The 144179-nt window shown below is 45.4% G+C and overlaps 1 protein-coding gene across 4 annotated transcripts; it reads left to right on the forward strand.

Annotated features, from left to right (window-relative positions):
- Positions 1–40182: 40182 nt before the first annotated feature.
- On the forward strand, positions 40183–108766 carry IPMK (inositol polyphosphate multikinase). Of its 4 annotated transcripts, XM_075348717.1 has the most exons (7): positions 40415–40500; positions 43450–43574; positions 61887–61972; positions 71767–71863; positions 74695–74867; positions 80659–80948; positions 81050–82118. In XM_075348717.1, the coding sequence occupies exons 3-7, from the start codon at positions 61970–61972 to the stop codon at positions 81789–81791; spliced, it is 1305 nt and encodes a 434-aa protein (XP_075204832.1). In that variant the 5' UTR covers positions 40415–40500; positions 43450–43574; positions 61887–61969; the 3' UTR covers positions 81792–82118. The 4 variants fall into 4 exon arrangements, with proteins under 4 accessions (XP_075204834.1, XP_075204830.1, XP_075204831.1 ...); XM_075348719.1 differs by lacking the exons at positions 43450–43574; positions 80659–80948; positions 81050–82118 and adding exons at positions 94767–94848; positions 101271–108766 and having other exon boundaries at positions 40183–40500; XM_075348715.1 differs by lacking the exon at positions 43450–43574 and having other exon boundaries at positions 40183–40500.
- Positions 108767–144179: the final 35413 nt, after the last annotated feature.

Raw genomic sequence — 144179 nt, forward strand, 5'->3', positions numbered from 1 at the left:
CAGAGTATTACATGAACATTGGGAAGACGCCACCATTCAGAGCTGCTACTCCATAGATAATGGCCGGGTCTGTTGCTTCAGATATCTGGACTTTGAGTTATATTCAACCGACTATCTCATGTACATTTCATCCCTCTCCGGTGACATTGTTTGTATTACTATGATGACTTTTTAGAGGAAAATATAATTTTAGTAATTGCTACTATTGTGAGCTAGTTTTAGTAGTTTTCACTTGACACAATGAGTTATTAATGAGGATTGAGATAAGTCATAATCCTGATGATATAATTCTTTTTCCCGCTTTCATAGCCATCTGGGCCTCACCATCGTCCTAAACCTTTCCATCTGGACAGAATTGAAGCAAAGGCAGCAGCAATGATGAGAACACTGATAGCAGCGAAGGACCAGGCCTTGTTCAAGGGATTTTCATTTGACAACTTGGAAACCCTTGACGAGACACCAGCTCCATAGTTATCAGAGCGAGCTGTCTTCCTGAGCCTCTGGAAGACTGAGAAGAACAGAAGACTGGACAAAGGGCATCACTTCAGGAAACACTGCAATAATGAATGTGACCATCGAGAAGATGCAGGACCCTGACGGAAGACCCTGAAGTAAGACCCTGAAGATGACAGAGCCAGCATATCCACCCTTGAGCTGGCGGTAGGTATAAGCGCCATAATATCTGTGCTCAATTATAACCATAGGCATGTGCCAAACATTTTACACTTATCGGTAACAGGATTTCCTCATTCTCATGAGAGCTCCAGCTTTTGGCGCTGTGTGGGCACAGAAGAAATAACATGGTGCGCGATGGCTGGCTATTAAGGGGTGGAGGAGGCCATTTATTTTTTTTTTTTAAAAAAAAAAAAACATCTCGCACATGTCTATGATAAATTTACTATTACCGGTAGTTGAATTTCCTCAGATGTATGACAGTGCTGTCATGGGACTGGGGAAAAGGTGAGAGATGGATGGCTATTAAGGGGTGGAGAAGCTGGATTTTTTTTTATATATATCATAGACAAAGTTTTGATCTCTGACACAACATGGCTCTGCAACGTGGAAGGTTCCCATCGACCAGACGTAAGTGAAAGATTAAGAACATCAGTAATTTTAAACAGGCACAGATTATCAAGAAGACCCTGAAGATGACAGAGCCAGCAGATCCATCCTTGTGCTGGCGGTAGGTATAAGCGCCATAATATCTGCGCATAATTATAACCTTAGGCATGTGCCAAACATTTTACACTTATTGGTAATAGGATTTCCTCATGCTCATGGCAGCTCCACTTTTGGTGCTGTCTTTGGCACAGAAGAAATAACATGGTGCATGATGGCCGGATTTTTTTTTTTTTTTTTTTTTTATAACATCTAGCACATGCCTATGATAAATTTACCATTACCGGTAGTTGAATTTCCTCAGACTTATGACAGTGCTGTCATGGCACTGGGGAAAAGGTGAGAGATGGTCGGCTATTAAGGGGTGGAGGAGGCCGGATTTTCTTTCTTTAATTAAAGAATAGATCTTTTGCAGCTATTATACCTATACATTGACACCTACAGAGGTATAAGTGAAACATTCAGAGCAACATTGTGTTTTAATAAACGTATTTTATTAGCTTCTTCCTGACTGGATAATCTTCCTGTTTCGCACTTTTATTTTTCCTCCTTTTCTTCCAAGAGCTATATATTTTTTTTTCATTGATATAGCAAGTTATAGTTTGAATGACACCATTCATTTTAGTGGTCGAAGTATTGGTAAACGGGAAAAAAAATCCAAGCAGAACGAAATTCTGAGAAATACGTAATTCTGCAATTTTATGGTATATTATTTTTACTATGTTCATTATGCTGTCAAAATGACTTGACTGATTCTTTAAGTCAGTACAATGATAGTGATACTAAACTTGTATTGTAGTCTATTTTTATGTAAATGGTGAAAAAAGATTTGGAAACTTGAAAACAAAAAAAAATCCTTCTGTCTCCATTTTCTGATATCTATAATGCTGAGTGCACACTATTAGGGTTAGCAGCATTTTATACTCAGTGTATTTGCGCTTTATTCAAAACCCTGCATTGTACAGTACAAGCAAAGTGAATGGGATTTCTCCTGCCCACTGCGCTTCTGTAAATGCTTCATAAACTGACATACTTCCCAAGCCGCAGCATGTCAATTTATCTTGCGGCTAGGCTAGTGTTCTGGGTGGGAGAACACAACAAAAATCCACTGCACCCAGAATCCTGATTGTGGACACGGATGCTGCTTTCTGCCGCAGAGAACAGTAGCATCTCTGGAAGAGCATGATGCTGGGTTTAGAACACAGCATCTCCTGACTGTGTGCACATACTTTTACTTTTCTGTCGATGTAGCTCTGTGAGGTGTTTTTTCCATGGCGAGGTGACATTTTTGTTGATATGATTCCTGTTGAAAAAAATTACATTTTGAGTGTTTATTACTGAAAGAAACAATTCCAGCTTCTTTTTTTTTCTCTTTACAGCATTTAAAGATTGGGTTAATTATTTTCATATTTTGATAAATTGTACGTTTATGGATCTAGCAATAACACATATACAGTCATATGAAAAAGTTTGGGCACCCCTATTAATGGTAACCTTTTTTCTTTATAACAATTTGGGATTTTGCAACAGCTATTTCAGTTTCATATATCTAATAAATGATGGACTGAGTAATATTTCTGGATTGAAATGAAGTTTATTGTACTAACAGAAAATGTGCAATCCGCATTTAAACAAAATTTGACCGGTGCAAAAGTATGGGCACCTCAACATAAAAGTGACATTAATATTTTGTAGATCCTCCTTTTGCAAAAATCACAGTCTCTAGTGGCTTCCTGTACCTTTTAATGAGTTCCTGGATCCTGGATGAAGGTATATTTGTCCATTCCCGTTTACAAAACAATTCCAGTTCAGTTAAGTTTGATGGTCGCCGAGCATGGACAGCACGCTTCAAATCATCCCACAGATGTTCAATGATATTCAGGTCTGGGGACTGGGATGGCCATTCCAGAACATTGTAATTGTTCCTCTGCATGAATGCCTGAGTAGATTTGGAGCGGTGTTTTGGATCATTGTCTTGCTGAAATATCCATCCCCTGCGTAACTTCAACTTCGTCACTGATTCTTGCACATTATTGTCAAGAATCTGCTGATACTGAGTTGAATCCATGCGACCCTCAACTTTAACAAGATTCCCGGTGCCGGCATTGGACACACAGCCCCAAAGCATGATGGAACCTCCACCAAATTTTACTGTGGGTAGCAAGTGCTTTTCTTGGAATGCCATGTTTTTGTTTGCCTCCATGCGTAACGCCTTTTTGTATGACCAAACAACTCAATCTTTGTTTCATCAGTCCACAGGACCTTCTTCCAAAATGTAACTGGCTTGTCCAAATGTGCTTTTGCATACCTCAGGCGACTCTGTTTGTGGCGTGCTTGCAGAAACGGCTTCTTTCTCATCACTCTCCCATACAGCTTCTCCTTGTGCAACGTGCGCTGTATTGTTGACCGATTCACATTGACACCATCTGCAACAAGATGAAGCTGTAGGTCTTTGGAGGTGGTCTGTGGATTGTCCTTGACTGTTCTCACCATTCTTCTTCTCTGCCTTTCTGATATTTTTCTTGGCCTGCCACTTCTGGGCTTAACAAGAACTGTACCTGTGTTCTTCCATGTCCTTACTATGTTCCTCACAGTGGAAACTGAAAGTTTAAATCTCTGAGACAACTTTTAGTATCCTTCCCCTGAACAACTATGTTGAATAATCTTTGTTTTCAGATCATTTGAGAGTTGTTTTGAGGAGCCCATGATGCCACTCTTTATAGGAGATTCAAATAGGAGAACAACTTGCAAGTGGCCACCTTAAATACCTTTTCGCATGATTGGATACACCTGTCTATGAAGTTCAAAGCTCAATGAGGTTACAAAACCAATTTAGTGCTTCAGTAAGTCAGTAAAAAGTAGTTAGGAGTGTTCAAATCAAGTAATTGATAAGGGTGCCCATACTTTTGCACCGGTCAAATTTTGTTTAAATGCGGATTGCACATTTTCTGTTAGTACAATAAACTTCATTTCAATCCAGAAATATTACTCAGTCCATCATTTATTAGATATATGAAACTGAAATAGCTGTTTCAAAAACCCAAATTGTTATAAAGAAAAAAGGTTAACATTAATAGGGGTGCCCAAACTTTTTCATATGACTGTATGTTTATTTTTTATTATTATTTTTAATTGGGAAAAATTGGGTGTGAGTACAATTTTTATAGATTTTTAATATTTTGAAAAACATTTTCTTTACTGTATTTTTAGTCCCCTTAGTAGCAAGGCAGGGGCTGGGGTAAGAGGCCCTCCCCACCACCCCCGGCAATCGTCTTCAGCTCACGGAGCACTTACCCGTCCCAGCCGCCTGTCGCACGCATCCTCGCCACTTCCGCTGCTCTGTTACCTGTGGAAGTGTGGTCAGGTCACAGAATGATGACCTCATCACATTGCTACGTGCTGGGTCTCTTGGGGTCTTGCACCATTTTAAGTTTTATTGTGCTCATCATTTTGCTCTGGGGGAAAATAATAAAATCAGAGTTACTCATTTTCACCTGGTCTAGTGATGTCTCTCTGCTGCTGCTCCATTTATAGTTACAGGCTGCAGTGATGATGTCACACATGACCACTTCAGCTAATCACAGGGCTCCACAACTGATGCCATCTACCTTGGCGTGACGGCTGAGCTCAGTGATTGGCTCCAGCAGTCACGTGTTTTAGTCATGACATCACGACAGTAAATATAGACAGAGCAGTAGCAAAGAGGAATAGATTGTCCTGAGGAGAAATGTAACCCTAAATGTATTGTTTTTCCCTAGCAGAAAACCAAGAACTTAAAAAAATGACAACAGAAAAAATACATATATATATATATATACACACACACAGGCACATATACATACACTTACATATATATTCACACATGCACAAGCACATATACTAAATATACAGAGAGGCACATACACATATATACGAACATACACAGGCACATATACTACGGTATATACACACAGGCACATTTACTATTTATGCACAGAGAAACATATACTGTATACACACAGGCATGTACACACATCATTTATAAATTCACAAACACACATACTGTATACTATGGATGCACAGACATGCACAATTATATACAGTACAAGCAACATAGGTACAGTCATATAAAAAAGTTTGGGCACCCCTATTAATGTTAACCTTTTTTCTTTATAACAATTTGGGTTTTTGCAACAGCTATTTCAGTTTCATATATCTAATAAATGATGGATTGAGTAATATTTCTGGATTGAAATGAAGTTTATTGTACTAACAGAAAATGTGCAATCCGCATTTAAACAAATTTTGACCGGTGCAAAAGTATGGGCACCTCAACATAAAAGTGACATTAGTATTTTGTAGATCCTCCTTTTGCAAAAATCACAGCCTCTAGTCGCTTCCTGTAACTTTTAATGAGTTCCTGGATCCTGGATGAAGGTATATTTGACCATTCCTGTTTACAAAACAATTCCAGTTCAGTTAAGTTTGATGGTCGCCGAGCATGGACAGCACGCTTCAAATCATCCCACAGATTTTCAAAGATATTCAGGTCTGGGGACTGGGATGGCCATTCCAGAACATTGTAATTGTTCCTCTGCATGAATGCCTGAGTAGATTTGGAGCGGTGTTTTGGATCATTGTCTTGCTGAAATATCCATCCCCTGCGTAACTTCAACTTCGTCACTGATTCTTGCACATTATTGTCAAGAATCTGCTGATACTGAGTTGAATCCATGCGACCCGCAACTTTAACAAGATTCCCGGTGCCTGCATTGGCCACACAGCCCCAAAGCATGATGGAACCACCACCAAATTTTACTGTGGGTAGCAAGTGCTTTTCTTGGAATGCCGTGTTTTTTTGCCTCCATGCATAACGCTTTTTTGCATGACCAAACAACTCAATCTTTGTTTCCTCAGTCCACAAGACCTTCTTCCAAAATGTAACTGGCTTGTCCAAATGTGCTTTTTGCATACCTCAGGCGACTGTTTGTGGCATGCTTGCAGAATCTGCTTCTTTTGCATCACTCTCCCATACAGCTTCTCCTTGTGCAACGTGCGCTGTATTGTTGACCGATGCACATTGACACCATCTGCAGCAAGATGATGCTGCAGGTCTTTGGAGGTGGTCTGTGGATTGTCCTTGACTGTTCTCACCATTCTTCTTCTCTGGCATTCTGATATTTTTCTTGGCCTGCCACTTCTGGGCTTAACAAGAACTGTACCTGTGTTCTTCCATTCCCTTACTATGTTCCCCACAGTGGAGACTGACAGTTTAAATCTCTGAGACAACTTTTTGTATCCTTCCCCTGAACAACTATGTTGAATAATCTTTGTTTTCAGATCATTTGAGAGTTGTTTTGAGGAGCCCATGATGCCACTCTTCATAGGAGATTCAAATAGGAGAACAACTTGCAAGTGGCCACCTTAAATACCTTTTCTCATGATTGGATACACCTGCCTATGAAGTTCAAAGCTCAATGAGGTTACAAAACCAATTTAGTGCTTCAGTAAGTCAGTAAAAAGTAGTTAGGAGTGTTCAAATCAAGAAATTGATAAGGGTGCCCATACTTTTGCACTGGTCACATTTTGTTTAAATGCGGATTGCACATTCTCTGTTAGTACAATAAACCTCATTTCAATCCAGAAATATTACTCAGTCCATCAGTTATTAGATATATGAAACTGAAATAGCTGTTGCAAAAACCCAAATTGTTATAAAGAAAAAAGGTTACCATTAATAGGGGTGCCCAAACTTTTTCATATGACTGTACCAGTATGTAAGAGCTCCAACACTCAAAGGGACAAGAAACAGTAGATAATGCACATGGTAACCTTCCGCTGCCACCATTGACCCCTGGGACCCAGTCCCCACTCTACTTGGCAATACAGGCGCTCTTTTCACTTATACACCTCTCCCTATGACCTTTCATTGAACTGCAAAGTTGCTGCATTCACAGACACCTCTCGTAAGATTTGGTCTTTAGATGTTCAACTTGTCTGTTCTCCCTCAACCTTATGATACGCAAAACCTTGACAAAGGCTGTCACAGGCCGAAACGTTGGCTTTGCTATTGTTGTGGTGTTATGTCTATTTGCAGATATCAATAAAACACTGCTTACATTATTTATTGTTTCTTGTCCCTTTGAGTGCTGGAGATCTTATATACTGGTCTAAAGTGTGCTTTACATGCTGCAACATTACTAACGATATATCGTCTGGGTCACGTCGTTAGTGACGCACATCCGGCGTCGTTAGCGACATCGCAGTGTGTGACACCAAGGAGCGATGATCAACGATCGCAAAAACGTCTAAAATCGTTGATCGTTGACACATCGCTCCTTTTCATAATATCGTTAGTGGGGCATGCCGCTGTTTGTTCGTCGTTCCTGCGGCAGCACACATCGCTGTGTGTGACACCGCAGGAACGATGAACATCTCCTTACCTGCGTCCACCAGCAATGAGGAAGGAAGGAGGTGGGTGGCATGTTCCGGCCGCTCATCTCCGCCCCTCCTCTGCTATTGGATGGCCGTTTTGTGATGTTGCTGTGATGCCGAACGCACCTCCCTCTTGAAGGAGGGATTGTTCGGTGTCTCCAGCGACGTCGCAGAACAGGTATGTGCATGTGACGCTGCTGTAGCGATAATGTTCGCTACGGCAGCGATCACCACATATCGCACCAACGACGGGGGCGGGTGCTATCGCTCGCGACATCGCTAGCAATCGCTAGCGATGTCGCATCGTGTAAAGCACCCTTAAGCTTAATAATTGGCTGCAGTGATCACATGCTGTAGTCGCTGCTGCCATAGCTGGGATCGGCAGCGCAGAATCTGGGGTAAAGATGAATTTGTTATTTTAACATAGAGGATGCCAATGCACTAAAAAAGTTTAAACCTTAAAAGCCCCCTTTAATCCCGTCAACGTTCCTAGTTTATTATTTTTAGTAACTACCAAGAAAACCTTGTGTAACTCCTCAGACTGAAAAGGTTACTTTACTATAAAATTTTACGAGGTACGCAATAATTTTTTTTATGTCATTACATTATAGAGCTATTTCAGCATGTATATAATGTTTCAGTAATTATGTACTTTTTTACTGTGAAAATCATATATAACTCATTTACATGGTTCTTGTGGTTTTTATAGTTCCTCCATATGGTCTTTGGAAATTTCTCTTGCGGAAAGTAAGAAACGAACTGTTTGGCTACATTAACAAAAGTCTTTGCTTTGACCAGAGCAACACAGAGAAGACCCGCAGAGAAGACAAGATATTCGCTGTACGTGGTTTGTTATTATAAAAACTTGTCACCTTTTACCAGTTTTCAAAGTTCATGGGAAAGCCAGCTAAACCTGTATTATAAGGGAGCCATTGAATACTGTTTCTGTATGAAGGATATCTTAGATGATGATCCCACAAGCAGAAATGCTTCTTTTTCTTGCGTTATGCTTTTTCCGCATGTTTTCTTCATCTGTCAGTACTAAAAACCGCAATCTGTTCTGTTTACTGCTTTTTTGTTAAAGGTAACCTGTCACCAGATTTGGTGACTATAAGATGCGGCCACCACCAGTGAGCTCTTATACTGTATGCAGTATTCTAAAATAGTGTATATAAGAGCCCAGGCCGCTGTGTAGAATGTAAAAATTACTTTATAATACTTACCTAAATGGTCGGTGCGGTGCAGATGGGTCAGATGGATGTCTAGGTTCTCTGGGTGCGGCGCCTCCTCTTTTGGCCATCTTTGTCCTCCTTCTTAAGCCTGGGTGCATGACGCATCTTACATCATGCACACAGGCCGGCATTGAGGTCCTGCGCAGGCATACTTTGATCTGCCCTGCACTACAGTATTGTAGGGCGCCTACGCAGGACCTCAGTTATCAGGTGGCGTGTCAGAATCTGTAGTCTGGACAGAACTCGAGACCACCATGACAGTCGACGAAGTTTGTGAAAATCGCCATGTGACATATGACTTCCTTTTAATATTTTATCATATTTTAAGCTTTTACCGACACAATATTTTTAACCTACTTTGAAAAAAAGGAACTAGTGTTCATTGCAAAAAAAAGCCATGTTTACATAAACATTAGCCACATTCATTAAAACTAACCATTATTCCTAGTACACTCTTCCCCTTTTAGGGTCAGATACGATCACTGCAATAATAAAAAAATATGAAATGTCAGAATAACACCAGACACAATAGTTTTCTGAAGCTTTTATTTCTTTCATCACATTTCCAATTGCTGAGAAGTATACATACAAGCGGTTAGTATTTGGAGATAGCATCATTTTTAAAGTGTGCAGTCTGAGTCATAGGGTGATTTGTACGGTATAATTTTTTCTCCTTCTTCGTGCCAAAACGGGTGTATCTTAGGTTTGTAGGCCTCCTTGCTTTGAACGTGCTTTTTCAGGTCTGACCATATATTTTAATAGCTCTACACCGTATTCAGTATTCCACACGTCCCCATATTGATTTAGAGAAGGGTCAAACTACTGATCATCTCAACCCTTTTTTAATACAACCAATTATTTTATGGGCCTTTGCAGCTGCTGCTTGGCACTGGTTGCTAATGGTCACTTTCACATTCATTAATTTTTCCCTGCACCATTTTTGTCTATTTTCAATAATTATACATATCCACTGCAACTATATTTGCTTAATATTAGGCAACTGTTAGTGAAACAATTCCCTCATAATTCACCAAAATGGTGAACCTTCATTTTGCTAAAAGCAACAAAAAATGAGACACACATACAAGACTTTATGTATTAGTTTGTTATCATAAAAACACATGAGCTTGCCATTACTAGTTCTTAGCTCCCATGGGAAGACCAGCTAAGCCTGTTTTTAGAGGGGATACAATGAATGCCGTCTAAAGATAAATGACGATATTTTCATTTACTGTAAAGAGAGAGAGTATCAAAAATATCTATGCTAATAATCAAGCTAGTTACACAAAGGATGAAGTGCATCTGAAAAATCAAACACATTTCCAACAATTATAGCCTTTAAATCAACAATTTAAAGGCTTTGTAAGTCATCGAGCATATTTTTTCTATGAAATCACAGCAATCGTCTGATTTATGCGGTGGCATAAGCAAGTCCTGAGGGATAGCAGGAGGGAAGGGGAGGTGGTTGTAGACAGAACTCAACAGCATGGGCAGAGGGGAGCACAGCTCAAGAAGGGCAAAAATACCAGTCTATGGATTAAAAGGAAAGCATGTGAAGAAAAAAAATAAAAGATGTAATACACCCTGGATACACAGGCCATCCTCCACCACATCCAGCATGTATTACAGGGAGAGACATTCCCAGCAGAAAAAAGTCTGACACTTAGATCAGGCTGCAAGCTGCATATCATGGAGTGTTAAAATAAATCAAGATTAGGGCCTGAAGTTAAGTGCAATGTTTTAAAGTTAAGGTAATCACTAAAGGCCTACTTACACATGTCGATAATCAGGGTGTGAGTGGGGCCACATGGGGATTACTGCGATCCCCTCGCATGTCACTCAGCTCACGCCGGCAGAACAGCAGAGCCGAGTGTCATGCGAGTGTCCCTGCGACTGAGGTCCGATCATGCGAGCGGACCTCAGCTGCATGGGGCGGGGCGGCAATGAGGAGGGGCGGGCCAGTGCTGAGGAGGGGCGGGCCGGCGCTGCGGAGGGGAGGGATTGATTTCCCTCTTTCCTCTGTAGCCGGCTATTGCCATTCTCGCCCTGCACTCACGGTACACCGGTGCACTGCGAGTGCAGTGCGATTTTTCTCTCGCCCAATAGACTTGAATGGGTGCGATAGAAAACAGGATCGCATTACAGTCGCAGCATGCTGCGATTGTTTTCTCGGTCCGATTAGGGTTGAGAAAATAATCGCTCATGGGTGCTGACACACAGGCTAATATTGGTCCGAGTGGAATGTGATTTTTTTTTTATCGCACTCCACTCGCACCGATTTTCATGCCATGTGGCTTAGGCCTTAGTGGGAACATTCATTCCTGATTATCGGCACGTCTAAACAGGATAGCAACCTCCTTTCAATGTTTATTTGTCAGATGTGATGATTAGGGCTTAAAAATCATCATTGTCAGCAGCACATCGTCCTGTATATTCGGGAAATGTGCTTCCAGTAATGATGATGTGCTATGTGCAAAGAACAATCGTTCTAACAAGAAATGAAACAAAGTTGGATCAATACTTTTCCTCATGGTGTCTCTGTCGTAAGCACTGTTGCTTGCATTGAATTGCCACCAAGGACAACATCTGCAAGGAGTTCATATGTTATCCGTCATGATTTCACCACTTACAGTATCCCCGGGATGCAGTGAGTGACAGCTCAGTCGTAATATAGAGTCAGTAGTGTGCTGTGCTGTCAGTATTGTCGGTGACAGCTCTACCGCCCAATCAGAGGCAGGGGCGTATTGGGATGTCAGTATTGAGAGTGACAGCTCAGCTGCCAATTCTCACCAGGTCTGCTGGGTTTTCTCTGGGTGTCACCCGTTCAGGATTAATGAGCTATTTAGCTGGCTGACCATGGTCAGACCATTCTGTCATGGCATTGCTTAGTGGAGTGTGTGCCTCATGTTTTGCTGTTCTGATCCTTTGCTGCCTGACCTTAGACCATGCCTTTTTGACTACTTTTTTGCCTAGCCCCTATATATATATATATATATATATATATCTTGTTTGAATCTGGCCACAGACTGTGACATGTTTAACCTTTTGCTTTACCCATTTGCCTTTGGCGTGCTCTCCTGGTATTTGACCCAGGACTCCTTAATTCATCTGTTTCATAGTTTGCGGTGAGAAGTGATGACAACCAGCATCACATCACTGTGTTTGCATAAGATTCCTCTGGGTAAACTGGTTTCCTCTCAGACTGTAAAGAAATACTGATGGGGAATTTAGATTGTAAGCCCCTGTGGTAACAGTGATAATGATGTTTAGAAAGCATTGTGGAATTAATAGCAATATATAAGTTAGAAAAACTAACTAAACTAACTAACTATACTAACTAACTAATTTAGGTTTAAGATCCAGTCACAAATAACGAGATCATTAACGAGATCGGTACTACGTCACAGTTTCCGGTTCGTTGCTAAATCGTTGGTGAGATCGTTGGTGAGATGTCACAGAGTCATTTTCCCAACGACTTTAGTAACGATGCAGGGACCTGTATAACGATCTCGTTGGTCGTTGGGACCCTGTCACACAGCAGCTATGTAACGATTCCGACTTCGAATAGGGGAGTAGTGTTTATCGCTGTAAGCCACGTAGGGGTGTATATGTGTCGCCTTTTCCACACCCCTCCGCTCTGATTGGTGGCCAATACTGTGTTCTGATTAGGCGGCCGGCCTAGAAGGCAACTTTGTATCTCTTCATCCTCTGTCCCTTTTTGAGCCTTGCTTTGAGGATAGAACCTGCGACTTCAGCTTCGATCCGAAAAGCAAGCAAGCAATCTGGAACAAAGTATGAATGAATCCGGGTGTAGTCGCACGTTCTATCCTCAAAGCAAGGCTCAAAAAGAAACAAAGCATGAAGCGATACCCAATCAGAACGCAGTACTGTTCTCAGCGCCAACCAATCAGTGCAGAGGGGGCGCGGAAAAGGTGATGCAACTACACGCCTACGTGTCACACTTTAAGTTCTCATCTAGGTCGTTAACGAGATCGTTAGTAGGTGTCAAACCTACTGATCCATCCTGCCCAACAGGACTCCAATGAGCCAAAAATGGCCCAGGACATTCAGCAATGACCAACGATCTCATAGCAGGGGGCGGATCATTGGTACGTGTCAAACATAACGAGATGACGCTAGTGAAGTCGTTTCGTCACAGAAACTGTGACGTAGCAATGATGTCGTTAGCGACCTCGTTATGTGTGAAGTGGCCTTTAGGCTGTTTTATACAGCTGCCCCTAGCCTCTATCTGCAATCATCAAGCAGGTTCAAATCTCCACCAAACAAAGTGAAAAGGAGTTTTTTTTCCAAATAAAAAAAAAACAAGTTTCAATTACCTAAATATTCTCCATCAATAAAAAAAGAATTAAAAGACATAAAAATAAACATATTTATATTGTAGTGTCCGTAAAAGTCTGATAAAAATACAAAACTGTTTAACTCATAAGGCACACATCATAAAGAAGGAAAAATCAAGACAGAATTATCATATTTTGGTTGCCATACCTGCTCCCCCAAAATGCAATATAGAGTGTTATATATATATATATATATATATATATATTATATATATATACTAGAAGGTGGCCCAATTCTAATGTATCGGGTAGTCTAGAATATGTATGTAGGTTAGCAGATCGAATAATAATATAATCAGTAAGTCATGAATAATGATGGTTCATTTTTTGCTCGTTGGTCTCCTGCTGTGCAGCACGTATCGGCGTGTTTGACAGTGGGAGACCAAGGATCTGAATGGGCAGGGAGCCGGGGTAAGCTAGTAACCATGGTACACATCGGGTAACTATGCAAAGCGGTTTCTATAGTTACTCGATGTGTACCATGGTTACCAGCCTACGCCGGCTCCGGCACACGGGAGCCAGGGTAAGCTAGTGGTTTCACACATCCGGCTTTTCTCCACTTTGTCGGATCCGGCGCGCTGCCGTAGGCTGGTTTCAGACGTCCGTGTTTTAGGTACGTGTGACATCCGTTTTTAACACGGATGTCACACGTACCCATGTTATTCTATGATGTGCCTCACACGTCCGTGTTTGCACATGGACCGTGTGACTTTTCATGACCCTGCACGCACACACGCAGGCATCTCCGGCAGCACAGATGTCACACGGATCGCACACTGATGTGATCCGTGTGAAATCAGTGTAAAACATACCGGACAAAATATGGGTCTTTTAATAAAAATATTTTCTATATTTACTTCTCTCCAGCGATGCTGTCTCCGGCTCTGTTGCCTCCCGCTCCTTATCGCCGCTCATTATACTCACTGAATATTCAGTGCCCTGTGGAGCTGGAAGTGGGAACAGCGCTGGGGACTTCAGTGAGTATACAGCAGACTGTGTGTATGTGTGTGTGTGTGTGTGTGTGTGTGTGGGTACATGCATGTGCGCTATGTGTGTATGCGCTCGGTGTATCCATGTGTGTCTGCTATGTGTGTATATTATTATTATTATTTATTATTATAGCGCCATTTATTCCATGGCGCTTTACAAGTGAAAGAGGGTATATGGACAACAATGATTAACAGTACAAAACAGACTGGTATAGGAGGAGAGAGGACCCTGAACGCGAGGGCTCACAGTCTACAGGGAATGCGTGATGGTACAATAGGTGAGGACAGAGCTGGTTGCGAAGTGGACTGAGGGCTATTGTAGGTTGTAGGCTTGTTGGAAGAGGTGGGTCTTGAGTTTCCTCTTGAAGCTTTCCACGGTAGGGGAGAGTCTGATGTGCTGAGGTAGAGCGTTCCAGAGTATGGGGGATGCACGGGAGAAATCTTGTACGCGATTGTGGGAAGAGGAGATAAGAGAGGAGCAGAGAAGGAGATCTTGTGAGGATCTGAGGTTGCGTTTAGGTAGGTACCGGGGGACTAGGTCACAGATGTAGGGAGGAGACAGGTTGTGCATGGCTTTGTATGTCATGGTTAATGTTTTGAACTGGAGTCGTTGGGTGATGGGAAGCTAGTAAAGGGATTGGCAGAGTGGCGAGGCTGGGGAGTAGCGAGGGGAGAGGTAGATTAAGCGGGCCGCAGAGTTTAGGATAGATTGGAGGGGTGCAAGAGTGTTGGAAGGGAGGCCACAGAGCAGGAGGTTGCAGTAGTCGAGGCGGGAGAGGATAAGGGCATGCACTAATGTTTTTGCTGATTCTTGATTACGGAAAGCACGGATGTGGGAGATATTTTTGAGTTGTAATCTGCATGAGTTGAAGAGGGCTTGGATGTGTGGCTTGAAGGATAGAGCAGAGTCGAGGGTTACTCCAAGGCTCATGTTCTCAGTGTGTGTGTGTATACATGCATGTGCGCTATGTGTGTATGCACTCGGTGTATCTGCTATGTGTGTATATGTGCTCAGTGTGTGTGTGTGTGTGTGTGTTTATACATGTGCGCTATGTATGTATGCGCTCGGTGTATCCATGTGTGTCTGCTATGTGTGTGTGTGTGTGTCTGTCTGCTATGTGTGTGTGCTCAGTGTGTGTGTGTGCATGTGCGCTATGGGTATGCGCTCGGTGCATCCATGTGTGTCTGCTATGTGTGTGTGTGTGTCCTCAGTGTGTGTGTGTGCTCAGTGTGTGTGTGCTCAGTGTGTGTGTGCTCAGTGTGTGTGTGTATGCGCTCGGTGTAGTCATGTGTGTCTGCTATGTGTGTGTGTGTCTGTCTATTCATGTGTCTGCTATGTGTGTGTGCTCACAGTGTGTGCGTGTCTGTGTGCTCAGCGTGTGTGTACATGCATGTGCGCTATGTGTATATACATGCATGTGTGCTATGTGTGTATGCGCTCGGTGTATCCATGTGTGTCTGCTATGTGTGTATATGTGCTCAGTGTGTGTGTGCTCAGTGTGTGTGTGTGTGTGTATATGCATGTGCGCTATGTGTGTATGCGCTCGGTGTATCCATGTGTGTCTGTGTGTGTGTGTCTGTGTGTGCTCAGTGTGTGTGTGTGTGTGTGTGTGTGTGTGTGTGTGTGTGCTCAGTGTGTGTGTGTGTACATGCATGTGCGCTATGTATGTATGCACTCGGTGTATCCATGTGTGTCTGCTATGTGTGTGTGCTCAGTGTGTGTGTGTGCATGTGCGCTATGTGTAAGCGCTCGGTGTATCCATGTGTGTCTGCTGTGTGTGTGTGTGCTCAGTGTGTGTGTGTGCTCAGTGTGTGTGTGCTCAGTGTGTGTGTGTGTGCTCAGTGTGTGTGTTTGTGTGTATGCGCTCGGTGTAGTCATGTGTGTCTGCTATGTGTGTGTGTCTGTCTATTCATGTGTGTCTGCTATGTGTGTGTGTGTGTGTGTGTGCTCTCAGCGTGTGTGTACATGCATGTGCGCTATGTGTATATACATGCATGTGTGCTATGTGTGTATGCGCTCGGTGTGTGTGTGTGTGTTGATAGGCGGTCAGGAGCGGGAGGCAGCAGAGCCGGAGTAAGCAGGTAAATATGAAAAATATTTTTATTTCACAGACCTGTGTTTTCTTCGGTACCTGTCACACGCATGCAAACACGGATGTCACACGTATGACCATAACCATGCGTGTGACTGGTACCTGATTAAACACGGACGTCTGAAAGCAGCCATACACTGTGTACAGTACAGTGGCCGCGCCGCAACTTCCTGGTCACATGCTCCGGTCACATGACAACACGTGATCGGAGCTTGTCGCGCGGCCACTGTAGTGTACACAGTGCACGGGAGAGCGCCGGATCCGACAAAGTGGAGAAAAGGTAAGTAACTATTGAAAGCGACAGTGCTGATGTGTGCCGGGAGCCGGGGTAAGCTAGTAACCATGTTACACATGGGGTAACTAAGGAAAGCGGTTTCTATAGTTACCCGATGTGTACCATGGTTACCAGCCTACGTCGGCTCCGGCACACGTGTGCCGGGAGCTGGGGTAAGCTAGTGGTTTCACATATCCGGTTTTTCTCCACTTTGTCTTGCCGGTGTGGGCTCCCGGGAGTGCAGCAGTCACCTGGGAGTCAGTGCTCCGTGTGGGTTCGGGGAATGCGTGCGGGGCCAGGGCGAGCGTCCAATGCGTGAGGGGGGCATGGCCTGGCCAAGCGGCCAATGTGTGCAGGGGGCCGGGGCGAGCGGCCAATCCGTGCGGGGGGCGGAGCCTGGCCGAGCGGCCAATCCGTGCGGGGGGGGCCGAGGCGAGGCGAGCCTCCAATGCGACGGTTGTCACTGTAACGACATAACTTTGCAGCAAGACAGACAGACAGACAGACAGAATAAGGCAATTATATATATAGACTAGAAGGTGGCCCGATTCTACGCATCGGGTATTCTAGAATTTACGTATTGTGTAGTTCATGTATGATTTTTGTTATACATATAGATATATATATATATATATATATATATATATATAGATGTTGTTGTGTGTAGTTACCAAGTGTTTGTGTAGGGCGCTGTACATGTTCTGGGTGTTGTCTGGGTGTGGCGGGGGGTGAGAGCGGTGTTGTATGTGTGTTGCGTTGTTTGTGGAGCGCTGTGTGTCTGTAGCGTTGTGTGTGTGTGTTGCGCGGTTTGTGTGGGTGTGGTGTGTTTTGGGGGGAGGTATGTTTTGTGCAATGTGTGTGTTGTGCGGTATGTGTGTATATTTATGTATGCCACGGTGTTTGTGTGTTGGGTGTTGTGTGTGTGCAGCGTTGTCTGTGTGTGTGGGTGTCTGTGTATGGCGGTGTTTGTGGTTCCCTGTGTGTGTGTGTGTGTGTTGGGGGGAGGTGTGCACCTCCCATCGTGCTCCATCCCCCATGCTGCGCATTCCCCATCATGCTCCATCCCCCATGCTGCGCACTCCCCATCGTGCTCCATCCTCCATGCTGCGCACTCCCCATGGTGCTTCATCCCCCATGCTGCGCACTCCCCATCGTGCTACATCCCCCATGCTGCGCACCCCCCATCGTGCTACATCCCCCATGCTGCGTACTCCCCATCGTGCTACATCCCCCATGCTGCGCACCCGCCATCGTGCTCCATCCGCCATGCTGCGCACTCCCCATCGTGCTACATCCGCCATGCTGCGCACTCCCCATCGTGCTACATCCCCCATGCTGCGCACTCCCCATCGTGCTACATCCCCCATGCTGCGCACTCCCCATCGTGCTACATCCCCCATGCTGCGCACTCCCCATCGTGCTACATCCCCCATCGTGCTACATCCCCCATCGTGCTACATCCCCCATGCTGCGCACTCCCCATCGTGCTACATCCCCCATGCTGCGCACTCCCCATCGTGCTACATCCCCCATGCTGCGCACCCGCCATCGTGCTCCATCCGCCATGCTGCGCACTCCCCATCGTGCTACATCCCCTATGCTGCGCACCCCATCGTGCTACATCCCCCATGCTGCGCACCCCCCATCGTGCTACATCCCCCATGCTATAATAGTTCTCCTATTATACTCAGAGAGGAGTATAATAGGAGAACTGTAATAGGAGGAGTAGTCCTGGGGGGAGAGGAGTATAATGCCGGCTCCCTGCACATGTGTACCGGGAGCCGGTGTACACTAGTAACTATGATACACATCGGGTAACTAAGGGACCTTAGTTACCCGATGTGTATAATGGTTACCAGCGTTCACGGGCTCCGTCAAGATCCCAGCATCGCAAGGTTATGTCTGGCGCTGCTGGGATCGTGACGGAGCCGGTGTACACTGGTAACTATGATACACATCGGGTAACCAAGGTACCTTAGTTACCCGATGTGTATAATGGTTACCAGCGTTCACGGGCTCCGTCAAGATCCCAGCATCGCAAGGTTATGTCTGGCGCTGCTGGGATCGTGACGGAGCCGGTGTAGAAGCAAGCGATATCCCAGGATTTTGTGAGTGTGTGGATGTGATGTGTGAGGTGTGTGTGAGAGTGAGTGTGATCTGATGTGTGTGTGTGTACTCACCTGGGAGTCGGAGCTCCGTGTCAGTTGGGCCAGAGCGAGCGTGCATTGCGTGAGGGGGGTGGGGCCTGCAGAGAGCCGGGGCGAGAGGCCAATCCGTGTGGGGGGGCGGGGCCATGGCGAGCCCAGCGGCCAATCAGCTTTGTGTCACTGTAAGGACACAATTTTGGAGCATGACAGACAGACAGACAGAATAAGGCAATTATATATATAGATTACTAGATGGTGGCCCGATTCTAGCGCATCGGGTATTCTAGAATATATATGTAGTTTATGAAGATTTAAGTCTGTGTCACGTTGCTAAGGCCACAGTCAGGTATCTACGTGGCCTGCCCGCATCACTGCCTCAGGAACACCCACATCCAATCAGGAGCCAGCTTAGAAGAGAGGTGGGTGGGACATGCCGAGGAGGAAATAGGAAGCAGCCGCATCTCCCAGCCTGCAGGGCCAGCAAGGGAAGTGAAAAAGTACTACAGAGTATGAAAAGAGAAGAAAGTGCAAGGTGAGTATAATCGTTTTTTTTTTACGGTGTGCTGGAGGCTGCTGCTGTGGTGTATATAAAGGCTTTGGCTTGTGGGGTGTATATAAAGGCTGCTGAGGTGTATTTGATGGGGTTTATATAAAAGCTGCTGGGGTGTATATAAAAGCTGCTGGGGTGTATATAGAGGCTGCTGGGGTGTATATGCTGGGGTGTATATAAAGGCTGCTGTGGTGTATATAGAGGCTGCTAGGTTGTATATAGAGGCTTCTGTGTGCGGCGATGTCTGTGTGCGACAAATCAGCGAAGAGTGGTTCAAATCCCGCGCTAATTGCGGTCGGACTGTGCCTGTAGCTAGTCGCGGGTGGCTAACGCGACCAATCAGCAACGCGGGATTTCCGTTAAAGACAGAATTAGAAAATTATATATATATATATAGATACTGTACCAATAAAAACTACATCTCAACACGCAAAATAGAGTCTCATATATCTCCATTGATTCGGTCTCAGAAAATGGGTACACAACCCAAATTTTTTTTTTTTATGAAATTCTGATTTTTTTATTTTTAACACTAAAGTAATAACAGTAAAAAATAACCGTATATATGTTTGGAATCCCCATAATTGTACTGTCCTGAAAAAATCATGTTGCCAGGTCACTTTTTACTGCACAATGAATGACGTAAAAGCAAAATCTAAAAAAAATATGGTGGAATTGTATTTTTTTTTCATCATTTCACTTCATTTTGAAGTACATTATATAATAAAATTAATGATGACATTCAAAACCGTAACTTGTTCTGGGAAAAAACAAGCCTATGTCAATAAAATAATGAAAAGTGTTGGAAAAAGAGAAGATAAAATCAAAATGCAAAAATTGGGTTTATAAGGGGTAATGTATGCCATTTTTAAATTGTGAAACTTGGTGACAGATTCTCCATAGTGTAACTTCCACCATTTCAATCAGTAATGGGTACAATATTACATTATGTATAACCTCCTCTATATTATCCCTTATGTAATATACTTCCAGTTAATGTAAAAAAGCCTATCATTTATATATGGTGACCTTTCACGGTAATCATGGCTTGAACAGATACATTTCTACTGGCGGTGAGCAGACTGAAGAAGAAATCCATTGAACACTGTGCAGCGGATGACAGATGGAAATGTGAGACTCTCTGAAAGCTCCTGAGCTTGTGGCAGTGTGTGGGTGTTAAGCTCTTGTGAATTCTGAAATAGGAACGTGAAAAAAATAGCAACTGGGCTGATGAGAACACAAAATTAACAAACCAATTGAGAAGCCATCACTTTATAATCTCATGTAAAGAAGCTATTGAAGAAGAAAGTGACTCTCGATTTCAGCAGCTGCTCTGTTTTCTGTGGGAGTTCCAAGAAATGCTTGTAAGCGAAAAGTGCTGATATTATCATGTTTCTGGTTCACCGGTATAGCAGAAGAAATAGACGGATACTATGACAAACGCTGGATCTGCTGTTACCTGAAATGCTATATTTGGCACCTTACGCTCAACAAAATACTATACTAGACATCAGCATTATGAACAAGTCCCTTGTTTTCTTTACAAACAGTCAGCTCATTAGGCCGCATTCATGTGGTGGAAATGGAGGCGGCAAGTTTTGTTATCATTGCAAGTATAAAGGCTTGAACCAACAGCGACATAGGGATCTAAAATGCTTTTACTTTCAGTGATTAAAACCACCATAAACATTTAACTAGTGTTGGCCAAACCCACTGATATCAGTAGGCTTGGTCAGCAGTCCACTGTTTTATGAAGGTCTCCAAAATGATGCCTGACGAGATAAGAACCTGGCATGTCTGATTTCAGACTGATGGTTCTTTTGTTCTTGACTAGCTGGCCTGCCTATGGAGGAGTCTGCTTGTGGCTCTCTCATAGAGATTACAAGAGCAATCGGCAAAGCGAGCTCTCTTTTGTATGGAGGAATCAGAAGAAACGCTGAGGCTGAATGATCAGCCGAACCATCATTCATCTGATAGCTATCTGTTGTTTATTGGAACCCTTTAGGCCCAATTACACACAACGACTTACCAGCGATCCCGACAACGATACGACCTGATAAGGATCGCTGGTAAGTCGCTGGGAGGTCGCTGGTGAGATGTCACACAGTCAGGCCTTTCCAACGACGCAGTAATGATACAGGTCGCAGTAGCGACCTGTATAATGATCTCGGCGGTCATTGGGATCCTGTCACACAGGGTCAAACACAGCGATACGTCCTGCCTAGCAGGCCTTTGAAGAAAATGGTCCAGACCATTCTCCAATGACTAGCGATCTCACAGCAGGGGCCTGATTGCTGGTGTCACACATAACGAGATCGCTGGCGAGATCGTTGCTGCGTTACAGAAACTGTGTTAGCGATCTCATTGTGTGTGATGGTGCCTTAAGCTATACACATGCTTGCTCCAATTTGCTAAGTGTGCATATGGTCTCAGTAAGAAGTGTGGTGTAAACTGCTGTCAACCACTTCTGGCAATGACTTATCTCTCATAAAAAAAAACAGGCAGTTAAGATCCAATTGTCCAATCTTTGTCACCGTCAACATCTGCCCTCAGATGTTGAAAAGAACCTATATCAATTAGATGGTACGCCAGTCCAGCGACACTTAAACATCAAATTTATTGCAAGCTTTAATATTGGTAACTATGCTACCTGTAAGTAACCTGTTTCCCTAAAAAAAGATAAAGTCTTTTTTTCTTTTTTTTGCCTGAAAAATATGCTAGAGCATTTTGGGGTAGGTCTTATTTTGGAGAAAACATGGGTTAGGAGTATGTTTACCCCCTAAAAAAGTCAGACCCCCCCAAAGAGAATCATATTTACCAGACCATAGACATCTGTGTCGCTCCCAGGTCCTCAGTGCGCGCTCCCTGCAAATTCTCGCCTTCTCCACAGTGATCTGCCCTTATTTTCGGCCGGATCGCACTCACACACACAGCCTCGCTACTGCTGCAGTAACGATTTTTGAGAATAGACCCCCATGTCACCGATGAGCGATTTTGCAACGATGCAAAATCGCTCATTGGTGTCACACGCAACGGCATCACTAATGCGGCCGGATGTGCGTCACCAATTCCGTGACCCCCAACGAGTTCGCATTAGCGATGTCGTAGCGTGTAAAGCCCTCTTTACTCCAAAAAGGCCAAAAATTCCTGCTAGGGCTTATTTTTGAGGAAACACTGTACATTGGGGAAAAATAACAATTAATAGTGTCAGATGGTGAATGGAGTTACAAGTCTACAAAGTTTGCAAACATTTTCATTAAATGTAACAACTTAATAATTATCCTAGATTTGGTCAAACATTTAATGTTTTAAGTCACCCCTAATGTGATGTCTGACACTGCTTCTCTTTGGTGATGTTTATGATGTTAGGTGGTATTGATGATATTTCTACCTTTTAACAGTTAATCCAGATTTACATTAGTCGACTCTAGAGCAAAGTTGACCCTTTGCGATAAGCTTTGTAAATAACTTACAGCAGTTGTATTCATGTTACATTTATAGAACTTTAGCAGTGGGAGGACTGCTATAGACATGACGTACGAGAAACTGAGACTGCTGTATATACCAAATAGGAGACACTGAGACTGCTGTATATACATCATGTTGGAAATACTGGAACTGCTGTATATACATCACATAGGATACACTTAGATAGTTGTATAAATGTCATTGCCTTGGGACTTGATCCGGCAATCCTCTGTGCTGTGATCTGTTTCCCTCTCCACTGAGCCACATTCAGGTTCAGTTTCTGGCAAGGTTCTGATCATCTTTTGTTTGTGTTCATTCATTTTCCGCTAGCTGGTGTTTTCCATTCTGTAATTCAACTTGCATGACTTATGTGGTTAAAGCTTATTTTTTTACGCTGCACTTTCCCCTGGATTCAAAAGGAATTACGTGATACCTTCAATGGCAGAATAGGAAGCAAGGCCTGAGTGGTCATATTAGTCACATATTTGGGGTTGTTTCAGTCTGTACAGGAGCCTTTAGGGACTGTGCAGCTGGGAATTCTAGTCTGTACAAGAATCGGATGGGTCAGGTGTAATTATGTTGCGTTTTTTTTCACGTGTGCACTTTACAATATACATCACATACGGGACACCGTGACTAATGTATATTTATCATGTAGAAGACAGTGGGGCAGGTGTATATACTTCACATAGGAGACACTGGGACTGCTGAATATACATCACATGAAATGCAAATGAGACTGAAAATCTAGAGCCTTTGCCCTCCAGCTCTATTCCCCACCAAACGCTGCCTCTGGTTTGACTTACAACTCCTTCTCTTGAAGTCCCATTGCATAGAGGCTGTCGGTCAAGATGGAGGAGCTGTTGCTGGGTGGGGAATAGAACTAGGGGTGACAGAGATTTCAGATGTACAAATAGCTCTTCTGCCTCTATGCATATAAATTCAGACATTGATTTTTCAGTAACAGAGGAACAGACTGACCATGTAAAAATATTGCTGGATTTGACTTTGCAAAATCTACCTGCACATATAGCATGCGAAGGGGGGTGAGGGGGCTGAAATTCTGTCGACAGATTCCCATTAAAGCCTACTGCACGCAGCTAAGGCTTACCTCACATCAGCGGTATTTTGCCGCAAAACCGGACCTGGTACAAATGCGTTTCAGTTCAATTGATTTCCAATGGAATCGCGGCAAGATGCGGTCATATACGATTGCGTGCGTCATACACAACTGCATGTGACTGCATCTTGCCGCGATTCCATTGGAAATGACTTGAACTGAAACGCATTTGTACCGGATCCGGTTTTGCGGCCAAATAACGCTGATGTGTGGTGAGCCTAAAGGCTACTTTACACACTGCGATATCAGTCCCGATATCGCTTGTGTGGGTACCCGCCCCCATCTGTTGTGCGACACGGGCAAATCGCTGCCAGTGCCGCACAACATTGCCCAGACCTGTCACACATACTTACCTGCCCGGCGACATCGCTGTGACCGGCGAACCGCTTCCTTTCTAAGGGGGCGGTCCGTGCGGCGTCACAGCGACGTCACTGAGCGGCCGCCCAATAGCAGCGGAGGGGCGGAGATGAGCAGGACGTAACATCCCGCCCACCTTCTTCCTTCCTCATAGCGACCGGGAGGCAGTTAAGGAGAGCTTCCTCATTCCTGCGGCATCACACATAGCGATGTGTGCTGCCGCAGGAGCGACGAACTACATCGTTACTGCTGCAGTAACAATAATCGAGAATGGACCCCCATGTCACCGATGAGCGATTTTGCAACGATGCAAAATCACTCATCGGTGTCACACGCAGCAACATCGCTAATGCGGCCGGATGTGCGTCACAAATTCCATGACCCCAACGACTCCGCATTAGCGATGTCGCAGCGTGTAAAGCCCCCTTAAGGCTATATCATGCCATACAAACTCACAACAAGAATATTTTTATAGAAAAATAGCACTATAATATTCCTTGGGTGAGATTCAATCTGAACCCATTAGCAAAATTAATTTCTGCATGTTTCCATAACCAAATGGCGATCACAACTAACATTTGTGGTTATTAATGCCCTTTTCCATAAGCTGATAAATGATTTGACAATTAATATAATTTGATCTCCACTCAGTGTGCAGATCATGGGAAACACATCTCGTTCCCTGATTTTATTAAACAGAATAGAAGATGCAATCAGCCGCCGAACAGTTTGCTAGGTCTTAACACCATTTATTCTGCATGATTATTGGCTTCCACTGGGTGTCGCTACTCGTGGCTCGAGGGTCTTCGGACCCGGGGGCTCGGGGTCACTCTTAATTGTAGAAGGGGGTTTATTTACAGGGCATTAGATAGTTTATGACGCCACCCGTGGTGTGCGGTAATAGAGAGTACCGCCGCTGCCGATGGGAGTACCTTGGCTGATGGAACGGGGGCAGCTAGATGGCGTTTACCCTCCACGGGTAGGGAAGACCCCAGGACTCTGGATGGTGAGATGGCTTGCTGGTAGCAGGGGCTGATCAGGCACTCAGAAGGAAAGCAGACGCTGACAACGTTGTAAACCAAGTCTCTGGGTGCCGCTGCCCTCTTGGGGCAGCTCGTCCGGGTCCCGTTCCCTTGCAGCACTGCCTGATGGCCCAGATCCTGCCTCCGTGCACATTAATTTAGTAGTGTCCAAGTGGCCCGTAAACTTGCAGCTGTCCGGGCCCCACTCCCTGCTATGGGTAGCAGAGGAGCTTGCTCTCAGGGGCTCACGCTTGGGATTTCAGTGGGCTGCTTTGCTTGGAAAGCCCTATCCCCCTCGTTGCGCTAGTTTCCCCGATCTCTGAGCTTTGTGGGGACAGTCCATAAAGGCCCTATCCTCCTCAGGTTAATTGCCGGGTTGCTTGAAGCCTCTCCCCGACCTAGGGTCCAGTACCCCGACGTGCATTCGGTCCCAGCCCGGCTATTGCACTGCAGCTGCTGACTGTCCTCCTAGACGCAGCCAGGCACCCAGTCACAGTATCCTGTGACCGGGTCTCTGACTCCTCTGGGTCCAGACCACCGACTGCAACCTAGTCCACTTCTCCCCTGGGAGCTCCAACTCCCAGCTTCCTCAAGCTCCTCACTGCTCGAGGGCTATAACTGAACTCCCTCTCACTTTGCTCCCCTGGAGCACACTCACTTGTCACCTCCCACCTCCCTGCCTGACCGCTAGGTGGGCGGCCTTATTCCAGCTTAGCAGTCCACTGGTGTGCCTGACAGGGTGTGGTGCGAAGTGTGACTAGGATTTCTGCATGCTGATGGAGGCAGTACTGCAAGATGGGACCCAGAACCATGGGGGGTTGAATCCTGCACTGGGAGATAAAGAGCGTGCACCCTGTGAGGACCTGACTAGTCCAGGGGTGTCACAAACATAATCTGATGCAATGACAATTCATCTCTATGTACATGTCCTTCCATTTAATGAACTGGTATGAAGACCCCATATCTTGAGAGTGCACTCACAATTTATATTTGTATTAGTCCTGTCATTGTATTATTAGTCAGCGATTCAATAGTAACAGAAGGAAAGATTCAGATCCGGGAAATGTTCATTAAACCAAATATTGGTAGACTGGGAGTTCCCATGATAAGAAGTCAGTAACAATGGAATTAGCAAACACAATGCAGTATGCGCTCCATAAATAAGGTGGTGCATGTTTACCAGAGCAAACACTGCAGGTTAATATAGAAATAAGAATTGTTTCCAGTGATGAGGACAAAGCAATGGAGCCAGTCATGTGTTACACGGACAATTCACATGTACGGAAACTGCCAGGGTAATACAAAGTTGTGTGATTACAAGCAGCATGCTTCTTAGGAACCAAATAAGTCATGTATCTAATCGAGCACGCTACTTGTACAAAAGGAATGTTTTTTTTTAAACTGTACATTTGTACAGTATTTTTCTTCAGAAAGATGTACAATAAAAACAATAAAAAAAACAGAAAAGGAAGTTTGGTGACCCTTGTGCAGTCAAACAAATGTCAGATTTCACAGTAGTGCGTATTACTATGCCAGAAGACTGACATGAGCAGTGAGTGCCGTGACTCCTAATTGGTGGGTCATATACACAAGCAGCCATAAGAAGTACAGGTGTAAAAGCCCAATACAGGGCCAGCTAAACTGGCAGGCCAACTGTTTTGCCAAAACCACTAGATATCGTGCAGTATAACCTATCCCACCAGCCCTTTCTTGGAATTGTCCTTTCTCCGGCTTTCTCTCGGGAACTTCCCTCTCCAGTTCTTGTCATTCTTCCAACTTGTTTCCTCTCCTTATGTTTTTCAGATATCCTTAGCAGGATAACAATTTGGCAATATATTGGCCATAGAGATCTCAATAAAAGGCTTGAAATTTGTCCTTTTTTTGCTGCGATTGCTGCATTTGCAATTGCCCCAGTTTTGATGTCTCTGATGGCAGCTCATTTGCCTTGAGAATGAAGGGTAATACATTGAAATTCAACTTTCTGGGCTCTTGCCTCCTTCAACATAATCTGTAGTCAAAAGGTCCTGCCAAAAGAAATCGGTTTTTACTGACTTTGGTATGTGTATGGGGGCTTTAAAAGGGTTGTCCAGTGTAAATACACACATCTGCAGTCACTCTATGTGACTGCAGACTTGTGAATTCTCAAATTGCACTCAATGGACGACAGGAATGGCAGTCATGTCGGCGTGATTATGCGATATACATATTCCTGGCCAGAATCTGATCTAGTTGGAATGTGGCCGGGAGTCTGCATATTGCAAACTTGCGGCCACAATGACCGCCGTTCCCAGCTCTGATACCTGAGAATCCTCACAGCACCGAGGACTCTTAAGTCTGGAGTTATATAGAATGTCTTTAGACTTGTGGATTTTGACCGAACAACCCCTTTATTTTTGTATGTTTAGTCTCTTGTGCTTTTCCCTGTTTGTTTTTACCCTGACATAGGTCATACATCAAATACCCAATGGAGAACTTGCTGGCACCACCAAAGTCATGCATAGGTATGGGTGGTCAGGAAGAATAAACACTTGGTTAACAGCAATCTTAAGCGAATGCCCAGCTTGAGTGTAGAGCTGAAACTCCTTAGCTAACATTTGACCATTTTTTGGGAAGCCTTCTGTCATTTTGAACTTCATCTCCATCTCAAATGTACATTGGCTTTATGTATCCAAATCCCTAAGGTGGCCATTAATATTAGACAAGAGATGGTTGATCGTTGAGCACGCATTAAATAAATGATCGTTTCATGAATGATCACTACATCAACACAGCCTTGCACGTTTTTAGTTCACATCGGCCCTGATAGTTCTCCAGCCTTACCCACATATTCAGTGATACCAGGCAAAGGACTATTGATCTTTTGTATGACTATCAAACTTAGTGTGGCATACCCATTACATGAAGTATGTTGCCGGTTGACCGATCATTCAACTATCAATTGTTTAGTAAAACATTATAATTGCTGACACAGTCATACACATATTAGTCATTAATAGCTGTTATAATTGTTGAACCTTTCATATATGATCAGCGACGCTGGACAACGAACTAACAACCTTTCTGTAAATATTTTTTCAGTGAAAAATCTTTCACTTACAAATGATCCTTCTTTGAACCATAAATCTTTCCTCCGACTTTTGGCAGACAAAGCCAAACAAAGACAAGTTCCTTTGAAACAAAGACAGTCTGTGATCAGTTGTTTAAAATGATCATTCATTTTTAGAAAGAGTTTTCCATTACAAAGCTATTGATGGCCTGTCCTCAGGATAGGTCTTTCATATTAGATTGGTGGAGCTCTAACTCCTGGCACATATATTAAATTAAGAGTCAATCTAAAGTAACTAGGAGTGGTGGTGAAAGCGTGTGCTAGGTACTCGATCGAGCATCGGCGTGCTCGGGTACTAATGGAGCTCGGCCAAGTATCGCAGGTGCTCGGATATTTAGCCCGGGAAACAACGACCACAACGCACAGGCTTGCTTCGCTGCATGATGTGTGCAGACACCACAGTGAGAGCGATTCAGTCTCTGAATGGCTCTTCAAGGAACAATACAACATTCTCAGACATAGAGTGACTAAAATGCGCCTTCCCGCCTGCTGAGAATGCTCTGCTTATGGTTGACTGTATGTGGGCGAAGACCCGGACAGGCCAATCATTGACTTTCCATAATGCACGTTATTCGCATCAAGCTCGTCTGAGTGTCTGACCAGCTCGAATAAAGTAACGAGCATTTTTGTGCTCGCCCATCACTAACTAGGAGCTGATCCACAGTACCTGTGAGCAACCACTGAGTTTATCTTTAGTACCTGGGAGCGATCAGTGGGAGTTGATGTGCAATACCTGGGAGTGCTACTAAGAGCTGACCTGAGAGAAGCCTAATATAAAAGCTTATCTGCAATACCTGTGAGCAGGTATTAGGAGCTGACCTGTAATACTTGGGAACGACCACTAGGAGCTGATATGCAGTACCTGGAAGCGCCATTAGGAGCTGATCTGCAGTACTTGGGAGCAGCCACTAGAAGTTAATCTGCAGTATCAGGGAACGGCCACTAGGAACTGATCTGTAGTACCTGAGAGGGCCACTAGAAGCTGATCTGTAGTACCTGGGAGGGCTATAAGGAGATGATCTGTAGTACCTAGGAGGGCCACTCACTAGGAGCTGATCTGTAGTACCTGGGAGGGCAACTAGGAGCGGATCTGTTGTACCTTGGAGGGCCACTAGGAGCTGATCTGTCTTACCTGGGAGGGCCACTAGGAGCTGGTCTGTCGTACCTGGGAAGACCACTAGGAGCAGATCTACAGTACATGGCAGTGGCCACTACAAAGTGATGGATCAGTTTCATACATGGTTTACATTCAGCCACTTCTAGAGCTGGGAACATCTGATTGATGGTGGGGCCTAGGTTGGGTGATTATTGTCAGATCCCCACTGCTCACTGATGACCCATCCAAAGAATGGCTCATCAATGTCTTTGTAGTTAAAAAAAACTTAAGAATTTATGATTGCATTAGCTGACCAATCTCAGACCGTTTTTACCTAATGAACAATTGTTTTGTTTTAAATTGTTCATTTTCATCATCATTGATCCAGTGAATGTGGAGGGCGTTAGGTGCTGGCCTTCTAGATGATGATGTTGTGTTATTGATGGTCCAAGATGATCATTTATTGATAACTGACATCTGCCAAAATCATTCTCTCTAATAATGTATAGGAGCTGGAGTTGGTGCCAATCAATTCACAGGAGCTGGTTCAGCGTCCACATTGGTATTCTGTAGTTTCTTGATAGGAGCCCTTAGGATCGTCTCCTACTTTAGGACGTCCACTGCTCTACTTTGCTTACCCGTGTGGCACGATGTCACAGTGCCGCAGTGATGATGTCACACCAGGCTAGCTAATCAGAAGAAGTGATGGCGGGAGGTAAGAGGCGGTACTCAGGTTACTAATGTGGCCAATGGGCCAAGTCATGAGAATCTGTTTGCACCAACTCTGAGGGGTAACACAGATTTTAGCCAATAATTAGCTGATTTCTATGGTTCGTCAGTGCTCTTAGGTTACGTCCCCATAACAAGTTTTTGAAGTTGCGTATTTTCATTGGGAAAGAAATGCAACACATCACTGTTCCATCAGTGTGGAAGAGATTTAAAGAAATAACCCTGGCCACTGTGCTTTTTTATGCAGTATAGAATGACCTGCGGTGCATGTTTGCAATCCGCAAAGTCAATTCTTTTGTGGGTACGCTGAGTTTTATGTGCGGATTTTCACCATAGACTTGCATTAAGTACGTAGAATTCTCAGCTAAAAAATGCATGTAGTTTGCTCATAAATATATCAATAAAGTTGTGTCAAAGTCAAATAAGAGGAAGTATCAAAAAACAAAGCAGCTTTATAGAAACAATGACATACCAACTAGAGACAAAAACTGCAACATCAAAAACACAATAAGGCTATGTGCCCACGTGTGCATATTGCATGCAGTTTCGCTGCATTATGCCCTGCAGTGTAACTGCATGCGTCCTGCGTCCCCAGCACAATCTATGAAGATTGTGCATAATCCATGCCCACGTGGGATTATAGAAGGCAGCAATTTGCATGCTGCCAAATCGCTGCGTTCTAAAAAGCAACATGTCACTACTTTCGTGCGCTCTTCATGCTGTTACATTATGACAATAACCTAATTCACCTCCTAGGTACAGAAATGCTGCAGAAAATCTGACCCCCCCCCCCCAAAAAAAATACTCATCATAGGAATGTAGCCTCAACACCTTCATAATAGGACAATTTTCCATTTTTATGTGTTTGTTTTTTCCTCCCCTTATGCCAAGAGCCATAACTTTTTTTTCATTGATATAGTCATATGAGGGCTTGGTTTTTGCAGGATGAGTTGTACTCTTGAACATCCATTTTATCATGTAGTGTACTGGAAAGCAAGAAAAAATTCAAAGTGTGTCAAAATAGCAAAAAAAACCCCCACAATTGCACAACTTGTTTTTCTTTTTTTTTTTTAAGTAGAGCATTTATTTACCGTAAATAAGACCTCACAATATGATTCTCCAGGTCAGAATGAGTTTGTAGATGCCAAACTTGTAGTGTTTGTTTTATTTAGGTGGTGAAAAAAATTCTCAAATTTGTAAAAAAACAAAAAACAAAACAAAAAAACTCAAACAAGCAAAAAACGAACAAACCAAAACCTTTTGCTTGCGCCGTTTTCCAAGTGCGGTAACATTTTACATTTTCAGGATAAGGAGCTTTATGAGAGCTTGTTTTTTGCACCTCGAGCCGATGTTTTTATTAATATCATTTTGAGGTAGATGCGATGTTTTGATCACTTATATTTTGTTGTGCTACCTTGATTTTTTTTTTTGTTACTCCGTTTACTTATTGGATTAATTTATTTTATATTTTGATAGATTTGACTTTTACGAATGCAGCGAAACCAATTATGTGTATTTTTGTTTTTTAATGGGGAAAAAGGGGGTAATTTGAATTTTTATGTTTCTTTTTTATTTTTTTTTCACTTTTCACAAATACAGTTAGCTATCTTAGTGGACTTGATCCTGTGATCATCCGATCACTTATGCTATATAGAGCAATGGCACAGTATTGCTGTATGTAGCAAAAATCATGGTCTCCTATGAATGCTGGTCACGGGCTGGTTTGCACTGGAGTGCCGTCATGACAGACACGGGGGTCTTCGGTGGAATCCTGGCTTTTATGGCAACACATCGTCCTGTGATTGCATTGCAGGAGCACCGATTAAAATTCCCCCCCCTACTGACGCACTATAACTGTCCCTGTTACAGATTGATAGTGACATTTAAGAGGTTAACAGCTTTGGTCCATCCGCGGCTGATAGAGGCAGATGATGGCTGAATATCACAGCCATCATCTGCCGGGATAAATGTGGCCACCATCTGCAGGTAAAAATGTGGGTTAGGCTTGAGAGCCTGCACCAAAATCAGAGAGTGGAGTATGATGTACAAGGTATGTCATATATCATATGTCCACAGTGTCTTTCTTAGGCCTGAAACACACATCCGTTAAAACCACGTCCGTGTAAAATGGGCCGTTTTTCGGGTCCGTTTTCCGTTGTTGAGGTCCGTTTTTATGGTATGTGTGGCCTGAGTGTGTATCCCGTATGCTAGCCGTATGTGCGTGTGGAATGTCCGTGTGTGCGTGAGTGAAATAACTGACATGTGTGTGTGTTGTCCGTGTGAAATGTTCCGTGTGTGTGTGTTGCACAATGTCATTGATACATGTCGGCTGACAGCAGACAGAGTTGCGCGAAGAGAATGAACTCGGGTGAACTTCACCCGACTTCATTGTCATGCCGCGGCTCTGTCCTGTGTGCCGCGTACTGATTAGCGGTCACCCGTGAAGGACTCACCGGTGACCACTAATCCCCTGAGTGACTGAATTGAGCAGCCCTCTCTCATCGTTCCCCGATCCCCAGCGCGGCGCTGCACGGCTGTTATAAAAACTCCGGCAGCTTTTACTATTTTGAAAAAGCCGGCCGCTCATTAATCAATCTCGTATTCCCTGCTTTACCCGCCCACAGGCGCCTGTGATTGGTTGCAGTCACACACGCCCACCACGCTGAGTGACAGCTGTGTCACTGCACCCAATCACAGCAGCCGGTTGGCGTGTCTATACTGTGCAGTAAAATAAATAAATAAATAAATAAAAAAAACGGCGTGCAGTCCCCCCCTATTTTAATACCAGCCGGATAAAGCCATACGGCTGCAGGCTGGTATTCTCAGGATGGGGAGCCCCACGTTATAAGGAGCCCCCCAGCCAGCAGACGCCCAGAATTGCCGCATACATTATATGCGACAGATCTGGGACTGTGTGCAGCAAATGAGGTGAGTAGCGCGATCAGCTGCTGTCAGTCACGTTACTCACGGCCACCACTGGATCCAGCAGTGGCCGCGGGTAACCTCACTAACAGCTCAGCTGATCGCGCTACTCACCTCATTTGCTGCGTGGAGCTGACAGGAGCGGCGGTGTATTCTGCTGCTCCTGTCACCTTCATGCAGCAGAGCTGGATGCGACGCTGGAGGTCCGTGGATTACGCCGGACATGGAGGGCTTTGTTGGGGTTAATAAATTGGTAATGAGGGAATTTGTTAGTGTTTTTCATTTCTAATAAAGGATTTTTCGGGTGTGTCTGTTTTTTAACTGTAACTTACAGATTAATCATGGAAGGTATCTCGGGGAGACGCCTGACATGATTAATCTAGGATTTAGTGGCAGCTATGGGCTGCCATTAACTCCTTATTACCCCGATTGCCAACGCACCAGGGCAAATCGGGAAGAGCCGGGTACAGTCCCAGAACTGTCGCATATAATGTATGCGGCAATTCTGGGCGTCTGCTGGCTGATATTGTTAGGCTGCGGGGCTCCCCATAACGTGGGGCTCCCCATCCTGAGAATACCAGCCTGCAGCTGTATGGCTTTATCTGGCTGGTATTAAAATAGGGGGGGACCGCACGCCGTTTTTTTAATTTATTTATTTTACTGCACAGTATAGACACGCCCACCGGCTGCTGTGATTGAGTGCAGTGACACAGCTGTCACTCAGCGTGGTGGGCGTGTGACTGCAACCAATCACAGGTGCCTGTGGGCGGGTAAAGCACGGAATACGAGATTGATTAATGAGCGGCCGGCTTTTTCAAAATAGTAAAAGCCGCCGGAGTTTAGAGAACAGCCGTGCAGCGCTGTGCCGGAGATCGGGGAACAGTAAGTATGAGAGAGGGGGGGAACTGACTGACAGACAGCGAGAGGGACAGATAAGACAGAGAGACCGACCGACAGACATAGAGAGAGACCGACCGACCGACGGACTGAGGGAGAGAACGAAACAGAAAAAGAAAAAAGACCGACATCACATGAAAAAAGCACAAAACGTACAGGGAGCAAACAGAGATGCGTCCGTGTCACTCGGACGTGCGCACCGACCCATTAACTTTCATTGGGTCCGTGCTGCGTGTTGCGTGCTGAAAACGGACTTGCTTCCGTGCAAAACGGATACACAAACGTAGCACGTACACGGACCCACGGACCTTAATAAAAAACGCACATGTCCGCAAACATTAAATAACATTGGTGCACGTTTGGCCGTGTCTACGGTATATACGGAAACGGACCAAACACGCACGTTTTCTACGGATGTGTGTTGCAGGCCTTAGGCTGCTTTCACACATCCGGTTTGTGCTGAGCGGCACAATCCGGCTCAAAAAACTATGCAACGGATGTGGCGAAAAAAACGAATCCGCTGCATAAGTTTTTCCATGCTGCCCGTCCGGTTTTTGACGGATGCGGCTTGATACTGAGCATGCGCAGTTCAAAAAACCGCATCCGGCGGCTGGATGCGTTTTTTGCCGCAGGACGCTGCATCCGGTGTCCATAGGCTTGCATTGTGAATAGCGCCGCATCGCGCCGGATACGGTGCGATGCGGTTTTTTCACCGCACAAAAAAACGTGCCAGGCAACGTTCCATCCGGTCACCGCATGGGCTAAATATGCCGCATCCGGCAAAAACCGGACGCAACACAAGGCCGGTTGTTTTTTCTGCAGAGCGCCGTATTGTGCCGCACGGCAAAAACCGAATGTGTGAAAGCAGCCTTAGGCCCTGTGTGCACAGTGCAGTTTTTGATACGTTTTTGGTGCAGTTTTGGTTACAGTCGGTTGCCCTAATCTGCATGCATTTCCTTCCCCAGCAAAGTCTATGAGAATTCAGAAGTGCTGTGCGCACGTTGCTTCTTTTTTTCCTGCAGTTTTGGGTGCAGAAGAAAGGAGCAGCATGTCAATTCTTTTTGCATTTTTTCCTGGGTTTTTCCATTGAATATAGTGAAAAAATGCTTGGGCAAAAACGCAGTGAAAACATGTAAAAAACGCATGCCTTTTTCTGCCAGAGGGTGCGTTTTTTTTTTATGTAGAAACAAAACCGCAGTGTACGCACCTAGCCTTATTAGGGTGCTTTCACCTTGTGTTCAGAGGTCCCATCTGACCCCCTTGCAAAACAGAATTCGGGCGATTGCGCCGATGGTGTCTGTGACTACAATGCAGCAGACTGAATCCCGTTTTACGGGGGGGTTGGATGTAAGCCCCGACTGGACCACTGAACGGGGCCTTAGGCAGGTGAACACGTTTTTTAAAGAGGGAAAACACTTCTGGATATGCCCTGTTGTGTTTTTTTTATCATCTTTTTGGTTTTGTCTTCAGCACATTTTCAACTGACAGTTTTTTAATGTTTTTCTATGACATTTGTGTTTGTTGTTTATTTGTTTTTTCTGACGGTTTTCGTTCATTTTTTGTTTTTAACTCCAGTCAACAATGAAGAAACCGGTAGTGATTTCTGAAGCGGAAACGCTCAATGTTGGCCATTTTTTGAGCCTTCCCATTGCCTTATATTGTAAAGTATTCAGCGACTTTGGAGCCTAAAACACCAGAAGAACGGCCGGGTCACTTATTTTAATCACTTAGTGTCTTTGGAAACCTGAAGAGTTTAAAAGATGCTCAAACGACAGAATATGTGACCAGAAAGTTGTTTTTACATAGAAAATACATCTGTCCATTCTTTTTCTCCTCACACAGCCTCCGCACACATGGCCTCAGTACAGGAGGCTTCTTCTCACACGGCCTCCGCACACATGGCCTCAGTACAGGAGGCTTCTTCTCACACGGCCTCTGCACACTTGGCCTCAGTACAGGAGGTTTCTTCTCACACGGCCTCCGCACACATGGCCTCAGTACAGGAGGCTTCTTCTCACACGGCCTCTGCACACTTGGCCTCAGTACAGGAGGTTTCTCCTCACACGGCCTCTGCACACTTGGCCTCAGTACAGGAGGCTTCTCCTCACACGGCCTCTGCACACTTGGCCTCAGTACAAGAGGCTTCTTCTCACATGGTCTCTGCACACTTGGCCTCAGTACAGGAGGCTTCTTCTCACATGGTCTCTGCACACTTGGCCTCAGTGTAACGGGGTGCCAGGGGTGCCTCGGGGCTTGTAGTCGTGGCACCTTCTATCATGCTTACCCCCAGTTCTGCCGTCACTATCGGGACAGGAGATGTCTTGGTGGGGCAGAGTGTGGTGGTGCAGATGTCATCCGACGTATAAACACTCTCCAGGCATGATTCGGTGCAAATAAAAGACATTCTTTATTTCACAACTCTTCCCACAACCGGCAGTTACAGATGACTTCACGTTTTCCTTAGCTGGGGGGGAAAGCCTGTCCTGACGTCTCCTCCAGTGGGGATGTGCCCGGCTACTCTGCTTCACCTGGCTCCCACTACGGCTACCCACAGACCGGACCCACACCGGTACTGCTTCGCTCTTTGAGGTTCCGCCCGCTCCTTTTCTCTCCGGCTTCCCTATTCTTCCAGCTCCCACACTCTGCCCCTTCTCTGCTTCCTTCCTCCCGTCCCGGACACAACTGCCTTCTTGCTCCCACTTTTTCCCCAACAACACTACTCCTCCCTCCCCTTTCTGCTGCCGGCTCCTCCTACCACCTGTTTCTGTGAGACAGCCGTCCCACCCGGCCACTAGGAGGACCCACTAAAACAATATCATAACAATAAAAACATTTTTATTAATAACAACGTTCCGGGTAGACTGTGCTTCTTTGTAAGGGGTCTGCCCACCCCTTACACACCTCCCCTCTTTAAGCCTAAGCCTCCCGGCAAGGCATAAATCTAAAACTACATTTTAACTAAATAAAGTTATTTCAATAAAACTACAAGAATGTTCACCTTTGGGCGACCGCAAGGGGCGCACCAGTCCGGCGCCCGGAGTTCCTACTGGAAGCTCCCGGTCTTAGTCGTGCCCGGAGGCCGTTGGCAGGCACTCCCGGTCTTAGTGGAGTTTCCGCCCGGAGGCTTTTGCAGCACTCCCGGTCTTAGATGTTAAACGGCAGGAACACAACTCGAAAAAAACTTCTTCTTCTTAACGACGTGGAGGGAGCCCCTGGCTCAGTCCAGCATTAGGCGCTCTCCGGGCTCGGCAACTTGAACGGTTACAAACAGCACACCTTCTTCCGGCTCAAAACAACGCCGGTGTTTAACAAAAACAGGCCCGCCATCTTCCGGTCTTGAAAAGTCACTCCGGATGATAGGCACGTTGCCATTCGGCTCGTTGGGCCTTCACGTACTCCGACAGGGACTGCCCGGGCAACCGGCGCAGCCTCCGGAAAGGTTCGTAATTGGCGGGTTGCTCCGCTGTCTCAGTCTCCGGCTTGGTCTGTTCTACCCCCGCCGGGCGTGAGGGGGTCGCTGCCCGGGACGGCTGGGGGCTGCCCATGACGATGACCGGATGAGTAGTTAGGTTTTGGTGGATAGCCAGCACCGCCGGGGTTCCCTTCTCCGGGTCAGCGATCGGTCCGGGCAGGACTTCCGGGGCTACGGCCAGTGTGCGTCTCGGGTGGGAGAGCTCGGCTAGTACCGGTCTTTGTTGTGCCCGCCGCCGATACTGGCATTCCTCCCACTCCAGTTCTTGCTGCCATTGAGCAGCCTCTTGAGTAGTAGGCATCCGGGTTACTCCAACTGCAAAGAGGCCTCGGCATCCCACCTCTCGCATAAACCGGACCTTTTCTCCCAGATATAACGTGTGCAAACGTTGCGGCAGGCCTTCAATGTCCAGGTTCACCCTGTTATAGAAGTAGTGGTCGCCGGTTTCCTCATCTTCGATAAAGCCATACCCCTCCTTCTGATTAAACTTTACCACCGTTCCTGTGGTACACTGTTGCTCGAACTCCGCACTCCGGGGACCAGCCATCATTTCCCGGGCCACGGTCTCGGCCAGCAGCCTCTCCTATACCGGGTCCGGTTCTGGGGACGGGGACTTTCGTTGAGGCAGGGGTGACGGCTGTACTGGGTCCCAAAAGAAGCCCCAATTGTCCCTTTCTAGCTTCCGGGCGTGTGCTTCTTCCGGAGCCGGAACTGGAACGTGTGTCGAAGAGCCCACCGCGACTGGCGGGGGTGTCTCCAGGTATGGGGTTCCCAGAGGCCGGTTCCCCGACGGCAGCTGAGCGGTGTACGTCACTCGGACCTCGGTCGTGGTCTCTCCGGTCACAGCGTCCCACGTCGTCACCCAGGTCACTTTTGTGGCCCGTCCCGGTCCTCCGGGTACAGCCGGCAAGTGAGAGGGAAATCCCTCCGCAGACGCAATCTGCTTCTGATGTCTTCGGTCCAGACCCAGCGCGACCAACACATCTTGTTGTCCCTCGGGGTTCTCCATCTTGCCTGCAGTACGAGTCACTAGTAAGGGCGTCAGGGTCGGTGGAGATGCTGGAGGAAGTGGAGGCGGGCTTGCTTTTCCCGCTCTTGGGTATACTCCACCCCCAATCTCACACATCAGGTCGACCCCTCCGCGGCGGTTCTTCTTTTTCTCTGGAACACCGCCCACTTCACATGTCTTTATCCGTGCCCTGGGACCGGCACCTCCCCTCTTTGGGCGGAGTACTCCGAACTTCTTTTTCGGCACTGGCCAGCCCCAGGCTCTTCTTTTGGCGCCAACTTTTCGCGCGCTTTCTGTGTCCTTGAAGACAACGGCCATCTTGCCGCCATCTTGTGCCCGGTCCAACGTCTCAGGCACTACTTCTTCTTCCCACCAAGGGATCGGGACTCTTCTCCAATAATCCGGATCCTGTGCCCTAGGCACCACTTGGTCTCCGTCTTCTTGGGTCGGGACCCCTTGCATACAATTCGCATCCTGCCGACTACGCCACATGTATCGGGGTGCCAGGGGGCTTGTAGTCGTGGCACCTTCTATCAGGCTTACCCCCAGTTCCGCCGTCACTATCGGGACAGGAGATGTCTTGGTGGGGCAGAGTGTGGTGGTGCAGATGTTGTCCGACGTATAAACACTCTCCAGGCATGATTCGGTGCAAATAAAAGACATTCTTTATTTCACAACTCTTCCCACAACCGGCAGTTACAGATGACTTCACGTTTTCCTTAGCTGGGGGGGAAAGCCTGTCCTGACGTCTCCTCCAGTGGAGATGTGCCCGGCTACTCTGCTTCACCTGGCTCCCACTACGGCTACCCACAGGCCGGACCCACACCGGTACTGCTTCGCTCTTTGAGGTTCCGCCCGCTCCTTTTCTCTCCGGCTTCCCTATTCTTCCAGCTCCCACACTCTGCCCCTTCTCTGCTTCCTTCCTCCCGTCCCGGACACAACTGCCTTCTTGCTCCCACTTTTTCCCCAACAACACTACTCCTCCCTCCCCTTTCTGCTGCCGGCTCCTCCTACCACCTGTTTCTGTGAGACAGCCGTCCCACCCGGCCACTAGGGGGACCCACTAAAACAATATCATAACAATAAAAACATTTTTTATTAATAACAACGTTCCGGGTAGACTGTGCTTCTTTGTAAGGGGTCCACCCCTTACATCAGTACTGGAGGCTTCTTCTCACATGGTCTCTGCACACTTGGCCTTAGTACAGGAGGCTTCTCCTCACACGGCCTCTGCACACACGGCCTCTGCACACTTGGCCTCAGTACAGGAGGCTTCTTCTCACATGGTCTCTGCACACTTGGCCTCAGTAAAGGAGGCTTCTCCTCACACGGCCTCTGCACACTTGGCCTCAGTACAGGAGGCTTCTTCTCACAGGGCCTCTGCACATTTGGCCTCAGTACAGGAGGCTTCTCCTCACACGGCCTCTGCACACGCGACCTCTGCACACGCGACCTCTGCACACACGGCCTCTGCAAACACGGCCTCTGCAAACACGGCCTCTGCAAACACGGCCTCTGCAAACACGGCCTCTGCAAACACGGCCTCTGCACACACGGCCTCTCGGCTGAGGTTCATCTGCTGTGTTGCTGACAACTTCAGACTCAGCCCTACCTCTTTCTGAGTCGGGCACAGAAGGGTTAACACACACAGAAGCCAGCCCGCTGCCGTGATTTGCATGAAGACCACGCCCCCTGGTGACGTTTCAGAGCGGTCAGTGTGTGCATTCAGTACGGGCAAACGCGACGTGCGAGCGTCCGTGACGTCAGCAGGGGGTGAGAAGTGGGCGGGTCCGAAGCTGCCAGAAAAGTAACGCGGTGACGCAGGAGGCTCAGAGCCAGCAGCGGCGCCTGTGTACGCTGCTGAGTGCGCCGGCCGCTGCTGTGTGCACCTGAGCCGGCGGTCGGCATGCTGGAGCCCGGGGACGTGGAGCGCGGCCGCTGAGCGGTCACCTCGTGCGGGGGCGCCTCATCTCATCTCTGCAGCATGGCCGCCCAGCAGCACCGTGCCGGCGAGCCCCTGGACCTGCAGCATCATCCCCCCGGGGAGAAAGACCGCAAGTTACTGAATGGCTGCGTCCCACTCTCGCATCAGGTGGCTGGCCACATGTACGGCAAGGATAAAGTTGGTGTGTATTGCTGAGCTGCGCTCCACTGTGCAGCGGGGCTGTGGGGATCCTATGGGGAGTTTTCACGGAGATGTCACTGCAGGGGGCGCTGCTGTCATGGAGTAATGTCTGCTCTGGGTTTATGTGTCTGATCCGTGCACTGCTGTGTCATCTATTGTGTTTATAATAGTTGGGTTAGTGGCACAGGTGATCGCTTGGATAATTGGGACCTAACTTTTTTGACAGAAAGGGGCAAGTACATCAGTCCCATCTAAAAAGCTATGAAGCAGCACTTACTATCTGTACTTGTCACCGTCAAGTGTAAAGATGTCCCAGGGTAACACGGACCACAGTTCTACACTAGGTATAAAGTTATCGTCATGTGTGTCCAGTCATGATTATCTAGAGAGCAAACGGGGGAGAGTTAGGTTATTGAATCATCCAGGGAAGTGCATGCCAGGAAACTGGTGCATCACGAGAGAAGTCTTTGGATATGGCAGTGAGAAGTTTGGATTATAGAGGATGATTATCTTGGATCAGTTGCAGAATGAAGAGCATGCGTATGATGTAGGGTAGTGCAGAACTGTGGACAGATTTGAGGGTCAGTGATAAGCTTATAGTACTTTGTAGTGGATGGGTAACCAGTGCAATGACTGGCACAAGAGGGAAGCATCAGTGTAATGGTTGGAGAGGAATATGGTCCTGCCTGTAGCATTCAGGATGGATTGGAAAGTTTAGTACGAGGCAGACCGATCAGTAGAGAGCTGCAGTTGTCCATATGAGAACAAATGAGTTTTTGTAGTTTCAAAGGTGGATCCTGGATATGTTCTTAAGATGTTGGTGACATGAGTGACTGGATATAGGGAATAAAGGAAAGTTCTGGGTCAAATATGATCCCAAGACATTGAGTGTGCTGCTTGTGAGCTATAACTGAACCACCCAAGGAAACTGCAGTATTGAGTAGGTAGGGTAGTGCAGGGGGAAGGAGGGGTCACGAGAAGCGTAGATTTGGAGAAATTCAACTTCAGAGCGAGGGACGACATGCTTTGAGATACAGTGGACACAGTCCCTGGTGTTTTGTAGTAATGTGGGGGTGATGTCAGGGATGTGTACAGTTGGGTGTCATCAGCATAGAGATGGTACTGAAAACCAATTCTACCGATGGGTTGTCCAATAGGGGAAGAGCAGGGGGCCTAGGACTGAACCCTGAGGAACCAAAGCAATAAGTGGAGCATAGTGAGGAGTAGCTGGTGATCCACAGTTTTGAATGCAGCAGAGAGATGCAGGAGAATCAGCCGGGAGTAGTGAACATTAGGTTTAGCTGTTTGTACATTTAGACTTAAAGGGAACCTGTCACCAGACTTGGTGACTATAAGTTGCGACCACCACCATATACAATATTCTGGAATGCTGTATATAAGAGCCCAGGTCGTGCTGTAGAACAAAAAAAACCAAACACTTTTATAATACTCGCTTACGGGGTTGGTCCTGTCCGATGGGTGTCGCTGCTCTGCGGTCCGACGCTTCCTCTCTGCTGTGATCTCCGTCCTCTTTCACCCAGCTAAGTATGGCTGACGTGTCCTACTTCATCCACACAGGTCGGCATTGAGGTCCTGCGCAAGCGCACTTTGCTCTGCCCTACTCAGGACAGAGCAAAGTACTGTAATACGCAGGCAAGAGGAAAGGTGAAAGACCACCCGCGCATGTGCACTATAATACTTTGAGCAGATCAAGGCGCTTCTGGCCAGGACCGCAGTGCCGGCTTGCGGGGATGACGTAGGACACGTCATCCATACTGGGCTTGGTCAAAGGACAATGGTGCCGGACCGGAGAACAGCGGCACCCATTGTACCCAACCGCCCCTGTAGTTGAGTATTATAAAAGTGATTTTTATGTTGTACAGAGCCGCCTGGGCTCTTATATACAGTATTCTAGAATTCTGTGTATATAGGAGCCCACTGGTGGTGGCCGCAGGTTATAGTTGCCAAATCTGGTGACAAATTCCCTTTAAGAGTAGTGTAAGGAGCGGAAACCGGATTGTAAAGGCTCAAAAAGTTATGAGAGATGGCGGATTAGATAATTGGACCAAGCATTCCAGTAGCTTAGACATGAAATGAGTGGAGCCTGCGAATAAGTGCCCTGCTCTTGTGATTGGTGAGGCTCCCGCCAATAAAGGAAATCGCTTGTCCCATGGAAGAAGTTACCACCTATGCAACTGGAATATTCTTTATAAATGGCGTTCTCACTGTATTTATCACTTATGTACAGATGTTTGACTGCTGGGACCCCCACTAATCTGAGAACAGTGGTCCTAAGGTCTCCTGTGTGTATGGACAGTGGTTTCCATCTGTTACCCATTTCTCCATTCACTTTTATGTGACCATGTAAAGGTTGTATAATGCTAATTGAGATGAGTGAAGCAGTGGATCACATGCGCACTACTACTCCATTCATTTAGGGGACTTTGGAGCCTTCCTTCTCCAGATCTGAGCTGCTGCCAATGACCAAGCCCTGTTGATCGAACATTATCATCTGTCCTGTTGGTGACAAATGCATTCAGTGGAATAATTCTACTAGACTGATATCACATTAATTTATTCTAGGCTGGGCAGCTGTTAGACGTTGCACAGACCTGTAATACCTGCCCCTCCTCCGCTTGTCTTCCCCATCCACTATTCAAAGTTCACTTTCATTATAATCTATGAGCCAAATAGTTGTACCAGATAATACCCTGATTTTGGAAATAACGGGAGCCTGTTCTCTCCTGATGTGTAACAATTCTGGAGCATCTTTTGTTGAAGCTTTGCTTTGTTCTTTTCCTCGGTTATTGCTCCTAATAATGGCAGAATGAATTATAATCCAGATTACCTATCTCAGGGAGCGTGTCTGCAGACTGTCGCTGATTGGCCAGTCAGTCTACAAGGACCCATACACAATTGGTAACTCAGCTGTCAATATTCATATTTCCAGGAAGAGTAACAGAGGAACGATATCAAACAGATCTAAGAAGAGATAATCCAGATTTGTTAAGGCCCAGTCACACACAACGACCTACCAGCGATCCCGAAAACGATGCGACCTGATAGGGACCGCAGGTAAGTTGCTGGGAGGTCGCAGGTGAGATGTCACACAGTCAGATCTTACCAGCGATGCAGGAACAATACAGGTTGCAGTAGCGACCTATATAACGATCTCAGCAGTCACTGTGACCCTGTCACACAGTGTCAAACACAGCGATGTGTCCTGCCCAGCAGGATATCGCCTTTGAAGAAAATGGCCTGGACCAGACCTGGGCAAGGGGCGGCCCGCGGGCCACATCCGGCCCGCCTGCTCTCTGTGACCGGCCCGCCCGTCTTCAGCCGGTGCAGTGGAGCCGGGCTGCATCGTGCCGAGCAGGGAGAGATCCTGTGCAGGTCCGCACAGTCAGTGCAGGCAGCAGAACGCAGGAGTCTTTCCTCTGTTCCCTGCCGGCACTAATTGTCAGTGACACACGCGCGCTCTGACGTTGTCAGTACTGCGCTGCGTGTGTCATTTCAAAAGTTCCCGCCCGCCCTGCAGGAGAAGGAGCAGCACAGCAGACGGAGTAATTCATCTTGCAGGACCTGCGATGATGTCACGCCCATGTGACTGTGTGGGAGGAGACACAGGATGCCGGGCAGAAAGCAAAGCTACTGAATCCTGAAGGAGATGTGGACACATGATGACTGGTAATGAGAAAAGAGGGGACATGAGGGGAAGGGAGCTGCAGGGTGAGTGCATATGTGGAAAGATGGAGTTGCATATGAGGGCTGCAGACTGACAGAAGGATGTGAAGGGGTGCAGAGTGTTTGAGAGGGGTAAGTTGGTGTACAGGCAGGGTGAGATATGTGGGCATGGTGTGTGACATATGGGGGTGTAGTGTGTGTGATATGGGGGTGCAGGCTGTATTGGGTGTAGTGTGTGTGATATGGGGGTGCAGGCTAGTGGTGTAGTATATGGGGGTATAGTGATGTAGTATATTAGAGGTGTGCTATATGGAGGTGTAGTATATTACAGGTGTGCTATATGGAGGCGTAGTGTATTACAGGTGTGCTATATGGAGGTGTAGTATATTACAGGTGTGCTATATGGAGGCGTAGTGTATTACAGGTGTGCTATATGGAGGCGTAGTGTATTACAGGTGGGCTATATGGAGGCGTAGTGTATTACAGGTGGGCTATATGGAGGCGTAGTGTATTACAGGTGGGCTATATGGAGGCGTAGTGATGTAGTATATTGGGTAGAACTGAGGTAATTATATTAGTCCGGCCCTCTAAACCAATCCCAATTTCTCATGCGGCCCCATGGGAAAATTAATTGCCCACCCCTGGCCTGGACCATTCTGCAACGACCGGCGATCTCACAGCAGGGGCCTGATCGCTGGTAGATGTCACACATAACGAGATCGCTACGGGATCGCTACTGCGATCAGAAACCGTGACTCAGCAGCGATCTCGTTATGTGTGACTGTACCTTTTTAGTTAATGGGAAAACAAATATTTACTAAAATGGTCATGTCAGGAGAAGTGCCAGTTGTCAAAATTGTGAGCATGTCGTCTGATAGCGGTGGGTTTGGGGGGGTGTTTGTGTGTAAAGAGACAAAGTTGTGTTACCTTTTTACTACTGTAGTTGGCACTTTTTAGTTTCTGGAAAGTCTGAGTTGCACAACCTGATGATGGACGTGTGACTGCATGACCCCTTTAGATGATGGAAATCCCCTCCATTGGTCAGATCACTTTCTGGGAAATTGCGACTGTAAGGACTTTTCTGTTACAGTTGCCACACTTTATTTACCCTGCACAAAGAGTAGCCGCCTGGCCCATCCTTCGGCTTATGGTAGGTGGGTGATTGGAGGTCCTGCTGTTGGATCCGCACGTTATTGGGAGTGCAGCTTACAAAACTTGCTTTCTAAAGACATAACTCTGCATCTGTGAGCAGAGATGATTGGGGCTGTTGATGCTCATCAGCGCTGAGCCTGAAGGATGTGACACTTGTAATCCTACATGATTACAGCTCTGATGAATGTGAAGGCTTGATGTACTCCATGGGTAACGCTGTCCATTGTATTGGAGCACTTCTATGGCCGTATTTATCAAGCGCTGGTGCAATTTTTCTGAAATGAACATCAGATTTAGCAGGAGTCAAGTGTTACCATTTTTTGCCTGTTTTCAATGAAACATGTCATTGGTGACAATTAATGGGGTTATCAAGCACCTCCTGTATCCACATTGGTAAGTAAAGGTGCTGTGGATGTAGTCAATGGCCACCTGCCAGATATTGTGCTTTTCTCCTATGTATTAGGCTATGTGCGCACGTTGCGTAAATACATGCAGTTACGCTGCGCTTTGCAGCGCAGCGTAACTGCATGCGTCCTGCGTCCCCTGCACAGTCTATGGAGATTGTGCAGGGGCCGTGCGCACGTAGCGTTTAAGAGCGCAGCACTTCGGCTACTGCCGAAGCGCTGCGTAAAAAGTGACATGTCACTTCTTTCCTGCGCTTTGCCGGCAGCTCCTGCTCTGTCTATGGCAGGAGCTGCAGGCAGAGCGCATGGAATCGGCGCTCACTACGGACATTTCTGCAGCGATCTAAAGCGCACATGTGCTCTTCAGATCGCTGCAGAAATTTCTGCAGTGACTGTACGGAACGTGCGCACATAGCCTTAGACCTGAACCACACACAAGACCTGACTAGCTCCTGTCTACACAACGACCATGCCCCTTAAAGTGGGTGCTGGATGCCTCCATTTACCCTTTTGAATACTTAAGTTTATTCAATCATGGTTTAAAAAAAAAAAAAATGGGAACCAATGGCACAAATGTCCCTTAGACCTCAAAAGTAAAGTCTCAGCATAAAATGACTGTCCAAACCAAGCCCAGTTCATTGGTGCACCTGTGCCATGGCAAACAATCCAGTGCACCTTACCACCTACTTGGTTTGCATCTTTACTTCCTCATCCGGAGCAGAGATGTCTTGGAAGGGGCAATGAACAGTTTGGCTCTGCCACAAGGGTGCTCTGAGTGTCTGTGCTTGGTTCGGAAATTGATTTATTGACAGACTTTTACTATTTACCATGTAATCTATGGGAGTAGGATGCCCACTACCCTCTATTCCTATTAACCATACAGTGAGGGGTAAATCATTATTAGGGTACTTTCACACTTGCGTTATTTTCCTTCCGTTACAATCCGCCCTTTTGGGAAACAGCGGAATCCGTTAACGGATTCCGCTGTTTCCCATAGACTTGTATGGTTGACGGATTGTACCAAAAGGAGCTGCGTTGCTTCCGCTAGGCGACGCTCCGTTGCTTCCGCCCAGCGGGAGGAACGCAGCATGTAACGTTATTTTGAGCAGCGGAATCCTCTGGATTTCACTGCGCATGCTCTTTTTTTTTTTTTTTTGTTTTTTTTTTTTTTTTTTTTTTTTTTTTAAATCAAACTTTATTTTGGCTCGCGGTGGCCGAACGTTCAGCTGAGCGCCCGGCCGTCGGCAAGCGACAGCGCTCAGCTGAATGACCGTCCACCAGCATGCCCGGCCGCCGGCAAGTCACAGCGCTCAGCTGAGCGCCCGCCCGCCGGCATGCCCGGGCGCCGGCAAGTGACAGCGATCAGCTGATCACCCGGCGGCCGGCTGCAGGGAGCGATCAGCTGATCACCCGGCGGCCGGGAGCGATCAGCTGATCACCCGGCGGCCGGCTGCAGGGAGCGATCAGCTGATCACCCGGCGGCCGGGAGCGATCAGCTGATCACCCGGCAGCCGGCTGCAGGGAGCGATCAGCTGATCACCCGGCGGCCGGGAGCGATCAGCTGATCACCCGGCGGCCGGCTGCAGGGAGCGATCAGCTGATCACCCGGCGGCCGGCTGCAGGGAGCGATCAGCTGATCACCCGGCGGCCGGCTGCAGGGAGCGATCAGCTGATCACCCGGCGGCCGGCTGCAGGGAGCGATCAGCTGATCACCCGGCGGCCGGCTGCAGGGAGCGATCAGCTGATCACCCGGCGGCCGGCTGCAGGGAGCGATCAGCTGATCACCCGGCGGCCGGCTGCAGGGAGCGATCAGCTGATCACCCGGCGGCCGGCTGCAGGGAGCGATCAGCTGATCACCCGGCGGCCGGCTGCAGGGAGCGATCAGCTGATCACCCGGCGGCCGGGAGCGATCAGCTGATCACCCGGCAGCCGGCTGCAGGGAGCGATCAGCTGATCACCCGGCGGCCGGCTGCAGGGAGCGATCAGCTGATCACCCGGCTGCCGGGAGCGATCAGCTGATCACCCGGCAGCCGGCTGCAGGGAGCGATCAGCTGATCACCCGGCAGCCGGGAGCGATCAGCTGATCACCCGGCGGCCGGGAGCGATCAGCTGATCACCCGGCGGCCGGGAGCGATCAGCTGATCACCCGGCGGCCGGGAGCGATCAGCTGATCACCCGGCGGCCGGGAGCGATCAGCTGATCACCCGGCGGCCGGCTACTGGGAGCAATCAGCTGATCACCCAGCGGCCGGCTGCAGGGAACGATCAGCTGATCGTTCACTATAGTCTGCCGCTGGTAAAACCGGGAAAAAAAAAAAAAAAATCAAAACGAATTGCGTTGTTTTGCAGCATCCGTTGCATCCGTTGTGTCACTATATGCAACACATCCGTTGCATCCGTCACACAACGCAATGCAACGGATACCGTTCAACGCAAGTGTGAAAGTAGCCTTAACAGATAAAGTATGGGACATCTGATAATTGTGTAATTAACTTGCAGCCTTCAGATAATAATGGAGGTCTGGTTGAACAGTTGTGCTCCCTTAGTCTGTCCATTACTTTTACATTGATAGCCTATCGTTACGATCGGGGTCTGACATCTGGCACCCTCACTGATCAGCTGTTCTCGGTGGCAGCAGCAGGCAGCCAGAAATGCTCAGTTCTGGAGCTGCCCTGTCTTCTGCTGATGGCTACAGCAGTTTTCTGCACCTCCTACAGATTTGAATGGGAGACGGGTTTGCAGTACCCAGTGGCCGCCATCAGAAGGTGGGGCTGCTCCGGAACTGAGCATTTCTGGCTACCGCCACCGAGAACAGCTGATTGGTGGGGGTGCGGATTGTCAGACCCCGGCCGATCAGACATTGCTGACCTATCCTAAAGGGCGCTTTACACGCTACAATATATCTTACGATGTGTCGGCGGGGTCACGTCGTAAGTGACGCACATCCGGCATCGTAAGTTACATTGTAGCATGTAACAGCTATGTGTGATTGAACGGTAAAACGTTCATCGCATGCACGTCGTTCAATTCCTAAAAATTGCACATCAGGTTGTTCATCGTACCCGAGGTAGCACACATTGCAGTGTGTGAGACCCCGGGAACGATGAACAGATCTTACCTGTGTCCTGCGGCTCCCGCCAGCAATGCGGAAGGAAGTAGGTGGGCGGGATGTTTAAGTCCCGCTCAGCTCCGCCCCTCCGCTTCTATTGGGCGGGCTGCCGCATGACGTCTATGTGATGCCGAACGTCCCTCCCACTCCAGGAAGTGGATGTTCGCCGCCCACATTGAGGTCGTATGGACGGGTAAGTACGTGTGACGGGGGGTTAATCGTTTTGTGCGACACGTTCAACAAATTGAATGTGCCGCACATACGATGGGGGCGGTTACGATCACATACGATATCTTATGCTGGATCGTATGGTGTAAAGCAGGCTTTAGGCTAGGCCATTGATGTAACAGTAGTGGACACCCTCTTTAATGATTCCTGACATGAACTCTTGGCTCTTTGCTAAGAGAACAATGAATCCATTTGGCCTGAATTTATGACTTCTGTAACTTGATGAAAAGCATTGGACTTTCTCCTGGAAATGCAGTTGGCAGACCCTTGGGGTATGTGCACACCATGTGAATTTCAGGCAGAGTCTCATAAAGTGTCTATGGTGCACAGCGGTGTCAAAATAATATTGCCACGTCCATGTTCTGGCTTGTCGCCTCATTTAACCCTTGTGGGTTCTTAAAACCCTGCTGTGGTTAAAAGAAGTTACATGCTCATTCTGGCTCAAGCATTTCTGGGAGCAAATTTTCCTTAGAACATGTCATTTCTGACCCCCCCCCCCCCCCCCCTAAAAAAAAAAACCCCCACATGTAGCCTTCAACTGTATTCACACACTCATTATAGTGCGATCAGTGTGCTGCTTTGCCAATCGCCACGTCGCACCTATACAAGCCTTACAACTGAAGGTGTTATAAAACCAGGGTAATTTACTGTAGAATTGGTACAGCTTCGCCGTGTGGTGCACCAGATTTGCAAGTGGAAGAAAGTTATATAATAGACCTGGCCTGAAACCCCCCCCCCCCCCCCCATACTCGCTGTGTGTGCTGACCCTTATCATACTGCCTTGCTTAAAAAATGAAGCAGTGTGTTAGGCTACTTTCACACATCCGGCTTGAGCTCTGCGGCTCAATCCGGCTGTGAAAGCTATGCAACGGATGCGGTGAACACACCGCATCCTTTGCATAAGTTTTTTTTTCCTTTGCGGCCAGTCCGGTTTTTGCCGCTTGCGGCATGCTACTGAGCATGTGCAGTGGCAAAAACCGCATGCGGCGGCCGGATGCGGTTATTGCCGCATCGCGCCGCATACAGCCGCCATAGGCATGCATTGAAAAATGCGCTGCATCGGCCGAATGCGGCGCGATGCGTTTTTTTTTTTTTGCCGCACGAAAAAACGTGCCAGGCAACGTTCCATCCGGCCGCCGCATCGGCTAAATCTGCCGCATGCGGCAAAAACCGGACCGAACGGGAGCCCATGCGGCACAATGCGGCACTAATTAAAGTCTATGCAGGAAAATCGCAACTGGCAGCAAAAAAAAAACGGTTGCGATTTTCCTGCAAAGTGCCGGAGTGTGCCGCATTGCAAAAACCGGAGGTGTGAAAGTAGCCTTAGGCAATTGCTAGCTAGACAATTCCCTAATCTACAGAAAGATTGGGTACTACCACTCCTTCACCTTCTGCTTTTCTGGTAATACCTCCCTCCGTCCATTGAGGACAGCAGGATATCACTCAGCAGAGTCATCGTCAGCCGCACCTTTTGTATAATGTTTGTTTTACGGGGTTAAACTTTGCTCTGTGAATCATTAAGGCTGTGCTGAGGACTGTGGAGGTGACTGCCCCATAGTGGAGCTTCCTGTGCAGAGGTGCACAGCACCAGATAACGTGTCCTGGTATGAGAGTATGTGCAAGGCCGAGTTGAGAAAGTGCTGACATACTTCATGTTGCGTTAACTTCCTTCCAAGTATGCTATATACTTTTGCTGAGTGGCCTATTCTTTACGGTCTTGATTAAAGGGGTCATTCTAGGACTGTGAAGGGATTTACCGGCACAGAATGACTGTTCAGACCAGGTACAGGTGCTCGTATATAATGGCAGACAGTCATTTAAATCCACCTGCTTGTCCTCATGGAGCCAGAGAAGGGAAGAGATGGCAGGTGGGAAGGTGAATTTAAATGATTGTCCCCGCTATGATGAATGAGTGACTGTGCTTGGTGTGAACAGTCACTTTGCGCTGACAGTCCCTTTAGCTTATGTTCCCATGGATCGGATGACATTGTGTTCTAGGCAGTGTCTTCACTCCTGTGGAGATGCGAGTGTTGCACACAGAAGAGCGCATTGGTGTGTACCAATGATCAGGGTTCTGGGGGTTGCGGACTTTTGATGTGTTCTCCCCGCTGAGAACACTTGCATCTCCACAAGCATAAATTAACATGCGGGTCGGGCATGGGATTTGTAAAAGTCCATCCACTGTGTCCTGGGACAACCCTTTTATAGTAAAGGTATCAAAAGCTTTTCACACCCTGTATAGCGGCACCATTACAGAAGTCCTGTTGCCTTTGTTCCTTCTTTCAATAGACTGAAACAATAATTAAAGGGGTTGTCCCAAGCTGTTGCTCCATGGTACTGCTGGGTTATGACTGTGTGTGTGTGTGTGTGTGTGTGTGTGTGTGTGTGTGGTGTGCATGCTGCCATTATTCTACCTCTGTAGTTTTATCCCTTTTGTAACTCTCTGACTGGTCTTATCCACCATCTCTGTTCCCTTCTACTCAGGAGCTAAGGCCGGGGCCACACTGGGCACTGCTGCGATGCTCGCATGACAGTCTGCTCACGCTGGCAGCACAGGAGGAGCCGAGTGTCATGCGAGTGTCTCTGTGACAGAGGTGATTAGACCTCAGCTGAGGAGGGATGCGCCAGCACTGAGGAGGGGAGGGATTTATCTCCCTCTCTCCTCTGTTGCTGGCTATTGCCAGTCTTGCACTGCACTTGCGGTACATTGGTGTACTGCGAGTGCAGTGCGTGTTTTTTTGTTTTTTTTTTCATTCTCTTCTCTTCTCTTGCCCCCATAAACTTGAATGGGTGCGAGAGAGAGTCTCGCATTACACCCACGGCATGCTGCGATTTTCTCAGCCCTAATTGGACCGAGAAAACAATCGCTCATGTGCGCTGACACACAGGCTAACGTTGGTCCAAGTGGAATGCGATGTCTTATCGCACTCCACTCGCACAGTTTTTCTCGCCGTGTGTCTTAACCCTAAAGACCGCACGCATAGTCACGTGACCGCTCTCTGGTAAACCCAGAGAATCCTGACAGCATGCACATCGCACCTAAAGTGACTGCAAACTTTTGTCCCAAGCCTGGACAATCCCCTTTAATCTTTACAAGTATAATAAGCTGATTGAAGGGATCTGGAACGCTTCAATAAAAAATAGCTGACTTGTCAGTGACTTCTCACTGTGCTGTCTAGAAAAAGTTTGGACATGGAGAACTGAATAAGGGTAACATGTTCTGGTTTGTGCATCATGTGAGTGCAGACAATGCAGTCGTCGTGAACAAGAAATAATGATCAGGACATCTATCAATGGAAAGCCAATGTCACTTGGGGGAGGGGTGTATAGAAATCCATTATCAGCGCTTCCATGCACAGATATCTGCTGCAGGGTCGTCCACAACTTCTCTCATGAATAGTATCTATTCACAAGAGCGTTATGGGCCTGATTCTGGCATAAAACTCTGAAATCTTCCAAAAGTTTTGCTCAATGAGAGGTTCCACAAAATTTTAGCATTTATTTTTTTTGCTTTGGGGGGGTCAGGGGGGTTTACTTTTGTTGCCAGCAACATCATCTTTTTCTCTGTGCATAGCCAACAAACTCATTATTTATGCCATAATTCCTTGACTGGTGCTCATATGTAATGGCAGACTGTCATTAAATCCACCTGCTTGTCTTCAGAGGTGCACAGCAGCTGAGAGATTCACAAAATTCATTAAAATGACCCCCCCCCCTCTAAAAGATTTTGTCTGATCCTACTACAGCGCAAGGCTGCGCACAAACTCCAATACAATGACTCTGGGCCTGACTTATGAGGTCGCATTATAAGGTCCTTTTATATAGACTCCGCTCCCTGTTGAGCATCCTGCAACAGATGCGGAGTACGTTATTTGGCCTTTGTTTGCCATAACAATGAATGGGCACACCTAGGGTGGGAGTGCTGACGAGGGCAGCGCTCCTGTCAAACGTCCGCGGGGTTGACTTGCTGGGTTCTGAGGTTGCAGATCTGGTCCCAGCACGTGCAGTATGAGCTCAGTTATGTTATGGCCGATCCCTACTGCTGAGAAGGGGCACAAGTCCTGCTCCATCACTGTGATGTAAAACCGCATCGCACCGAATATACAGCGATGTCCAAATGGTGGAAGAAAGTCATTAAAGGGGTTTTCCACTACATTTTCACCCCCCCCCCGCCCTTACCATATATCGTAGCTCTTCAAAACAATACCTTTTGTAATATGCTTGTATTAGATGTATAGCTTTTATGAGCACATCTCAGCGGGGGTCACATAGTGCTGGATTGTTTTGCAGAGTCGTCTTCCTCCTTTTTTATGTCCGATTTACTTCCTTTTTCGGCACAAAAATCTGACCAAATGAAAGGAAGCAGTCACTGGGCTCCCGATGGTGGGTGTGGATAAGGAGTGAATGACAGCTGTCTGAGCATCCCTCCTGAAGACACTGTCCATCTGCTGAATGAAGCTGTCAGCTCAGCTTGTGTGAGGCAATAACAGCAGGGGCTGACACCTTTGCTAGTGAAGTGCTATGATATGCATTTCAAAAGCAAATGATTTAGGTCAGTTACTGACAAGGACAGCTGAAAAGCGCCAACATTTGCATAACAGTGGCAGGTCTTTAATAGCCATGTGTCAGTTGCCAGATGGACTTGTACCTTCCCTGGGCTGTTCAGATACTGGTCTACCAATATCTTCAGCAGTCCAGGGTGTAGAATGGATGGGGTGTGCTAAGTGTTGGCTCACAGGCTACTGCAATGCATGATGGACGTTTTACTATTAGCATACAATAACCCTGGGGAGAAGAGATGGATGTAAATATCAGAGCAGCAGCTGTCAGACACAAAGTGATGCTATCTGCATGATAAAAGACTTATATTAATATAGGAGTATAGATGCATTTAGTGGCACAATTGATGATGACTTCTTTAATGCGGTTGTCACATGAGCAAAGTATAAATCCGTAAGTCTGTACTCACTGCGTGTGACTGCAGATGAGTCCTTGCACTTAAGATTCACCAGTGTCAGAGCTGTGAACGGCAGTCACGTAGCTGTGTGTATGCAATAGATATATTATATTATAAAATCTCAGACAGAATCCAGCTAGATGGCTGCGGCCTCACTCAATACACATATAAAATGTTAAATTTGACTGGATGTTAAAACAAAGCAAGAAAACATAAAACCTGAGTGACTGTGCAATGGCAGTGTCTGACCATACAGGAACATGGTCTGATCATACCACATCTCCTGGGCAGGGGAGGATGTAAAGGAGAATACAGACATTAGAACACTGGATCACAGCTGATTCTTTCTGTGGGGTAACGTTTTTAAACAGTGAGGGAAATGGGGTGTGTTTTGTGTTTTACACCTCCAATTGGGATTTTATTTCCCTAACTTGGGTGTGTGTGTGTGTGTGTGTGTGTGTTACAAGTGCATCTCAATAAACCTAGAATATCATCAAAAAGTAAATTTAGTAATTCGGTGCATATATTATATAATCATTACAAACTGATCTATTTCAAGTGTTTTATTTCTGTTAACGTTGATTATGGCTTACAGCCAATGAAAACCCAAAAGTCATTATCTCAGCAAAGTAGAATGCAACAAAACTCCTGCAAAGGCTTCCTAAGTGTTTAAAATGGCCCCTTAGTCTGTTTCAGTAGGCTACACAATCATGGAGAAGACTGCTGACTTGACAGATGTCCAGAAAGCAGTCATTGACATAGTCCACAAGGAGGATAAGCCACAAAAGGTCATTGCTAGAGAAGCTGACTGTTCAGAGTGCTGTATCCAATCATATTAATGGAAAGTTGAGAGGAAGGAAAAAGTGTGGTAGAAAAAGGTGCACAAGCAACCGGGATAAACGCAGCATTGATAGGATTAAGAAAAGGCTATTCAAATATTTGGGGGAGATTCACAAGGAGTGGACTGCTGCTGGAGTCAGTGCTTCAAGATCCACCACACACAGACGTATCCAGGACATGGACTACAACTGTCGCATTCCTTGTGTCAAGCCACTTATGACCAATAGACAACGCCAGAAGCGTTTTACCTGGGCCAAGGAGAAAAAGAACTGGACTGTTGCTCAGTGGGTTTTGTTTTCAGATGAAAGTAATTTTTGCATTTCATTTGGAAATCACGGTCCCAGAGTCTGGAGGAAGAGTGGAGGCCACAATCCAAGCTGCTTGAGGTCTAGTGTGACGTTTCCACAATCGGTGATGGTTGAGGGAGCCATGTAATCTGCTGGTGTAGGTCCTCTGTGCTTTATCAAGACCAAAGTCATCGCAGCCGTCTACCAGGCAATTTTAGAGCACTTCATGCTTCCTTCTGCTGACAAGCTTTTTGGAGATGGATATTTCATTTTCCAGCAACTTGGCACATGTCCACACCGCAAAAAGTACCATTTACCTGGTTTAATAATCACAGTATCACTGTGCTTGATTGCCCAGCAAATTCGCCTGACCTAAACCCAATAGAGAATCTATGGTATATTAAGAGGAAGATGAGACACCAGACCCAACAATGCAGACGAGCTAAAGGCTGCTATCAAAGCAACCTGGGCTTCCATAACACCTCAGCAGTGCCACAGGCTGATCGCCTCCATGCCACGCCGCACTGATGCAGTAATTCATGCAAAAGGAGCCCAAGTATTAACCCCTTAAGGACCGCGGGCCATAAAATTACGTCCTAGTGGTCATAACGTTACTGCCCGCGGTCTGCTGCCGGCAGCATGCTGCGATCGGCACACATCTCAGCTGATTTTCACAGCTGAGATGTGTGCCTGCTAGGCACGAGCAGAATCGTTATCTGCTCGTGCCGTTTAACCCCTTAAATGGCGCTGTCAATATGTGACAGCGCCATTATAAGCGCGATCGCAGTAAACGTTTACTTACCGCCCGATACCGGAAGTCACGTGACGCGATCACGTGACTTCGGGTAGTTGTCATGGTAGCACAGGGTCATGTGATGACTCCTGTACTACACATGAATTGCTTTCACTTTCGCTGTGCCCGCGGCACAGTGAAAATAAAAGTGAGCGTATCTGCTGTTTACAGCTATGTAGCTGTGATCAGCAGATAGTGCAGAGCGATCGGATTGCTGATCTCTATAGCCCCCTAGGGGGACTAGTAAAGCAAAAAAAAAGTTTTTAGAAAAATTAAAAAAAAACAAAACCTAAGTTCAAATCACTCCCCATTCGCCCCATTGAAAATTAAAGGGTTAAAAAAATAAAAAATATACACACATTTGGTATCGCCGCGTTCAGAAACGCCCGATCAAAATATAAAATAAATTCATCTAATCAGTATACGGCGTAGTGGCAAAAAAAATTCCAAACGCCAAAACAAAGTTGTATTTTTTTTTTTTTTTTTTTTTTTGTCGCCACAACTTTTGCGCAAAATGCAATAAGAGGCGATCAAAACATAGCATCTGCGCAAAAAATGGTACCGTTAAAAACGTCAGCTCGAGACGCAAAAAATAAGCCATCACTGAGCCATAGATCCCGAAAAATGAGAACACTGCGGGTCACAGAATATGGCGTAAAACGTGCGCCACTTTTTCCGGACAAACTTCCGTTTTTTTTTTTTTTTTTCCCTTCATATAAAAGTAAACCTATACTTGTTTGGTGTCTACGAACTCGCGCTGACCTGAGGCATCACACCCACACATCAGTTTTACCATATAGTGAACACAGTGAATAAAATATCTCAAAAACAATAGTGCGATCGCTCTTTTTTTGCAATTTTTCTGCATTTGGAATTTTTTTGCCGTTTTCCAGTACGGTTTATGGTTTCATTTTAAAAGTACAGCTCATTCCGCAAAAAATGAGCCCTCACCTGACCATCTTGACTGAAAAATAAAAAAGTTGCATCTCTCAGAAAAAGAATGGCGAAAACAAAAAACCCCCGAAAGCGAAAAATCGTCCGGTCGTGAAGGGGTTAAGGCATTTACTGTACACACTTTTTAGTAGGCGCGAACATTTGAGTTAAATAATTTTTCCGTTGGTCTTATATAATCTAATTTTCTGAGATAATGACTTTTGGGTTTTCATTGGCTGTAAGCCATAATCATCAACATTTACAGAAATAAACACTTGAAATAGAATCATTACACACAGAGGGATCTATTTAATGTGTTTTCACTTTTTGTATTGAATTACTGAAATTAACTTTTTGATATTCTAATTTGAGAAGCACTTGTGTATATTTCTTCTACTATTGCACTTTCAGGATAAGGAGTATCATGATTTTATAGTACAAGTTGTTACAAATGTAGTAATATCACACTTTTTACATATACACATTTTTTTTTTTTTTTTCCCTTCATAATGTAGCATTTAAGATATATTTATAATGTAATGTTTCTGGGTAAGGCTGCTCGCACATTAAAGGTGTTTTCTTTATTTAAGATATCCTTGATACCTTTCAACCAGTGTTTGTAATATACTCTCCCGTCTACTAACGTCAGGGTCTGATTTATACTTATAAAGCGAAAAATACGATAAGTTAAGACGCACCGGATTATAAGACGCACCCCAAATTTAGACATAATTGGGTCTGTTTTATACTCTGGTGTTGTCTTACCGGAGGGGGGCAGTAGTGGTGGTGAAGCTGGGTCACAGGAGGCAGAGGTTGTGCTGGCAGGAGCGGCGAGTCAGTGGCGGCAGGGTCCGTGGTGGCAAGAGCCGCGGCGGGTGAATCATGCAGCAGGCCGGTGTGGTAAGTGTCCCAGTGTCCGGTCCCAGTTCAAATGATGGCACATGCGCAGATGGAGCTCTCATCCAAGGGCTCGATCTGCGCCTGCTCCCTGTGCCATCGTTTGAAACTGGGACCGCGGACAAACTAGGTAACCTGGTGCACAGCCGCCCGCATGCACAGAGTGGCAGACAGCAGGCGGCCTGCACACCCTGCGTGCAAGCGGCCGGGTACCTGTGCTTGCGTGTGGATGGCAGCCGGGTGCCTGTGCCTGCTTACGGGCAGCAACCGTTTGCCTGTGTGAGGGCGGCAGCCGGGTGCCTGGCGGTGCCGGCTGCCACCCGCAGGCACAGGCACCCGGCTGCCGCCCGATCGCCGCACATACAGGACCCCAGGTAAAGCTATATTCTGATTTTTAAGACGCACCCCTCATTTTCCTACCAAATTTTTGGGAGGAACAGTGCGTCTTATAATCCGAAAAATACGGTAATTGAGGTATTGAGAATGTTTTAGTCATCGCCTGTTCTAATTTATTCTCCTCTTTCAAGAGGATGGTCATGAACCTAAGGCCCCCCCTCCCCCCCACGGATTCTTGCCTCCAGTAACTGAGGACTAGAGGCTGCGTGCACGTCAGCGGTATTCTGCCGCAATACCGGATCCGTCAGGAATGCGGTACAGTTCACATGTGACCTTATCTTGCTGCAATTCCATTTAACTGTATTGAACTGTACCGCATTCCTGACGGATCTGGTATTGCGGCAGAATGCCGCTGATGTGAAGCCGGCCTAACTTCTACATGCCTTTGTGTAAATGCACTGCACCACTTCTGTGGAGTCTCCTCTGTTCATTGTTGGGCTCAGGGTGAAACCTCCCATTGCATCTGGCCTTGATGGATTGTCTATCTTCTTACAAACTTCTTAGATGTCGCAGCTGACTGCAACATATAGAAGTCAGTCTCTGGAATTGGATCTAGCCCTGATCCCGCTCGTTGCACAGGGTATCCGCTGTGTGTTAGTATAAACCTGCCACCAGAGACATGGCCTCAGCTGCTGCAGCCACTCCATGCGAGTATGGTATATGTAAACAGAGTAACATCTGTCCACAGCTTTTGGAACAAAAAATCCAAATAAAAATTACTCAAAATGGGCAGAGGAAGAAACTTTTTTTTTTTCTTTTCAGATCCCATTTAAAACTTTCCATGATTCCAACTAACCAGTTGCCACATGGACATAATAAAACTTATTCTAAAGCTATTGACTTCTGAGTGTTGCGGGCATGGTCTGTGACATGAGCAGGCAGGAGGTGGGATGTATGGCGACATGATCCTTCCAAAGAAGTGCGAGACATGTAAGAACTGGAGGAAAAGTGCAGTAAAATTCCTTTTAGTCTGGCGTGAGCTCTGATTAAATGCCTGATAATGGCATATTTGTACTAGCATTTTACTTGAGGCTCTCACACTCTGCAGCTTTAAATAGTTTTCTACAACAGTCCTACTATCTTTAATTTCTGGGACCTCCTGGAATCAGATATTCAAGAGTTCTATTCTGATGTGAAGCACCGATGCTCCGTGAGTGTCGGGCATGGGATGTGCAGTTATTCACCCGGTTGGTTTAGCAGTCTAGGGATGGGCACAAAGTCTCAGGAGCAACGGGGAAGGTGAATCGCCGGAGTTACAAAGTTCATAATAGTGCAGCCGGTTAAAGCTTAAAGGGAACCTGTCAGGTGCAATATGCACCAGAACCACAAGCCGTTCTGGGTGCCTGTTGCTAATCCCTGCCTAACTGTCCCTGTATACACTAGCATAGATAAAGGGATCTTTAGGCCGGACACGGGGACTAATGCGATCCTCGCATGACACTCGGCTTACGCTGGCAGCACAGCAGGAGACATGTGTCATGCGAGTGCCACTGTGACTGAGGTCCAATCATGCGATTGGACCTTAGCTGCAGGGGACGGGCCGGTGCGGAGGAGGGGAGGGTCGGCTCTGAGGAGGGGAGGGAGGGATTTATCGCCCTCTCCTCCGTAGCCGGTTATTGGCATTCTTGCCCTGCACTCGCGGTACACCGATGTACTGCGAGGGCAGTGCGTGTTGTGTTTGTTGTTGTTTTTTTTTTTTTTTTTTTTTCCTTTCCTCCTCCTCTCGCCCCATAGACTTAAATGGGTGCGAGAGTCTCGCATTACAATCGCAGCATGCTGCGATTGTCTTCTTGGTCCGATTGGGGCCGAGAAAATAATTGCTCGTGTGCTGACACATAGGCTAATATTGGTCCGAGTGGAATGCAATGTTTTTCATGCAGTGTGGCTTAGGTCTTAGAAAAAAGTATTTCTAAAGATCCTTTATGATATGCTAATGAGCGCAGGGACTAGTCACAAGGACGTTAGTTCCTGCGCTTATTCTGCCCTCTTAGCATGTTGGCACGCCCCTGTGTACATGCTATTCATTGGCACGCCCCTGTGTACATGCTATTCACTGCCCAGCATAATCACCAGTGGTGACACACGTACTTGTGTACATTGCCTCATCAGACGCCGGGCAGTATGCATGATCAGAAGTCCCAGCACTTCTGGTCATATATAAAGTATATATTATACTTTAACATACCTATATTTAACTTTGTTGTTTTTTTTTTCTTTGTGCTGACCACTGACTTGTTCCTAGTTTGAGAACATCTGAACTTGATGGACTAATAACTATTGTATTACAATTGCTCAACAACCCCCTCCAATGGCTGATACAGTCCTGGAGTCGGGAGCCACCGCTGAGAGATATACTAGGCTGCTCTCTACATCTTGGTCCCAGTCATTGCCAGACCCCTTTTTTAGCTGGCAGGTGAGGCTGCCAGGAGCTAGGCTTTCTTCCACCAAGAGCAACTGATCGGATTGGTGCCCTAACATCTCTAGTGATGTGCGAGCTCTGCTGTGTTCTGTACTCGTAATGAAATGTCAGACACTTGGATGAGCTCCACTCATTTAGAGTATAACAAAAGTCAATGGGGAACTTGGGCATTTTTCTGGAAGATATTCTGGAGGAAAAAAAAAAAAAAATGTTCAGGTTCCCCATTGACTTCTGTTTACTCTGTAAACAAGTGGAGCCTGTCCGAGCATTATACTCACAGGGGGGAATCCAGTCCGATGGCAGTCTCCGGCCTTGATCCGGCACATCCTCTTATGATTTCTCCCCCCCCCCCCCCCCCTTCCCTTGTCCTCCATCACGCTCCTGTGCAGGTGTACTTCTCAGTTCCCTGCCGATGGCAGTGGAACATAAGACGAGGCGCAGGATCAACACCAGAGACTCCCATTGGACTGAATTCCCCCCCCCCCCCCCACTCCCCCGTAAGTGAATATAACATTTTTATAATATCTCATTCTAGAATGCTGTTTTGAGTGCTTACAAGTGCTGGCCGTACTTTATATGGGGGAAATTGGTGACTTATTCCCTTTTTAAACACGCTATTACTGCTCCATTTATTCTCTTTATGACTGACTGAGTTGGTTCTATAATGAAAAGGAGACAAGAGCCCACTTCCACCTGAGCATGTACACAAGCTGTCCCCAACATGTGGCTTGCGGGCCCATGATGTGTGGCTCATGAATGTCTGCCATCCAGGTATATTTGCACCAGGTCTAGAAAACGGCTATGAAGAGCTGGTCACCAGGTAGACATGTGAGTAGTCCCACACAGTCCAGCAGATCTGAATGGAAGTGGGAACCCCTGGATCTTGCATACTGCCTCGGTGTGCTGATTTCTGTGTAAAAGCGCTGACTATCTTTATACTGGTAATGGGTGGTTCTGGGTGTCACTATTGAGTGGCGGGAGCTAAATGGCTCTCGAGAAATATTTGGGACTACTAAAGTACGGATACACTCCTGTCTCCTAATCTGTACACTATAACAATTGGTGTGTGTGTGTGTGTGTGTGTGTGTGTGTGGGTGGGGGGGGGGGAGGCGGGGTGGTGGTGTGTGTCTGGGGACACAGACTGCACCAATCCGCTTGCAATTAAAAGAACAACATGTAAAATACTGTTTTCTGATGTTTAGTTACCCTTAAGTGTAGAAGGATACCATGTATTTTACATCTGATTTGATGAAGCTAGTCAAATTCTTACCATGTTCTATTCCTTTTAGGCATACTGCAGCATCCTGATGGGACGGTATTAAAGCAACTACAGCCACCACCACGTGGACCAAGAGAACTGGACTTCTATAACATGGTACATTGTGGCGTGTTTGTTTTCCCTCGCTAAGTTTTACAACTGTTGTTTGGTCAATTGCCCTTTTTGATAGTTGGGCCACCATCTGTGTTGTGTATGTAACAATTAATTAGTTTCTCCTCTGAGGGAAATATTCTGCCACAATTACAGCTGATCCCTAGGGATGGGTCCCAGCCTTGCAGTATTAGATTGTTACCCGACTCCATAAGATGCCAGGTTCCTCAGAAGGTAGAGTATGTCCTATAAAGCATGAAGTAGAGGAATGCTAGGTGAAGGGCCTAAGGGGATTTTATAAGTGCTTACAGAGGACCAACCACCAGGAATTTCCTAATATAAACTAAAGCCGGTGCTATATTGGCGCTAGGATGTGGATTCTAAACATACCTTTAGTTGTGAGATCAGATGTATACTTTCTAATATTCAGGCAAGTAAAGTTTTTGTGAAATGCACTGTTATTTGATGAGAGGTGCAACAGAATATCTAATAGGTGGGGAAGGTTTTGCTAGTTATTCCCACCCCTGTTTGCCTGCCTCCCTCCCCCCAATATGTTATTACAGGGGGAGGAAGGACAGGCAGACAGAGGTGGGAATAACTAGCAAACCCCAACCTACCTATTAGATATTCTGTAGCTGCTGTCAATCAAATAACAGTGCATTTCACAAACTTTGCTTGCCTATAATTCAAAGTATACATCAGATTAAGTAAACATGGTGCCTTTTTACAATCTAGTAACATTGCAGATAGGATATTTTAATAAAGGCAAAATGATTTGTTTCAACAGCTTCAAAAACATCAAAACAGAGCTGCATCCATGGTGAAAAGACAAATCCTGTAGTCAGAAATTGTAGTCCTACTCCCATGCGTCTTAGGCTAGGTTCACACTTCCGTTAAAATGTATCAGTCACAATCCGCGGCTATGGTAAACTCAATCCGTTTAGCGGATTCCGTTGTGTCCCATAGACTTGTATTAGTGGCGGATTGCGACTGATGACCTTGCGTTGCCTCAGCTGCGTCACGGTCAGTTGTTTTTCGACTGACCGCCGGGCGGGAGCAACGCAGAATGTAACGTTTTTCTGGCCGTCAAAATTAACGCGCTGCGCAGGAATCCGTCGCTGTCCGTCAAGCTTGTAATGGATGTCTATGGCGCTGGATTCCGTCGTAATCCGTCTTACGACGGAATCCAGCGCTGGATTCCGTCATGCTCTACTGAGCATGCCCAGCATGTTTGGCACACCCACTGTCCCAAACACAAACGGATTATGACAGGAATCCTGTGAAAAGACTGATCCGTCGCGTCCGTTACATCCGCTGTGCATCCGTTTTTTTGACGGATCAGTTTTTGCACAGGATTCCTGTGAAAGGAATCCTGTAAAAAACACATCTGTTGCGTCAGTTGAAATCTAAAAAACAACTGATCCGTTGCTGACGGATTTAAAACAATGGAAATGTGAACCTAGCCTTAGAGAATTTATATCAGAAAGCAGAAGGGAGAATAACTGCACCAGTGGTAGCGTGTCAGGGATGGCAATAGTGGATCAAATTAAATATATATGTATATGTATATGTATATGTACAGACTGAGGGTATCAAATCAGTCAAGGTTTCGATTTCAAAAAGATCCAGAAAAAAGTCAGTGAACAAATAGAAATATTTCCTTCAAATAAGGAAAGAGAGGACCAACCACCAGGATTTTCCTATATAAACTAAAGCCAGTGCCAGTACAGCACGATCATGCTGATTCTATACATACTTTTTAGTTGTGAGATCGGATGTATACTTTGATATACAGGCAACTAAAGTTAGTGAAATGCACTGTTATTTGATAGCAGCTGCAGAATATCTAAGAGGTGGGTAGTGATTTGATAGTTATTTCCGCCCCTGTCTCCGAACCTGTCCTTCCCCCCCCCCCCCCCCCCCCCCTGTAGTGACAGACAGAGGGTGGAAGGACAGGGAGGCTGATTTGAGACACTGTAGGCATCTCTGACATGCCGCCAGTGGTGCAGTTATTCTCCTTTTCTTTGTCGCTCCATTGGGAGACCCAGACAATTGGGTGTATAGGCTATGCCTCCGGAGGCCGCACAAAGTATTACACAAAAGTGTTAAGCCCCTCCCCTTCTGCCTATACACCCCCCGTGCTCCCACGGGCTCCTCAGTTTTTTGCTTTGTGCGAAGGTCAGACACGCACGCACAGCTCCACAGATTGGTCAGCAGCAGCTGCTGACCATGTCGGATGGAAGAAAAGTGGGCCCATATAGAGCCCCCAGCATGCTCCCTTCTCACCCCACTCTTGTCGGTGGTGTTGTAAGGTTGAGGTATCCATTGCGTGTACGGAGGCTGGAGCCCACATGCTGTTTTCCTTCCCCATCCCCCTCAGGGCTCTGGGTGAAGTGGGATCCTATCGGTCTCCAGGCACTGAGACCGTGCTTCATCCACAACTCCTGTGGAGCCTGCTGGATAGGAGCCGGGTATCGTTCAGGGACATGGCCCTGCTACTTGGAGGTACTCTGTATCCCTGTGGGGACAGCGCACAGCAACACTCCAGCTTTGCTGGGTGTGCTAGTGCACCGGGGACCACGGCGCTGACCGCGTTAATATGTGCCATTACACACTCAGCGTTGCTGAGTGTGTTTATGTATAGGGACTGCCGCACTGACCGCCGTGGCCATGGAAACACTGCGGCGCGGCTGGGACTTGTAGTGCGCCGGGGACTTTCACGCCGGCCGCGCTTTTACGGCGGCCGCGTTTATTACTAGAGTCCCCGGCTTTTTGCGGCCTAGTTTCCTTTCCTCCCGCCCACAGCCCTGACAGGCAGGGGAAGGGCGGGACGCTGCACAGAACGAGCAGCACTGAGGGCTGGAGCATGCTTTGCATACTCCACCCCTCTCACTGTGCACAGTGCGGGCACCAGTTCCCGCTCTTTCTGGGTCACGCCCACGGCTCCCTCCTCTCCTCAGGACGCCGGCAGCCATTCCTGTCAGCTCCTCGGACGCTGCAGAGGGGGACAAAGTCTGGGAGACCCAGGCAGGGACTCTGGTGGCCTCACAACCGCTTTAGGCGGGTGGTAAGCAGCACCTGTGGTGCTAGCCCCATTGTGCAGTAGTGTAACATTATATGTTTATGGTATATATGTTTTACACTGTATGGTGCACAGTTGATTTCTGGCTATATACCCTATTGTGTTACTCAGGGAAGATAATAGCATGGCGCCCACGAAAGGCAGGGGTGCCAAAACACAGGCTTATTATGTTGCCTGCGCCGCATGTACGACCCCGCTACCGGCAGGTTCCACTGACCCTCATTGTGTGCACTGTTCGGCCCCTGTGGCACTTACTCAGCCGGAGCCTCTGCTAAGAGGGGCCCAGGGGGAGCCACCTGCTAACACTGTTCAGGTGACGGGGACGGAGTTTGCAAAACTCTCTGAGACTATGGCTAAGATACTAGAAGCCTTGCAGTCCAGGCCGGTATCTCAGCACAGGGACTCTGTTGAATCTTTGTTCCCTGGCCCACCTCAGCTGGACCAACAATGTCCTCCCGGGGTATCTCATGGATCCCAGGCTGAGGGTTCTGACACAGACCCCAGCCCCAGACCGACTAAGCGAGCTCGCTTAGATTTTCCCTCGACATCATCATATTGTGCAGGGTCTCAGAGGGGGGAATCTCTGGTTGATGATGCGGAGACAGCTGATCAGGATTCTGATCCTGAGGCCGCTCTCAATCTTGATACTCCGGACGGGGACGCCATAGTCAACGACCTTATTGCGTCCATCAATCGTATGTTGGATATTTCTCCTTCAGCTCCTCCGGTGGAGGAGTCAGCTTCTCAGCAGGAGAAATTCCGTTTCAGGTTTCCCAAGCGTACACCGAGTATGTTTCTGGACCACTCTGATTTCAGAGAGGCAGTCCAGAATCACCATGCTTGTCCAGATAAGCGTTTTTCTAAGCGCCTTAAGGATACACGTTATCCTTTTCCCCCTGACGTGGTCAAAAGTTGGGCTCAGTGTCCCAAAGTGGATCCTCCAATCTCCAGACTGGCAGCTAGATCCATACTTGCAGTGGAAGATGGGGCTTCACTCAAAGATGCCACTGACAGGCAGATGGATTTCAACCAGAGTTCCATCTATGAAGCTATCGGCGCTTCTTTTGCCCCAGCGTTCGCAGCCGTATGGGCGCTACAAGCTATCTCAGCAGGTCAAGCGCAAATTGACGCAGCCACACGCACGTCCGCGCCACAGGTGACGTCCATAACCACTCAGACGTCGGCATTTGCGTCTTACGCTATTAATGCTGTCCTGGACTCTGCGAGCCGTACGGCGGTTGCAGCCGCCAATTCGGTGGTACTCCGCAGGGCCTTGTGGCTACGGGAATGGAAGGCAGATTCTGTTTCCAAAAAGCGCTTAACCAGTTTGCCAATTTCTGGCGACCGATTGTTTGGCGAGTGTTTGGATGAAATCATCAAACAATCCAAGGGAAAGGATACATCCTTACCCCAGCCCAAACCGAACATACCCCAACAGAGGAAGGGGCAGTCGAGGTTTCGGTCCTTTCGGGGCGCGGGCAGGTCCCAGTTCTCCTCGTCCAAAAGGCCTCAGAAAGATCAAAGGAACTCTGACGCATGGCGGTCTAAGTCACGTCCTAAAAAGGCCACCGGAGGTGCCGCTACCAAAGCGGCTTCCTCATGACTTTCGGCCTCCTCACTCCGCATCTTCGGTCGGTGGCAGGCTCTCCCGCTTTTGCGACGCCTGGCTGCCACGGGTAAAAGACCGTTGGGTGAGAGACATTCTGTCTCACGGTTACAAGATAGAGTTCACCTCTCGTCCCCCGACTCGATTCTTCAGGTCATCCCCGCCTCCCGAGCGAGCCGAGGCTCTTCTGCAGGCGCTGGGCACTCTGAAGGCAGAAGGAGTGGTGGTCCCTGTTCCTCTTCAGCAACAGGGCCACGGTTTTTACTCCAACTTGTTTGTGGTCCCAAAGAAGGACTGGTCTTTCCGTCCTGTCCTGGACCCGAAACTTCTCAACAAACACGTAACGACCAGGCGGTTCCGGATGGAATCCCTCCGCTCCGTCATCGCCTCAATGTCCCAAGGAGATTTCCTTGCATCGATCGATATCAAAGATGCTTATCTCCACGTACCGATTGCTCCAGAGCACCAGCGCTTCTTGCGCTTCGCCATAGAAAACGAACACCTGCAGTTCGTGGCACTGCCGTTCGGCCTGGCAACAGCCCCACGGGTTTTCACCAAGGTTATGGCTACTGTAGTAGCGGTCCTCCACTCTCAGGGTCACTCGGTGATCCCTTACTTGGACGATCTCCTGATCAAGGCACCCTCTCAAGAGGCATGCCAACACAGCCTCGACGCTACCCTGGAGACTCTCCAGAGTTTCGGGTGGATCATCAATTTTCCAAAGTCAAATCTGACACCGGCCCAATCGCTCACATACCTTGGCATGGAGTTTCATACCCTCTCAGCGATAGTGAAGCTTCCACTGATCAAGCAGCGGTCACTACAGACAGGGGTACAATCTCTCCTTCAAGGCCAGTCACACCCCTTGAGGCGCCTCATGCACTTCCTGGGGAAGATGGTGGCAGCAATGGAGGCAGTTCCTTTCGCGCAGTTTCACCTGCGTCCTCTTCAATGGGACATCCTACGCAAATGGGACAGGAAGCCGACGTCCCTCGACAGGAACGTCTCCCTCTCTCAGGCGACCAAAGCTTCCCTTCGGTGGTGGCTTCTTCCCACTTCATTATCGAAGGGGAAATCTTTCCTACCCCCATCCTGGGAGGTGGTCACGACGGACGCGAGTCTGTCAGGGTGGGGAGCGTTTTTTCTCCACCACAGGGCTCAGGGTACGTGGACCCAGCAAGAGTCCTCGCTTCAGATCAATGTTCTGGAAATACGGGCAGTGTATCTTGCCCTGAAAGCGTTCCAGCAGTGGCTGGAAGGCAAGCAGATCAGAATTCAGTCGGACAATTCCACAGCGGTGGCATACATCAACCACCAAGGCGGCACACGCAGTCGGCAAGCCTTCCAGGAAGTCCGGCGGATTTTGATGTGGGTGGAAGCCACGGCCTCCACCATCTCTGCAGTTCACATTCCAGGCGTGGAAAACTGGGAAGCAGATTATCTCAGTCGCCAGGGCATGGACGCAGGGGAATGGTCCCTTCACCCGGACGTGTTTCAGGAGATCTGTTGCCGCTGGGGGGTGCCGGACGTCGACCTCATGGCGTCCCGGCACAACAACAAGGTACCGACGTTCATGGCACGGTCTCAAGATCCCAGAGCTCTGGCGGCAGACGCCTTAGTTCAGGATTGGTCGCAGTTTCAGCTCCCTTATGTGTTTCCTCCGCTGGCACTGTTGCCCAGAGTGTTACGCAAGATCAGGGCCGACTGCCGCCGCGTCATCCTCGTCGCTCCAGACTGGCCGAGGCGGTCGTGGTACCCGGATCTGTGGCATCTCACGGTCGGCCAACCGTGGGCACTACCAGACCGACCAGACTTGCTATCTCAAGGGCCGTTTTTCCATCTGAATTCTGCGGCCCTCAACCTGACTGTGTGGCCATTGAGTCCTGGATCCTAGCGTCTTCAGGGTTATCTCACGAGGTCATTGCCACTATGAGACAGACTAGGAAACCAACGTCCGCCAAGATCTACCACAGGACGTGGAAAATTTTCCTGTCGTGGTGCTCTGCTCAGGGTTTTTCTCCCTGGCCTTTTGCCTTGCCCACTTTTCTGTCCTTCCTTCAATCTGGACTGGAAAAGGGTTTGTCGCTCGGCTCCCTTAAGGGACAAGTCTCAGCGCTCTCTGTGTTTTTCCAGAAGCGCCTAGCCAGACTTCCACAGGTACGCACGTTCCTGCAGGGGGTTTGTCACATCGTTCCTCCTTACAAGCGGCCGTTAGAACCCTGGGATCTGAACAGGGTGCTGCTGGTTCTTCAGAAACCACCATTCGAGCCAATGAGAGATATTTCTCTCTCACGCCTTTCGCAGAAAGTGGTTTTTCTAGTAGCAGTCACTTCACTTCGGAGAGTGTCTGTCTGAGCTAGCAGCGCTGTCATGCAAAGCCCCTTTCCTGGTTTTTCACCAGGACAAGGTGGTTCTGCGTCCGGTTCCGGAATTTCTCCCTAAGGTGGTATCCCCCTTTCATCTCAATCAGGATATCTCCTTACCTTCTTTTTGTCTTCATCCAGTTCACCAATGTGAAAAGGATTTGCACTTGTTAGATCTGGTGAGAGCACTCAGACTCTACATTTCTCGTACGGCGCCCCTGCGCCGCTCGGATGCACTGTTTGTCCTTGTCGCTGGCCAGCGTAAAGGGTCACAGGCTTCCAAATCAACCTTGGCTCGGTGGATCAAGGAGCCAATTCTCGAAGCCTACCGTTCGGCTGGGCTTCCGGTTCCCTCAGGGCTGAAGGCCCATTCTACCAGAGCCGTGGGCGCGTCCTGGGCTTTGAGGCACCAGGCTACGGCTCAGCAGGTGTGTCAGGCGGCTACCTGGTCGAGCCTGCACACTTTCACGAAACACTATCAGGTGCATACCTATGCTTCGGCGGATGCCAGCCTAGGTAGACGAGTCCTTCAGGCGGCGGTTGCCCACCTGTAGGAAGAGGCCGTTTTACGGCTCTCTTACGAGGTATTATTTTACCCACCCAGGGACTGCTTTTGGACGTCCCAATTGTCTGGGTCTCCCAATGGAGCGACAAAGAAGAAGGGAATTTTGTTTACTTACCGTAAATTCCTTTTCTTCTAGCTCCAATTGGGAGACCCAGCGCCCGCCCCTGTTTTTTTGTGTACACATGTTGTTCATGTTGAATGGTTTCAGTTCTCCGATATTCCTTCGGATTGAAGTTACTTTAAACCAGTTTATAATTCTTTTTCCTCCTTCTTGCTTTTGCACCAAAACTGAGGAGCCCGTGGGAGCACGGGGGGTGTATAGGCAGAAGGGGAGGGGCTTAACACTTTTAAGTGTAATACTTTGTGCGGCCTCCGGAGGCATAGCCTATACACCCAATTGTCTGGGTCTCCCAATTGGAGCTAGAAGAAAAGGAATTTACGGTAAGTAAACAAAATTCCCTTCTTTGCTTTCTGATATACCGTATTGTATGGATTATAAGAAAATGAGGGGTGTGTCTTAAATTCCGACTATAGCTTACTGGGAAGTCAATTGACGGGGGGCTGTCTGTGCCGCTTTGCGTGCGGGCGGCCGGCAATGTGCCTCTCCGTGCGGGTGGGTGGGCAGGTGGCCTTCTGGCTGCCACTGTGTGGCCGGGTGGCTGTGCGAACTACGGTGCCACCACTGACCACCTGCTGCTGCCTGCACAGCCTCTGGCCTCTGCCGCCCTTCTCTGGTAAGACACCAGAGTATAAGACGGACCCCCCCCTTTTTTTTTTTTTTTTTTTTTTTTTTTTTTTTTATCTCCAAATTTGGGGTGCGTTTTATAATCCGATGTGTCTTATAAAACAAAAAATACGGTGAATTCTTTAAGACACATGGGGGTATGACTGCAAGCTCTGACTACAGGATTTCTTTTTTTTTTTTTTGGCGCAGCTCTGTTTTGATGTTTTTGAAGCTGTTGAAACATATTATTTTGTCTTTGTTAAAATATCCTGTTTGCAATGCTACTAAATTCTAAAAGGCACCATGTTGGCCTAAGGGGTACTTTGCACGTTGTGACATCGCTACTGCGATATCGTCGGGGTAAATCGAAATCAAATCGAAAGTGACGCACATCCGGCGCCAGTAACGACGTCGCAACGTGTAAAGCCTAGATACACCGATAAACTATCGCAAAAGCGTAGAAAATCAGTGATCTGTGTAGTGTTTTGTCATTTTCATAATTTCGCTGCAGCGACAGGTACGATGTTGTTCCTCGTTCCTGCGGCAGCACACATCGCTGTGTATGAAGCCGCAGGAGCGAGGAACATCTTACCTTTGTCCCGCCTGCAATGAGGAAGGAAGGAAGGAGGTGGGCGGTATGTTTACGTCCCGCTCAGCTCCGCCCCTCCGCTTCTATTGTCCGCCTGCCGTGTGACGCCACAAGACCCGCCCCCTTAGGAAGGAGGTGGGTCGCCGGCCAGAGCGACGTCGCAGGGCAGGTAAATGCATCTGAAGCTGCCGTAGCGATAATGTTCGCTATGGCAGCTATCACAAGATATCGCATGTGCGACGGGGGCGGGGACTATCGTGCTCAGCATCGCTACAATCGGCTAGCGATGTCGCAGCGTGCAAAGTACCCCTAAGACTGGCAGCGTTGACTTAGGATAAGTGTAAAATACTCGTGAATTGACCAATTTCTCTGGGAAGCCTCTGTTGTTGCTGGGATGATGACACACATGTAAAAGGAGTCATCCACACGCACAACGTTTGTACGGCGGAGAGGGGTACAGTGTGGGGATAGCTGAGCCCGTCCTATTTGCAGTGATGTGCTCCCTCGTTCGGGGTGCAGTTTTTGTTTTCGCTCATGGTTTTGCTGTTTATATTGGCCGGACTTTTGGATCCGAAGGTTTTTCTTTGATTCAAGGCGTTCTCCTAATCCGTGCTCGCTCTCTGTGATATTTCATTTTGTCTGAGCGCCGGCTATTGGCAGCAAAGTCTGATATTTGAACCAGTGAACTTCACATTTGCTCCATTACAGAATCATTAGACAGAATGTTGACTTCACAGCTACTGTGTCTGATGGTTTCTATTCCCCCGGGGTATAAAAAGTAAAAGATCAGTCACTTTAACATTTCACAGATGAGCCTTCACTGCCAGAAGCTATAGCAAAACACCCAAATATATATTATTTTTCTTTTTAGGTTTTCTCAAGTGACTGCACTGATCCTAAGCTGCGTGACTTAAAAATATTTTTACCGAAATATTTTGGCACATGGTCACCGCCTGGATCTACAAATGGTATGTATTTTGTATTTTATTTTTTTGCCTATCTATTTTAATTGCTTAATTGTACAGCTCTACCTTCATGCTCGGTTCCCCGTATGACACCCATTGCAGTTGACCTGTTATCAGACAATGGAATCTTTCTTGTTTAATTCCAGAGATTAAAATACCATCTCTACCTTGTTCTGCTGTGTCTTCCATACTATGTACTATTTTTACTATGTATCAGTATGGGCACTTCTGTTTCTGTAAGGCTGCTTTCACACCTCCGGTTTTAGCAGAGCCGGCCAATCCGGCTCTAACCCCTATGCAACGGATGCGGCGACAAAACCGCATCCTTTGCATAAGTTTAACATGCGGCCCGTCCGTTTCTTGCCGCTTGCGGCAGGCTGAGCATGCGCAGTGGAAAAAGCCGGATGCGTTTTTTGCCGCAGGACGCTTTTTTGCCAGACAAAAAACGTGCCAGGCAATGTTCCATGCGGCTAAAGCTGCCGCATGCGGCAAAAAACGGACCGAACACAAGCCCATGCGACACAATACGGCAGTAATGTAAGTCTATGCAAAAAAAAAAACAATTGCAGGTTTTTCTGCAAAGCGGCGGATTGTGCCGCACAGGAAAAAACGGATGTGTGAAAGCAGCCTAAAGCGCAGCAGCTGAACAAATCTCCCTGCTTTGGACTTAAGACTGCTAGATCTTGATACCTTGTAATAAGTATTTATTTAGTTTTGCAAGGTAGAGATCATTAAAGGATATAGCATCTGAATGTAGAGAAAAAATGAATATATAAAAATGTTTTGTTGACGGCAAGCAGCGGTGTCAGAAATGGTGAGAAATTATCTATATCAGGGGTGGGGAATCTTCTTTTTTTTTCTTTTTTTCTTTTTTACTGCCGGGGGCTATTTGTAAATTTCTACCAACCTTCGGGGGCCGCACAAAATTATCAGTGTGTAAAATAACCAGCTATATTTGATCAAGCAATTAACTCACCCCTACTGTGGTGGCTGGAGCTGCTTCTCTTTGGTACGGCGGTTACTTTTCAGGGATATTGATCACGTAACGTTGCTTTTCACAACTACCTTTCCAGGTTTGTCTGTCTGGAGCGCAGTCAACTCTTTGTAATAATAAGATTGGAGACGTTAGGACTGCTGTATATATCACAGGAGACATTGAGGGCACATGCATCACATGAGGGGCTGGGGACATGTATATTCCCCCAGCCTCTCATGTAATGTCTATAGCAAAGAAGACTCTGGGGGCATACACCTAACAGGAGTCATATACAGTGTGTCCACCCATATCCTGTCCACCACCATTAACTTGAGAACGGTGGCAGCTATAGGCATAGTAGTAGTGTCTAGGTATAGTAAAGTAGCCATGCGCTACGCAATGAAACCACCTATTGCGCCACCTGGTGGAAAACAGCATTTATATCTCGAAAACTGAACGAGATAGAGAAAAAAAGTGAATTACAAAGTTATAGGGCATCATCAATTCAATACGAATCGACACCTTGCATACAGAAATGCTGTAATTAGAATGCGCAAAAACTCAAGGCTGCGGACGTGAAGCGGTACCTCATGAAGACCTTCCTACAAGTCGTTGGGTATGGTGGCTGCGTGGAGTGGCCTCCACGCTCACCTGACCTGACCCCATTGGACTTCTTTCTGCCCTACGACAACGTATGTATATGCAAACGTGTAAATACCATATTGCACAACGTGCAGCAAGATACAGTATGCTGTCCAGAGGTGCATTGCAGCTGACGGCGGCCACTTTGAGCATCAAAGTTAAATGAGCACCATATGCATGACCAGCGTTCAATGTTTCGGGGGTGGGTGGGGGGTGCGGTCATGGGTTTCCTATCATAGCATTTCTGTATGCAAGGTGTCGATTTGTATTGAATTGATGATGCCCTACAATTTATTTATTTTTTTGTAAAAAAAAAAAAAAATTCACTTTTTTTCTCTCTCGTTCTGTTTTTGAGATAAAAATGCTAACTCTGTTCTCCAGCAGGTGGCGCTATAGGTGGTTTCATTACGTAGCGCATGGCTACTTTACTATACCTAGACACCACTTCTATGCCTATAGCTGTCGCGTTTTCAAGTTAATGGCGGTGGATGAGATATGGGTGGCCACACTGTATATAGCTGAGGGGAACAGACCGCACGAGGGGGGCTCAGATATCACTAAGGGGGGCAACTGCATAGAAATACATGCACTTGACCCCCTCCTGCCAGGAGAGTGTGCGGCCGTGCTGGGTGATGTGATGCCAGACTCACGCGAGTCACTCCTTGTAGCGGACATGGGGATTTAAAGCACCAGCGGCTGGCAAGATGCAATGGCTGGCCCGAGCACTGCGGTACCAGGAATCTGCCCGTGGGCCACAAAACTTCCTCATGGGCCTCATGCGTCCAGTGGGCCGGAGGTTCCCCACCCCTGATCTATACTGTGTGTTTGCTTAGCCATCTTAAGATCTTTCAGTGTAAATTGGGTCACATAGCATCTTTTGGATCCCATCGTCTACACCCAAGAGCACAAGGACACTCTGTACTCCATAAATATGAACATACTGATTAATTTAATCTATCTGGTGAAACACGCTGATGAAATGCTGACATCTGACTGTGGCTTTATCGTGCGGTCTTCATTCAATTTCGTGTGAGGTGTGTGGTGTTTTTTTTTTTTTTTTTTTTTTTTTTTTTTTGTCCATACTTGAACATCACTGATGGTAAAAGCGAACACCTAACCAAAAACTGATTTGAAATCTGATCCAACACACAGATGTCTGAATGAGGCCTAAAGGTGGTTCAGACTTTACAAAGTATGACTAATTTTGTTTCCTTAGATCTTTATTTAAAACTGGAAGATGTAACCCGAAAATTTAACAAGCCTTGTATCATGGATGTAAAAATTGGCCAAAAGAGTTATGATCCGCACGCATCAGCTGAGAAGATCCAGCAGCAGATCAGCAAGTACCCTTTGATGGAAGAGATTGGCTTTTTGGTTTTAGGCATGAGGGTAAGTGCTTCTTTTATGTGTTTTTGTTCGAGAGTAAAACTTGTGACAATGCTTGTCCTTAGGACCATAAATATATTGTATCTGGTAACAGAACCTTCCCACATTCTGGATCCATTCCTGTACTTGACATTTGTCACCATCAGTTTTGAAAGAGTTAAGCGGTTGTTAGAGTCCAGCTGTGGCGCACATTGGCTTCTGTCCTATTTTCCGCCACTTCTGGCCTCTTACCGCTTTTATAGAGAGTTCAGCTGGGCTCAGTACAGTTCAATGAACTCTATGAAGAATGCTCAAAGTATAAAGATACAAACCATGTAGTATGTAACGGATCTTAAATGCTAAACGTCCTGTTATATTGTGTTTTTTTTTTTTTTTTTGTTTTTTTTTTTTTTTGTTTTTGTTTTTATGCCTACAATAAATAATGCTCAAAGAATACATGTGCAGCACTTATATCTTGTAATCTCTTTGCATTTTGCTTGTAGAGTAAATGACATGCATCACATTTGTGTTTTAATATGGTTTTCCATATCTTTATTTTTCCCAAATGTCCGTATATCGGACAATGGATTGCGTGTGCTAATCTGAAGACGCTCTCTACTTCAGAAAAGCCTTTTGCAAATATCCTATATGGGAATTCAGAGTGAATTAATGGGGTCCTAAGTTCAGCATCCTCCTCTCTTGGTCAGCGTGGAACATCCATCTCTGGAGGTCCTGTATCAGTGTTCCTTTTTATGTTTTATTATAAACTGTGTAATACTTACTTCCTCCTGCGGGGGCACTGCAGGAAAATTGACAACTTACTGTCTGATTTCCCACACAGATTATATCTGATGGCTGGGGGTACAGCAAGGAACATGATCGGTAGTGATGAGTGAGCACTACCATGCTCAGGTGCTCATACTGAGCAGTGGGATGATCGGATGGACACAACTTGTGCACTGAGTATAATGGGAGACTCGAGCATCTTTCTGCGAAAACTTCCAGATAAATTCTGGCCCTCCATTCCCCCCAACCCCCTTGACTTCCATTATACTCAGATGCTTGAGTTGCACTCATCCAATCATGGCACTGCTTTTGAGTACCCAAGCATGGAAGTGCTCACTGATCATTAGCTTATTGTCAATGGACACCTCCATCTAAGGCCTGTTTCACATGTCAGTGAAAAAGATGTTTTTCACTGATGTGTACCGTGATTGGCGGCATACGTGGGTTGTCCATTTGCAATCCGCGATCCGTTATCCGTGATTGCACATGAAGATAAACTCTCCTGTCCAGTTCCTGCTGTCTGTGGTGCTGAACTCTCCAGTTCTGTTGCCTCCAGTCGCTGTGTCACACCTCTGCAGCTACTTCCGGGTCTACTGGTTGTATAACTGAATATGCTTGCCGGTAATGAGCCGGCCAGGAAGAAGCAGAGAGCAGTTGCTGGAGATGGGTGAGTAAAGCTTTTATTTTCAATGTCTGTGTTTTTCTAGTACGTGTTTCACGGATCACACCATAGTGTGGTCCGTGTGACATGTCTCTGTGCAGCAATCACTGACACATGTGTGTGATACCAATGTGATAGATAGGAATCATAATCAAAAGATAGGAGTGATCCCAGATATTATTTGACCTATCAATAATTCAGTATCAAAGAGATGTCCTTTGGAAGGCCAACATGATGACCAAAGAATACATGTCTTGAAGCAGTTTTAGATAATAAGGAAGTAACATTTACAGTTCCACTTGCCGGAAACTTGTGGTTAGCTTAAAGACAGGTTTAAGGAAGCTTGCATATGAAATTTACGGCTCATTGCAATATTTCACTAACACAATGGTCAACTGTGGTCGGCCAGTTGACCACTGGCTAAATGTGCAGGAAATGTGCAGGAAGCTACTGGTGCCCACAGCAGCTTGTGGTCAAGTTACATGAACATGACTCAGCTGTCATATGCTGGTGACCATTTAAACCCAACCTACAAAGTTTTCCTATAAATAATACACTGAACTCGCTTAATGTTAGGGAAAAACCTTCCAGGACATTGAAGTGTATGTACGCACTGTTCCTGTGATGCCATGCCAAGATGCCATGTTGATTCCTTATCATTAACTCGAGTTCCCTCCGATGTGAAAGGATTGCTACAACATAACGGTAATGTTGATGCATATTTCTGTTATTGTATAAGTTTCTATGACTATAGTTCTTATGCCTATGTACCATTGACTATATATATTCATGTGCTATTAAAATAAATAGTATCTTGCTATAAAGAATATTAGTATTCGTGCCTGATTAGGATATCAGTGAGCGCTTCGTAAGTACGGGCTTTCAGCCCCCTTTTTAGTAGAATTTAGCAAGACAATGTGTATGCCGCACGGAGACACGGTAAGTGAAAAATCATTGCTATGTGCACAGACCCATTGATTTTAATGGGTCTGCGTATGTCAGTGATTCTGGTGCGTATAAAAACTAGCACATACGTACCAGAATCACTGATGTGTGAAAAAGTCCTAATAGGGATTCTCCAATGTTGTCAACCCTTTAAAGTTAGTGATTCACATTAGTTGTATGTTGGCTACTAATCTGGTTATCTTAAACCCCTAGAGGGCATATGGACTTCTTGCACTTGGGACCCCTCAATGCTAGCCAGAATGGAAAGTCAGAGGATAGTCACTACTCCTCTTTTCTGTTACTGGATTATCCACCAGAGGAAAAAAATTATATCCTGCAAGTGTCATGAATACAGCGGTGTCCCTGACGACTGATGGTAGAACATAATGTCATCAGCACTGCCTAGCTCTGATGGGAGCAGCTCTGGTGTTGCCATATAACGCCTTTTTTTTTTTTTTTTTTTTTTTAAATTTGGCAGATCCACTTTAATTTGTTGTTTGCGTAGACTTGGCTGCAGACCTTTTAAAGTTGCCAAGTGTTTGTGTAGGGCGCTGTGTGTGTGTGTGTGTGTTGGAGTAGTAGTCCTGTGGAGAGAGAGGAGTATAACAGGAGGAGTCCTGGGGGGGAGGAGTATAATAGGAGTCGTCGTCCTGGTGAGAGAGTGGTAGTCCTGGGGAGAGAGGAGGATAATGGAGAGAGGAGTATACACGGTGTTCCAAATTATTATGCAAAAAATATTTTTACATATTTTCCTAAATTAACTTTTTGAATTGCAGTCATTGTTATTTTCCAGTCAAACTGCCTATGAAAACAGTATAATTTTTAAAAATAATAAACACCTAAAATGCATGTTCCAAATTATCATGCACAGCAGAGTTTTCAACCTTTTTTATTATTATTTTGAAAAACAAAATGGTCAATCGTGAAATTATAAGCATTATCAGCTTATTACAAAATGAAATCAAACAGTTTTTAAGTCAAAACGTAATTCTAGGTGATGTTACATTTGCACATAGGACCCCTTGTTTGAAAGAAGCTTCTGAACTCTCTCGTTTATTGAATTTGTCAGTTTGTGTTTCAATTGTTTTGCATGTGGACAGAATACCCTCCCAGAGCTGTTGCTTAGATGTGAACTGCCTCCCGCCATCATACTTTTTTTTTTTTTTTTTTTTTTTTTTTTTTGATGCTCCAGAGGTTCTCAATGGGGTTGAGGTCAGGGGAAGATGGTGGTCACACCATAAGTTTGTCCTCTTTTATGCCCATAGCAGCCAGAGATACAGATGTGTTTTTTGCAGCATGAGACAGTGCATTATCATGCATGAAAATGATCTTGCTGCGGAATGCACGGTTCTTCCTCCTGAACCATGGCAGGAAGTGCTGTTTTAGAAACTCCACATAGATTATGGAGTTCACCTTTACCCCTTCAGGGATCCTACAGGGGCCGACAATCTCTCTCCCCATGATTCCAGCCCAAAACATTACTCCACCTCCTCTTGGGGGCGAGGTGTATAGGTGCACAGCGTACGGGGGGCGTGGCCGAGCGGCCAATGCGTGCGGGGGGCGGGGCCGAGCGGCCAATGTGACGGTTGTCACAGACAGAATAAGGCAATTATAATTTTTTTTTAACCTTATTTTATGTATACTTTAAACGATGGAGCGAGTAAATGCGTAAACTAGTCATGTTTCTGCCTGTCTGGCAGTGATTTGGGTCTAAACACCACTAATGGAGCTCATTACCCATTATTCCTTGCACAAATCCCTTACACCTACTGTTCTAAATCCTATTTTGAGTATTGGAACGCAGTCAAACATAATAAGCCTGCGGGGAACTAATTTTCCTTGGAGAATATTTCACAAGATCCTCTGGATGAGTCACATGTTGTCCGGGCCGTGCTTATCTGCTGAAGTTGATTTTAATTCCATGATGTGTAAAAATGAAATCTGGCGGCCAAATGGGAATTTGTCCCAGTGCAGATTACGCTTGATGTTTTGTCAGCACGCCACTGGAGTGGGAAAGCAGCCGGTATCCATCCTGGTTTTCTGCAATTGTATATAAAGCCGTAAGTGCATAACCCCTGATTTATCCAAAAGTAATGGTTTTACTCAACCTTTTTTACCACTTCATGACAAGCAATTCTTCATTTTCCACTACCATCTCCGAATTTCTAGATATGTCATGTAAAAGCTTATTGGAACATTGTTTTATGCTAAGAAAAAAAAACAACTTTTTCATTTTGTAATTGTACAAGAAAATGCATAAGGCTATGTGCGCACGGTGCGTTTTTGCGTGTTTTTCGGGTGCGTTTTTGGGCTCAACTGCATGACTTTGCTTCCCCAGCTTGATTTTTGCTGTCCGCACTTTTTTTTTTGTGTGTTTTTGAGCTAAATCAAAATATGGACATGTCATTCTTCTGCGTTTTTTATTGTTTTTTCCACCCATGCAATGCATTGGAAAAATGCAGCAAAACGCAGTGATCAAAAACGCAACAAAATGCAGCCTAAAACGTGGTGTGTTTTTTACCTCTGTGTTTTTGTGTTACTTGCAGCAAAAAGGCAGCGTTTTTGAGAAGTGGAAAAACGTCAGCGTGTGCACATAGCCTTACACGGGAAATAAAAATGCAGTAAGATACAATCAAAATTTTAGCCCACGCTAACCCATTGTTCCTAATTGTCTGGGGGGAAAAAACTAGTGCCAATTGCTGAGATTTGACTCTGCCATTCAAATCTATGAGTGTGTATGGGAGGGGGGTGGAATCAGATGCCACAGCGTGGCTAGCTTGGCTGTTCAAATGAGCGCGTCAGCCAGCCCTACACAATAGTGCTGTGAAAGTTGTGCAAGATGTCATTACATTGCACAAGGATAACCTTTTGTTCTGGGCTACTCCAGCGAGGGGTGTAACAAGACTCTGCTGTGATTTCATTGCAGAGCGATTTACTAGTGGAGCACAACACACACTATTGTGATGTATGACAAATCTCCGGACAGGCAATGTGGTGGGTAAGGGGCAGTATAGTATAGGTGACTGTTAAGGCTACTTTCACACATCAGTTTTCTGTATTCAGGTACAGTCCTTTTTTTTGCCGTATCCAACGTTTCCGGTTTTGTTGTGCAAACCGGATCAAACCGGACCCACCGGATCCGGTTTTAAGCGGATCCGTTGTGAACGGATCCGGAAAAAAACGGATCCGGTGTGTCCGGTTTGCATCCGTTTTGCATCCGTTATGTCCGTTTTTTGACGGATCCGTTTTTTAAACACTAAACAAACAATTAACGAGTTCCGTATTCTGATTGGCTATTGGGAAAATATAGTATATATACAGTATTTTGAAGCATATTTTACAGAATGAAGACAGAGACAAGCAGAAACCATGGATGCTATTCTTGCAAATTACACAAAGATCACTGCAGATTTTATATTTGAGGCAAATCGCTTGGCTATCATCGTCAGAGAAAAGGAGCGACAGCGACTGAGGCGTCAGCGACATCGACGCTTTTGGATCCATCCCCTGACTGCCCAGAGACTGACACGTGGGGTGTTTTCAACCCTATACCTGGAGCTCCGTGGAAACCATGAAAAATTCACAAGCTATGTCCGGATGGCAGTGAATAATTTTGACGTCCTCCTTGGCCTTGTTGCGGACAACATCCGTAAAACGGACACCTACAGCCGGTTCTCTATAACACCCGAGGAGCGTTTGCTGGTTACGTTTAGGTAAGTTTTTTTTTTTTTCGAACTGTATCCTCCTGTAAATTGACTTTTAACTGTAATGTGTTTGCTATTATTTTTTTATAATTATTGTCTTTCCTTTACAGATTCCTTGCAACTGGAGAGTCGCTTTCGTCCCTCCACTACCAGTTTCGACTAGGAATTTCCACCATCTCGGGAATCATTAGAGACACTTGCCAAGCCTTGTGGGATTGCCTCCATGAGGATTTCATCCCCCAGCCCACCAGGGACAGATGGCTTGCAATTGCTGAACAATACTATAACATTTGTCAGTTTCCAAATTGCCTTGGCTCAGTAGACGGCAAACATATAAGAATTGTGAAACCTGCTGCTTCGGGGTCAGAATACTACAATTATAAAAAGTATTTCTCAATTGTCCTAATGGCAATAACGGATGCGGACTACAAATTTATCTCAGTGGACATTGGCGCATATGGGAGATCCAATGACTCGCAGGTCTTTAAAATGTCCCCAATGGGGCGGCGAATCTATGGGAATACTTTTGATTTCCCTCCTGCAAGACCTCTTCCTGGCACATGTGAGCCCCCAATGCCCTTTGTTTTTGTGGCCGACGAAGCCTTTCAACTCTCCCAACATCTGTTGAAGCCATATGCAAGCCGTGGATTGACGCAAACACAAAAAATATATAATTACAGATTATCCAGAGCCAGAAGAATGGTGGAATGCTCCTTTGGGATACTAACCAGCAAATGGCGAGTGTTGTTAACAGCCATTAATTTAAACATTGAAACTGTTGATGAAATAGTGAAAGCATGTGTGGTACTGCACAATTTTGTTTTAACAAAGGAACCTTTTGTCCTTGGATGACCAGAGTTTGGAATCCACCTCTTTGACTGACTACACCAGTCCTGGATTTAGGAGTAGTGTTGCCTGTTCAACAATCCGTGACAAATATGCTGACTATTTTGTGTCCCCAGAAGGTAGAGTAGATTGGCAAGATCAAATGGTATAAGATTTTTGTTTAGTTTTATAACAAATAAACATAGTTAAAAATAAATTAAAAAATATCTTGTTAACCTTGTTAATTTTAATCTTTCACTCGCTTTAAAAATTTGTAATTTTTACACCATCAAATTACAACATGTTATGTTTTTGTATTACCTTTATTATTAACTTAACTTGCAAAATAATATTACCCCCCCAAAAAAAACAAGAACAAATAAATACTTTTCAACAAAAAACTTTTATTTTTATTACATAAATAAATTATAAATTGGTATATCTTGGGCTTGGGGTGGAGATAGTACTGGAGGGGCTGACAGGTGGGAACACGCACAGTTGGAGTATTGAGGGTGGAAAGTGGTGTTGGTGGTGGTGGTGGGGAAGTAACAGAAGGTGAAGGTGTGGTTGAGAAACCAAGAGGGAAACCAGGAGATGGGATGGGATTTGGTAAGGATTGAGGGGTGGAGTGGAGGGATTGGGAGACAGAAGAGGTGGCGGGTGAATTAGTGGCTTGAGTTGGGGTCATGATGGGTGTGGAAGGCGAGATGTGGTAGTGGGAAGGAAGTGTAGGGGCAGATGTGGTTGGGAGCTGGTACTGGGCAGCAGGCTGGTACTGGGCAGCAGGCTGGTACTGGGCAGCAGGCTGGTACTGGGCAGCAGGCTGGTACTGGGCAGCAGGGGGAGTAGGGACAATGGCTGGAGGGGGGGCAGGTGCTGGAGGAGGGGTGGGTGGAGGTGGTTGGGAGGAAACCTGCGCCAGAGCCTGCCGTGTGGCTTGCATTACATGCATCTGCTGGTCAGGAGATAGCTTTTCCATGCGCTCTAGTACAGCTTGAAAAAAACAATGATTGGGTGATTTACTTGCATCTAAATGCAGCCTGTCCAGACGCGTGCACAATTCGTGTGTATTTTTTTCCATATTGGCATTTATGAAGCTAAAAGATGAACGATTTTGTTCGGCTAATAATTGAATGGCGTTCTGGAAGGCTGCATTTAGATGCAAGAACTCGGGCGCATAGCTCTTTTCCTGACCCCTATGACGCTGATGCCCAGAACCCAAAGGTGTTCTACTGAGGGCAGCAGTGTCAGAGGGGTGGGGTAGGGGAAAAGCTATCTCATCACCAGCAGCTTCAGGTAATGAAGTCTCACGTGAAGCTCCAGCGCAGGTGGATGGGACAGATGTCGATGGAAGGGAAGGTTCAGATGGGTGGGGTCTGTGCCTGTGTTCCCCAGTGGCGGACTGTTCAGGGATCGCTCCTGTCGGGTTCGATGCAGGCTCCTGAGTGCTGCAGACGGTGCTGGTAAAAAGAGGAAAAACAAAACAATAATTAATTTAATTGCTATACAGTGCCACTGAATAAAAAAAAAAAAGGCAAAAAAAAACAGACATAAAATATTATACTTTGTACATATTGTGTGGAATATTTACCTTCTGCACACCATAGTTGTCCGGAGGAACGACAACGCTCTAAAGTAACGGTACTTCGATCTGCGTCCTCCGGATCCACTCGGGGCCTGCATCTATTGATTCAACTCCTTTTTGAAGCGATCCCTGATAGACCGCCACCGCTTCTGAAGTTTGTCACCTGAAAGTGGAAAGCACAAAGTGGTTAGTATACAACACATTACATCCTGCAGCATAACCTACTGAACTGTGAATACTTACGCTGTTTCTTCTGGCCACGAGAATTGAGCTCCCCCCAACCTTCTACCGCTGCGTGGCATACCTCGTCCCAGAGTCGACGGGTTACGATCGAATCAGCGTGGCGGCGGTCAGCCATGTTCCACAGCGGCTCCCTCTCTCTAACTTCATCGATGAGGAGGTCGATGTTGATAAATCCGGCCTCCTCACCGTCAGAATCGGGAGCACGCTGTGATGCCTGTTCAAAGAAACAAAAAAGAAATTAAAAAAAAAAAAAAAATTATATCTAAATTCACAGATATGAAAAAAAAAAAAAATAAAAAAAAAAACTTACACTAAGACCACCGCCACCTCGACGACGACCCTGGGACGGTCTTGGGGGAGCTCTATCGTGAGCCCTAGAAGTTGAAGCCTTTAGTGAAGGAAAAAAAAAACCATTATTTACTTATGTGTTTGGTGTGCTGTGGTAAACAATTCCTGTATGAAACTTACACTCTGACCGCCCGCTCCTTGTATTTCTCCACCCCTTCCGTCATCTTCTGGCAGCATCTCCTGTGATGTTTCGGCCACCTATGTAAATGTCGTTTATTTAAAAAATTTTTTTTTTTTTTTTAAAAAAAACCCAAAAAAAAATATATACCTCAGTTTGTGAACCGGAGGGCGGGCTACCAGAAGACGACATATCTTTTTCTATAACAGGCCTCGCACTGCAAATGGCTTGAACAAACTTTGCCCGCAACACTGCACCTGTAAAAAAAGCAAAAACAATGTCTAAGTACATGTACGCAGCTCACATCAGTGATCTGTGGACAGTACTGTGGACATTACCTCTTCCCTGGAGCACTGGACTGGAGGACAGCAGAAGTTGAAGTCAGGAACCAACGGCAGGAGGTGTGTAGAATGTGCTGGATCCTTTTATAAGTTTTGTCATGATGAAAAAAAAAAATTTGCGCATGCTCTGTTTACCAAACCGGATGCGGTCACCGCATCCGGTTTAAACCGCATTGCGCCGGATCCGGCATGCATAGACACCCATTGTATACAATGCCGCATTGCGCCGGATCCGGCAGAATGCGGTTTTTTTAAGGGCAAAAAAAACGTTACATGATACGTTGTATCCGGCCGCCGGATTTAATTATTTTGCCGCATCCGGAAAAAAACGGATGCACCGCAAAGCCATCAGGTACAATCCGGTTACAATGCAAGTCTATGGGGATAAACCGGATGCGATACCGGATCCGTTTTATCCTTTTTTTTCCGGATTGTACCTGATGGCAAAAAACTGATGTGTGAAAGTAGCCTAAGAGAGCTTTTTAATGTCACACAGTTAAACTCTTCGCCCCTACAACCGGGACCTTATTTGAAAGGTGATAATCTGTGCTTGCTAATCATGCAGGAGGTAAGACCAGAAGATCAGCGCTGTGTCATTGAGTCTGCTCTAAGCTATCGTGGGGGCGTCTGCTTATGATTGGTCATCATCATACTGGGAGAATCTTCCCCCATCTCCGCCCAATGAAAACTGTCTACCACCCCTTTTGGTCTTTCAAACAAAAGGTAACTCATTAGGTTCTAAATGTTAGGGATGGACCTACTGATATGGTAAAAGATGAGTTAACGGATATCAGTGGTCAGGGTCTACCGTGCAGTGGTGGTAAACTGCAGCTGATAGAATAAGGCTCTACTGATATTCAACAAAGCCCCAGGTAATATATGCCTGTGTTACAGGTCACACATGTGTTAACGCAGGTATAATAAGTACTCAGAACCTGCGTGTACAGTCTGTGTTCTAGGCCACACAGAAGCTGTAGCATAATATAGCGGGACCCTGTTAACTCACAGGACCCGAAGTGGGTAATATATGAAGGACAGGACCCTGTTAACTCACAGGACTAGATATGGTGCAATGTTCTCCTGTGACTTCACAGAAGTTAATATGTTGCATACACAGTATGGATAGGGATAGGCCTGCAGAATACTACCCGTATTCTGCTAGTATATGCTCTGGGTATATGCAGGAGTGAGCGTGTAGGGTACAGCTCCTATATCGGGATGTATTAGAGTGTAGCCGGTTAACCCCCAGTCCATTAGTGGCACACCGCCGATATCTAAGGAACCCTGCCTAGCCGGCTTCTGACCCTAACTCTATCTAGATGTGACCACGACTCCTCACCCTAATCTGCCTCCTGACTCTCAAACAGTCCGGTTGGACATCGCCGTGTATCCCTACCTAAGATAGCTGTGTGCTGCTGAATGCACAAATACGAGTGCGCACCTCCATGTGGACGTCAGGGCTATTTATCACCTCTGTACCGCCCACAAGATGGAGGAACCACGTGTAGCCAACCCCTTTGGCCAATGAGAACCCTACACATCACTGATGTCACGGTGGCCAATAAGAACATGCCACATCACTGATAACGTCACCGGCCAATAGGAATGTGCCACATCACTGATGTCACGGCGGCAAATGGGGACGTGCCACATCACTGACATGCTCAGTGTCAAAAGACCCATAGGAATCCCGCACATGCTCAGTTTTGGCACTTTTTGACACTTTTAAGCAGGCTTTACACACAGCGTCATCGCTAGCAATGTAGCTGGTGAAAGCACCCCCCCCGTCGGTTGTGCGTCACGGGCAAATTGTTGCCTGTGGCGCAAAACATCGCTTACACATACTTTCCTGCCTAGCAGTGTCGCTGTGGCCGGCGAACCGCCTCCTTTCTAAGGGGCGGTTAGTTCGGCACAGGGTGGATTGATTTAAATCACGCAGATTTAAATCATGATTTAAATCACGATTTAAATCAAGATTTTTTTCTATTTAAATCGGATCGATTTAAATCATGATTTTAATCATGATTTAAATCACTGATTTAAATCAAAAGGTTTTTTTTTAATATAAATCACGATTAAAATGAGAAGTGAGAGCAGTGTGCATGTGCGCCCATAGTTACACGGACGAAACTAGGGGCAACGATCTAACGCCAGGGTGAGGGGGGGACCCCAAAGTAAGTAAAAATCTTTTTTGTTTTACTATATGGCAATAGGTAGGTGTTTAAAAGCAGCATGTCTTAATTGTATAAACTATTAATAGCCTCACATTTTGTTCATACTGCCCCTTTAATTCCACACTTCTAGCTTGGTTTCAGTTTTGGTTTAGTTTCTTTTTCCCTGCATTCAGTTGACATGCCCAAACTTGTTGGATAGTCAGCAGTACTTGGCTCAGGCTGTAGTAACATCAGCAGTGCTTGGCTCAGGCTGTAGTAACAATCAAACTTCATAAGTGATCTGTGTGAGCCATGGCAGCAGGTCGTAAGAGAGACCCTATTTGGATTCATTTTGTTGAGATGCCAGCAGCAGATCTTGGAAAGAAAGGTGCAAGAGCAAAGTGCAAATACTGTCAAAAGGATATCCAAGGACTTGTTTGCCGTTTGAAATCACATTATGAAAACTGCAACCAGAAGGGAAATGAAGATGTTGATAGTGATACAACTAATGTCAATGAACCCCCACAGCTTCTTATGCACCAGGAGCCTAGTACTAGTGGTAAGTCTGGCAATTAATTTACAACCTATTTTTTTAACAGACATTTTACTGGGATGGTTAAAGTCTATGAAAAGAAAAAATTCTAGCACTGGTAGTTCTGGAGTATAGAATTTAAATTTATGTTAAGGCAATATTTCACAGAAAATTAACGCTAAAGGACATGTGCACCTTTATTTTTTTAAGGTGCACATGTCCCCCCCCCCCCCCCCGCAGCGCTCTTACCTCCGATCCCCGCAGCGCTGAGATCCGTGGCTTCGTTTTGACCGTCCGCCTCCCGTCCTGCGGTTGCGGCCTACTCGCAGTGATCCAGCGGCGTGACGTCAGCGGGCCGCACGCTCCATTGAAATGAATGGAGGCGCGCTCGGGGACAGGCAGAACGAAGCCACGGATCCCCGCAGCGCTGACATCGGAGGTAAGAGAGCTGCGGGGGGAGGATATGTGCACACTGTGACTGGCTGCACCTTAAAAAATAAAGGTGCACATGTCCTTTAAGTAAAAATAAAGTGTGTATACGCTTATTTTTTTTTTATTGTAGGCTGCAATTCACTTTTGAAGTCTGCCAAATTGACCATTTTAAAAAAAAAAACATTTTTAAAACTTTTGTGACATAATTTTTTTCAGTTGCTGAGGCTCTGATATTAGTTACCAGTATTACAGCAACCTCACCGGAAAACTTGAGTAGCATAACTTTTGAGACAGCCCTTATAGGACGAGGACCATTACATTGTTCAAAAAGTTTGTTTCAATATTTTCGTTATATTTCTTCAAATACGCAGTCGATTTATATTTTTAATTTCTGTGCTTTCAGGGTCAAATATGGCTTGTGCTGCACGTGACAATCAATATCTGGGTACAACTTCAACAAAGCAGCCCAAAAAAAAACTTTGCGTGCAACAAAGTGTAGAAAAATTCATCTTAAAGACTACGACGAGCCAGAAAGAACATTTTGATAAATTAATTGCTAAATTCATATTTGCAACCAATTCTTCTTTCCGATTAGTTGAGCACCCATTGTTTGTACAAATGATCGAAGGAATTAGACCAGGCTACAAACCACCAAGTAGATTTGATATCTCAGTAAAACATCTTCAGGCTGTATACGACATAGAAAGAGCGGCTTGTACAAAATATTTGAAAGACAAGGTTGTTAACATGAGCTTGGATGGTTGGAGCAACATCCACAACGACCCCATAATTTGCACTTGTGTCACAACAGAAGATGGTGAAACTTACCTTACAGACACAATCGACACATCTGGAAATTCACATACTGCTGAATATTTACTTGAAATTGCTAAGAACTCAATTCACCAATGCCAAGAACAGTTTGGATGTAAAGTAAGGAGCTTAGTTACTGATAACGCAAGCAATGTGGCAAAAATGCGAGCGGAACTGGCACAGGATGACACAAATGTCATTACATACGGTTGTTCTGCCCATTTGTTGCATCTTTTGGCAAAAGACCTGCATATTTTGGGTGTCAAGGAACATGTTGTAGAAATTGTTAAATATTTCCGCAATAATCATTTTGCACATGCAACCTACAAGGAAATGGGAGGACTGAAGTTAGTTCTACCACAAGATGTTAGATGGAATACCTTGGCTGACTGCTTGGAACTGTTTATTAACAACTGGTCAAAATTACTGTCCATTTGCGAAACACATCGGGATAAAATTGATGCTAATATACGAAGCAAAGTATTAAATCTTGGTGTGAAGAGAAATGCCGAGGACCTTTTGGAAAGGTTAAAGCCAATATCGATTGCGTTGGATAAAATGCAGAAAGATACTGCAACCATAGCTGATGCCACAGAAGTTTGGAAAGATTTAGAAGGTTCTCTAGATCTCTTGAACCTCTCAAACAATGTAAAGGTTGCAATACAGCACCGCAAGGACCAAGCATTAAAAGAATAACACTATTTAGCCAATATCTTGCATCCCATCTACAGAGGGAAAAAATTATCTGAGGCGGAAATCAACTCTGCAATGGAGTGGCTCGCCAATACTAACCATGACATTGTGACAACTGTGCTGAAATTGAAGTGTGAATCTGCACCATTTCAAAAATACATGTTTGCAGATAACGTCGTTAATGAACTAAAACCACTGGACTGGTGGAAGTCGCAATCACTTGTTCTTCCAGCAAAGATAATAAATCTAGCTACTCAGCTACTGACTGCATCGGCTTCATCCGCAGGAGTAGAGAGATTGTTTTCTTCATTTGGTTTTGTGCACACAACAGTCCGAAACCGCTTAGGAACTGCTAAAGCAGGACAACTGGTTTTCCTATTAAAAGTCCTAAATAAACAGTAGGCTTAAGCTGGTGTCACACATAACGACGACGACAACGACGTCGCTGCTACGTCACCATTTTCTGTGACGTTGCAGCGACGTCCCGTCGCTGTCGCTGTGTGTGACATCCAGCAACGACCTGGCCCCTGCTGTGAGGTCGCCGGTCGTTGCTGAATGTCCAGCTTCATTTTTTGGTCGTCACTCTCCCGCTGTGACACACACATCGCTGTGTGTGACAGCGAGAGAGCGACGAAATGAAGCGATCAGGAGCCGGCACTGGCAGCTGCGGTAAGCTGTAACCAGCGTAAACATCGGGTAACCAAGGGAAGACCTTTCCCTGGTTACCCGATGTTTACGCTGGTTACCAGCCTCCGCTCTTGCTGCCAGTGCCGGCTCCTGCTCTGTGCACATGTGGCTGCAGTACACATCGGGTAATTAACCCGATGTATACTGTAGCAAGGAGAGCAAGGAGCCAGCGCTAAGCGGTGCGCGCGGCTCCCTGCTCTCTGCACTGTGACATGTAGCTGCAGCACACATCGGGTTAATTAACCCGATGTGTACTGTACCTAGGAGAGCAAGGAGCCAGCGCTAAGCGCGGCTCCCTGCTCTCTGCACATGTAGCACAGCGACGTTATGATCGCTGCTTCTGCTGTGTTTGACAGCTAAGCAGCGATCATAACAGCGACTTACAAGGTCGCTGTTACGTCACCGAAAATGGTGACGTAACAGCGACGTCGTTGTCGCTGTCGCTTAGTGTGACACCAGCTTTAAAGCCAAGGACTGATGTATTCACTGAAGATGTTTGCTTACTTCAAACGTTAGAGATAGGCTATTGTTAAAAAGTACTTACTCTCTGTAGTTCAATTCTGAGTGTTTAATAGTGCAAATAAAAATTATTAGGTTTCATAATCAACTTTTAATATTTGTATTTGTGTAAAACAATTAGATTTGCAAAAAGACAAAGTTTTGCTTGTGTACAACTTGATTAAAAAATCTGATTTAAATCAAATGATTTAAATCAAAAAAATCTGATTTAAATAAAAAAAATCTGATTTTTTTTAAAAAAATCAAGATTTTTATCCACCCTGGTTCGGCATCACTAAGCGGCCACCCAATAGAAGCGGAGGGGTGGAGATGAGCGGGCCGAACATCCCACCTTCCTGCCTTCCTTCCTTCCTCATTGTGAGCCGCCGCAGGTATGGTGATGTTCCTGCGGTGTCACACATAGCGATGTGTGCTGCCACAGGAACGATTAACAACCTGCGTCCTGCAACAGCAACGATAATCTGGATAGGAATGACTGGTCAACGATTAGTTAAGTAATTTTGATCGTTAACGGTTGTTCCTGCGTTTCGCACACAACGACGTCGCTAACGAGGCCGGATGTGCGTCACGAATTCTGTGACACCCCCCCCCCCCCCCCAACGACATCTTGTTAGCGATGTCGTTGCGTGTAAAGCCCGCTTTGGTATCAGAATTCCAAAAAGTCTTGGTCACCATCTGTAGCTCAGGAGATCGGGCCGAGCGACCTCTGGTACGGGGAGGGACAGCTCCAGAAGACAAACGAGGAGCCCCCGTACTCCGATTCGTGACACTAAATGCTTTAATTGCTAATATCTCCGTAGCCAAGGGGGCACATCTTGAATATGTACAAGTGCAGCCTGAGAAATGTAAGGAAATTCTGATTTTTCTTTTAATCATCTGTTCTTCAGTTTAATACACCCTAAAGGTTCCTAAGCATTCTGAGCAAGACCTGGTGTGTCGAGGTGTGCCTGTGTAAAGATGATTTAGCCTTTCCCCTAATGTAAGCATTGACGCTTGGAATAATTAGAAGATTAGAGGACTTAGCCCTTTCCTCCCATGATTGACAGAACTTCTACTGTTTCTTGAGATTTCTGGCGAGTGCGCACTATGTAGCTGGAGCCTCTCGACTTTTAATTGGAAAGGAGGCTTCACACTAAACCGAGTATATCTGAATCTCAAGTGTTTGATCACGGGGGGAGGCGTATTCTGTGATCGCAGGGGACGCACGAGCTTAGATAAACATGACTGCATTAAGTGCCATTGCTGCTTTTTAATCAAACACGCGTCTTATGAATCTGATTAAGAGCTGGGATGTGAGAGGCTCAAAATATAGATTGAAACGTGTTTTTCATGATTTATTTCAATCTAAATTTTTCACTTAATAGTGCCACTGTCACCAAACTTTCCCTGGCTCAGGTTAACTATATTGTGTTTGGTGACCTCACAGCTCTCCCCGAAAGAGATGATGATCATGGAAGGGGAAGGATCCTGTCGTCACTGAATGAGGGCCCACCGCAGGTGTCTGATAACAGATTACTCCCCTCTCTCCATAGAAAACACTTGCATGCTCTGCCGTACCAAGAGTGCATTAGGGGCTTACAGGAATCTGTCATCAAGCTTAAAGGTGTATGGGTGCTTTTAGCTCACAAAGTCGGAGGTATTCTACATGTGGCTGGTGATGGGCCTGTGCCACCTGGGTCCTGCTTGTTGGAGAGCAAGTTTTAAATAATAAATCTTGACAATTTTTAATAAAAGGATCCTGCCATTTAAAATCACTAACCTGCAGATATGGGGTTAATATTCAGGTTAATAGCATTCTAAAACTGCCCGGTCGTCGCACTGAAAGCTGGGCTACCGGGAGAAAATGAAGTTTGTTCCTCCCTGCAGCCTCGAGCTTTCAGGCATAATTTGCCGCCGAAGCCGCTTTAGTCAGTGGATGGTGAGTGGCAGCTGTATCTCACCTTGTCATTGACTGACAGCCGGTTATGCAGTCAGTCGTAACAGATCCTGCTGTCAGTCAGCACTATGTTTAAACAGTTTCACCCTCCGCTCTAACTGAAACCCTGAGGCTCCCTGTAAAAATAAAGATTTCCTTCCAGTAGCCAGACTGTGGCACCCGCGCAGTTTTACAAAGCTATTAACCTGTAGATTAACCCCGAATAGCTTGAACTATGCCTACTCCTGCCCATCAAGCTAATCATTACTGATAGCATTTTTACACTAGAAATGTTACTTCAGTCCCTAAGGTGCATACCACTGATCAAGTACATCTCCCTGTAATTCTGCACACCTTTATTTCCTGTATCCCCCTTAATGCTAGTGTAAGACATTAGCCTTAGAGAATCTGTCACCAGGTTTTTACTATGTATTTTGATGGCACTATAATGCAAGAGCAGAGACTTTGTTTAAAAATGTATCACTTACTAGGTTGTGTTTTGCAGTTTCAATACAAGTGTTTTATCAGCAGGAGATTATCATTACCAGAAAGCTGGCATGTGCAGGGACATCCATTCCGGCCTCTACCACTTATTAGCAGCTCTGTCACTATACAATGTGCAGAAAGCTGTGGTGTGGGTGGGTTATACACAGCTCTGCTAGATCAACTGTGGCTTGATCATAACTGCTACATCCAGTAAAATGAGACATCACTGGAATCAGGGTCTCTGTCCCTACCTCATCCCACTGTCACATTACGTGGCAAAAACCTGTTGATATATACGGTTTTTAATGAATGTGGGTCTAAAGCTTTCATAATGTGTCTATGCCATTACATGTTTAGTAGACACATCAGAGGCAGGGGTGGGCTTTTGTCTATAGCTACTGTTTAAAGTCTGTATTGTAAAATTTCCCGGAAAATCTTTTACTAAAGAGAATCTGTCACAATGCCTCCTAATGTGTATGACATCAGTGGATTCAGGCTCTGCCCCTAGATTATTCTGCTCTGAGTACATAGCGAAAAGCTGCTGATGGATTCCATTTAATGGGAACCTGTCACCAGATTTTGCGACTATAAGCTGCAGCCACCAGTGGGCTCTTATATACAGCATTCTAGAGTACTGCGTCCTACGTCATCCATCCTAGCTGGCACTGAGGTCCTGTGCAGCCGCGATACAATCGTCTGGAAATGTAGCCATTCAAATAGCCTTAACTGTCCCACACGCTATATGATTAATGGCAAGGAAATCCACTAATGGTGTACCCAAGACATTGCACTGAATCCAACATGCAAAGTCACTTATACGGGAATTTGTCACCAGGTTTTTGCGTCCTCATCTGAGAACAGGATAATGTAAGGGGAGAGTCTTTGATTTTGATGTATCACTTACTGACCTGCTTGCTTCTTTCCATAGTGTGTGTGTGTGTGTGCGCGTGCTTGCAAAGTCTCCTTCAGGAGAATAGTGGTCCCCACAAAGCTTCTCATGAGCCACATCAGACACCCCATACTTTGGCACTGACTAGGGGCAAGCACCCCGAAACACAGTGTCTGCAAATTGGGATTCTGATCTGGCTTATATATCCTAGGTCATATACAAAGGATTGTTAAAAATCCACATTTGACTTTTAGGATCTCTACTTCCAATAGGTGGCGCTGTGCTAGAGTTTGTCTCCTTTCCTGGAGAGACTGTGTGTGTGTGTGTGTGTGTGTGTGTGTGTGTGTGTATATGCAATATTATTAATTATTATTTATTAATAATATTGCAATTATTACCATCTTTTCAGTTAGCCATTAAAAGGTATCAACCACTGAGGACTTCAGTTCTTTTAAACCATTTTTTTTTATGTATGTATGTATGTATGTGTACATATATATTATATTATATTATATCTATGCACACTGAGCACTTTTCGGCGTTTTTGGACTCCAAACTGCATGTCTCCCCAGCAAAGTCTGACTTTTAATTTTTGTTGGCCGCACACAACTTTTTTTTTTTTTTTTTTTTTTTTTTTTTTTTTTTTTCCGTTTTCAAGTACAATATGTGGCAGAATGAATAGTGGTGTTCAAAACTACAACTCATTCTGCAAAAAAACCCAAACCCTCATGGGACTATATTGATGGAAAATTAAAAACATTTTATGGCTCTTGGAGGAAAGGGAGAGGAAGAAAAAATGGAACAAATGGCAGTATGGTAAAGGGGTTAAAGAAAAAAAGTTCTGAAAGAACAGCCAGAGTCCATCCTTTTTAGCTTCATGCTGTGAAGTCTGTGTTGCATAAATGTGTCCAGCAGGTGGCAGTGTTGCGCCACACGTCGTGTCCGTACAGTTGGTCTGCATTTTCTATTTTTGTGAAAATCACACACTATTTATTTCCTTTCTTACCCCAAACACCAGGTCCATCTTTTTGATTTTTATAGAATATTCAGAATGTATTACTGGTCTTCATAGGTCTGTAGAACAAATTGTGTCCTTATTTTTGGAGGGCATGTAGAGTACAGAATGTTTTTCTCCTCCTTTCACATGGCAGTTGAGTGCTAATGTCCTAACCTGTGTTTTTTTTTTTTTTTTTTTTTTTTTTTTTTCTCTCCTTCCTTTCTCTCCTTGTGCCGTAATACTTACAATAGATTTATCACATGGATTCTGACAGCTTTGAGACGCAAAACCAGCACTATGGCCGGAGCCTGACAAAAGACACAATAAAACAGGGTGAGTAACTTGCATATTGTACAAGTTCACAGTGGACAATTTGGAAGTGAAAGCCACATTGAATAGACTTGAAGCTGAACACTGTGCAGACTCTTTCTTTCCATCCATTAGAGATCTGCGAGAGGTGCCCAGGAATTTACACACTTCTCATTATTCCTCGCTAGGCCTTTATTCGCCTGAGGAACTATTCTTTCATGAAGAGCAATACTGAACACTTTTGTGATCTGTATTATTCCAGTTTTGCCAGACTGACCAGCTGAATTGTCTGCGATTTCAGCCTTTGCATTTGATTACCACCTAATCTATGTGTCTCCAGCTTCCAGATATAAAGGGGGCTATCCAGAACTGATGTATTCATGATCAGGGGTGTAACGATTGTGGTTACTGAGGGTGATTGGGCTATGCGGATGCGTGGCCCACAGACTCCAATTTCAGCCGTGTATACGTCCTCAAATGCACATTAAGCTGAAATCTATTACGGTGCAGAGACCCCTGGGTGCCTGCGCTGCAATACTCTGCCAGCCTCGGAGGCCAGCAGCAGCTGTCTGCTTGTCAGTGATGGGCGACACATAGCAGTGATGTCATGCTGCAGAGGAGGACACTGCATATCATGGGAGCGAGGGTGGGTGAGCATAAAGTGATAGGGGACTAGAGCTGAACGAATTCCCCAAAATCAGGGACCAGTGGATCCCTGCCGAGTTGAAAAAAAATCCGGATACGCTCCAGATTCTGGTGCCCATATAAATCTATGGGAACCAGAATCCGGAGATTAAAAACGTTTGTGGAAGAGATACGGGGGGTAGGAGCGCGTGGGGTGTACTCACCCGAGGCTGTGTCATTGCAGCAAACTCAATCTGGTTCACGCTTTTCCCTTCTGGAGCCGACAATTTAATATTCATTGTTTTGCCCGCCCAACGGCGCGTGTAATTGGTTGCAGCTAGACGCGCCCCCACCCTGAGTGTCAGCGGGTCAGCTGACTCCAACCAATCACAGGCGGCAGGATGGCCGGTGAGTGGGGAAAGCAGTGCAAGTGTCTGCGGATCAGTATGGTGAACGTGCATGTCTTTCAGAAACTCATGTATTCTGTTGTCAGAAGTGTGCATGGCTGTGCCGGTGTTGCGGCTTTTTTTTTCTTTAAATTAATAAAAAAAAACAGACGTGCGGTCTCCCCTAATTTTCATCCCCCGCCATGATAATGCCAGCTGTGGGCTGGTAGTCTCAGCCCGCAGTCGCCTGGTATTGTCGCATCTATTAGATGTGACAATCCTGGTGCAATACCGGCTCTTCGATTGCCCTGGAGCGGTGGCAATCAGGGTAATAAGGGGTTAATAGCAGCACACAGCTGCTACTAAACCCTAGGTTAGTGTGATAGCACAGGCGTCTATGAGATACCTGCATCACACTAACCTGTAAATGACAGTAAATAAACAGACAGAGAAAAATCCTTTATTTGGAACAAAGTACAAAACACACATCCTCCTTCACCTCTTTATTAACCCCCAACACCCTGCAGGTCCAGCGTAATCCACACTAGGTAGCACGCCGCTTCAGCTATGCTACATAGCCAGCGGCCATAGATCGCGACCGCAGGCTGTGCAGACAATGACAGCCGTGATGATTGCACAGCAGGCAGATACCGTCACGGGCTGGGAGCGTGTGTGCATTCAACCAATCACAGACGAGAGTACGACCGGTGGGCGGGGAAACACGGAAAGCTGTGTATACGATGCACAGTACAGGAAGTGAATGCGCGACCCTGAAGCAGTGTGACGATATGACTCGGTAAGTATGAAACGCTGTTTTATTTGCTTTTCTTTATTTTTCATTACTTTCCCCAGTGTCTGATCCGGATCGTGCACCCGGAATTCCGGGTCCGGCACCCTGAAATCTTTGAAACCGCGCGGATCTGGACTTTTACAGTTCAGATCCGCTCAGCCCTATAGGGGACGTATATACCTGAATGAGCCCAGGGTGGGTGACATGCTTGTCTTTATAGGATCTGAACACTGCACATTCCCAAATATTTGTCCAACATGCAGGTGGACACTCAGGTCCAAATGTTGTACCGGCGCCCATCAGACTCTAGCTATGCCACTGTTGATTATATATCCTTAATATAGTTCATTCAATTCCGATTGGCGGTGATCTGACACTCAACTCCCCCATTATCTACTGATGAAGGCCGCAAAAAATGTTCGGAGCAAGCACTTCATAGTGCTATGCAGTGCTGTTTTTAGACGAATTCTGCACCCATTAAAGTTCTGTAATATTCGTATCCAGTATATTATGGAAGCATGCTGAATCTGGTCTAAACCATTATATGGTTCTGATTTTAGCATCTACCCTATGCTGACTGCAGATTCTATAGTAAAGAATACCTGGCAGAACGCCTTTAAAATTGTTTAGGTGCTGAATAAAATCTGAAGGCAATCTAAATAAGAAGAGGGATAATGCTGCTGTGTTGGACCCCGATGAGGCAGGGGCAAATTTCAGACTCATTTAGACAGTTCAGCTAAGCTGAAACCACCAAACATTGTATGCTGACGGAGCAGCAGTCATGGCCAGAAGTGTTAGCACCCTTGAAATTGTTTCATAAAATGAAGTGCCTTACTTCTTGTCACTGGAGTGTCTATATCCCACGACTACGTCCTGATCATCAGTCAAAATATACCCATTGATGCCATGTAATCTAAAGGATGATGTGGTTTGTAATCTACAGCTCCCACGTCGGCCCTGAGATCCCCCTTAGTATCTTAGTTCACCTAATTTGCAGAATAGATCTTTTTATTAAGGCCTACACCATCCTTCGTATCAGAAACACAATCTTGTCAGGGACAGAACACTGATGAAGGCAGTGCCCTCCACCAATCTGTATCCAGCCCTGTCGAGGAGGAGAATTTCTCTCCTCTGCCTGTAGAGAAGGTCCCCGGCTGCTGCGGAGCATGAAACATGACGTAGCATTCATTATCAGTGGCAGACACTGCCCCATGTTTCCTTTGAATGCCCGCTTGATGTGACTGCCCGCTGCAAGCTTCCACTGGGCCGCGAAGGTTGCCTTTTCATGTGAGTGTCCTAATTCAGCATATGGCAATGTTCGCTTTTATAAGACACACTACCTTTTCCCCCTACAATGACCCCAAACATACTTCAAGAAACGCCGAGAAATGGATGGAAACAAAATGCCGGATAGCTCTGAAAAGGCCAGCAGAGTCCGGATCTAAATCTCATTAAACATCTGTGGAGAGATCTCAAAATTGCTGTTTGGAGAAGGCACCTTCAGATGAGACCTGGAGCAGTTTGGTCCAAAACTCCAGTTGAGTGATGTGAAGAAGTTTGTTCATAGTTATTGTTCCAATCCAAACATAAGAAATAAACGTGTATAACAAAATGTCATTTCAGTTTTCTGGGAGAAATACTTCAATTTATGGAACCATTTCAAGGGGGCCACCATTTTCTGCCATGACTGTAGTAAAAAATAAAATATAGATTGATGGCCTGTTTTTGGAAAGCTCATAATGGTTTGAAGAGTATGAGTGGCTCAGTGCTTAGCATTGGTGCTTTGGTGGAGTCCTGGGTGAAATTCCTACAAAGGACCATGTCTGCAAGGATAGGTCATCAGTATAAAAGTCCCAGACAACATACTTAGGCAGGCTTCTCACTTGCGATTTTCTCGCAGTAGTGCAATGTGAGAAATTCTCGCATTGCACACAGACACATGTTAAACAATGAGGCAGCTCCAATCTATTTTTTTTTCTCAGTCCAAATCGGACTGAGAAAAAAATCGCAGCATGCTGCGTTTTGGAGAATTTCTCGCGCAAATCTCTCCAATGCAACTCTATAGGAGCATGAAAAAAATGCATGTCACACGGACCGGCACTCACACCATCCTAGTGACATTCGTTTTTCTAAATACATTAATCGCATGTTTCTCAAAACACTGGAAATGAGTGAGATCTCACAATGTCGGACAATCGTAGAGATTGATCGACATTGTGAGCCCTCACTCATTTCTCTCTCTCTCCGATCACCGGCAGCTCTCTCATACTTCCCGATCACCGGCGCGGCGCTGCACGGCGTTCATACTGCTCCGGCAGCTTCTCCTCTTTTGAAGCCGGCCGCTCATTATTCAATCTCGTATTCCCTGCTTTCCCCGCCCACCGGCGCCTATGATTGGTTGCAGTCAGACACGCCCCCACGATGAGTGACAGCTGTCTCACTGCAACCAATCACAGCTGCCGGTGGGCGGGTCTATATAATGCAGTAAAATAAATTAAATAACTAATTTAAAAAAAAAAACGGCGTGCGGTTCTCCCAAATTTTAATACCAGCCAGGGTAAAGCCACACGGTTGCAGGCTGGTATTCTCAGGATGGGGAGCCCCACGTTTTGGGGAGCCCCCCCCACCCTAACAATATCAGCCAGCAGCCGCCCGGAATAGCCGCATCCATTAGATGCGACTGTCCCGGAACTGTACCCGGCCATCCTGAATTGCCCTGGTGCGGTGGCAATCGAGGTAATAAGGAGTTAATGGCAGTAGCCCATAGCTGCCACAAAGTCCTAGATTAATCATGGCAGGCGTCTCCCCCCCCGAGATACCTTCCATGATTAACCTGTAAGATTAACAAAATGAAGACATACACCCAAAAATCCTTTATTTGAAATAAATAACAAAAAAACCCAACCTCTTTCACCACTTTATTCAAGACCCCAAATACCCTTCCATGTCCGACGTAATCCACAGAGGTCCCTCGACGCTGTCAGCTCTGCTACATCGGAAGCTGACAAAGAGCGGTCACAGATCACGACCGCTCTGTGAGCTCCCCGCAGTGACTGAAGTGAGTCACGCTATCAGCGATGACATCACTCAGATTACCTGCGGCCACAGATCTCAGCGGGAGGACTTCAGCTGTGGCCGCGGGTAACCTCAGTGACGACACCGCTGATCGCGCGGCTCACTGCGGTCACTCAGAGGATTTTCGGTCACCGGTGAGACCTTCACCGGTGACCGAAAATCAGGCCATGCCACACAGACAGAGCCGCAGGATGACAATGAAGTCGGGTGAAGTTCATCCGACTTTCTGATCGTGCGGCTCTGTCTGTGTCTGCTGTCAGCGACTATTCAGCTCTGCTACATGTCTCTGTCTGTGGCTGCTGTCAGCGGCCATGTAGCAGAGCTGAATGGCAGATTACAGCTGCTGAGAAAAAAAAAAGGATCACACGGCTCACACTCATTACACACGCTCTGCTAGCCTGGAAACAATTAAAAAAAAAAGCATCGCACTTGCATTGCACACTGACCTAACGTGAACTAAAATCGGCCGAGTTTTTTTTTTTTTTCATGCAAGTCGGACCGATTTTACACATATAAGAAGTGTGTTTCCAGCCTTAATGTAAAATCACAGAAGACCTTTAAAAATGTTGATATTCCTTAAAGGGGTGATCCGAAGTCCAACTAAATTTCTATCTAAAGCCCTATTAATTTAGGCCTATAATCTTAGCTATTTTTTAATATTGTTATAATTTCCTACCATTTCCGAACTACACTCTTTCCATGATTTGTTTGAGAATCCCAGTGATGACTGGGATACGCAACGGTGTCAATAGGGGGCAGAGATTGTGGTCAATGTCACAGCCCCTGTCCCCTCCCTGAAATAAATCAGACGCTTGTTTCAGGGGCTGCTGTCCCTCCCTGCTCGCTGTACATCGTGGAATCTGCACAGTGACCGCATCTGCTCTGTTGTTGGCTCAGATCAGTAATAATCTGCCAGCAACAGAGCGTTGTCTATATCTGGCATTAAGGATACTAGCACTGCCCCCGCTAGTGTCATCACTGGTCTCTTGCATGCCGGTTATTGACACAGCTCTGCTACCAGCTGATTACTGATTTCAGCCAACAAAGTGGATGCTGTCGGTGCGGATCGTACAGTGAGCAGGGAGGGACACCCTAACAGAGCAGCCCCCGAAACAAGTGTCACTGATGACACTTCATTTGACGTAGGGGGCAGAGACTATAACAGTGACTACAGCCTCTGATCACTGTTCACTTTGAGTATGTCAGCATGCAATGATATTCTCAAATGCAGGGTCATCAGACAAGTAATTGGGGGGGGGGGGTGCATTAGAATAGTAGTTAGTGTAGTTTAGAGAATCTTTACTACAAGTATATTAGAAAATGGCTTACATTATGGCACTAAATAATAGATGGGGATTTACAAGAGAATTTATTTTGACTTTGGAACACCCCCTTTTAAGTCAGACCTACAGTCCTGATCTCCTTGTTGAATTGATCTGTTGTGGTAAGATATGTCTGCACACCGGGCTGTACAGATACACTAGGCTTTGGGTTGTGCAAGAGAATAAGTCGCCTTCACTAAATAAAGTTTGTTTATTTTTTTTTTTTTTTTTTTTTTTTATTATTTTAAGGTCTATCCAAATTCTTCCACAATGGCTGCTTCCTGAGGAAGGATGCTGTGTCCGCCTGCCTCCAGAAGGTGCAGCACATTCTGCAGTGGTTTGAGGACCAGGACACGCTCCACTTTTATGCAAGCTCCTTGCTCTTTGTGTATGATGGTTCTTGCCCACAGTCGGTTGTTGACAGAAAAGTTCATGAGAAGAAAGTCGGTACCACGGAGCTGCTTACAGGTGACGAGGTCACAGAGTGTAATAATAACATCAGCATCATAAGTTCTATGGAGAATGGGAAAAACGAGGAACTGGCTGAAAAACGCTGTAGAATCTATAAAGTGCACAAAAAGACGTGTCCTAAAAGGCTACACAGCGAAGCCTTCATGGAAGGTGAAGACTCAACCCCGAAAAATCAAAATAGTGTTCCACAGGAGCATCTAAATGGAAACCTTCTCACTAAACTGGAAAATGTACTTTGCCCGGTTTCAGCAGCGACTAGGGATAGCGCACAAGTTGACGTGAGGATGATTGATTTTGCTCATGTCTTTCCTAGTGTTGGCCAAGACCTTGGGTATATCTATGGATTGAAGAATTTAATCACAGTCTTGCAGAGTATTCTAAATGAATAGATTTTATGTGATTCTGATTGGGAACCAATGACCAGATAATCAAGAACATACCTTCAAGAATATTTGCACTTGTAATTGTGGTAACCCCCTTTTTCCCCCCCTTTTTATTGTGATTCTTCATTCCTGGTTTCTTTTTTTTTCATCTTGGTGGGAGGTGTTTACCTTTTTTATAATATTTACTCAGGAAAATTGAAGTGATATGTAGGCATTAGAGATATTATGGAGGGCAAGCAAACTAGATAACTTTCTTCTCAAAGTGGATGATGGTGATGGAAGGGAGGCGAGGTTTTGGTGCTTTGGTGGAGATGGCTGCCTTTGACAGGTTCTGGTTAAAAATGGGACCATTCCTCCAAGACCATATTTTGCATATGGGCAGCCTCCATATAAAGGAAACCGTGCCTTCATGCAGAGGTCGCTAGATGTTGTTCTGGTCTTGGGGAGAAACATTCTACATGGATGTAAAAATAGAGATACTTATAACTAAGATGCATCCATCTTGATACTGAGCCATTTATCCATATATTTAACCCCTATTTAATTGTTTACAGAGATGTAAACTAGAAATTCCCATGGTAAATGGATATATATGTAAATATACTTATTAGATGTCTATGGGAAGAAACAAATAATCATGCAAATTTGTGTGATTGTGAACTTATTTCATAATTTGATACTAGTTCATAAATGTAACTAATGGCTTAATTGAGAAGGTGTGGAGACTTTGGTAAATCGTTCAAAGTGTAAACCTAGCTAGCGCCTTAGTGATAAGTGGTGTAAAAGTGGTAGGATTTGGAGAGATGAGATGGTGAAAGAACTTGGAGGTCATGGAGTGTCGGCTTGGTAGAGAAATCTGTGTTTGAAAGTAGAAATAGACATCACTCTTGAGTTGATGTGGTGTATCTCACTATTGGCCTCTTCCACCAATTATTCCCTGAAAACTATTAAAAGGGTTGTCCACTACTTACACCCTTTTCTCGTTAGCCCCTGTAAAATTAAGTTGGCCTATACTTACCTCCGGTGCGACCGCAGTTCCAGCGATGTCTGAAGCTGCGTTCCAGGGCCCCAAAACCAATGGGTGCCCCACATCGGTTTCCTCACCTTCAGACATTTCAGCAGGATGTGAGCGCTACGCTGACTTCCTGCTCAAACGTCCGAAGGCGGGGAGAAGGAAGCTGGCCCGTGAGTTATAACTGTCCCGTTGACTCCGGGAACTTGGGTTCAGACATCGCTGGAACTGTGGCCGCACCAGAGGTAGGTATAGGCTTATTTATTTTTAGGTAGGGTGAGCAAGGGGAATGAGAAAAGGGCAACCCCTCCAAACTGCAGAAGTGGGATCCATGGCCTTTTCACCGGTCAGTGTGACGACCAGCAAGCTTCATGCTGCGCTGCCACATAGTCCAATTTTTAGTCTTGTTCTCTGAATATTTATAGTGAAAATGAAAGGTGTTTGCTGTGTCCATGAAATATTCAATCTGAATCTTGAATTACCAGTATGAACAGTGTCATTCCTATTACCAGACCAATCATATGCTGCTTGGATAAAGAAGATTTCTACCTCTCAAAGGAAATAAACCCTAACATTTTATTGCTGCGCTAGGAAATTCAACAATTGCTCTGTGCTATATATAGATATAGATTTCTTTTTTTCTATTTGCAAATCTTGGATCTGATTTTTGCCTGCTGGTTTATGTTCGTTTTTGATGTGCACCTTAGAAGCAGCATTAAATTAGACGGCAAATGTGGGACTCCTAAATTTTATTCTGATTTTGTCAGGTATATTTTATCTGCAGTGTCTTACATTTCATGCTATTTTATTTTCTGCATTATTGCACTGATCTGTATTTGAGATGGGTAGGTTCTGCTGAAAAAACTGGTCACTCATTTACATTGTACTTGCCCAATGATGGCCGATTACCATATAGCATAAGCTGTAACCTTATCTCTGCAGATCTCCAGTATAGAATGAAATGACTGTAAACAGTAAAGCAAATGGAGCATTTTGTAGGGTCCCTTTTTTAAATGGTACAATATGGCCCATGGGGTGACAATGCAAGAAACACAATGTACCCTTATAATAGAGCTCTTGTTTGACACCATTATTGTGCTTATTAGAATATATGATGCTTGCTTTCCATACTCCAATATTCTTTCTATGTTCCTATTTCTTATTAGCTGTGACTGGATGAGTAGTATCATTGCATAGGTACCCACTAATCCATTAAAATAAGGGGTGGCCAACAGAGGAAAGGCTCTCTCCAATCTCGCTGGGGCCTCCAAAATGATCATGATTCTTTTATGGTTAAATTTGCGTTTGGACTAGGCCAAGTTTTGCACACAACTATAAAAGAAACCCACTACTTGTTTCATGTGCCTAAACTGGAGAAAGCAAGAATCAGAGCCTGACTGCACAATTACAGCCAGGTAGTTTATTCATTTTCTTCTCTGAAACGCTGGAGTGTTTTAGTGAATTGTTTCATACACTGTTCTTAAATGAAGCTGGAATTTCAGCTGTCATTTTCGTTTTAAAGGTAATCTGTCATCAGGTTTTTGCCACCTAATCTGAGAGCAGTATAATCTAGGGGCAGAGATCCTGATTCCAGCGACACTTTCTAGGCTGTTTTTGTGTAGTTTTGATGATTGCTGTTTAATCAGCAGTAGATTATCATTACAGGACTAGTTGAGGTAGTCCAGCATATTCATGAGCTCTGTATAACTACTAGATCTGCAGCAGAGAAAACATTGCTTTTATCAAAATGACAGTAAACAGCTCAGTAAGGCCCCTTTCACAACTCAGTTTTTTGCCATCAGTCACAATCCGTTGAATTTTGAAAAAAAAAAAAACAACCCGGGTCTGGCTACTGATGCCGCTGGATCCGTTTGTTTCTCATCAACTTGTGTTAGCGATGGATGGCCTAACGTTTGAATCGTCGTTCAGATCTGTCGAAAAATGTTTGTCCGTCAGACGACGGACAAAGTAACGTTTTTTGTGTCCGTTGAAAAAACTGACCGACAGATCCGTTGCCATCCGCCATTTGGTAGAATGGAAGCCTATGGGTGCAGGATCCATAGTCACCCATCAAATGGCGGAATCCGGCGACTGATTCTGTTTTTTTAACTGAGCATGCTCCAATTTATTAGCCCCCAGCTAGTCAGATCTGTCGCATCAGTTTAGCCTCAATCTATGACGGATCTGTTGATATGTCTAGAAAACAGATTGTGACTGATGTGTGAAAGGGATCTTAGTCACACATCACTGGAAGCAGGATCTCTGTCCCTTCATTATGCTGCTGTTAGATGGGGAAGCAAAAACCTAGTGACTGATTCCCTGTAAAGATCTGTGGCACATAAAGATAACTCTAGCCCAGTTCGACCCCTGGCCGTCTCTTCCCAATGCTGCTGTAGGTGATTGACAGGTCTCTCAATATGAACACACAGGGGAGAGCCTCGTCCGCCATCTGCAGCAGCGATGGCAGGAGCCGTCCGACAAGTCTGGTCTCTTTCTATGGTCTCTGGCCGTGTCTTTTAAAGTATATTTTCCCTGAAACACTGCTATTGTGTCCGTGAAATGTTTAGTTTTTCCTTTTTACCTGTCTGCGGTTGTGCTGGCGGCTCTGATTCATGCAGGATGATATAGGGGTCGGTGTATGCAGGGGACTGATTATCATTTACAAGACCTTATTTCTTTCATCTCATTACTTGTTTCTACATTAATTTTTTTGCTGTTGTGATTAAACCTTGAGCAAGGCCTTTCTACAATGCTTCACTTCATTATTAGTAATTTATTTAAAGTGGTACCTGCCGTTTCATTAGAAATGATAGAAGGTTGCTGCAGCTTCTAAAACATTGTAAAAAATCATTCGGGATCTTAATTTGCCCAGAAGCTTTTATGACTGCATTCTTCATTGATTTTTCAATGACCCTTATAGAGGTCTTTTAAAAAGTAAATAAAATGATTTGTCTTGAAGGGACATGCCAGGTAAATCTTGTACACTCTGTACCTAGTGCAAGGCTTAAGGAGGTGGTACTTTACTGCTGGTGTAGTATGAGTCCGTGGCCTTGCACTACGTATCGTGCAGTATAAGAGGGAGAACGTCTGCTTGGAGTGCAAAAAAAACAAAAACTAGGCTTTGTCACTACTCCATGAACTGAACATGTACGAGGAACATGAACTGAACAAGACTATAGAAGCGGGTTTTTTTTTTTTTTTTTTTTTGGTCCCCTCTCCCCCTCCATATCTCTCTCTCTCTCTCTCTCTCTCTCTCTCTCTCTCTCTCTCTCTCTCTCTCTCTCTCTCTCCTATTCGTATATTAGATGGTACAATGACATTTGAAAATAGTTGTCCTACAAAAAAAATGCAAAAAATTTAAATTTAAATATGCTTCTTGGAAAGAGAATAAATACTGAAAATGGCCTGGTCAGGAACTGGTTAAGCCTGTGACTTTATTACACTTTTATATCTTCGGTGACTTCTTCTCCAGCACATACTCTTCTTCCTGTAGGTGTTTTTTTTTTTTTTTTTTTTTTTTTTGAGCCAATAGGTTTACTCTAGTTTTACCTTCTCAGGCTACATTGAACATATATGGTGTTTAATGTTTTATGTAAGCAATAAAGCTTAAAGCCATGGTAGAAGTCCTGGTGTAAATACTGAGTGGGGGGGGACACCTCCTTTTTGATATTCTGAAAACTGGAATGCTCTTACACGGGCATTTTATAACATTGTGCTTTTCCTAAACTACATGACATGGAATCCTTTTGCTTGGCTTTTAACTCCATAAAGGGAATAGACTAGAATTTTTCAAAATTTCTGCATTGATTGATTCACTGATTTTGACTTTCCTGTTGCTTAAGACTGCGATATGTGCTTTATGAAACAAATTTTTTTCACAATTTTGCAACAAATTGTAATGCGAATATATAGATGTGTACTGATTATTTATTATTTTTTTTTTTTTTATTACATTTTTCTATAGATTTTGATCCTCTGATTTATAAATTCTTATACACTAGAAGGGTAAATACAAAGTTCTTGATGGGCATAAAACATGACCACTTGTTGAATTTAATCTAAAACCTTCCACTCCCAAATATAATCTTTAATTTGGAGATTAAACAAAACAATTTACTTCAATGGGCAATTCCTCCACTTGTGTTTTCTAGGCGTGTTTGTTTGTTTTTTTTTTTTTTTTTGTTTTTATTCTGTCATTTTCTATGAAGGTAGAGGAATCCTGGTTCTTTAATTTTATAAGGTCTTCTGTAGCAAAATATCAATTTTAATATTCTTGGTGCTTTTATAGCAATATCAGAGTTTTGCGATTTTTGTAGACTGCATAAAAAGACAACCTGGTGAATGGACAAAAGCTCAGGTAAAAGGTTCGAAGGAATCCAGGTATCTTAGCCGATTTACAATGCAGGTACCCCGCATTGCTAAAAACAAATGGATAATTTGTAGGACAAGCAGTAACTTAGATCAGTGATGTAGAGGCCTAAAGTATTTGCTACCCAAGGAAAGGTAATGGGTGGTTTTTTTTTGTTTTTTTTTTACTTTCATTTAGTGTATGTAAAATGCCCCCTGAATTGTAGATAAAATGCAACGTACGCTACTGTCGCCTGATAGAAGTGCATGAACTTTATAGACCCTCACTTTCCTTATGGCTCTTAAACCCTCAGTGATCATTTTTGTTTTTTGAGTCCTGCAGTCTTAAGTAGACATTAAATATATAATTTTTTTTTTTTTTATTCATAAATTCTTATGAATCTCCACCCTTGAATGCAAGTTTGCTTAATATTATGCAGATTTATCTTCTCATAGACCTTAAGTGTTCCATATTTCTAATACAGAAATTCAAATTCTATGGAATTATTCGCCACTTCTGGACGTCTGCTAATTCTATAATTTATAATTTACATATGAATTTTGGATGTGCACCAGAAGTTCTAGTAGTTTTCATGTATTTGACATACTAACATGGGCAGATCGTCTCATCACCCCTCCAATTTGTGTTGGTGGATCATCAAGTTCCTCACTACCTTCCCCTTTCAGGCCTTGCTCTTTTGGCTGGACGGTATAGCAACACGTGCTGGTTCGCATGCTCTCATTGCATATGCTCCGTACCTTCTAGTCAATTGACGCTGTATCAGAAAAATGGAATTCTAAAGACCTATTGAAGAAATTCTTCTAGCATCTTAATGCTGTTTGAGGATCCTGCAAGACCTCATTAGTTATAGCTTTTGTAAAGTATATGTAGTGCCTAAAGGATTAGACCTTTCCCCGACATGAATACTGGAAAACTCTCTCAACAATTTTACTTTGGGGAAAAGTATCTGGAAATGGTGTCATTCTTACTACATATATGCCGTCTTGCGTAAATCATATTACGGCCAGCTGATACTGCAGTGTGAATAAAGCCTAACTTTAAGTCTTAACTTTTCAACTCTTAAAATTTTGTACCGACTGAAATCTCGATGAATCTCACCACTTTTTCCATGAAGCTGCAATGTGACAAGGCTTTGAATGTTTGCATTGAACGATAACCTTGGATGCACGGCGACACTTTAATCTCTGCAAGTTGTATGAGAGATCTGGAAACTGAATAGAAATGTTTTTATCTTATAACTTTTCATAGAAACTCCAGTACTAAAATCTATTGTACTTGATTAAAAGATTGTACGACAAATGGTATAAGCGTTATTTTGATGTAATTATAACTTGTATGTTTTAATTTTTGGTAATCTTGGTCACTACATGCAGATATACAATTTTACCTGTGATCTTAGTGGACATTTATTTTTCAAAATGGTCTAATCCACTTTTTTGTAATGTAAGTGGTATTTAGCTAAATATATTAACTGTATATTTGCCATACCTGAGTTGCTATTAAAATCTGTTCTACAATTTTGCTTGTGTTTATTCTGTATTTATTATTATTCCTTGGATAATGAACCCCTTTCCTGTTTGTATCATGTCAACATAATCTATCGCGTTGCAGCTTTTTGCTGAAATGTTTCAAAATTGTGGTGAAATCATCACTTTAGGCCATGATTCTATACTTCACATTGAAATTACAATTCAAACACTACTTTTGGAAATTGCAGGATGGATAGACATGTCAATGCTAGGCAAATGATGGAAAAATGGCAACAAAAGCTTCAAAAACGTTCTGTTCAATACCGAATATGGGGACTAATCCCATCAATTAACCTACACATATAATTTAGTATATTAATGATTGTCAGAAGAATGTTCTGCCACGCTGAATGCACTTAGGAATGCAAATCATCAAGATCGCTAATGGCAGCTCTCTTTTTTTGCAATTGCCGCCCAATGACGTCCCAGATGTGCTTGATGTGAGACAAGTCTGGAGATGTTTAGGCCATGCAGGGTGCTCACTGCTATCAGGTTATAGCGTAAGGCTTCGATCATGGCAGGCTTCGATCATGGCAGGCTATCTATTCCGCTGAGGAAGTGATTTCCAGATGATGGGGATGCTCAGGAGAAGTCTTGCAGAATTTTGTGGGAGGAATATAAAGATCTTGTTTAGATTGGAATTTGCGTCGAGATATTCTCAAATTAATTTGGAGATGTACGGGGGAGACAATGAATGGCCTTTATAGGTCAGTGTTAGTATAGACGGGATCTGCTGGACAACTAGAGGTTAATGATGGGCTTGACAAAGAATTATTCAAGACAGATTGATCGGGCAGTGCAGTAAAGCGTAGATTAGATGAGTGTTACTTGGGAAGCCATAGAGGAGGAAATTGCAGGAGATGATGAGGTATGGTCCAATCATTTTTGTTTTAGGTTGGAAGAAAACTAAGAAATTCACAGCAAGGTGTGTGTATATAGTGTATAACAACGGTGCTATATCTGTAAAGACATCTGTACAGCTTATAAAAGAATGGGGGGAAAAAACTCTCAATACAAACAATGTGCATGCCTAATGGGTAAATATATTAGGAACCACAGATCAAAGCTCCATAGAAACAATTAAAATCCAAAATACCTATGTACATGTATGATTTGATGGTCAGTGTTAGGCCCTGTGCGCACTACAAAAAGGCTTTTTCTCAAATTTGAGTCTGAAAGATTAGTGCACTTGCGTTCAAAAAACACACATTTGTTTTTGATGCGTTTTTTTTCTGCAGGTTGGTCCCTACGTTATTTTACCATTATCTATGGCAAAAAATGCAGGTACCTGCAGAAAAGAAGTGACATGCTCATTCTTTTTCCTCAAGAAATTCTGCAGAAAGAATGTTCTTGAGAAAGAAACGCAGTGTGCGCAGTTTCTCCCCCCCCCCCCCATCCATAGATGCTGGGGAATGTCTGCAAAAAGGTTAACCATTTTCTCAAGAAATTTTTGCAGTAAAAACAGCAGAGAAAAACGCAGTGTGCGGCACAGGGCCTTAGAAAAAAAAAAAAAAACCTAAGTGTAAATTTTTGACCTAGAAATATCATCTTAAACAATAGATAACCCCCCCCCTACAAAATGAGTATAAGTCAAGGTGACCCTATGTATAAATATCCACCATCAATGCAAAAGGGTAAATAAAGTGCAATGGTTGCCTTGCATTTTATGGACTTCAATGACATCAATAACCACAGTATAAATACAATAAAATTGATGATTAAGTTGACTATGGACTGATCCTGGAAATATTTTTGAGTTGCAGATAGCAAGGACTTTGATGTGTGGTATAACCAAGTCATGACCTATGACGTACCCATACCTCATGGTTAAAGAACGGTTTCCTGACCTATAATGCATAGAATTTATGTCGTTCAATCGTTGCTATAACATCGGCCTATGTGACAGCCGAGCTTTCTCAGCTAGGAGCAGTTGCCGTGCCGCTCCTGGCTGTTCAACGCTCTAAATGCGATCAACATCAATCGCAGCATTTTGGGTCTTGGAGAGGTAGTGCGCACCCTCTCCCATGCAATCGAGACCCCCTCAATGTCATCACGGAGGGCTCTATTGTTGCCATTTCAACTGAGGTTGTCATGGCTACTTCTGGGTCATCCGCTATGGCAAGCCTCTGAGATTATGGAGGACCAAGCTCCCAGAGGTTTGTTAGCGCAGCACTGACTGGTACAATGTATTGCAATGCTGGGGCATGATAATACATTTTACCAGTGATCAGGGCAATACAAGTTAATGTCCCATATAGGGACCAAGTAAAAAAAAAATTAACTTTTTTTTTTTACACTTTTTTATTATACAAATGTCAAAAATATACAAAAAAAAAGGTACTTCTTTGGCATCGCCACTTCCAGAACAACCCAATCTATAAAATGGGCACACTAGTTAAAGGGAACCTGTCACCAGATTTTTTCCCTATTAAACTAAAAGAATCACCTTCTGCAGCTCCTGGGCTGCATTTTATGAAGGTGCACCTTGGCCTTGACTCCCCTTTCAGACCCCAAAAATAACTTTTTAAAAACTTGGCCATTAGGTATGGTAATTACCTGTATTGGCCAGATGGGCGGACTTATTTTCTGCTCCTGTCCCCCCTCCTGCCGCTGATCGCCATCCTCTCTTCTTGATTGACGTGATGGTGCCTCCGTCATCCTCCTTCTTGCATTTTCAAATCTCGCACCTGTCTAGTTATGTCGGCTCGCGCAGGCGCAGTTGCTCTGCCATATCGCGAGCAGAGCAGAAAACATAGCTGCCCTCGCTCGCGCCGGTGAGCTAAATGTGCAGGTGCGAGATTATGGGCAGGTACAAGGATGGCGCTGTTGAGGTCATGCACAGCGCTGCTCAATCTCGTGGCTGCACATTTATCTCACCGGCACAAGCGAGGGCAGCTATGTTTTCTCTGCCCGCTATATGGCGGAGCGAATAGCACAGGCGCGAGATTTGAAAATGCGACGAGGAGGATGACTGAGGGCGTCATCCCGTCAATCAAGAAAGGAAGGCGGCGATTAGCGGCAGGAGGAGGGAAAGGAGCAGAAAATGAGCTCGCCCATCTGGCCAACACAGGTAATTAGCATACCTAACGGCCAAGTTTTATGGGTTTTTTTAGGGTCTGGAAGGGGAGTCAGGGCCAAGGTGCACCTTCATAGAATGCAGCCCAGGAGCTGCAGAAGGTGATTCTTTTAGTTTAATAGGTGGTGACAGGTTCCCTTTAACTAGTGTGCCCATTTTATAGATTGGGTTGTTCTGGAAGTGGCGAAATAAACAACAAAAACTGTATTTTCATCATACAGCTGACAAGTGGAATAAAATGCAATAAAATATATTCATATGTAAATAAAAACTGTATAGCTGAAAATGTAATTTTGTCTCAAAAAATAAGCCATACAGCTATCAGCTAAAAAATAAAAAAAGCTTTAGCTCTCAGAATACAAAAATGCATAAACTAACATTTTTATTTATTTTCTTCTAGAAATGGCTAAAGTGTCAATGTAATATTTAATTTTTATTTTTTTAATAAATGTGGTATCGCTGTAATCGTACTGACTCGAAGAATAAAGCATCTTGTTACTTTGAAGACACTGTGAATGCTATAATAATAAAAAACAAAAATCCTGAATTGCTGTTTCTTCTTCGAGCAAGCCTAAAAAAAAAGCCAAACAAACCCCTATATAGAGTTGGTAAATATGTAATTAGGCGACTTTATTCCCCAAGTCAGTACAATCACTTATACTGCAAGGTGAACGACGTAAAAAACATAGCCAATTCTTCAACAGTTTTGCTTATTCTACCTCCCAAAGATCGCATTAAGGCACGGCTCACATTTATCCTGTGCTCCACGCTGAGTGCATACACCTGGGATTACAACCCCTGGCAAAAATTATGGACTCACCTGGCTCTGAGGATGTTCATACAGTTGTTTACTTTTGTTTAAAAAAAAAAAAAAAAGCAGATTACAGACATGGCACAAAACTAGTCATTTCAAAAGTCAGCTTGGGGTCTGTATTGGGCCCCCTACTATTTAATATATTTATTAATGATCTGGTGGATGGTTTACAGAGTAAAATATCAGTATTTGCAGATGATACAAAACTATGTAACTGTGTAACTATGGTAGTTAACACAAAGGAGGACAGTTTGCAACTACAGATGGATTGAGTAAATTGGAGAATTGTTCTGAAAAATGGCAAATGAGGTTTAACACAGATAAGTGTAAGGTTATGCACATGGGAAGGAGAAACAGATGCTACGATTACTTACTAAATGGGAAACTGCTGGGGAAATCAGACATGGAAAAAGACTTAGGCATCTTAGTCAATAAGAATCTAAATTGGAGTGCCCAGTGTCAGGCAGCAGCCACCAAAGCAAATAGGGTGATGGGATGCATTAGAAGAGGTCTGGGGGCACGAGATGAAAACATCATTCTCCCTCTGTACAAATCACTCGTCAGACCACACTTGGAGTATTGTGTGCAATTTTGGGAGCCGGTGCTCAAGAAAGACATTACTGAACTTGAAAGGGTTCAGAGGCGGGCAACTAAAATAATAAATGGAGTGGGTGCAATACACGGAAAGGTTATCAAAATTAGGTCTATTTACTCTAGAAAAGAGAAGACTTAGGGGAGACCTAATAAATATGTACAAATATATCAGAGGGCCATATAGAGATCTCTCCCATGATCTGTTTGTACCAAGGACTATGACAAGAACAAGGGGGCATTCTCTTCGATTGGAGATAAGAAAATTCCTACATCAGCATAGAAGAGGGTTCTTCACGGTAAGAGCAGTGAGGCTCTGGAACTCTCTTCCTGAGGAAGTGGTGATGGCCAACTCACTGAATGAATTTAAGAGCGGAATTGATGCTTTTCTTGATAGCAAAAGTATAGAAGGTTATAAATAGCATAATCTTACAGGTAGATAGGGCGACCAAGATTATTAGAGGAATGGGTGGGCTGCAACACCAAGACAGGTTATTAAACTTGGGGTTATTTAGTTTGGAAAAACAAAGGCTTAGGGGGGATCTAATCACAATGCATAAACATATGAGGGGACAGTACAGAGACCTTTCCAAAGATCTCTTTACACCTAGGCCTGCGACTGGAACACGGGAGCATCTGCTACGTCTTGAGGAAAGAAGGTTTAATCTTGATCACAGACGAGGATTCTTTACTGTACAAGCAGTGAGACTATGGAACTCTGCCGCATGATGTTGTAATGAGTGATTCACTACTAACATTTAAGCAGAGCCTGGATGCCTTTCTTGTAATGTAATATTACCAGTTATGTATATTAGATTTTATGACAGGGTGTTGATCCAGGGAACTAGTCTGATTGCCGTATGTGGAGTCAGGAAGGAATTTTTTCCCCCATTGGAGCTTATTTGACACATTGTTTTTTTTTTGCCTTCCTCTGGATCAACATGTTAGGCTACGGGTTGAACTAGATGGACTTAGAGTCTCCCTTCAACCTTAAAAACTATGAAACTATGAAACTTTCTGGCTTTAAGAAACACTAAAAAAAAAAAAAAATCATGAAAACAGAATGTGCTAGCCAGTAACTGTTACTTTTCAAAACCAAACAGGCGGAAAAAAGTTATCATCACAAGGCAACAGCTTGAGCTGGTGGTTCTGGATCATGTAAAGCTGACTCTCAGCCGATCCAGTTATGTCTATGCCCTTACCATCGTAGACCATTACTCCCGTTTCCTGGTAGTGGTCCCTGTGAAAGACCAGACATCCAGAACTGCAGCCAAATCATTTCAGGAGTACTTCTGTTGGCCCCATGGTTATCCCAAGAGTGTGATTACTGATCAAGGTCCAGCTTTTGAAGCCGAGCTGTTCCAGGATTTCTGCCACCTGTATGGCTGCAAAAAGATTAGGATGACCCCGTATCACCCCCAGGGCAATGGGCTGTGCGAGAGAATGAACCAGGTGGTGCTGGACCTGCTGAAGACTCTACCCCTGGAAGAGAAGCCTGTGGCCGGAGAAGTTACCCGATTTGATAGACATGTACAATCACATCCCAGTGAAGACCACCAACTGCACCCTCGCCTACCTGATGCGGGCAAGACCTGGTCGGTTGCCAATTGACTTGGAAATGGGAGTCCTGGTACCCGAGGCAGCTCACCCGGAGGCCGACTGGGACTCAGAACGACAGCGGCATTACCGCCAAGTCCAAGAATGTGTAGAACGAAGTTTGGCCCAGGCAAGGTTGAGGCAGGAGATGGACTACAACCAAACTGCTCCAGCTACTCCCTTAGTACCTGGGGAGCAGGTTCGAAAAAGAAAGCAGAGAGGACACAAGTTGGAAGACCAGTGGGAGGCCGAACCATACACTGTCCTACCGGCAGCCTTGGACAACCCAAAGGTGTGCCTCATCATCAAAGATGGGGGAAGAACCTCTGCAACTGTTTCAAGGGACTATCTGAAGGCATGCTTCAGTCAGCTGAAAAATAAGGAAGATGCCCCAAGACTTCCACAGGCCCCAGCACCGTAAGAAGAGACCATTCAATCTGTTCTTGGAGCATTCCCTAAGACCTGGACGCGAGTGAATCAAGCTATTGCAGTCCCATGCCTGACCTTCACCCAAGTGACCCCAGCAATACCAGTGGAAACTCACAAACAGCCCGAAGATTCATTGCTAGGAGAGGAAGATGTTGCACCAGTGCAGGAGCCAAGGAACTTGCCTCCTGTTCACAGCCAGGATGGGTGAATGAATGCACCAGGTAGAGAGGAATCACAGCCCATCTTGCGTAGGTTGCAGCGGAGCACTCAGGATCAAAAACCGGTTCGATATCGAGAGTTAAGAGAAACCAATGTATGAGAGAAACTATGGAAAATGATTGATGTATATACTTTGTCACTTTAAAGTTGTATTATTTGTAATGTATTGTATTATTCTCTTTTTGTTTTCTCAGTCCACAAGTACTGATTTTAACCAAGGAGGAATGTGGCACCCCAGTGGTCACGGGAGCCACAGTGGCATTGTTCTCCTCACCGGGATCAATGCTATGCTTGGAGGCAGCGTGGGGACCTCTCCTGGTCAGGAACATTACATTACCTCTCCTACTCCAGGCTAGCAGAGGGAGCTGATAACCTGTTTTAAGGGAGTCTCTCTGTACATGCTGACCTGAGGGAAGGATTAGAGTGAACAGGAAGGAAGTTAGTCAGAACAGTGTTGGTGAGTAGAAAGAGCGGTCGCTGTTTGAGAGCTTCTGTGTAAGCTTTCCAGGGCCGAGCACTAGGATGGGACACCAGGTCCTCGTTTACTGGGTGCTAACGGCCCAGAAGCAAAACCCGGAGGGCAAGAGATTCTACATTCCTGGCCCACCATAGTTCCAAGATGCAGCAGCAATATAGAACCCGGGATCGCAGTAATACAAGCGGGTCCCATAACTGGTTCACGGTGCCCATCACAGGGGACAGTCATCTACAAGTAGAGAGAGAGAAGGGGATGCTGTGCTGCTCCAGGCCGCAGCGGCTCACACCAAGAGCGCATTAAGAAAGGGCTCCAAGCTGCCAGGCAAGGAGAGATCCATGCTGCTTCTGGGCTGACCGGACCACTGTAAACCTGGACCATAACACCTGACCAGTAAAGGTATAGAGGAAACTAATAACTTATGTCGTCCAGTTTCTGTTGGCGTCCCAGCCCTGCATCCCGTTACACCATTACAACTCCCACCATCCTCCTGGGGCCCGCTCCGCCTGTGGGGAGTGATCACATCCGAGCTGCACTATTACCAGCCCCAGCAAGGAACCCTGCAGCGGCGGATAATCCCTGGCCGCATTCCACACATGGAGTCACGACAAACTCTCCCAATCACCCCGTTTTCCCTTCATTTGCTGTATGCCTCGGAGTAACGGAACTGGGCAAGGCCAACCGTGACATCACCTGACCCGACCCGCAACGACCCGGCAGTGAGTAGGTTAACCACCTGCCCCATGGGCCGCTACACCATTATCACCAGAAGGACCCAAGATGGGTGCCATTATTACTGGAAAGAGCAGGATGGGGGACATTCTTACAGGAAGAGGCAAGGAAGGGAGAGATTTTTACATGAAGGATCCACGATGAGGGACATTATTACATGGGAGGGGAATACAAATGTCTTCTATGATCTAGAACACTAGCAGGCCCATACCTCTCACAAACATGATTGTGAGGGCCCAGGTCCAAATTTTCAACTTAGGCTCATCAGATTCTAGTTATGCCACTGGCCAGATCATTTTAATGCTTAACATAGTTTATCTTTACTGAATTTGCAATCAGACCTTTTCATCACATGTTATTTAAGCTCCATGTCTTTGTTTTTTCAAGTGGAGCCTTTTGAATGACAGAAATAGTATCACACACACGAGTCTTTACTTTCAATTCTAAGGTTAACTGCAAAACAACGAGATTTCCCTCTGCAGTGAACGTATTACTGAGTCATGATCAAACTTACTGTACTGCTTGAGATTATTCCAAATAGCCTGCAACCGCAGTGCAGATTGCGGGGCTGCCATGGTTCACAGCTGGAGGTGACTGAAGACATCAACGGCAATTGCTAAAAAGCCTGTTCAAGTGCCAAACATATTCTGCAGTCTGTATGTTATAGGCGTCCCACGATGTACAGAGCAGTATGAAATGTGAAAATGTATGTGTGCCTTCCAGAACTGAAAGGGCTTTAATTGAAAATATTAAATAATCGGCTGTGTTCAACTGGTGATTAGTAACTCATTTTTTGTTGAGGGGCGTTAAGGGAAAATATAGTGCAAGCATATGTAAACTAATCAATTTTTTTTTTTTACCTCCGTACAGCTCCCTTTAGGGGTCATGTGCCCCCCCTGCAGCGGTCGAACCGCTCGGATCCAGGGGTCTGTTGCTGTGGCTCGAGGGTCTCCGGACCCGGGAGCTAGAGGCCACTCTTAAATGTAAAAGGGGGGGGGGGGTTATTTACAGGGGAGATATAGTTTGTGATGCCACTCGTGGTGTGCGGTAACGGAGAGTACCGCCGCTGTCGATGGGAGTACCGGGGTTGATGGAATGGGGACAGCTAGATGACGTTTTCCCTCCACGGGTAGGGAAGGCCCCGGGACTCTGGATGGTGGGGTGCAGGGGAGCTCAGGCTTGCTGAAAGCAGGGGATGACCATGCACTAACTTAGGCCAGTAATCGTGGTGCTGGATGATGTTTTTTAAAGTCATTACACACACAGGCTGCAGGTGAACCAAAAGTCCCAGTGCACCGCTGCCACTTGGGAAGAGGAGCACGTCCAGGTATCCGCTCCCAATAGTATTGCTTTTGCTGTATCCCAATTTAGTCCAAATTCTCGGGAGCTTCGACTCCTCGGGCCGTCACACTATGAGGGCCACTACTTCACTTTTCCTGGGTGCTCCAACCACCGGTTTCCTCTCCGTTTGAGAGTTTCTACTGCACTTCCTCTCCCTTTGCTCCCCTGGGGCTCACTGACTTTTCACCTCCCACCAGTCTGCTTAACCCTTCGGTGGGCAGCCTACCCACTGGCTTGTCTGTCCTGTACTGGTGTGAGTGTGGATTGAGGGTTTGAATGCGGTTAGTAGCAATACCACTAGGTGGAACCTGGAACCAAGGAGGGTGGGTTCTGCACTATAAGGACAGGAGTGCAGTTCCCTGTGGCACCCTGACTAGTGCAGGGGTATCACAGTTACATCTGTCCAACACCAGAGCTCATATCTGATTTTTGGAGTTGCCAGATATCATGGGACATCACTGAAGATATGACACTTTGATTCAATGTAAAGTAGTCAGTGTTCAACACGCAGCCATTAATAGCTAAACCACTGGCAAGAAAAGTGAGTACACCCCTAAATGAAAATGGCCAAATTGTGCCATTTTTACTCCCAAATGTCATTTGATCCATTAGTATTACAAGGTCTCAGGTGTGAATCTGGAGAAGGTCTGGTAAATTTTGTGTTATTGCTCACACATAATGATGAACGAGTATCAAAATACTCAGGTTTGTGATACTCGTAACGAGTACTGTCTATTAGTCGCGTATGCATTCCAAACAGTGTGTATAATGGAGTCACTGGGGAATACTCGCAATGTAATGAGTAACCCGAATACCGTACTATTCGCTACTCGCACAAATAGTGCGGCATTTGCGTTACTCGTTACTTTGCGAATTTTCCCCATTGACTTGCATTACACACACTATTTGGAATGCAAACGTGAGTATTAGACAGTACTCATTGCAAGTATCGTGAACCCGAGTATTTCGATACTCGCTCATCATTACTCACATACTCTCTGATACTGGTCACTGGAGGTTCAACATCTCATGGCAAATAATTCTCTGAGGATCTGGAAGAAAAAATTTGTTGCTCTACATAAAGATGGTGTAGGCTATAAGAACATTGCTAACACCCTGAAATTGAGCTGCAGCACGGTGGCCAAGACCACACAGTGGTTTAACAAGACAGTTTACTCTCAGAACAGGCCTCGCCATGCTCAACCATAGAACATGAGTTCACGTTCTCAGCATTATATCCAGAGGTTTTCTTTTCAAAATAGATGTAGGAGTGCTGCCAGCATTGCGGCAGAGATTAAACGGGTGGGGCATCAGCCTGTGAGTGCTAAGACCATATGCCAAACACTATGTCAAATTGGTCTACATGGCTGTCGTCCCAGAAGGAAGTCTCTTCTAAAAATGATGCACAAGAAAGTCGGCAGTTTGCTGAAGACAAGGAGACTAAGGACATGGATTACTGAAATCCTTTCCTGTGGATTAAAGAGGCCAAGATACATTTATTTGGTTCAGATGGCATTCAGTGTTTGTGACAGCAACCAGGAGAGGAGTACAAAAACAAGTGTATCTTGCCTACAGTCAAGCATGGTGGTGGAAGTGTCATGGTTTGGGGCTGCATGAGTATTGCCAACTGTGGGGAGCTACAGTTCATTGAGGGAACCATGAATGTAAACATGTACTGTGGCATACTGAATCAGAGTATGATCCCCCTCCCTTTTAGCTGTGCCAAAGGATAGTATTCCAACATGATAACGACTCCAAACACAACTCCCAGATGACCACTGAGTATGACAGAAGATTCAAGTTGCTTTTGTGAAGCTCTAGTGAACTCCATGCCCAAGTGAGTTAAGGCAGTGCTTGAAAATAATAGCAGACACACAAAATATTGACATTTTGGACACAATTTGGCCATTTTCACTTAGGGGTGTGCTCACTTTTGTTGGCAGTGGTTTTGATATTAATGGCTTTGTGTTGAGTTACTATAACGTCTTCCTGGATCCACAGGCTCAGACGGGTTGTAATGGACAGGCTAGAGGGAAGCCACTCGCCAAGCAGGACCCCTAGAACCCTGAAACCCTTTAACCCCTATACAGGGATTTGGTATTACACAGGGCCCAAGGTGATCACTACTGTGGAAGGCTGCAGTCCAGAGAGTAGTCATCAGGCAGGGTCAAACTAGGAATTGCAGAACAGGGACAGAATCGGCAGGCAAGGACGCAATCAGCAAACGAAGCAGAGGTCAAAATCCGGATCGGGCAGCGAGGTACATAAACGACAGGCAGAAGGGTAGTCAGAACACAAGTAAGGTCAGTGCACAGGAATCACTATACAAATAACACAGGAACAAGGAACAGAACTCTCTCTGGCAGTGGTCACATGACAGGAGGGGGAATAAGAAGGGTGTGGTGTCTTCCCATTGGCTGCAGGTGAATGATGGCAACTTCAGCTGGAAGACACACGCCACCTACAGTCAGTCAGTGGTACTGCAGGGTCCAGGGAAGCAGCCTAGTGGATGAGCGGAGCCTGTGCTCAGCAGAGCCACGAGCGCCGACTCCTCTCCTATCACCAGCACTATCCATGGTGGGAACCCAGCGTCGCCTGGCGATCGGAGCAGAAGTTGCAGGAGCGGACTCTGGTGAGGACATGACAGTTACGTATAGAGCACACCAAATTTACAGGCTGTACACTGACTACTTTATATTGTATCAAAATGTCAGATCTTCAGTGTTGTCCCATGAAAAGATATATTAACAAATGTACAAAAGTGTGAGGGGTGTACTCACTTTTGTGATATACTATATGTATGCAGTGACATTGATGACCGATCCTGAGGTTGTCAATATTCAATTTGTGGACAACTCCTTTAATCAGAAATCAAAGGAAATGTCTTTAATGTTAATTAGATACAGATTCTATCTCTGTTACCTGCATCTTCAAAGCATGACTACGTTGCGGTCTTTGGAAAGGTGGCCGGGCATGTTCGCCCATTCATCTGTTTCAGCAATTTTTAGAACTCCTATCACCAAACAAGCTTACTAGTCAATATTCAGAATACCCATATAAATTAATGGGGAGAGTAACTGATATGTAACTGTGTCTCCACCGACAGTAGCACGTAACAAGTCTCCGTTCTTGAGTCCCGGGGCGGAATCCATACTTAACAAACATTCTTTGCATATTAACAGAATAGATGTTCATAATGGAAATACGCCATTAAATTGCTCTTACCACCATGCTGGAGATATAATACGACCACCGCATGCTTTGATATAACTCTACATTTGTTTCTGCAGGTTTACCAAATAATTTTTATCTTGCACTTTTACCATTGTAAAAACGCAGACGAGTTTGGATGCCCTGCTGTGATACTTCTGCATTGAAAGTCACCAACTAAACTAGTAGTAAATTAGTGTATGGTTATAATGATTTGGTTCACAGAGTGCACACTATATAAAATGTTACCTTTATTAGTTTACATAAAAAAATTAAATTCTAATTTAAAATAAAACATTCATGACTCCCCAATAGCCTCACGATGATCATAAGGATTAATGGTAGAAAAGGAGAAATTAAGTCAATCCAAAGGGAGAGTGAGAGATCCTACTGTATAGCTAGTCTTGCCCCTCCCTACCTTGGCACCCTAGAAACCCAATTGTCGCCCTCGTTCAATGATGCCTCCCCTTGGTAGGCCCTGCAGACCAATAATAACAAATAATAGGTAGATATAAATTGACCGCTACCAACATCAATAACGTGTAATAAATAGATCTAACACGAACCACTGCGGCCATATATTTACCACATAGGGATTGTGTCAATACGCTAATGCACATTCAGGCATGACGTAACATGAGAAAAGGACAGTGCACACTCAAGATGCTTTTGCTTTTCATTCAGAAGAGTTATGTAGCGTTGGTGTCCCTGCATCAATCGCTCCCCTCCCCACAGGGATACCCACGTTCACTCACTCACTGCTGCAGACGGTCTGCACCACGCTACCTGGTTTTCCTGCAGTCTTCCACATGGGCGTTCACTGCTTCTACCTCCCGGGGCCTGTGTGCATCGTAGAGGTCCTCTGGGAGTGTTCCTAAGGTGTGCACGAGCACAGCTACCTTCTCTTAAAGGGCCAGCGCGCCATTTCCTGGAAGTGTCTCTCAGCCTATCGCTCAGAGGCACTGGGTACTTAAAGCACTCTTGCACTAGGGGAGGTGCTTGATCAATGCTGTTAGTTAGTTAGGGGTTTGTTCCCTAGCCAGATAGTTGTCAGGTCCCCTTGTCCACTGTGCTTCCCGTTACAGTGTCCTTGTCTGTCTCCCGGTACTGTCTGTACCCCGGTGTCTTTCCTTCCTGGCCGCACCATCTGCATTAGCTACTCCAGTGGCCCCAGCTTTACTAGTGACTGTGTCCATCCACTCCGGCCGTACCATCTGCCACAGCCACTCCAGTGGTCCCAGCTGTATTAGTTACTCTGCCTGTCCGTCCTGGCCATGCTGATTGCCTCAGCTATGCTTGTGGTCCCTGTCTACACTGGAGATTCAGCCTGTCTGCACCTGTGTCTGTCCTTTCCGTGGGGGGTCAGCTGCCACAGTCCCGGTCTCTGCCCTGGGAGTGGTACTTGGCATCTCCCACGCGGTGGGTGCTTAGTCAAGCACCTCCCTCTAAAGGGTAAGCCTGGGGTCCCCCTGTGATCCAGTGGGTTCACTCCTGCTCGTCGCTTTATCATCTCCAGTGGCGAACTTTACAAGTTAACCATTACATTGTGGCATTTTTGGAGCCTCAGACTCTGCCCATGAAATGGACAACAATCTAAAACATTTGTGGCTTTAAAGTAAACCTGTCATGTCTTACATGCAGTCCGATCCGTGGACCGCACGGTATCGAGGAGAAGCTGAGCAGAATAATATATGTATTTGTTGAAGAACATTCAGTATAAGAAAAGGATCACATCACTGAAGAAAACATCGTTCAGCGTTTCATCCAGAAAAATGGTGTGATATTTTTTCTCACTTATCATCTATGTGCAATCTGTATGTAATTCATTTTTTTACAACAATAAAAACATTTATGGACCATTTATAGCTTCATCTCCTACAGGATTGTAATGTGTCCATATAAAGTGGATACTATACTGTGGCATCCGACTTTTTTTCTTCCACCCATAGACCTGAATTGGTAAGTCTCATCTAATTTCTGGAGGAAATTCATGCATGCTGTGATTTTTTTCACACAAAGATTCACTCATTAACAAATGTATTCATATGTACAGCCTCATTGAATGACATTGGCCTGAGTGTGATATGTTTTTTTTTAACAGATAGCACTCGGAACGAAAATAGTGTCGTAGGCATGAGCCTTTGCTTGTATTTGATTCACTGAACACCCTGGTGTTTGTATGGATGAGTCTAGTGTGTGGTCCTATCAGTGACTTTACAGCTATGCCTGCATAGTCCTACACAGAAGACTGTCAATCACTGAATAGGACCGCCCACTGGCCTCATCCATACCAGGATGAATAAGATGCAAGTTTTACGGAAACTTTCCCCATAAATATGTGTATCAATCAGGTCAGCTCTTCCTGCTCTATATCATCTGCAGGTAGATCCAATACCGTTCTCATTATGGCAGGTTCCCTTTAAGAAAGTTGTCTACTGTTACATAAGTATGACATTGATCTGCATTTCTGAGAATATCTGGAACTGTCTGAATACTTTGCCTTCTCCATATGATGCCCACACCCCGAAGCCTCCAATTAAGGCTAGGTTCACACTTCCGTTAAATTGTATCAGTCACAATCCGCTGCTCTGGTAAACAACGGAATACGTTTAGCGGATTCCGTTGTTCCCATAGACTTGTATGAGCGGCGGATTGTGACTGATCATACTGCATTGCACCCTCCGCCCGACTGATCAGTCGTGGAACGACTGACCGCCGGGCGGGAGGAACGCAGCCTGTAACGTTTTTTGAGCAGTGCAATCCGTCAGATTTCGCTGCGCATGCTCTCTGGCTCCCTGCACACGTCACCAGCTTTGCTTGGTTACCCGATATTTACCCTGGTTACGGTGCAAGTAGCCAGTGTAAGGTAAATATCGGGTAACCAAGGTAAACATCGGGTGCTTTGCTTTACCCGATATTTAGTCTGGTTACGTGTGCAGGGAGCCGACACTTCCCCGCTCTGCCCCGCTCCCTCCCGCACTCCGCACATGTACACACACACTCACACTCACACACATTCACCTGTCCCCAGCCCTGCAGACCGCAGCACTGCCACTGACATCCTCAGCGCCTGGCTCCAACCGCCGCTCGGCTCCGCCCCCTCCCGCACTCCGCACATGTACACACACACTCACCTGTCCCCAGCCCTGCAGACCGCAGCACTGCCACTGACATCCTCAGCGCCTGGCTCCACCCCCCGCTCGGCTCTGCCCCCTCCCGCACTCCGCACATGTACACACACGCACACACACTCACCTGTCCCCAGCCCTGCAGACCGCAGCACTGCCACTGACATCCTCAGCGCCTGGCTCCGCCCCTGCTCGACTCCGCCCCCCGATCGGCTCCGCCCCCTCCCACACACAACAGAGTCCGACAATGAAATTCTTTCATTGTCATCCGTTGTACAACGCATCAGTCACATGCGTCAAGCGACGCATGTGACTGATACAAAACAACGGAAGTGTGAACTTAGCCTTACACATATACTGCACACACATGATTTACATTTATTTACATATAATTTATAGTGTATGCTATGCTTATATATATATATATATATATATATATATATATATATATATATATATATATATATATATATATTTAAAAACACCCTTCTCCCAGTCGCCTATTGGTTAATCTAGACTGGATCACTACTATATTTTCAAGCCAAATTTGTATTGTTTTATTTATTAAAGGGATCCTGTCAGATGCAATATGCACCCAGAATCACGAGCAGTTCTGGGTGCATATTGCTAATCCCTGACTAACCGTCCCTGTATACACTAGCATAGATAAAGAGATCTTTATAAAAAGTATTTATAAAGATCCATATGATATGCTAATGAGCGCAGGTACTAGTCCCAAGGGCATTAGTTACCCTTGGTAGTCGGCCCCCTTAGCATGTTAGAACGTCCCCATGGGCATGCTGACTTGCTCATAAATGCACAGTGTCAGTGGCATGGTCACTCTCACTTCAGCTGTCACCGCTGTTTTTTGGCTCAGTGCACACAATCAGAACGTCCCCGGACTTTTGGTCATGACTGGAAGTCCAGGACTTCTGATTGTGCGCATTGAGCCAAAATCTAGCGTCTGGGGCTGTGGCAGCAGAGAGCGATGAGATCGACCATACCTCTGACGCTGCTCATTCATTAGTATGTTAGCACGTCCATGGGGACCACAAATGTTTGACAACAGATCAGAGATGCATGCGAGTGAAAACTTCCCGTTTCCATTTGTCAGCGTTTCCGGACTGATAAGAACTTCCTGGATCAACTGGTCACTATGGATGAGACCTGGATTTATTTGTATGACCCTGAAAACAAGCAGCAGTCAAAAGACTGGAGGCACAGTGGTTCTCCTTGTCCAAAGAAGTTCAGGGTACAAAAATCCGCCACTAAGGTGATGGCGTCTGTGTTCTGGGATAAGGAGGGTGTACTGCTAGTGGACTACCTTAAAAAGGGTTCCACCATCAATGCAAGGTATTACATTGAACTTTTGGACCAATTGAAAGCAGCTCTGAAGGCCAAAAGGTGCGACAAGCTGTCCAAAGGAATCTTGTTCCTGCAAGTCAACGCCTCCGCTCACACTGCACAAGCGACCATGGCAAAACTGGCAGACCTGGGCTTCCAGCTGGTTGACAACCCACTATATTCACCAGATCTAGCTCTCTCCAACTATCATCTGTTTCCAAACCTGAAGAAACACCTCAAGGGTAACAAAATTCACACCATTTCTGATGCCATGGCTGCTACGGAACCGAAACTACCGCAACCAAAATCCTTCTTTTTGCTAAGCTTACAAAACTTAGAATACCGATGTAATAAGTGTGTTGACATCAGTGGAGAGTATGTGGAATAAATGTAAAGTTTCATCATCCTGTTTTGTTTCTTTCTGGGTAAAGCCAAAGACTTATCAGCAGCCCCTCTAATAGGGACACACTGACCATCAGTTTACTGCTGGGGAATCGTTGGGAATTCTTTCCAGGGAACAGCCGCCACACATACCGTCTGGGCTACTACCCCCAGTGGGGAACACAATTATCTTTAGACCTGCTGTGAGTTTGAGCCTGAGGATCAGAACACAACAATATTTTTGGGCTACTTCTCACTTGTTCCTTCCTGGGGGACCCTCCTGCCCTCTTCTTCCTGGTCCTTTTATAACCTGCCAACCCTCCTATAACTAACCCCTTCCTAACAAAGGAGTACCAGGGAAGTGGTCACTTGGGCCATGCTGCCACCTGGTGGCCATACCACATTCAGCAATGATTTTATTAAACACAAGCACATATCTACACATAGTCTGTCACCTCTGCGAGGATGGCAGAGCCTTGTACCCCCTACATAAAAATCCATTTATCTATGCTACTAGATACAGGGACAGTTAGGCAGGGATTAGCAATATGTACCCAGAATTGCTCGTGGTAATGGGTGCATATTGCACCTGACAGGTTCCCTTTAAGTTTTTTAAGATGGACCAAGAAGGGAACCTAAAGGAGACAGAAACATAAAAGAAATCACTTTCTCCGTATGGGCTCACAATCAAAATTCCCTCTCAGGCTATGTTCGCACGTTGCGTTTTTTACCGCGTTTCTGCAGCGTTTTTAGCAGCAGCGTTTTTGCGCTAAAATGCATGCGTTTTTGATTGCCAGCAAAGTCTATGGGAAAAGCAGAAATCCTGTCTGCACTTTGCTTTTTTTTCTGCTGCGTTTAATTTGCATATTTGTGGTCAAAAACCATGCTGAAAAAGAAGCAGCATGTCAGTTGTTTTTGCCATTTCTGCAGCGTTTCCTTAACATTGGAGTCAATGAGAAATGGCAAAACGCAACCAAAATCACAATTCCTGCGTTTTTCATGCTTTTTACCTGCTTTTCCACTGCGTTTTTGGCTCCAAAAACGCATGCTTTTCTGGACAAAATTTAATGGGTTCTAATGTTCCTTTACACACACACAATAACCGAAAATTTAAATGTTTAAAAATTAGAAACTTCACCTATTTTTCTGATAAAATGTGCATAAGCACTATTTTCTCATTAAAAATGATAATTTCCCATATAGTTTTATTAAAAGTTAATTTTATACTTTTTTTCTCTTTTTTCATTCTTTTTGACTAATTCAACTTTATTTCTCAGTGTCTTGATCTCAAAAATGCATCTGCAGAAACACAGGTGAAAACGCAGGTAAAAAGCGCTAAAAACGCACTAAAAACGCGGTAAAGACGCATGCGTTTTTAGCGCTAAAAATGGTCAAAAGCCATTTGGTCAAAAACCAAGGGAAGGAAAACGTGCAGAATAAACTGCAGGTACTCCTACGCAACGTGCGGACATAGCCTCAGTTTGTCTTTCGAGTGTGGTAAGAAATCAATGCAGAGCATAGAAACCTCCTTGCAGCTGTTGTTCTTGATAGGATTGAACACAATACCCTGGTGTTGATAGTCCTGCAAACCACTGAGCCATCATGATGATCTAATGGGATTGCGCAACAGTATGTTAAAAGGGAAAAAAAACTATTACTTTCCCACACCATAGTGTAGTAGGATCACGTGAGTAGTATGTACTGTACCAAGGCACGGTGTGACCCCTCAGGTGCTGAGCCCGCTCCAAACACTGCACGGCTTTATTATTCAGCAGGCACTTGTTTCCATCAGAGATCAATTCAAAAATTGAAGAAGGGGTTGAGCAATATTGAGCAGCAGATGTCAGTGGAAATATATGTAAGAAAGGTCATCATTGTTTATGACATGTTCAGGGTTCTTGATGGTCAATGACAATTAATGTGAGTGTGTAATCACATATCTCGGCAGAAACGGTACAAACATCGCAGACATTCACCACCAGGCACTAAAGAGTTATTGTTAAAGGAGCAAGAATTCTTTGTTTTGGGCCTGATCGCCATCCCCTCATGTACAAGCAGAAGCACCGGGAGGTTCCTCTCATTAATCTTCAAGAGTAAGACACAATCAAAAGTACAGACAGCTAAATGCTAATCATGGTCCTACCAGCATGGCACAAGCGAAACGTGTTAATGTAGCCTGCACTGATGAGCTGATGAAAATCACTGTGTCACACATAACAGAAGTGTCAGAAGCGTCTAAGTGACTTCTGAGGCATCTGATCAGGTCGGCTACTCATATCCTTAACCCCACTCGGCAACAGTCCAATTTTTCCTTTTCTTCACTGTTGTTTTTTTTCATCCTTTGCTTCTAATATCTATAACTTACATTTTCCCATCTACATAGCTTTATGAGGGCTTGTTTTTTTTGCTGTGCAGGTTGTATTATTAATGTCACTATTTACCGTAATTTACAATGTCAAAGATAGAACATTTTTTTTTTTGGGATCAATGGAAAAAAATTCTCCTTTTTCTTTGGGTTTTTACTTTATGGCATAGTGTGGAGCTAAAATGACATGTTGTGCAGGACAGTATATTCATGGAAACATTATATTTTTATGGTCCTATTACTAAAAAATTTTCTGAGACATACCTTTTTACTTTTTTCTATCAGTAAAGCCGTGTTAAGCTATGTTCACACACTGCATTTATTACTGCCTTTTTCATGCATTTTTGAGGTCACAAAGATGCACCTAAATGCCTGCATTTCCTTTTCCCAGCAAAGGCTATGAGATTTTTATTTTGCTGTCCACACAGTGCATCTTTTTTATCTTGCATCTTGGCTGCGTTTTTAAAGATTCAGCATGTCAATTCTTTTTGCGTTTTTTTTCCAGGGTTTTTGAGCCCTTCCAGTCACTAGATTTCACTTAAAAATCGAATTGGGCCAAATGTGTCAAAAACACAAATGTTTTTTGATGCTTTTTTTGGGGCCAAAAACGCTGCATCTTCGTCGTTAAAAAAGATGCAGTGTGTGAACAAAGTCTTAAAGGTAATCTGTCACAAGTTTTGGGGTCTATAAGCTGTGGCAACCACCAGTGGGCTTCTATATACAACATTCTAATATGCTGTATATAAGAGCCCAGACCGCTGTGTAGAATGTAAAAATCACTTTATAATACTTACCTAAACGGTTGCTGCGGTGGAGTTGGGTCATATGGGCGTCTCCGTTTTCCGGTGCCGGTACTTCCTCTTTCGGCCATCTTTGTCATCCTTCTTCTGAAGCCTGGGAGCATGACACGTACTACGTCATCCACACTCGCCAGCATTGAGGTCCTGCGCAGGGGCACTTTGAACTGCTCTGAGCAGGGAAGATCAAAGTATTGTAGTGCGCCTGCGCGGGACCTCAATGCCGGCGAGTGTGTATGACGTAGGACGCATCATGCACACAGGCTTCAGAAGGAGGACAAAATGGCCAAAAGAGGAGACGCCGGCACCGGAGAACGGAGATGCCCATATAGCCCAACTCCACCTCAGCAACCGTTTAGGTACCGTAAGTATTCTAAAGTGATTTTTATGTTCTACACAGCGGCCTGGGCTCTTCTAAATGTTAGAATGCTGTATACAAAAGCCCACTGATGGTGGCCGCAGCTTATAGGCCCCAAATCTGCTGACAGGTTCCCTTTAATGACAAACTTTAGCTTCCATTGTTAGCATTTTGAGGACTTATTGATTTAAAGGGAATATGTCAGCAGGTTTTTGCTATGATGTATGGACCCTTATTTCAGCAATGTATAACTTAGTTTACGGGGTGACGCACATCCGGCCGCTGTAGCGATGTCGTAGCGTGTGACTCCTAGGAGCGATTTTGGATCGTTGCAAAAACGCCCAAAATCGCTCCTCGTTGACATGGGGGTCCGCTGCCAGTTATTGCTGCTGTCGCAGGGGTGAAGTTGTTCCTCGTTCCTGCGGCAGTGCACATCGCTACATATGACGCCGCAGGAACGAGGAACATCTCCTTACCTACCTCCGGCCACAATGCGGAAGGAAGGAGGTGGGCGGGATGTTACGTCCCGCTCATCTCCGCCCCTCCGCTTTCATTGGGCGGCCGCTTAGTGACATAGCTGTGACGCCGAACGGACCACCCCCTTGGAAAGGAGGTGGTACGCCGGTCACAGCGATGTCGCTATGCAGGTAAGTATGCAGTATTTCCTTAGTATTGTGTGTCGCTCAGGGAACGGGGTACTCAGTCCCAGGCGGTTGCAAATGGGAATGTCACTTTGAGTGGCCCTTGCCTGGTCCCGTGCCCTGGGGATGCTTAATGAAATGACAGGGGCTATTTACAAGGGATAATGAAATTAATGTTCGTGATGCCACCTGCAGTAGTGCGGCAAGGAAATAGGTGCCGCCGCTGCTGCTTATGAGGGACTGGGGCTGATGGAATCAGCAGCAAGTGTGTTAACCCCCTCCGCAGGTAGGGTAAACCCCAGTGTCCTTTAGGTGCTGGATGAGGTGCAGGCTGAAAGGAACGCAAACAGGCAAAATCCGAGTGGAACAGGGAGTCTTTACTGATGATTTTTACTCACAGGTTACACTCCCCTGGTGCTGGGGACAGATTCCTGGTTCCCTTTGTCCTCGCTCTGTCCGTGTAGCCTGGCTATGGTGCCCCCTCCGTGCACTTCTCTTATGGTGTGGCTCCCTCCTGACCTGCACCCGGTTGTGTGCACTGCTCTGTCAGAGTCCCTTGCAGACCCCGCAGCCAGCTGCTTCTCCCCTGTGTATCGTGCCACCTCAGGCCTCACACCCAGACCTGACACCCAGCCGGGGGTGCTCCTACTCCCTCCTTCTCCTCACTCCGTCTGGACTCTTCTCCTTCCCTCTAGGGACCTCACTACAGCAGGGTTGGATTTACACCTCCTAGGCAACCTCCACTTCATGGGTAGGCTTTACACCATAGGACGGCCAACCCTCTGATACTGCCCTTTTGTGGTCAAGGGTGGTGTTGTGTGAGTGTTTTAGGTGTGTACGGGTTTAGCCAGAGCTAGGACTCCAGGAACCAGGTTGCAGATCTTAGTAGCATGACCTCAGGGATGCTACAATTGCATTGGTGAAGCTTAATAATTCCTGTTTAATAATAAGGAAGTGTAAACAGGTGCAAGCTGATATGACTGCATAATACACAAACAAAAGAATACATCAGTACAGTTTAACTCCTAATATGTATGCAAATGTAACGCCCTGGCAAAACCAGGGTGTCACAGAGGTTTGCATCCAACTTTTTGGTGCAGATCTCACTCTCCTTTGGGAAGTTTTTCAACACAGTTACACACAATACCAGTCGGAGGAGCTGAGAGGTCTGAAGTGTCTGGAAGGGAACTATATAGGGAGTTTCCAGTTTGCAGGCAGCATTCAGTCTGCAGGAGGTGTGGAGTCTGGAAGGAGCTCCTGTGTAGAGCTTGGGGAGAGGGGCAGTAAGGGCCTCAGGAATAGGCCAGCCGCTTGCTGGGAACCCGAAGTGGACCGGGACAGGGTAGTGGCCGGCCGGTGACGACTGTCGGGACCCGGTCCGGACCCATGCACGAAGCAGACACAGACACAGACATCAGGCAGGAGAAGAGCACATGTATTATACCCCTGGGAGAGGGGCCCGTCCTCACAGCATCCGAGGGCACCAGTTACCAGCGTTTGGTTAATTCCTGGACTCGTGTCAGTTATTGCCTTATATCGTGAGTACTCCTGCACCACCTGGTCCAAGCCGTGGACTGCACCTGTCACTCCCAATCCGAGCAACCCGGCTGCTGCTGATGTGGGGGCGGCACACAAACATTGAATATATAAAATTCGGGCTGTATTCTGCCACCGATCACATAGGTGAGATGTGTATGAAGAATGTGACACAGATCTCTGTGCAAGCAATGGTAGATAGATTATTCTCTATTCTTTCCTCCCATGCCTGGCCAGCTGCATGTGGTAAATCCAGAAAGGACGATGCAGTGGATGAACTTCAACTTATTTATTCACAGTACCTTGGTTTGTTGTGGTAGGAAGTAAATGAAGATTAAGGGAAGGATGAGGAAGACAAGATGGAGTATGGAGGATAAAGGTAACAGGAGCATCCTCTCTTAAGTCCTTATGCATGTGCAGTAGTAATGTGTTGGTTGCAAACGATTCAACATAAAGATCTGGCTCCTTGCTGTGACTGATAGGAGCCGAATCCCCAGTGAGAGCCACTAAATTCTCTTAACGGCTCTCACTGGGCGTAAAATATGGGTGTTTGGTTGGCGAAACTCCGCGCACCTGACCAAAACTCCGCCCACTCGACAAATTAATTTGCCCGTTGTGGGTGGGCGGGATTTAGCCACGGATGGGCGTGGTTTCAGCAGCATTACCATAAGATTAAATATGTATTCACTTGCAGTGAACACATATTTAATAGGGAGCCATGAACGATCTGAAAGAGCTGACTCTTTTTGGTGAGAGGAGCCATGGGAACCGGATCACCAAAAAGAGCTGGACTGCCCATCACTAACGTGCAGCCAAGATGGCACTGACCAGAATAAAAGAGTGTAAGGAAAAGAATAGAGGAGTCACTGAGCAAGAGAGAGGCATTATGGTAAAATAATCTAATACATGAAAAACATAACATAGAATATCATCAAAAAGATCTGTATGCAGTTTCAATACCGGCAAGTTCCCCTTCCATGATATGGCAGGCTGTGAGTGGTTGTCTCATCGGTATCCTGCACCTGTGTTGCCCCCACCTTTTTCATGGGGGTCTGGTGCATCCTGCCAGTGCATTTGCTGTTTGACCTGTTGGCTAATTTCTGTTTTTGGTAAATTTAAAGAGCAGGTAGGATCCAGCTCTTATTAAAAATGGCCTTAAGCGGGCTTTACACACTATGACATCGCTAGCAATTGCTAGCGATATCGAGCGTGTAAGTGTCCGCCCCCGTTGTGTGTGCGATATCATGTGTTCGCTGCCGTAGCAAACATCCCGCCCACCTCCTTCTTCCACATTGCGGCCGGCGGCAGGTAAGGAGACGTTCCTCGCTCCTGCGGTGTCACACACAGCGATGTGTGCTGCCGCAGGAGCGACGAACAACATCGATAATCAACCATTAACAATTTTTGGTTTTGGAACGACCTCTCCATGGTGAACGATTTTCACCATTTTTGAGGTCGCTTAAGGTCGCTAATGTCACACGCTGCGATATCGTTAATGACGCCGGATGTGCGTCACTAACAACGTGACCCCGACGATAAAACATTAACGATATCGTAGCGTGTAAAGCCCCCTTTAGGCTGATGGGAGGAGAGCTCAGTCAGACAAGGAGGCCGTCAAATTTCAATTATTTAATGTTTGCAAACGTGACGTCTGCCGATAGGGCTGCAGAGAAATGACAAGTATGCATCAATATATATACAGAAAATAATCGATGATAGATTGTATGTAATTACTGCAATTACCACTACTTACTCTTATATTTATATAACACGGCCGCCAATGTATTCCTACAATTCACAGTAAGATTGTATCCGTATTGCACGTCTGATTTAAGTCGGTAACATATTTCAGTAATTCGTAAGGACCCTTATGATTAATAGTAGAAGAAATGGCTTGGAAGCTATCACATCATTGACCACTTAATGGTAGATTTAATCCTCTGCACTGACTGAGAAGATTGCTCACGGCATTGTGACCGGATTACACAGGAGGCAGAACCTGTGTAATGTGTAACAAGCTGAACTGGAGCCATTTCTCATCCAGCGCTCATTGCTCTGTAATGCATGTAGTTGACAATAGTAAGTAAATGTTCATTTAGAGTAGATTAGTCTATCGAGTGCATCAATGTATCACAGAAAATGTGGTTATACAGCAGAATATTAGATCTAATTTTTCTTGAGCAAAGATTCAGTATATCACAAAATTGAGTACACCCCTCACATTTTTGTAAATAATTTATCTCTTTGCCTGGTACAACACTGAAAATATGTTACTGATACAATATAAAGTAGTCAATGTACAGCTTGTGTAACAGTGTAAATTTGGTGCCCTCTAAATAACTCAACACATAACCAAAATCCACTGGCAAAAGTGAGTACACCCTTAACACTAGATGTCCCAGAGAGGGGTCATTTAACATTTCAACCATTGGAACCCTATGGAGCTTGACATTTCTGGGACTTCTAGTGTTAAATGAAAATGGCCACATTTTGCCCAAAGTGTCAATATTTGTGTGGCCAATATTATTTTCAAGCACTGCCTTAACTCTCTTGGGCATGGAGTTCACTAGAACTTCACAGGAGCTGATGAAATCCTCTTCCACTCCTCCATAACATCATCATAGAGGTGGTGTATGTTAGAGATCTTGCGTTCCTCCACCTTCCATTTGAGGAGGCCTCATAGATGCTCAATAGGGTTTAGGTCTGGAGATGCTTGGCCAGACCAGCACCTTTACCTTCAGTTTTTTTAGCAAGGCAGTGGTCATCTTGAAGTTATCTTTGAGGTCGTTATATTGGAATACTGCCCTGTGGCCCGGTCTCTAAAGGGAAAGGATCATGGTCTGCTTCAGTACATGTTGGTATTCATGGTTCCCTCAGTGTACTGTAGCTCCCCACAGCCGGCAGCACTCATGCAGCCCAAAATCATGACACTCCCACCATCATGCTTGACTATAGGTGAGACACACTTGTCTTTCTACTTCTCTCCTGGTTGCCGCCAAACACGCTTGACACATCAGAACCAAATAAGTTTATCTTGGTCTCATGAAACCACAGGACATGGATCCAGTAATCCATGTCCTTAGTTTGCTTGTCTTCAGCAAACTATTTGCAGGTTTTCTTGTGCACCATCTTTAGAAGAACCTTACTTCTGGGACAGCAGCCATGCAAACCAATTTGATGCAGTGTGCGGTGTATGGTCTAAGCAATGACAGGCTGACCCCAACCACTGTAACCTCTACAGCAATGCAGGCAGCACTCATATGTCTATTCTGAAAACACAGCCTCTGGATATGACGCTGATCACATGCACTCAACTTCTTTAGCGGCGAGGCCTGTTCTAAGTGGAACCTACCCAGCTAAAGGGCTGTATGGTCTTGGCCAACATGCTGCAGCTTAGGTTCAGGGTATTTCAGATGACTAGTATTGTTCTTATTGCTATATAAATTTAAAGTTGACTCACAAGGGAAAGAAAATCATGTGTGAATAAACTCGCGCAATAGCAGTAGGATGATTGAGATTTCACAAAAATGAGTAGCATACATGGATGGCACTCAAGTCATTTAGATTTGAATTCAAGGAGTGAAATTTTCTTCTACATAGAGATACATTTATTTTACTCACTAATATAGTGGTATACAGCCACCATTATCACTGTCCCCATTGGGATTCACAATCTATATTCCCTATCTCTATATATTTAGAATGTGGCAGAAAATCGTAGAACCCAGAAGAAACCCACGCAAACACGGAGAGGACATTCAAACTCTTTCAGATGTGGTCCTTGGTGGGATTTGACCCTATAACCCCAGCGCTGAAAGGTGGCAGTGCTCAGTCACCCCTGTACTGCCACAAGTATTACAGCAGCATCTTCATCAATGCAGTGTTTGTCTAACCATAATTTTAGACTTGTTTTTTCATATACGGTACAAATCGAGCCAAGATCTGTGTGTCCTATTAGTACAGAGTGCTGCAAATATATTGTGAGATTTCCTTGAGGCCATTAATAGGGGTGCTGTTACTTTTCTATGAACTGAAATGTAAACTGCTATATTAAATTGCTTCTATGGGCTATAACTTTATTTTATTGTTTAGTTATATTACACAATTATGCAGCCTACAGTGATAGTTGTTGTTTTAATATCGTTTTATATTTTTTTAAATTGCAATAAATTCATAGTTTTATGCTTACATAGTAAACTACGTATATTTGCTTTTTATGACTTTGCTCCAAATTATTTTTAACTCAGTCTTTATATGTTGAGAGCATAATTTCTATCGTATGATGATAATACCCTGTGGGCTTAATAAGTATAGACCTTAAGTACTACATTATGTAACTTGTTGCAAAAATATAAAAGTGTTTATTACATAATCCAATTACAAGAAGTGACATACAAAAACAAGAATAAAAAAATCATAAAACAATTATCAGGCTTTTAAGGAGTGTCACTGATGACAAATCACATAGGGCCAACACACCACATATGGCGAGGATATAGATTAGTGGACATGTGCTAAGTAGTTATATAAGTAAACCCAATATGAATACAATTAGGTTACTAAAGTATAGAAAGATAAAACCATACACATGTCCATTACATCATTTTTACCATATATTAAAGTGCAGCCATAGGCTGAAATAGGGACTCCATGGGGAAACTCCCATATAATGTTCACTCCGAGTTCACACAGTGTTAATTTCCTAAGCCTATGAGCCAAATCATCACAATCATTCACTCACCCATAGTGGTTAGTGTTGCCCAAGAAAAAGGTGCCCCGACGCGCACGTTTCAATCTCTTCTTCGGGGGACACAATATTATAAAATCCGGCTCACACTCTCCAACCTCATTTGAGAAATTGTTTTTTCAAACCTCCGCACCCTACCACTTGATTTCATTGATAAACAGATCCTTGAGTTGTGCCGTCTCTTCTGCAGACTGAGACCCAAGATTTGTACAAGGATGGGAAACAAAGTTGGGAACTACTTTTACTAAAATGTCCTCGGCTGGATATGTGGAAGAAAAGAATTATAAGATCCTGGTGAGGTGGTACCAATATACTGTAAGAATACATGGAATATTCCCCTCTTTGTCTGATGCGTGTTGGCGCTGTGGAACAGAAAATATCATGATGGTGGGAATGCATGAAAATAAAATCTTTTTAGGAGAAGATATTTCTAGTTTACCCAAAAATAACTGGCGACATTGTTGCTCTGACCCCTCAGACAGCTCTTCTATCTCTACTTCTGGGCTCTATTGGATCTCAGAAGAGGAATCTTCTGCGAATTTGTCTTACAGCTGCTCGTTCAGTGATACCAAGACATTGGCGAACAACAGAGGTACCGACTATGTGGGAGTGAGAACAGGAGCTTGCTAATATATGTCATATGGAGGATCTATCAGCAGAAGCGATGGGAGATAACACAAAATTTGTACAGGTTTGGCAGCCTGGGATAGTGTTTAGGGAGTCTCCTGACTTCCATGCCATTTTTGGGTCAAAGGATATTCTGCTAACATGTAGACTTTTTGGCTCCATATATGATACCCCTCCTTCCACCTTCCCAACCTACTCACCTTCTTTTTTTTCTTTATTTTTCTCTGTCTCTCTCCCTCTCTTTCTCGTCTGTATTGTTACAACTTTTGTCATGTTCTATTTTGCTATGCTACAGTTGTTAAAGTTAAGCTGGAATCCATTGGTCCTTTCAGCATAATACTAGCAGGCAATATTGAAAAAAATGAATCAATAAGAAAACTTGAAGCAAAGATGTAGAAAACTGCTCCGTATTGACTAGTGAATGCGTTAATAGGTGTGAGTATATCAAAGCCATGTAACTTCAATTTCTTAAATGTTATAAACAAAATGTTTGTTTTCTTTTCACCCCTTTATCAATAAAGACAAATTACATGTAAAATCTGGCTCACTATTGTAGTAGGCCCTTTCTGTTCGGAGCTCAGATCAAGGGTCTCCAACAGTCCTGGGAAGAGCTAGTGTACACCCAAAACGCGTAGATGCGGCGTTATTATAATGTCGTTTTTTTCTACTATCTAATGTCCTGTGTATCAACTTTTATGTGAATAAAGAAGAACCTGTATGTGGCACCAGAGTTTTCTTTCTTCATTAGCTCCAATTTTTTTCCATCTGTAGTTTCTCTTTTAAAAGATAGTAGATGATCCAAGTCTATATAAGGCTATGTGCCCACGCTTCGGAAAATGCGCGGATTTTGCCGCAGATTTTTCACGGAAAATCTGCGGATTTTCCAGAAATCTGCAGCACAGCTACTCCCCAGCCATTTCTATGGCACTTGGGAAATGCTGTGCCCACGCTGCGGATTTTTCCGCAGCGGAAATCGTGCGGATTTTCGTGCGGAAAAATCTGTAGCATGTCAATTATTGTTGCGGATTTCTCCGCAGGGTCTCATATACATACCTGCCTTGATAGAGACCCGAGTCACTTCTCCGTACGGTGTACAGCAGCACGGTGGATCCAGCCAGGTACAGGGAGGAAGAGGTGGGCGGGGCCTGCACGAGCTCCGGTCATGTGACAGCCGGAGCTAGTTCAGGCCCGCCCACCTCCAGCACAGTGAACCAGACGCTGCCTGACAGTGACCCGGCCGCCGGAAAGCGAGGTGCTGCATGACGGAGGTAAGTATGAGCACCCCGATCACTGCAGCACTTGTTCTGCATTGAGGATGCAGTGCCGAAGCCATGGTACTGTATCCTCAATGCAGAAAGCCCGCATCATATCCGCAGCATGGAAACAGACAAAAGTTGTGGTGCTGTTTCCTGGGAGCACCTGCGGAATGTCTTGCGGATATATCCGCAGGACACTGTCCCCGTGGGCACATAGCCTAATTTTCTGGGATCTACATTGTACATAATACTGGGTCATTCATATCTGCATGGGTGTAGATACAGATGTAGTAGCTGATATAGGCTCAGAGGCTGACAGGGCGCATTTGAATACATTAAGGCTATGTGCACACTAGAAAAAGGATTTTTCTTAAGAAATTTCTTAAGAAAATTTCTTGAGAGTGAAGGATTAGTGCACCTGCGTTAAAAAACGCACCAAAAATGCACCTGCGTTTTTACCGCGATTTGGTGCATTTTCGGTGCGTTTTTACTGCTGGTTGCTCCCTGCGTTATTGTGCCATTATCTATGGTAACTAACGCAGTTAGCTGCAGAAAAGAAGTGACATGCTCATTCTTTTTCTTAAGAAAATCTACTGAAAGAATTTTCTTAAGCAAAAAACGCAGTGTGTGCACATCTAATTTTTTTTGCCATAGCTTTGGCTGGGGAATGTCTGCAGAAAGGTTACAAGAGTTTCTCAAGAAATTTCTGCAGCAAAAAACGCACCAAAAACGCAGGTAAAAAACGCAGTGTGTGAACACAGCCTAATGGTTCTTTTTTTGTTCGCAAAAGCACTGTATCTAGCACTACTGTGTGAATTCTACATTGTATCCAATAGCTAAAACATTTCTTTAATACTATCTCTACTTTAAAGGAATTCTCCAAGAAAGTCATAAAATGGCCCCCGTCACATAATTCAAACTCTAGTTCATCTTAGTCATGTTAAAGGACAAGTTGCCGTCTGAAGAAACACTGCTTGAAATGTGTCTCAACTGACAGAAGAGCAGTATCATAACCATATATACCTTATTGAGGTAACTGGAGTAGGGCTGTGACATGAGAAAAAATAAATCTGTTGCTGATTTTTTTTCTACAGCCTCAAGCATCCATATGCAGTCAGTCATCGAGTATAAGATTTATTTCTTCTCATATCACAACCCTGCTGTGGCAGTTCACTGAGGTATATATGTTTATGATACTGCTTTTCAGTCAGTTGAGACATGCTACTGTGTTCCTCAGACTGCAACGTATCTTCAAATGTCACTAGGATAGACTGGAGTATGAATTATGTGATGAGCCCATTTTATCAGATTCTTGGAGGAACCCTTTAATTGATGCTTAAGTAAAAGTAGTTATGTTATTGTTTTTTATTGTTTGCATTGGGTATATTTCAATGTTCAGTTTTTTTGTGCAGCTTTTGAATCCAAAGTCATGAATGGACTATAAAAAGACGACACATGTAAAGAAAAGCTGAGATAATTTTTATGCATTCTTGACTTTGGCTTTAAGAACTGCCCAGATAAACCTGAATGGACAAATATACTAAGGCTCATATAATTGAGTTACTAAACGACTGAGGATCGACCATATACAAGCCGTTTGGCAGGTGTTTAATTGCCTGTTTAAACAAGATATCCAAAATTCTACGAGTGCAGAACAATCGTTGCGCATGGAATATCATTCTAGATTGTCATCTGGATTATTTGATCTAAATAGGCCTTCAATCTGAAATCCGGACTGTTTAGTTCACAATAGATTGTCCAGACTGGATACAATCCACTCTGCTGGGAGAATAATTCCTATGTCATTACTGTTTTGTATGTTGTATGTTCCTATGTCACCCAAAAACAGTGTGAAGGACTGGTGGAAAGCATGCCAAGACGCATGAAAGCTGAGATTAAAAATCATGGTTATTGCACAAAATATTGATTTCTGATCTCTTCCTCAGTTAACCCCTTCAGCCCCAAACCTATTTTGACCCTAAAGACCAGGCCATTTTTTGCACTTTTGACCAGTGTCACTTTATGAGGTTATAACTCTGGAATGCTTCAGCGGATCCCGGTGATTCTGAGATTGTTTTCTCGTGTCATAATGGGCTTCATGTTAGTGGTAAATTTAGGCCGATATTTTTTGCGTTTCTTTGTGAAAAAAAACGGAAATTTCGTGAAAATTTTGAAAATTTTGTAATTTTCAAACTTTTAATTTTTATGCTCTAAAACCAATGAGACATATGACACAAAATAATTAATAAATAACATTTCCCACATGTCTACTTTACATCAGAACAATTTGGGGGAAAAAAAAAAATTTAAGGAAGTTATAGGGGTTCAAAGTTTATGAGCAATTTCTCATTTTTACAACAAAATTTACAAAGCCACATTTTTTAGGGACCACATCACATTTGAAGTGATTTTGAGAGGTCTACATGACACAGAACACCCAAAAGTGACACCATTCCAAAAACGGCACCCCTCAGGCTACTCAAAACCACATTCAAGAAGGTTATTAACCCTTCAGGTGCTTCACAGTAACTAAAGCAATGTGGAAGGAAAAATGAACATTTTACTTTTTGCAACAAAAATGTTAATTTAGCCTCAAATATTGCATATTCACAAGGGTAGTAGGATTAAATGAACCCCCAAAATGTGTTGGGCAATTTATTCTGAGCACGCAGATACCTCATATGTGGTGAAAAAACACTGTTTGGGCGCACGGCAGGACTCGGAAGGGAAGGAGCGCCATTTGACTTTTTGAACAGAAAATTAGCTAGAATCGTTAGCCGCACCATGTTGCGTTTGGAGAGCCCCTGAGGTGCCGAAACAGTGGAGCTCCCCCATATGTGACCCCATTTTGGAAACTAGACACCTCATGGCATTTATCTAGATGTTTATTGAGCACTTTGAACCTCTGGGGGCTTCACAAAAGTTAATAGAGTTGAGCCGTGCAAATAAAATTTTTTTTTTTTACCACAAAATTGTTACTTCAACCAGGTAGCTTTTTTTTCACAAGGGTATCAGGAAAAATTGCACCATAAAATATATTGTGCAATTTCTCCTGAGTACACAGACATCTCATATGTGGTGGAAATGAAATGTTTGGGCGCACAGCAGGGCTCAGAATGCAAGGAGCGTCATTTGACGTTTCAAACGCAAAATTGTCTGGGATAATTAGCGTATTCCATGTTGTGTTTGGAGACCCCCTGAGGTGCCGAAACAGTGGAGCTCCCCCACATGTGACCCCATTTTGGAAACTAGACCCCTCATGGAATTTATCTAGATGTTTATTGAGCACTTTGAACCTCTGGGGGCTTCACAAAAGTTAATAGAGTTGAGCCGTGAAAATAAAAAAAATTTTTTTTACCACAAAATTGTTACTTCAACCAGGTAGCTTTTTTTTCACAAGTGTATCAGGAAAAATTGCACCATAAAATGTATTGTGCAATTTCTCCTGAGTACACAGACACCTCATATATGGTGGAAATAAAATGTTTGGGCGCACAGCGGGCTCGGAAGGCAAGGAGCATCATTTGACGTTTCAAACGCAAAATTGTCTGGGATAATTAGCATATTCCATGTTGTGTTTGGAGACCCCCTGAGGTGCCAAAACAGTGGAGCTCCCCCACATGTGACCCCATTTTGGAAACAAGACCCCCATGGCATAGAAATAAAAATAGGGTGCACGCACAAATGTTCTGCAAAAAAGGGGGGGGGGGGACTAGGTGGGATGGAAAAAAGAAGTCCTGTCCAAAGTCGAGTACGACTGCAGGACGATTGCTGATCAGGTACCTAATTGTACATGTTTTGTTTTGTTTTTTTTATTTGGGGTGCACAAAAAAAAGCAAAAACTAGAGCAACAATTACGTACCTGATTAGCCAATCACGTAGCTGATCAGCACTTGGCGGCAGGCAGGTGGGGGAGGAGGGGGGGGGAGAGGGAGTGGAAGATGCGATTGGGGATAGTTAGAAAAGAGCCACGAACAATACTTACAGGATGGATCAGAACAGCGGCAGATTGGGGGACGGCAGATGGGGGGGCAGCGGCATATAAAGGGAGCATCTGTGAATGTGAGACGGCGGCGGCTGGGATAGGGTGGGGGCGGATGGGAGAGGGCGCAGTGGATGCAGGAGCGGCAGAGGATGGGGGGAAGGGGGGATGGCAGGGAAGGGGAGTGGGAGGTGAGATTGGGGATAGTTACCCTACAGGATGGATCAAGGCAGCAGGATCACAGGAGATGAAGGAGGCAGCAGATCAGAGAGGGTGAGAGGTGGGAGAGGGAGCGCAGCGCAGATCACGGGGGAGACAGGTGAGCAGAGCACAGATCACGGGGTGAGAGGTGAGCAGAGCGCAGATCACGGGGGTGACAGGTGAGGGAGCACAGATCACGGGGGTGACAGGTGGGGGAGCACAGATCACGGGGGTGACAGGTGAGGGAGCACAGATCACGGGGGTGACAGGTGAGGGAGCACAGATCACGGGGGTGACAGGTGAGGGAGCACACATCACGGGGGTGACAGATGAGGGAGCACACATCACGGGGGTGACAGGTGAGGGAGCACACATCACGGGGGTGACAGGTGAGGGAGCACACATCACGGGGGTGACAGGTGAGGGAGCACACATCACGGGGGTGACAGGGGAGGGAGCACACATCACGGCGGTGACAGGTGAGGGAGCACAGATCACGGCGGTGACAGGTGAGGGAGCACACATCGCGGCGGTGACAGGGGAGGGAGCACACATCACGGCGGTGACAGGGGAGGGAGCAACATCACGGCGGTGACAGGGGAGGGAGCACACATCACGGCGGTGACAGGGGAGGGAGAACACATCACGGGGGTGACAGGGGAGGGGGCGGGTAGCTGACCAGGGGGGTGAGAGGTGGGGGGAGCGTGCAGCACATCACGTAGAGGAGGGGGCGAGCAGCACATCACGGAGGGGAGGGGTGGGCACCGATCACAAGGGGGAGGGGCCGGGCAGCAGATCGGAGGGAGCGGTGGCACTATGACAGATGGAGGAGGACAGGGATCGCGCAGCACATCACATCACGGAGGTGAGGGGGCGGGCACCGATCACGAGGGGGAGGGGCCGGGCAGCAGATCGGAGGGAGCGGTGGAACTATGACAGATGGAGGAGGACAGGGATCGTGCAGCACATCACATCACGGAGGTGAGGGGGCGGGCACCGATCACGAGGGGGAGGGGCCGGGCAGCAGATAGATCGGAGGGAGCGGTGGCACTATGACAGATGGAGAAGGACAGGGATCGCGCAGCACATCACATCACGGAGGTGAGGGGGCGGGCACCGATCACGAGGGGGAGGGGCCGGGCAGCAGATCGGAGGGAGCGGTGGCACTGTGGCAGATGGAGGGCGGCGGCGGCGGCGGCAGCGGATTGGGAGGTGTGCGGGTGAGGGTGCGGGCAGCAGATACAAGGGGTGGGGGTGCGGGCAGGAGATCGGGGAGACATGTGGCAGATCGCGGAGGGCAGCGGTGGCGGCGGCGGATCGGGAGGCTTTTCGCCGGTTTCATACAGTGCAACGGCAGCGCGGCAACTTCCGGGTCCCATGCTTCGGTCTCATGACAGCATGGTTAAGCAAGCATTGTTGACCTTAGGGAGATCAACATATCCACTGCGGAGACACCATCACGTGTTTCTCAACGCAGTGATTCTAGAGCAACGCCCCCTGGGAAGTATGCAAATAAGAAAGCCGCGGAGACACAATCACGTGTTTCTC

Source organism: Anomaloglossus baeobatrachus, chromosome 5, assembly GCF_048569485.1.
Source record: "Anomaloglossus baeobatrachus isolate aAnoBae1 chromosome 5, aAnoBae1.hap1, whole genome shotgun sequence".
Classification (NCBI taxonomy): Eukaryota; Metazoa; Chordata; class Amphibia; order Anura; family Aromobatidae; genus Anomaloglossus; species Anomaloglossus baeobatrachus.

Coding starts and splice junctions, on each gene's coding strand:
- IPMK (XM_075348715.1), top strand. CDS start 40,359: ATGGCCGCCCAGCAGCACCGTGCCGGCGAGCCCCTGGACCTGCAGCAT. Junction 61,973..71,766: donor AACTGGACTTCTATAACATG/GTACATTGTGGC, acceptor TTTTCTTTTTAG/GTTTTCTCAAGTGACTGCAC. Junction 74,868..80,658: donor TTTTGGTTTTAGGCATGAGG/GTAAGTGCTTCT, acceptor TTTATATTTGAG/GCAAATCGCTTGGCTATCAT.